Here is a 137069-nt window from a genome sequence, read left to right as displayed (position 1 = left end):
CCATCTCTCCAGCCCTACAGTATAAATTCTTATTCTAATAGTGAAATGTTTGATTGAGGCTTGCCCAGTAATTGAGTAAAACCAAAACTTATTATAAGCCACAGTCATCCTAGGGTCCCCCCTGCTATATAGCCTCCCTGGTTCTGTGGGTTGCAGTTGAATTGTTCTTTGCTTTATATCTAGAATCCACTTCTGAGTGAGTACATACCATGTTTGTCCTTCTGGGTTTGGATTACCTCACTCAGGATTATATTTTCTAGTTCTATCCATTTGCCTGCAAATTTCATGCTGTCATTGTTTTTCTCTGCTGAGTAGTACTCTATTGTGTATATGTACCACATTTTATTTATCCAGTCTTCAGTTGAGGGGCATCTAGGTTGTTTCCAGGTTCTGGCTATTACGGATAATGCTGCTATGAACATAGTTGAGCATGTATCTTTGTGGTATGATTGAGCATTCCTTGAGTATATGCTCAAGAATGGTATGGCTGGGTCTTGAGGTAGACTGATTCCCAATTTTCTGAGAAACTGCCACACTGATTTCCACAGTAGTTGTACAAGTTTGCTCTTTACTGTGAATGTGACAGACTAGTTGTTTGAAGTTAACTTGCCTTAATTTCCCCACAATGGTAGACTGTCACATGAAATTGTGAACTGAAATAAGCCCCTTCCTCCGTTGTACTGACCGGTTTTGTGTGTCAACTTGACACAAGCTAGAGTCATCAGAGAGGAAGAAGCCTCAGCTGAGGAAATGCATCCATGAGATCCAGCTGTAAGACATTTTCTCATTTAGTGATCTGTGGGAGAGGGCCCAGCCCACGGTGGGTGGTGCCATCCCTGGGCTGGTGGTCCTGGGTTCTATAAGAAAACAGACTGAAGCTGGGCAGTGGTGGCGTATGCCTTTAATCCCAGCACTCAGGAGGCAGATGCAGGTGGATTTCTGAGTTCCAGGACAGGTTCCAAAGCTATGCAGAGAAACCCTGTCTGGAAAAAAAAAAAAAAAAGGAAATTGGCTGAGCAAGCCATGAGAAGCAAGCCAGTTAGCAGCACCCCTCCACAGCCTCTGCATCAGCTCCTGCCTCCAGGATCCTGCCCTGTTTGAGTTCCTGCCCTGACTTTCTTCAGTGATGAACAGCAATGTGGAAGTGTAAGCCGAATAAACCCTTTCCTCCTCAGCTTGCCTTTTGGTCCTGATGTTTCATCGCAGCAATACAATCCTAAATTGCTTTTCTTGGTTTTTTGTTTGTTTTTGAGACAGAGTGTCTATGTAGTATTGACTGTCCTGGAACTTAATGTCGATCAGGCTGGCCTTGAACTCATTGTCTCTGCTTCTGGAGTGTTGGAATTAGCCTATCACAGCAGCAGAAATGAGACTAGGACAGATAAATAGAGGCTTCTCCCTAAACGGTTCCTAGAGGACACAGTTTTGAGTTACTGCACAAGCACCCAAAACTAGTTTATGAATGCCCAGCCTTAGCTTGGCTTAGTTTCTAGCCAGCTTCTCCTCCCCCCCACCCCCCACTTTCAATACTAAGGATTTTAATTTTTTTCTTATGTTTGTACTTTATTAATGAAGTTCAAGTAATCAGGATATGGGGAAGCCACATGTCCTGATCTACCTAGGGCAGACTCATAGATATATATTGTCTCCACTTCACTGTTCATTCCTTTAGAGAGACCTAGAATGGATGAAAAATTACATGATCACCTGTTTACTAATCATTTCCATCTTCGTTCTCCCAGGGTCTTTTTTTTTTTTTTACATTTTATATCTTTATAGAATTTCTTTTTTCTTTTTTTTTTTTTTTTTTTTTTTTTTGAATGCCGAATGCCGTTTATTGAAGGAGGGAGGATGTCTTAAATACAGGCTTACAGCACAATGGGAGAACCCCAGAGGGCAGAAGTTCGCTACAGATGTTTTACAATCTTGCATCTAAGCTCTTACACCCATTAAGCAGGATACACAGACAAGGAACTTCCCTTAAGCATTCAGGAGGGTGGAACCCAGCAGGGAATTAGCATAGGGAGGATATCAAGGTCAAGGTCAGCAAGCAAGGCAACAGTTATCCAAAATGGGGGCCAGGGCCCTACAGGTCCCCCTTTTACTAAAAAATGAGCTTCTGACTTAGGTTGTGTGGTTGTCAGCCAGTCACCTTACCCGTCATGGAGAAGCCTGCCCAGGCCACACAGGCACTCTGTCTTAGGTTGGTGAGCGCCCCCCAGGCATTATCCGTCTCTTAATACTCATTATCATACAGGCTCAATTGTGTGTGAGCTGCAGAGTTAACTGCTGCCAAAGATCTCAAAGTGGTGCTGGGCTTGCAATCTCTGTGTTCGACACAGAAAAGACCAACAGAGGTCCTAACCCACCCATAGCCAGTAGGCCAAAGGCAACTGAGCCATTCCCTTCCTTAACGAGCCTTACTGCAAACTGGAGTCCTTATAAGATGGTATCCCAAAAGCTAGCCAGCTTTTCTTAACTTTAAATTATCCCATCTACCTTTTGCCTCTCAGCTTTCATTTGTTTGTTTTGAGACAGGGTTTCTCTGTGTAGCTTTGCGCCTTTCCTGGAACTCACTCTGTAGCTCAGGCTGGCCTCGAACTCACAGAGATCCGCCTGCCTCTGCCTCCCGAGTGCTGGGATTAAAGGCGTGTGCTACCAATGCCCAGCTTCAGTCTGTTTTCTTCCAGCAGTCCTCCTCTGGCTGCTAGATCTCCTTCTCCCAGATTTCTCCTATTTATTCTCTCTGCCTGCCAACCCCACCTATCTATCCTTTCTCCTGCTCTGGTATTGGCCAGTTCTTTATTAGACCATCAGGTGTTTTATACAGGCACAGTAACACAGCTTCACAAAAGTTAAACAAATACAACTTAAACAAAAATAACACACCTTAAAATAATATTCTACTACAAGTTCAGGGTGATCAGCCTTTTTATTCCTCTTGCCTGGATACTTGGGGATATACCCAAATAGAAACTGCCTAAATTTCATCCAAGCCTTTAGTCCCAGCACTTGGGAAGCAGAGGAAGATCTCAAAATTTGAGGCCATCCTGATCTACAGAGCGAGTGCCAAGCCAGCCAGGGCTACACAGAGAAACCCTATCTCAGAAAGAAGGAAAAAAGGAAGGAAGGAACTGCCTAAATTTCATTGATAATAGGGCCAGGGAAACTTACTCACTCTATTTAGAGATATGGAGTACTAATGGCCTGATGGAGGTCAGGGTTCCAAGAGTTCTGAGGTTGCTAAGTGCATTGTTTCGAAGGGTGTGCACAAAATATGCACAGGTGAAGGAGCCAGACTGCCAAGTGCATTAGAAAAAAGCAGGCATGCAAAACAAAAAGCAAACTGAGTTCCAAGATAAACTATCTCACTTGCTTGCCTGCCTGCCTCCCCATTAACACACGTACAGACACAAAACAGTAATAAATAACAATTTTTAAAGTGTGTTAAATATGTTCATAATGTCATGCAACAGATCTCTAACCTGTTTAAAACCAGCTCCAAGGGATGAGGCTGGAGCTCAGTTGGTAGAGAGCTTGCTGCATGCATGGAGTCCTGGTTCCCGTTCACACACTTCACGAAACCAGGGCGGTGCCTGTAATTCCAGAACTCAGGAGATGGACAATGGAGCATCAGAAGTTCAAGGTAGATCTGAAATTCAAGGTCATCTACTCTGCTTTTGGCTTTGTATCAGGTTCAAGGCCAGTATGGACTGTCAAAAAAAAAAACCCACCACCTTTCACCCTCCAAGCAGAGAAGGAGATTCTTTGGAAACCAGTTCAATGGCTTTTGCTGCTTACTCTTTTGTTTCAAACTCCACAAAGGCAAATCCCTTAGGATCCCCAGTAGACTTGTAATGTGGACTATTTATGTAAACCACATTGCTACATTTTCCAAATATTCTCTTTTGGTTTTTGGTTTTTCGAGGCAGAGTTTCTCTGTGTAACTTTGGAGCCTGTCCTGGAACTCCCTCTATAGACCAGGCTGGCCTGGAACTCAGAGATCCTCCTGCCTCTGCCTCCCAAGTGCTGGGATTAAAGGCATGTGCCACCACCACCAGGTTTAGACATACACTCTTAACAACTGAGCTATCCCCAGCCACAGTATTTAAACATTTATATTTTTACAGCCTCATCCTATGACTGACCCAAGTTGGGGCCGAGGAGATGACTTAACAGTTAGGAGCTCTGGCTGCTCTTCCAGAGGACCCAGGTTCAATCCCCAGCATCCACATGGCAGCTCACACCTGTCTGTAATTCTGCTTCCAGGAGATCTGATACCTTCTTCTGGCTTCAGCAGGTATCAGTTACGAAAGTAGTGCACAAATACATGCAGGCAAGATATCCCAGATCTGATCCCTTGAAACTGGCCTTACAGATGGTTGGGAGCCACCATGTGGGTGCTGGGAATTGAAGTAAAAAGCCTGTGCTTTTTAACCATTGAGCAGTCTCTCCAGCCCCCACATATGGAACTTTAGGTAATACAGCACTAAAAAAGATAAGAACAACCTGACTCCACAATGTTCAAGGCATCAAGTTCTTAACTCAAGGATTTAAAACAGGGAAACAAAAGCAAGTTCAGAAAACTAAATGACCTGACACCTGAAGATCTTTGATTACTTGTCCTTACACGAGTAGATCGGAGATATTCGTGCTAGAGACCCCATTCCCAAAGATCCTAACAGCTACTCCTGGGTGAAGAGCTGGACCATAAAATAGCATCAGTGGAAAAAAACCATAGCAGGCCTCATATTGCATGCTGAAAATAGGTGAAAGGGCATGGAGCCAGAAGAACACATGTTAGGTATCAAAATAGCTCTGGAATTCAGCCTGCACCTCCATCTCAGCTTTGCCCCTTTGGTCTTAACCAATTACAACTTCTCTGTCTCTGGGCACTAGTCCTGCCTGACTGGTCTTCCACATTTGACCTTAGGCTACCTAAAATGCAGGCCAGAGTGAAGTCAATACCCCGCATAAAAGCCCTCGGTGGTTGTCTATCATCCAGTTTCATGTGCAAGGCCCTCCATATGTCAGCTCCTCCTACTAATCCAGCCGCATCTGCTGCCACATCTTGTACTCAAAGTACAATGCAGATTGTATTTCCCTAAAAAGATCTGGCTACTTCACATATCCAGCCATGCCTTTTCCCTGTCTTCCTCAAGCCAGAATGCCAATACCCTCCATCCTAGACAAATCCTTTTATTTCACTTATTTTTCTTTATGTTTTTGAGACATAGTTTCATACACCCCAAACTAGCTTCAAATTTCATTGCTTTGAACTTCTGATTCCTCTGCCTCTACCTCCCTAGGTCTTGGATTATAGGTGTGGGCCACCATATCTAGTCTTTTTGTTGTTTTCTTTCTATTAAGTTTTATTATCTTGTGTGTATGGGTGCATTGCCTGCATGTATATTTGTATACATGTGCATGCAATGCCCCTGGATGCCTGAAAAGGGACATTAGATCCCCTGGAACTGGAGTTACAGAGAGTTGTGAGCTGCCGTGTGGGTGCTGGGAAATGACCTCGGGTCCTCTGCAAGAGAAATAAGTGTTCTTTTGTTGTTGTCCATGTTTTTGTTTTGTTTTTCGAGACAGGGTTTCTCTGTGTAGTTTTTGGTGCCTGACCTGGATCTCGCTCTGTAGACCAGATTGGCCTCGAACTCACAGCGATCCACCTGCCTCTGCCTCCGGAGTGCTGGGATTAAAGGTGTGCACCACTGCTGCCACCACTGGGTACCACATCCTTGTCTTAACTGCTATCTGAACGCTAAGAACTTCAAATATCTTACTACCTGCTAGATATCTGCGGTAGTCCTCCAGACCCTGGAAAGAGTACATGCTTTAAATGGAACTACACACACACACACACACACACACACACACACACACACACACACACACTCACCCACATACACTCACCCACATACACTCACACACACACACACACACACACACACTCACACTCACACTCACCCACATACACTCACCCACATGCACTCACCCACATACACTCACCCACATACACACACACACACACACACACACACACACACACGCACGTGCACACACACACACACACACACACACACACACACACACACACACACACAACTATTCTGTGTGGAGCTTTTTCCATCCTCCTCATCCTCCCCTTCCTTTTCTCTTCTTTTCAGACAGAGAATTTCCAGTGTTTTCAAGGCTGACTCCTTGAAGCAACGGGAGCAGTTTCCTGCTGTCCTGTGTGTGGGTGAATGTGCGTCATTCATTCTGCCACTTCTGCAAAGCTTGGGGGCATTCTTCCTGGAAGCTGAGCCTCCCTCATGGTTTTCCACATCTCCCTGCATTCCGGGAGCCCACTCACACTTTTGAAAAATGTCTTTTCTGCTTAATCAGCCTTTATCTTTGTTGCTGTCAACAAATAGCTATGACAAATACAGATTTCATCACAAAACAGGAATCTGGACTCATTCTCGACTCTCCAGTGACACATGTAACCAGTCAGTCCTAGAACCCTGTTTTTTGTATCCTTCCTGTTTCTGCCAGTTGCTGCTTCCTGCCAGAGTTTTGTTTTGTTTTGTTTGTTTGTTTGTTTCTCAGTACTGGGGATGCAATGTAGGTCCTTGTACATGCTAAGAAAGCCCACTACCACTAAGATCTTTCCTTTTGTTATTTTTATTATGTTTATTTGTGCTATGTGTATGTGTGTGCTCGAATGTGCTTAGGTGTGAGGGTGCACATGCCATGATGCACATGTGTAAGTCAAAGGACAACTTGTAAGGGTTGGGTCTCTCCATCTTCCACGTGAGTCATCTCGGGGAATGAAACTCAAATCATCAAGTCTATTGATAACTTTTCTATAGCTTTGATAAAGCAGCATGACTGAGACCATTTAGAGAAGGAAGGGTTTATTTGGGGCTTACAGTTTCAGAAGGCTGGGGGCCCATTACCATCACGGCAGGGAGCACGCAGCAGGCAGGGAGCACACAGCAGGCAGGGATGGCACTGAAGCAGGCAGGGAGCACGCAGCAGGCAGGCTTGGCACTGAAGCAGCAGCTGGGAACTCGCATCCTGATTCAGAAGCAGGAATCAGAGAGCACACTGAAAATAGCTCATATCTTTTGAAATCTCAAATACCCCTCCCAGAACTGCAATTACAAATGATTGTGAGCTATCATGTGGGTGCTAGGAATCCAAACCAGTTCCTCTGGAAAAGCAACCAGTGTTCTTAACTCCTGAGCCATCTCTCCAGCCCCTAGGCTTACAGATTCCTTTGCTACTGTCTGTGTCTGGCTTTCACATGCATTCTTTGAATTCTAACTCAGGTCATCAAACCCACGTGCCATTCACTCACTGACTTATCTCTCCAGTCCAGTGATTTGTTTCTTACCGTTTTTGCCCCCAAGGAACCTCCATACTGCTTTTTCTACAGCGGCCACATCAGCGTACACTCTCCACAGTAAAGCGTGAGGGCTTCCATTGCTCCACACCCTCCCCCGTAGCTTTGGTTGCTGTGTAACCCAGGCCAGATTTGAACTCTTGCCTATTCTACTGCCTCAGCCTCCTGAATGTTTCTTTTTTAAATTACATTTTAAAATTTACTTCGTGGTGGGAAAGCGGTGGCACATGCCTTTAATTCGGACACTCGGGGAGGCAGAGGCAGGTGGATCTCTGAGTTAGAGGCCGGCCGAGTTCCAGGACAGCCAGGACAAAGAAACCCTGTCTCTAAAAACAAGTTTACTTTCTTCTCTCTCTCTCTCTCTCTCTCTCTCTCTCTCTCTCTCTCTCTCTCTCTCTCTCTCTCTCTCTCTGTGCATATGTAGGTCCGAGGACAACAATCTAGGATCTGTTCTCTCCTTCCTTCTGAGTCCTCTGCAAGAACAGCCAGTGCTCTTAACCCCTGAGCCATCTCTCCAGCCCCTCTGGATTTTTGTGGGTTTTTTTTTTTTGGTGTTTTGTTTTACTGCTTTGGGGCCTAAATCATGATCCATGTGCTTGCTAAACATCTGCTCTACTACTGAGCTACACCAGCAGCCCTTGTTTCTGATTTTTGTTGTTGTTTGTTTTGAGATTGGCGTCTCACCGTGGTGCTCAATTGGCCTCAAATTCCTAGGCTCAAGTGATCCTCCTGCCTTGTTCCCAGGTGTATTTTTTTCAGCCATTGTTTACTCCCATCAACCAAGCAGCAATACAGTGGTTCCAGGTGACAGAGCTGGCACACTGTTCCTGACACTGGGAAACCCTTCCTGGGACCTCCACAGAGCCTCCCCCTTGTCAGAGGCAATGACAGCTTAAGTGTCCCCTAAGTACTCATTCAAACTGAGAGCGGGGAAACTGAGCAGGTGATGCTTATCAGGAGAAGGAGCCGAGCTCCCAGGTTAGATGGAGCAAAGACTTTGAAAGCACACACACACACACACACACACACACACACACACACACACACACACACACATGATCCATCCCAAGAAATGGGTTCTTGGCTCACACAGCTAGGGGCTAGCAGGGCAAGTAGAAAGTGCACAGGGCAGAATGTGAGAAGGGCAGGCTAGAATTCCCAGGAGCAGGCTGAGGAGGCCATTACAGGGAGAATATCTCTTATAATGGGGACAGTGGCTCAAATTTGTAATACCAGTATTTGGGAGGCTAAGGCGGGAGGATTGCCAGGAGTTTGAGGCTAGCCTGAGCTACAATGTTGATACCCTTGTCTCAAAAAGGAAGGGAGGGAAGGAAAGAAGGAAGGAGGGAGGGAGGACTGACTCTACTTTCCAAGTCTTTCAACAGATTGAATCAAACCCACCCGTACTCCCAGGCAATCTTCTTATGATTAACTAGCTTAGACACTTCAATAACACCCGAAAAGCTACCTTCAGGTTTGGAGGTCTAGCTCAGTGACAGAGGACAGTACTGAATCGATAACAACAACAATTTCAGTGATAGATAGTGAGACCCTGTATTAAAAACCCCAAACAAGCAAAGGACCATCATAGCAACACCTATATTCACTTGATTGAGTAGCCACAACAAGCTGAAACCAAAAAGTATCACAAAGGGGAGGGGGCAGTAAAGAGAAAGTGTGTAGTTGGAATAGAAAAGGAAAAAAAAAAAAAAAGGCAAAGAGGAAGGTACCTGGTTGGTTGAGAATCAAGGTGAGGACAAGTACAAGAACAGCTGAACTTGAACATTACGCAATACGCACAAAGCATTCTCTGTTAAAGGATTCATACAGCCCCACTAGACAAATGACACTGCTGAGAAAGAGGGCATGTTCTGCAAGTGGAAACGCTCGCCTTCTGCTGCCGGGGAAGTGCAAGCTGCAAGCTGCAAGCGGATGGCTTGTGACAGTGTCTAAGAAATGACTGGAGGGGCTCAAGTGATGGCTCATCCTTTAAGAGCACTTGCTGCTCTTGTAGAGGAAACAGGCTAGGTTTCTAACACCCACGTATTGGCTCACATCTATCCAGAACTGCAGTTCCGGAAGATCCCATGCCTTCTTTTTACCTCTGCCAGCACCCAGCACAAACATGATATATAGATGATATATAAGCAGGCAAAACCACTCATTCATACAAAATTAAATTCAAAAAATTGAAAGGGGTGAGATTACTGGATACAGCTACCACGTGACCAATCAAAAGTGAATAGTGTCAGGGCTGGAGAAATGGCTCAGCAGTTATGATCTTTTTTTCTGCTCCTGCAGAGGACCCAAGTTTGGACCCCAGCACCCACAGTAGGCAATTTTCAACTAGCTGTAACTCCAGGTCCAGAGGATCTAATACCCTCTTCTGGATTCCATGGGCACCCATACTTACATGTGCACACACTACCCCCAAATAAAAGTAATGGTGTTATATTCTTGAATCTAGAAATTCTACATTAAGAAATGGATTTCCACTGGGCAAGCTTCAGTGAAACATTTCACTATTAGGATAAGAATTTGTACTGTATCAAGCTGATAATAGAAAAAATAAAATAAAATATAAAAAAAATTAGTTTTCTCCAAGAGAATCTCACTGGGAAACAAACTACTCTTTAAGGTTAGGCTGCATGCCCAGCAGTAGATGGTCAACAGAAAACAAAGTCAACAGCATCATTGGCAGTTCATATGAATATAAATATATATTTCTAAATGTATACTTACTTAAATGTGTTTCATTATATGTTATGCATATATGTGTGTGTATATTTGTGTGTGTGTGTGTGTGTGTATATATATATATATATATTTCTCTATTTTTACCCCCCCCAAAAAAGAAATGGATTTCAGCTAGGCAGTGGTGATGCAACCCCTTTAATCCCAGCACTAGGGAGGCAGAGGCAGGTGGATCTCTGTGTGTTTGAGGCCAGCGTGGTCTACAGAGTGAGTTCCAGGACAGCCAGGACTGTTATATAGAGAAACCCTGTCTCAGAAAACCAAAAAGAAAAAAAAAGGAAATGGATTTTATGGGACTGGAGAGATGGCTCAGTGATCAAAAGCATTTGGCTGCTCTTCCAAGAGGTCCTGGGTTCAATTCTCAGCACCCACATGGCAGTTCACAACTGTCTGTAACTCCAGTCCCAGGGGGCTCTGATGCCCTCTTTGGCCTCTGAGGGTCCTTCATGAACATGATGTACATGTAGGTAAAACATCCATACATATAAAATGAAATATTAAAAAATCATTAGTAATAAAGAAAACTCATAACCACAGGGAGGACTTTTGAAAGAGAGTAGTTTCTATGCCATATTTGAAAACAAAACACTACCACCCTGGCATGGTGGCTCACACCTGCACTCTTAGCACCAGAGAAATAGAGGCAGGAGGAGCTTCTGCAAGTTAGAGGCCAGCCCTGCTCTACATACTGAATTCCAGGTCAGTCAGAGCTACATAGTGAGACTTTGTCTCAAAAATCTCCTTCCCCCCCAAAACCAAATGTGTTTTACATCTATTCTATGTAGTCTATACATTATTCTCTATACAGTTTGTAAATAAGTGCTTGGAATGGCACATATACAGAAGCATTCAGTGAACTACTGTCTTTGAGAGCAAAACTCGACGTAATCTTAAAGTCCAGAGATGAAGAATTTGCATTCATAAAAGCGGTTCAGCTAGCAGGACAATACTATGCAGTCACAAAACAATGAGTGACTGTCCCCAGAGACTGATCTTCAGGTGTGATGGTTGGTTTTAATCTTGGCCTGACACCTGAGCAGGGAGCCCCACCACCTGTGGAAGTGTCCTTGACTGTCTAATGTAGGAAGACTCACCCTGATTGTGGGCAGCATCTTCCGGTAATGGCTCAGACTTTTAAAGAGGGGGAGGGGCTTGCAAGGAGAGAAGCCATTGTCCCTCTGCTCTCTTGACTTTCCTTCTCACCTTCAGAACGGATCCGAACATTTCTGCCTGAGACCAACCCTGGGCCCAGCTGCCGATCCTATAAAACCCAACAACTTGGAGGTGTTGGTGAGATTGCCCTGCTGAACAACCTGCTCAGCTGAGATCCATTCGGGAAAGGATTCAGAATCCTACAGTCTGCAGTCTGAGGAAACAAGATCAGCTGAGGAGTTGAGGAATGAGCAAAACGTGACCTGAGAACACAAAAGAAGGCGCCGCCCAGCCACCAGAACCAGATCACCAGAATCATAAGTATACACTACACTGACTGGGAACAGGTAAGCCCCCATCTCCGGACCGGCAGATCAGGTCTCTAGGCCCTAGGCCCTAGGCCCCAGCCATCGGAGTCCCAGAGAGCAGACAGCTACCTTTCCCTGCTCCCCCACCAAAAAAAACCCCACACAACCTTCAAGTTGATTTGCCCTGTTGCTGCTGCTGCTGATCTGTCACTTAAGTCATTGACTAAGGACAAGGGGACTATCCAGGAACCTTCCAGGTTTTGGGCTCCAGGTTGGAACTGTTGAGGCAGCTAGCCTGGTGGACTGAGAAACTGTCAGTGTCTGTCTCTAGATCAGTGGTTCTCAACCTTCCTAATGCTGTGACCCTTTAATACAGTTCCTCATGGTGTGGTGACCATAACCATAAAATTATTTTCCTTGCCATTTCGTAACTGTAATTTTGCTACTGTTAGGAATTATAATGTAAATATCTGTGTTTTCTGATGATCTAAGCCTACCCCATAAAAGGGTCATTTAACCAAAAAAAAAAAAAAAAAGGTCAGCCTCTCAGCTGTGATAAAAATGCTGACTCTACCAATTCTTTCAATATGTATTTTCATCTTATGAGTTCTGTTCCTCTGGCGAACCCTGACTCATTATCAGGATATATGTAGAGTGGAAAGAGCAAGGCACAATGCAGTGGACATTGTACCCTGCAGCTTACGTTCTGTGAAAGCATCTGTCAACATACAGAATCTTTCTAGAGGATATATTAGAAGGCCGCAACTGCAGTTGACTCTAGAGAGGAGAATGAGCTGAAGAATAGAGAAGGAAGGGGATTTTACTTATCCTTTGCAATGCACCTTCCTGCAGACTTTAATTTTTTGTGTGTGGTGTTAGGAATTAAATCTAGGCCTTGGATATACTGCACCACTGAGCTACATTCCTAGGCCCAGATTTTTTCCTTTTTAAGAAAATATTTACTATTTGGTGTTAGTAAAGTCCTGGTTATTGGGGGAGACCCTACAACCACTAATTTACTAAACCAGCATAATCCCTACCAACAACCTATAAACATTTGTCCATATACCCGAAGATAAGTGTAGTCCTCATCCTTCATCAAGGAAACGTCTCTTTGCAATAGATGGAGACCACTACAGAAACCCACAACCAATCAGACTGCAGAGTTGTGGAGCCCAGTCCCAGTGCACACATCTATCAAACAGTCCTGCACCTAAGGCCCAGGGAACATTGTGGAAGAGGGGGAGGAAAGATTGTAAGAGCCAGAGGACCCTGGAGTTTGCTGTGAGTCTATGTCTCACCAATGTAACTGCCCAAACACGCGCTGAACAAGGATGACACCAATAAACTTACCAAAGCAGATGGGGAAAAAGCCCAGGAGGCTTCAAGCTCCACAGAGAACTGCGGGCAGCCCAGGCCAGCTGAGAGAGAGAGGCAGTCTTCCCCAGGGAAGAGCACTCCACCTGATTGTCCAGTGCCAAACCATCAGCCCTGAAAACATACACACAAGTGACATTATATGGACTGAACAGGTTATATTTAGGAATACACATGTATTCAATAATAATTAGTGAAAAAGGAGGCCACAGATGTGAAGGAGAGAAGAGGGGGGATGTGGAAAAGTTTAGTGTAGTGGTTTTCAACTTTTTTTTTTCTCCCGGAGCTGAGGATCAAACCCAGGGCCTTGCGCTTGCTAGGCAAGTGCTCTACCACTGAGCTAAATCCCCAACCCCAGTTTTCAACTTTCAAATGCTGTGACCCTTCAATACAGTTCCTCATCTTGTGGTAACCCCCAACCATAAAATTATTTTCAAGCTGCTTCACAACTGGCATTTTGCTAGTTATGAAATCATAATGTATATATCTAGTATGAAGATGTTCTTAGGCAACCTATGTGAAAAGGTTGTTCGGCCGGGCGGTGGTGGCGCACGCCTTTAATCCCAGCACTCGGGAGGCAGAGCCAGGCGGATCTCTGTGAGTTCGAGGCTAGCCTGGGCTACCAAGTGAGTTCCAGGAAAAGGCGCAAAGCTACACAGAGAAACCCTGTCTCGAAAAACCAAAAAAAAAAGAAAAAAAAAGAAAAGGTTGTTCGACAACCCCCAAAGCAGTCACAACCCACCAGTTGAGAACCACTGTTTTTGAGGGAGAAGGGAAAAATATTGTGATTATAATCTCAAAAATAAAATGAAGCTGGGGGGGCAGGAGAAGGGGAGGGGGAACTGGGGTTGGTGTGTAAAATGAAAAAAAATTTAAATAAATTTCTCGCCGGGCGGTGGTGGCACACACCTTTAATCCCGGCACTCGGGAGGCAGAGGCAGGCGGATCTCTGTGAGTTCGAGGCCATCCTGGTCTACAAAGAAAGTTCCAGGACACAGAGAAACCCTGTCTCAAAACAAAACAAAACAAAAACCAAAACAACAACAATAACAAAAAAGTAAGATCTTGGGGTTGGGGATTTAGCTCAGTGATAGAGTGCTTGCTTAGCAAGCGCAAGGCCCTGGGTTTGATCCTCAGCTCCAAAAAAAAAAAAAAAAAAAAAAAAAGTAAGATCTTGATTTAAAAAAGTTTGTGACTTATCATCAGTAAACATTTGATCTATGTATGTATTTTATAGTTTTAAAAATTGTCTAGGGGTTGGGGATTTAGCTCAGTGGTAGAGCACTTGCCTAGCAAGCACAAGGCCCTGGGTTCGGTCCTCAGCTCCGGAAAAAAAACAAAAACAAACAAAAAACTGAATTAAAAATTGTCTGGCAGTGGTGGCACACACTCTTTTTAGCTTCTTTTTTTTTACATACCAATCACAGTCCCTCCTCCCACCTCTCCCCCTACCCCACTGCCCATCCACTCCTCAGAGAGGGTAAGGCCTCCCTTGGGGAGTCAACAAAACCTGGTACATTCAGTTGAGGCAGGACCAAGCTCTCCCCCTGCACCCCCCTCCGCCCCCATGTCAAAGGTGAGCAAGGTGTTCCACCATAGGGAATGGGCTCCAAAAACCCAGTTGATGCGCCAGGGATAGGTCCTGATTGTTAGGTAGTTAGCGGCGCTCTTACTCTGCGAGGAAATGTCATGAAACAGGACAGAATCCACTAGGGAGAGTTTTATTAAGATAGGAAGAAAGGACAGACAAGTGCTCAGGCCTGGGGAAGAGACACGTGTGTGGAGAAGAAGAAGAAGAAAAAGGAAGCTGGGAATATGGCGCCGGCTTATAAAGGCTGGGTGGCGCACGCGTACACAGGTCGATGTGGCTACTCCACGCATGCGCGTAGATCACATGGTTGCGTTGCATGCTCTTACGCAACCATGCAAAGCCACGGGGTCCTGGTCACGCGAGACGCCTTGACCCGGAAATGGCTATTTTGACCTGGAACTGGCTAGGCGGAAGTGTCTAGGTCTGCTGGGCGTGCACAAACATGCCCAGCTGTGGGGGCGTGTTGTGGGTCTATCACCCCTGACTCTTCTTTTTTAAAAAAGAAAAAAAATGTGGTTGAGTGGGTATGGGGCGACGTTTCTCTCAAAGACTGCTTCTGGCTGAATAGTGGACGTGTTAGTTTTTCGGCTGCGTTGTGTTCTTACCCTGCAAGGAAATGCCACGAAACACGACAGAATCCGCTAACAAGAGTTTTATTAAAGGGACAGAGAGTGAACAGGCCTGCGGGAAGCACGTGTGTGGAGAAGAAGGAGGAAGAAGAAGAAGAAGGAACCGGGAACATGGCGCCGGATTTTAAAGGCTGGGCGTGGACAGATCAGCGTCACTACTACACGCAAGCGCGTAGATCACATGGCCACGTTGCGCGCCTACGTAGCCAATGGAACGTCACGGATCTTGGTCACGCAAGATGCCCTGACCCGGAAATGGCTATCCTGACCTGGAACTGGCTAGGCGGAAGTGTCTGTTGGGCATATGCGAACACGCCCGACCGTGGGGGCGTGTTGTAAACCTTTCAGGGCGTCGGTTGGCTCTTGGGGGAAATGGGGAGGGTAGGTTGTGAAGTCCTGGGATGATGGTGGGGGGTCCTGGAATGAAGTTCTGCCATCCCCTTGTTCTGCAGCTGTCCATCCTTCATGCTGTGGCTGGGAACCTTCTGTTTGACAAGATACTGTTGACATAGAAAAAGCTTAGAGAAAAAAGAATCATTATTATTTTATTTTGGAGTTGGCATTTGTCTGAGATAGATCTGGCCTGCCCAGATGTAGACATGTGACATTTACCTGAGGTAGATCTGGCCTTAGTACTCTGCTTAATTTTTATCTGAGATAAGCCTTATTAGAGGTAGTTTATTTAAGGCATCTGTTTCCTTCATTAATTTAGCATTTAGGAAACACAGGTGATCAGTTACTGAGTATTGAACAATGATAGACTGTTGTATTACATTTTTCCTTACCGCCTGGATCTTTCTGGTGGTCCTTTTTGCCTCTGGCTCTGTGTGGCCCTAGTTGGGAAAGGAAGGGGTGATGCCTTATTCCTCTGGAATTGGTGACAAGGCAGTGGATCCTGGTGTCCTCTGGATCTTGAGAGTGAGAGGCCCTGTTTGTTTCACTGTATATGAAGAGAGATTTTTCTGGGATGGAGGTGAGATAAAAGGTTTTAGATGAGACAGGTGGACCCAGTGAGGAAAGCCCTCGAGTTTAGCAGCTGGGGGGGGTTACAAGAATGACCTTGAAGGGTCCCTGCCACTTAGGGGAAAGGGGTGAAGGGTGCTGGCCTGGAAGAAAGAGAAGAACCTGATCCCCAATGTGTATTGGAGGTGGATAGTTATTGTCACACGGCTGAGGTAATGAACAATCTGCGAAGTTCCATAGGATAGACCTTAGGTGACATAAAAGGGGAGTTAACAGGCTATCTGGAACAGTTGGAGGGTTGGACAAAAGACCTGGTGTTAGAACTGGCCTTCCATACATTAGTTCAAACGGAGAGATTGAAAGAGGCTTTTTAGGAAGAGCCCTGAGCCTGAGAAGAGCTAGAGGCAATAATCTTACCCAGTCGAGATGAAGTTCCTGTGACATCTTAGTAAGAATAGTTTTTAAAGACCGGTTGGTAAGTTCCACCTTTCCTGAGGATTGAGGACGGTATGGGATATGAAAATGCCAAGGAATGTTAAGCGCCTTAGCTAGTGTTTGAGAAATCTGAGAAGTGAACTCTGGGCCATTGTCAGACTGAAGAGAAGCAGGAACCCCAAACCGAGGAATAATTTCTTGGAGAAGGAGGTCTGCAACTGTCTGAGCCCACTTATTAGAAACCGGATATGCCTCCACCCAATTTGAAAATGAGAAAAAAAAAAAAGAAAATGAGTCTACCATCACAAGGAGATATTTAACTTTCCTGACAGTGGGCATATGGGTAAAATAGAGCTGCCAGTCAGTCCCTGGAAGGGAACCTCTAGCCTGGTCGGTGGGAAAAAAGGCTGACTCCTGTACTTGGTATTGGGATCTGTTTTTGGCAGTAATAGTTCTTTTTTTTTTTTTTTTTTGGTTTTTTTCGAGACAGGGTTTCTCTGTGTAGCTTTGCGCCTTTCCTGGAACTCGCTTTGGAGACCAGGCTGGCCTCGAACTCACAGAGATCCGCCTGGCTCTGCCTCCCGAGTGCTGGGATTAAAGGCGTGCGCCACCACCGCCCGGCGGCAGTAATAGTTCTAAATAGTAATAGTAAAAGTCCTTAGAGGTGAGCTGTAGGTGAGCTTTTATGAATTGAGACAGAGCGAGATTATTAGCATGAAAGAGCTGGTGTAGATAGGAAAGAATTTGTCTAGTGTCTGGAGTTCCCTGTGAGGGTGTAGGCTGTACTGTATGGATTCCCTGTGGTGGTTGAGGTGAGACTTGGCCCTGGAGGGCCACTGTCCTGGCTGCCTGGTCAGTCCGGTTGTTTCACCTAGAGATGATGGAGCTATCGGTCTGATGAGACCGGCAGTGGACAATTCCTATAGCCCTGGGGAGGTGGGAAGCCTCCAGCATGGCCATTATTTGGCCTGAGTTAGATATGGATCCCCCTTTCGCTGTGAGAAGGCCACGCTCCCTCCAAATAGCAGCGTGGGACAGGAGGATATGAACAGCATATTTGGAGTCTGTGTAAACATTTAGAGATTGTCCCTGTGCCAATTGGAAGGCACGGGTGAGAGCTATCAGCTCAGCCTGTTGGTTAGTGGTGTGTGTGGGTAATGCCTGTGCCTCTACTATCTCAGTATCTGACACTATGACATAACTCACTTTATGGGTCCCTTCATATAAAAAGGAGCTGCCATTTGTGTACCAGGTATAAGTAGCCTGAGGCAATGTGCCCTCCTGTATGTGTGAAGGGTGAGGTAACAGCTCTTCTAAGGTTTCAGTACAGGAATGAGAAGGAGAATAGTCAGCGTTAGGTTGAGGGAGGAGGCTTGAAATATTAAGAGGTGGACAAGTCCGGAAAGTAAGTGTGGCATCCTCTAGTAATGCCACCTGGAGAGAAAGAACTTGGGAAGGAGGTAAAGTTTGTAAGCCTTTATAAGTTAAAGGATGGGACAGATTATGATGAGAAAACACAATAATGGGTGACTCAAAGCTTAGCTTCTTTGATTCCCGAATAAGGAGCTCTGCAGCTGCTAAGGCACGGATGCAAGGTGCCCAGCCCTGACTGGTAAGGTCTAGCTTCTTTGACAGATAGGCTACAGGTGCAAAGGAGGGTCCCAGCTGATGCCCTAGAGTTCCCAGGGCAAATCCCTCCTTCTCTGCTACATAGAGGGAGAAGGGACGGGTTAAGTCTGGGAGATGGAGCGCTGGAGCCTGAAGAAGAGCCTGCTGGAGCTTTTGGAAAGGTTTAGTGACAGGATGAAGGAGGGGCTCGTGCGGTGAGCCCTGAGCTGCCTCGTATAAGGGGCGAGCAAGGAGAGAAAAAGATGGAACCCAGGACCGTACAAAGCCAGCTATTCCTAGGAAAGACAGAATCTCCTGTTTAGTAGAAGGGACTGTGAGGGACCGGATTAGATGCTTTCTGTCTACAGTAATAGCCTTGTGAGTTGGAGTAATGGATAGACCTAAATAGGTGACCTGGGGAGTGGACAGCTGAAATTTAGAAGGAGATACCCTGTAACCCCGACTGGATAAGAAATTTAGGAGAGCAGAGGTGTTAGTTTGGCTAACCTGTAAGGATGGGCTACAGAGTAAAATATCATCTACATACTGTATTAGTTTAGAGCCAGGGAGAGACAGAGAAAGCAGGTCAGAGGCCAGAGCCTGACCAAATAGGTGTGGACTGTCTCTGAATCCCTGTGGCAGAACAGTCCAGGTCAGCTGTGTGGACCGGTGGGTGTCAGGGTCAGTCCAGGTAAAAGCAAAGATATTTTGAGACTGAGGACTGAGAGGGATAGAAAAGAAGGCGTCTTTGAGATCTAGAACTGAGAAGTGAGAGGTTCCTGAAGGGACAGTGGACAGGAGAGTATAAGGGTTAGGCACTACAGGATGGAGAGGGACCACTGCAGAGTTAATGAGCCGGAGGTCTTGAACCAGGCAGTAGGTTCCATTGGACTTTTTAACTGCAAGTATGGGGGTGTTAAAAGGTGAAGAGGTTGGGCGGAGCAGCTTTTTCCTGAGAAGGTCAGAAATGATAGGCTTAAGTCCTCTTAGGCTCTGGAGTGAGAGAGGGTACTGAGCTTGGGTGATATACCTTGTAGGATCTTGTAGCTGGATAATAACAGGCTGATGGTGTCTAGCAATAGAAGGGTTCTGGGTATCCCAGACTTTTGGGTCTACCTGAGAGGCTGGCAAGGGAAAAGAATTATTAGAGTCAGAAGAGTGAGTGGCTAGGAGGAGAAGTAGAGGAGCTGCTGGCGCGTCTGGGATGAGGCGAATGTGTGGAGCGAAAGAAATGGACGCTCCTACCTTAGCTAGAAGTTCCCACCCCATTAAAGGTACAGGGCAGCTTGGCACCACTAAGAATGTGTGTGTGAGAGGGATGCCTCTGAAAATGCAATTAAGTGGTGGTGTCTGATGAGGTAGATAAGGCTGTCCCCCAACCCCGACAATAGGGAGACGAGCAGGAGAGGTGGGCCCCCAAAACTCTCTCAGGACAGGGTAGGTAGCTCCGGTGTCCAAAAGGAACGAGATGGGGTACCCATTCACTTTTATTATTACCCTTGGTTCCCTGTGTGAGATGGGAGTGGCCGGGGCGGAAACCGGGCAGCGTCAATCCTCACTGTAGGCCAAGCCTCGAAAGTCAGCTGGAGGGTGGTCTTCGTCTGGCGTTCCTATGTCCCTTGGGACATTAGGACAGTCAGCTGACCAGTGACCCTTTTGGCAACATTTTGGACAAGGCCTTGTTGGTGCCCTTCGTGGGGTGGTGGTGCAAGCCCGGGCCCAATGGCCTTCTTTCCCACACTTGAAACAGGGACCAAACAGCTTTCGGGGAGCTGGTCGGATGGTGTGTGCCAGCATCTGGCAGTTCCTTTTCTGGGCCTTTTCATCTCTCCCATGGTACACCTCAAATGCTATTGTCAGCACATCTGCCTGTGGAGTCAGAGGGCCATTCTCCAAACGCTTAAGTTTATCCCTAATGTCAGGGAAGCTCTGTGAGACAAAGTGGGTCATTAGCAGCTGCCTGCCCTCAGGGCTCTCCGGGTCTAAGCTAGTGAACTGAAGTAGAGCCTGGGTGAGCCGCTCTAAGAAGTGAGACAGATTTTCGTCCTTATCCTGAATTACCATTTTTAGTTTTTCATAGTTTACTGGTTTCAGGGCAGCCTTATGGAGACCTGTCAGGAGACAGGTAATAAACCTATCTCTGGCTAGACAGCCATCCTGGGTGTTATAGTCCCAGTGTGGTTCTTGGTCAGGAACCGCCTCAGCTCCTAGGGGGTGTGAAAGTTTAGTCTGGTGAATTTCGTCTGATGGGTCCTAGCCTGTTCCCATACACGCCTGCACTCCTTAATCAGTCCATCCACACCAGCCACCTCTTGCAAAGGGAGAACAGTGGAAGGGTTTGGATGGCTGGAATCAGGCACTTTAGCAGTTTGGGAACGGGTGATAGGGGGAGTGAAGGTTGGAGCCTTTGGAAACGGGCCGCTGCCAAGGAAGAAACGGTCGCTCCCAAGGAAGAAACGGTCGCTCCCAAGGAAGAAACGGTCGATCCCAAGGAAGAATCGGCTTTAGAGGAAGAAGAATCCAGAAGAGGAGCTGAAGGAACAGTTGCTCTAGGAGTAGGGGTGGGAGCCAGAGGTTGGATAGGTGGAGGTTTATTAGCAGGATCTAGAGTCAGAGATTCCGGAGTCAGAGAATCCTCCAGTTTAGGCATAGCTAGGAGCATATGAGCAGGAGAGAAGGAATCCAGAAGAGACGGTTTAGCATTGAGAAAGAAGAAAGCAACTCTTTCCATTTGCCTGTTCGCTGACAGAAAGTAGATAACTCCCGTAAAATGTCGGGATCTAAGGAGCCGCTCAGTGGCCATTTTTTGTTATTTTCTAAAGCATATTTGGGACATTTCTTAGTACAGAGATGGATCAGCTTAGGAATCTTTATGTAAGGCATTAAGCTGAGAAGTTTTAAAGCTTCAAGAAGACAGCCTAATGGAGAGGAAGGACTAATAGGGTTGGAAGCCTTGTTTCCCATGTCTGCAGCAGAGAGGCAGAAAAATAAAAAAATTAAAAAACCAAACATGATCCGGAGCCAAGGCCCCAGGCGTCCCCAAGGCCAAGGACAGATACTGGGCACAGGCTGCTAATCGGCTCGTCAGCCAAGAAGTGGGGCCCCGCCATGTGAGGCAAGGATTCCCCAGGAATCTGGACAGCGTCTACCGCTTCATCAAGCCGGAAGAACGTGTTGCCCTCACACAGCCCCCAGGACGCACCCAGTGGGGGTGGTCCTGTTGCAAGGAATATCTCAGGCTGCAGACGTGGGAGATAGCTAGAAATTTAGGCCTACGATAGGGGCCAACCGTAGCCAATAAAGACTGTGGCCGGGGGTTCCCCCGGTTTCAAGAACACTTGATGAGGCTCCGGATGCTCAACAGTCATTCTCACAGATTCAGGAAACTGTTTACGCTGGCCAAAAAGTGGGGGACTCACCAATCGGAGAAGCGGTGTTGGATGTAGTTTGTTGCGGCGAATGGAGAGCGGTCTGTTGTGTACGGAGCAGAGTCCCCGGTTTGTGCGCAGCAGTCCCCGGTTTACGGGTTTCCAGGCACAGGGCACCCGGAAGCACCCGCTTGGTCTCGGCACCAGATGTTAGTTATTTAGCGGCGCTCTTACTCTTTGAGGAAATGTCACGAAACATGACAGAATCCACTAACAAGAGTTTTATTAAGATAGGAAGAAAGGACAGACAAGTGCTCAGGCCTGGGGAAGAGACACGTGTGTGGAGAAGAAGAAGGAGGAGGAGGAGGAGGAGGAGGAGGAGGAGGAGGAGGAGGAGGAGGAGGAGGAAAAAGAGGAAGAAGGAGGAGGAAGAAGGAGGAAGGAGGAAGGAGGAAGGAGGAAGAAGAAGAAGAAGAAGAAGAAGAAGAAGAAGAAGAAGAAGAAGAAGAAGAAGAAGAAGAAGAAGAAGAAGAAGAAGAAGAAAAGAAGGAGGAGGAAGCTGGGAATATGGCGCCAGCTTATAAAGGCTGGGTGGCGCACGCGTACACAGGTCGATGTGGCTACTCCACGCATGCGCGTAGATCACATGGTTCCGTTGCATGCTCTTACGCAACCATGCAAAGCCACGGGGTCCTGGTCATGCGAGATGCCTTGACCCGGAAATGGCTATTTTGACCTGGAACTGGCTAGGCGGAAGTGTCTAGGTCTGCTGGGCGTGCACAAACATGCCCAGCTGTGGGGGCGTGTTGTGGGTCTATCACTGATCCTACTGCTAGAGGCCCCACAAACAGATCAAGCCACACCACTGTCACCCACATTCAGAGGGCCTAGTTTGTCCCATGCAGGCTCCCAGCTGTCAGGCCAGAGTCCTCGAGCTCCCACTAGCTCCTGTTGGTTGTCTCTGTACATTTTCCCAGCATGATCTTGATGCCCCTTGCTCATAGGATCCCTCTTCTCTCTCTTCGAATGGACTCCTAGAGCTCGACCTGGTGCTTGGCTGTGGATCTCTGCATCTGCTTCCATCAGTTACTGGATGAAGGCTCTATGATGACCGTTAGGGTAGTCACCAATCTGATTACTGGGGTAAGTCAGTTCAGGCACCCTCTCCACTATTGCTAGTAGTCTAAAGTGGGGTCATCCTTGTGGGTTCCTGGGATCTTCCCTAACATCCGGTTTCTCCATATCCCCATAATGTCTCCCTCTGACAAGATCTCTTTCATTGCTCTCCCTCTCCATCCCTCCCCCAACTCGACCATTTGGTTCCCTCATGTTCTCATCCACCCATCCCCTACCCTCTCCCCCTCCAGTTTACCCGGGAGATCTTATCTATTTCCCCTTCCTAGGGCAAACCTTGCATCCCTCTTAGGATCCTCCTTGTTAGCTAGCTTCTCTGGAGCTGTGGGTTGCAGTCTGGTTATCCTTTGCTTTATATCTAGTATTCACTTATGAGTGAGTACATACTGTGTTTGTGTTTCTGGGTCTGGGTTACACTCAGGTTGATATTTTCTAGTTCCATCCATTTGGGTGACACACTCCTTTAATCCCAGCACTGGGGAGGCAAAGGCAGGTATATCTCCAGGTTCCAGGCCAGCCTGGTCTACAGAGTGAAACCCTGCTTGAAAAAAAAAAAGGACTGCACAACAGTGGAACTTTTAGCTTCGAGGTGATGGCACACGCCTTTGATCCCAGCACTCAGGAGACACGGGCAGGTGGATCTCTGAGTTTGAGGCCAGCCTGGTCTACAGAGTGGGTTCCAGGACAGCTCAGACTATACTAAGAAAGCCTGTCTCAAAAACAACAAAAAAGTTGTTTATTTAAAATTTTCAATTTGCTTTATTTTTATGCTGTATGAGTGTTTTTCATGCACATATGTGTATGCACTACATGGATTCTTGGTGTCCACGGAGGTCAGAAGAGGGTACTGAAAAAAAAAAAAGAAGAGGGTACTGGATCCCCTGGAACTGAAGTTATAAATGTTTGTGAACCATCATGTGGGTACTGGGAATTGAACCTGGGTCATTTGCAAAAGCAACAGGTGTTCTTAACCACTGAGCAATCTCTCTAGCACCACCTCATTATTTCTTGTGTCTCAATAACAATTAGTCATTGAATGTGTGCAAAATCTATCTCCTAAAATCTCCTAAATCCATCCCATCCTCTCCAACCCCAGTGCCATCACTTCAGTGATGTCCATTTTCATCCGGACTAACCCAACAGGCCTAGGGACACATTTTCTTTCCTCAAGCCTGATTTCTTTTCTGTATCACCAATTCAACATATACTCTAAAGCCAGAGTTAATCTCTCTAAACCTGACTAAGCCTAATGGCAGCCTACATCTGTTTACAATTCTGCATAATCCAGCAAGATCAAGATAAATTCCAGACTCCTCACCATGGCCTCTGGGGCTTTGTGGCATGCTGTGCCTCTGCATTCCTTCCCAGCCCTCTTTGCCCTTCCTTATTCAAGTGTTCAACACTCTAGCTACACTGGGGCACTTGCACTGTGCACATGCTCCATGCTGGGTCCTGGCTCTGAGTTTTGCACGTGCATTATCTGTCTGGCTTTAGACATGTGTGCTGGGGTTAAACCCATTGCTTCTGACTTGCTAAATACAAGCTTAACCACTGAAAGTATGTGCTCAGGCCTGTACAGTCAACCTGACAGAAATAAAAACTACAGGACAAAGATAGCTACATTCTTGGAAGTCATTATTGTATTATCTAAAATTGAAAGCTCAGCATGATGGCTCATAACCCGTAATGCTAAGCCCTTTTAAAGAATGATGAGGCAGGATTCCCATGATTTTGAGGCTAGCTGGAGTTACATAGTGAGTTTCATATTTACGTGGTGAGTTTTGTATTTATTATCGTGTGTGCATAACGTGAACATGTGGCAGTTAGAGGACAAGGTTATGATGTTAGTTCCAAGGATTGGATTCAGGTCATCAGGCTTGCAAGGCAAGTGCCCTTACCCACTGAGCCATCCTGTCTCACCAGCCTTTATGCAACTGTGAAAAGTGACCATTTGGAGGCAGGAGAGATGGTTCAGCAGTTAAGAGAATGGCTTCTTGTGCACAGGATCAGGATTTTATTCCTACCACAAACATGGCGGCTCACAACCATCCGTAACTCCAGTTCTAGGGGATCAGAAGCCCTTTTCTGGCCTCCTTGAGAACTGCACTCGTGTGGTACATTCAGGAGCAACACTCATGTGTAACTTTTGAGCTGGGGCGGGTGAGGGTGACAGGGGTGTCACTGTGTAGCCTTGGTTAGCCTGGAGCTTGCAATATGGAACAGGCTGGACTTGAAGGCACAGAGATCCATCTGCCTCTGCTCCACAAGTAAATGCCTGGTGCCTGGTTGGAGGAGGTTGTTTGTTTGTTTGTTTGTTTGCTTGTTTTAAGAGCAGGTATGTAGTGCAGGCTGTCTGTGAACTCAAAGTAGTCCTCCTGCCTTAGCCTTAAGAGTGTTGGGACCAGGCAGTGGTGGCTCACGACTTTAATCCCAGCACTTGGGAGGCAGAGGCAGGCGGATATTGGTGAGTTTGAGGCCAGCCTGGTCTATAGAGTGAGATCCAGGACAGCTAGGGCTACATAGAGAAACCCTGTCTCGAAAAACAAATAAAAAAGAGTGTTGGGGTTACATATGTGCACCGTAACATCTGGGTCCCTTAGGAAGCTTTTAATACTAGTTTCTGGGCAGGTGAGATGTCTCACCAGGTAAAGGTGCTTGCTGCCAAAGCCTGATGACCTGAGTCCAATCCCCAGAACTGACTTTGTGGAAGGAGGGAACCAATTCCCAAAATCCTTCCTTTGACCTCCACGAGTGTGCCATTGAATGCATGTACGCACACCCACACGCAAGTCAGTAATTGTGAAAAGTTTCCAAGATCACACGCCAGATACACTAAACAACCATGGCGGTTTGTTTTCTTAAGATTTACTTTTATGTGTATTGGCGTTTTGCCTGCATGTATGTGTATTGCATGCATACAGTGCCAGCAGAGACCAGAAGAGGGCATTGGATCTCCTGGAGCTTGAGTCACAGATGGTTGTAAGCTGCCATGTGGGTGCTAGGAACCAAACCTGGGTCCTCTCAGCCACTGCTCTTAACTATTGTACCATTTCTCCAGCCCCACCATGTTTGGTTTAACATATGTCTAACACCTCTTCTCCTTTTAGGAGGCAGAAGTTAATTTTGCTTCTTAAATGTGACCTCGAGTTAGTCACATGCTTCTAAAGAGCTGAGGATTCTGGGCTGGGCATGTAGCTTAGTCAGTGGCAGAGCACTAAGCTAGCACATGCAAGCTCTTAGTTTAATCGTCAGCATTGCTTTCGTGTGCGCATGTGTGAAGCAATGGGCAACGGCCTTCAGTTCTGATAGTCTCTAAAAGGGATAACTCCAGTCTAAGAATGAGGACAATCTACAAAACCCTTGAAACAGACTCTTCCAAAATAAACTAGTTATGAAGGACACAATATCTAAATGTAACTGAATGTCATGTGGGATCCCAGATTGGATCGTGCAGCAGCAAAGACGACAGTAGTAGAAAAAAGCAGTCCAACCTGAACAAAGAGAAACCGCTCACGGGCCTGGAGCCCTGCTCACTTCCTAGTACATGGGTCACATGGATGCTTCTGTGACAGGAAGGCAAGAAAGGGGCTACACAGCAAGTCTCTACCGTGCACACCTATGACCCTGGCACTTGGGAGGTAGAGGCAGGAAGATCAGGATTTTAAACCTACCCTGAGCTAGATAGGAGTTTGAGGCCAGCCTTGACTACCTGAAATCCTGTATCAAATGAACAAGAAAAGAAAAATTTCCCTGTGAATCTGAAATTCTTTAAAAGTAAAATTACTTTTTTTTTCTTGTTTTGGATTTTTCTGAGACAGGGTTTCTCTTTGTAACAGCCCTGGCTGTCCTGGAACTTGCTTTGCAGACCAGGGTGGCCTTGAACTCACAAAGATCCACCTGCCTCTGCTTTTGGAGCTGGGATTAAAGGTATTTGACACTAGCTGGGGTGGTGGTGCACGCCTTTAATCCCAGCATTTAGGAGGCAGAGGCAGGTGGATCTCTGTGAAAGGAAAGGCGCAAAGCTACACAGAGAAACCCTGTCTCAAAACAAAACAAAAAAAAAGGTATGACACCACACCCAGTTTAAAATTACTTTCAATAAAACTATCGAAGAAAAAGACTTTCTAAAAAACTAGGTGGTAAGTATGCATCCAGTTGTGGTGGTACATGCCTTTAATTCCAGGGCAGCTAGGGCTATCACACAGAGAAACCCTGTCTTGAAAAACCAAAAAAAAAGGCCCTAGGCTCAATCTCCAGACAAAAGCCAGAACTACATGAAAGGTTTGTCCATGTTGGGGATAGGTCAGAGGTAGAGCACATACTTAGTGTGCAGGAGGTCCTGGGCTCTGTATCCAAGCATGCATATGTTCGAGCATGCATACACACAAATCTTTACTGTGAACCAAACATTATTCTAAGCACTGTACAATGCACTTTTTCTTACTTTCCTTTTTTTTTTTTTTTTTTTTTTTTTTTTGGTTTTTTCGAGACAGGGTTTCTCTATGTAGCTTTGCGCCTTTTCCTGGAACTCACTTGGTAGCCCAGGCTGGCCTCGAACTCACAGAGATCCACCTGGCTCTGCCTCCCGAGTGCTGGGATTAAAGGCGTGCGCCACCACCGCCCGGCCACTTTCCTTTTTTTGAGATCGGGTCTCCCTTGCTGCCTAGGCTGACCTCAAGGCCACTGCCTAGAGTCAATCATTCAGGACTCGGCCTTCCAAGAAGCTAGAACTACAGATACTCATCAAAGTGCCTTGGATGTTCATGTTTACAATGATCTTATCATCTTACGTTTACAAATGATAAACTAAAGCCCTGGGGATTTACCAGAAGGTCAGCGTGTGAGCAGAGGAGCTTCCTTCCAGGGACGTAGCCTCCAGCACAGCAAGGTCCAGGGCTTTTAAAAGGTGTTTTTTTAAAGACAGGCTCGCTCCTGCCTGTCCGGGGACTCGATTTTAGACAAGGCTGGCCGATCTCTATGATCTTTGCCTCCCCCAAAACTCCTATTAAAATAAGGAATGTGGCTAGGAATGCTAAGATTATCGACGTGCACCACTACACCAGGCTGTATTTTCTATGTTTAAGTGTTTTGCTTGCATGCATGTATATGCACTGTATTCCTATCTGATGCATGTGGAGGCAAGAGGGTGTCAGGTCCCCTGGAACTAGAATTAGAGACAGCTGGAAGCTGCCATGTGGGTGCTGGGAACCAAACCCAAGTCCTCTAACAGGAGCAGCAAGTGCTTCTAACTTCCTTAGCTCCTTCCTTCCTTCCTTCTTTCCTTCCTTCCTTTCTTCCTTTTTTTGTATTTTGTTTTTGAGACAAGGTCTCTACATAGCCCTGGCTGACCTGAAACTCACTGCGCAGACCAGGCTGGCCTTGAACTCAGAGTCCACCTGCCTCTGCTTCTGAGTGCTGGGCGTGCCACCACACTGGACTTAAAATAAATAAACCTTAAAGATTTCATGGCCACACAGTTGTGGCACAAATCCCAGCACTCAGGAGGCAGAGGCAGGTGGATCTCTGTGAGTTTGAGGCGAGTCTGGTTTACGGAGCGAGATCCAGGACAGCCAGGACCACACAGAGAAACCCTGTCTCGAAAAAAAGAAAGAAAGAAAAGATTTCATGTTGAGACTAGACTAACCCCAAGGCAGACATTGTGGTATACAGCTGTCATCACAGTACTTGGAAGGTGAAAGCAGGAGTTAGGAGGTCAAGGCCAGCTTCAGCTACATGAACTCCTCTCTCCAAGAAAACATGGAAAAACAAGAACAGAATAACTCCAACTGCTCTTAGTGTGTGAACTTCTGCTCACTCTGAAGAGATGGAACAGTTGACAATTACTAGGCGCTTACTACGGGTTAGTGTATTCATCAATTTGCTATCGCTCAATATGCACAAAGCTCAAGTTGTTCTCAAGGAGAACCAGTTTATGTAGCTGATAATTTTGGAAGAAAGCTCAAGCTTAGGTAACCATATCAACTCAGCCTCTGGTGAGGATCTCCTGGGCTGTGTCGCATTGTAGAGGATGGCATCATGGTGACAGCTCATGCGAGAGGTGGAAATCATACGGTAAGACAGGAAATCTGAGGGTGGGGAGGGGTTAGTCTTAGGCTTCTATAAAATTCACCTTCTCAAGAACTGCCTGGAGTTCCAGATACTATTTGAATCTCCTTTCAGGGCAGTGCCCTAATGAACTGGTAAGCCTCAGTCAAGATACCACCACTTCCAATCATGCCACCCTTGAGAAGCAAACTTTCAACATGTGACCCTATTGGGGACACGTTGAAGTCACATGCAATCACAGAAGCTGTATACACTTTACTGAGAAACTTACCTATGAAACTCTGTGTCAGATAGCTGAGGAAATGGAACCTGAGTAAACTGCTCAAGGTCACCAACAGTCTACTCAGTATGACAAAGATTGCAATCTCACAAAGCGCACATTACAATTCCAAGGCCCTTGGATCTGAAATGTGGATTCTTGCTAAAATGTTTTCTTCCTTCCGGCCCAGGAAGCACTTCAGCTGGAATCTGGAGTCCCAGCTGGCATTTCACTTAGAAGGTTGGAGGGGGTGGAGAGAATAGAAAGTTTACCTCAAGCAAGGAAAATGTGTTGGCCTAAATCGTCTATTATAAATTGGCAAACCCAATTTGCAAATCGTTTATGATTCTTTTTTTTTTTTTTTTCGAGACAGGGTTTCTCTGTGTAGTTTTGGTGCCTGTCCTGGATCTCACTCTGTAGACCAGGCTGGCCTCAAACTCACAGAGATCTGCCTGCCTCTGCCTCCCGAGTGCTGGGATTAAAGGCGTGTGCCATCAGTGCCCGGCCGTTTATGATTCTTAACCTTAAAATATAGGACTATTTAACTATAGATGTGTGTGTTTCTGTTACCATGGTCACCTAGTGCTTCTGTTTTCATAGTCGCCTAGAACATTTGTTCTTTTTGTTTTGTTTTCCAAGACAAGGTTTCTCTGTATAACAGCCCTGGCTGTCCTGGAACTCGCTCTATAGACCAGGCTGGCCTGAAACTCACAGAGATCCGCCTGACTCTGCCTCCCAAATGTCACCACTGCCTGGCCTTGTTTTGTTTTTTGAGATAGGGTTTCTCTGTATGGCCCTGGCTGTTCTGGAACTCGCTCTGTAAGCCAGGCTAACCTCAGACTCACAGAGATCCACTTACCTCTGCCTCCTGAATGCTGAGATTAAAAGCATGCAACACTACGTCCAGCAATTTCTCTACTTTTTTTTTTTTTTTGGTTTTTCCAAGACAGGATTTCTCTGTGTAGCTTTGCACCTTTCCTGGAACTCACTCTGTAGACCAGGCTGGCCTCGAACTCACAGAGATCTGCCTGCCTCTGCCTCCCGAGTGCTGGGATTAAAGGCGTGCGCCACCACCGCCCGGCTTAATTTCTCTACTTTTGACCATGTATTTGCTTCTACCTTCCCAACATAGCCATTTCCTTCTCTTAGGTAGTCCTTATTTCATAAGAAAACAATAAAGCAAGCCATTTTGCCATCATCTATGAGACATCTCTCTATCTACTAAAATGTAAATAAATTCCACTTTGCTATTTGACTGCTTCTGACATGTTACAGAATTACTGTAAGTAATTATATGTGAGTCAAGTTGGGCTATGTTTTTTTTTTTCTTTTTTGAGATAAGATCTAACTATAGCCTTGGCTGGCCACACACACACACACACACACACACACACACACACACACAGAGCATACATTCATACAGACACACAAATAAAAGTACTAAATCTATTTAAGAAATCTTGACTATTGCTGGGCAGTGGTGGCACACACCTTTACAGGAGGCAGAGGCAAGCAGATCTCTGTGAGTTCGAGGCCAGCCTGGCCTAGTTTCAGGGCTACACAAAGAAACCCTGTCTCAGCTCGGCGGTGGTGGTGCATGCCTTTAATCCCAGCACTCGGGAGGCAGAGGCAGGTGGATCTCTGTGAGTTCAAGTCCAGTCTGGTCTGCATAGTGAGTTCCAGGAAAGGCTCCAAAGCTACACAGAGAAACCCTGTCTCAGGGGGGACAAAAAAAGAAAAGAAACCCTGTATCAGAAACAAACAACAAATACTTTGACTACTATGAACAAGACACAAAGGCTCAATCTGCAATAAAATGCATCTTACAATTTCAAAGTATGATTCTTTGGTACTAGAGAGATGGCTCAGTCGTTAAATGTGCACCCTGCTCTTCTGAAGATCTCAATTCAATTTCTTACACCCTCATCAAGTAGCTTACAGCTTATACCTCTAACTCCAGTTCCAGGTACATCCAACACCCCTGTCCACACACACAGACACATACATGTAATAAAAATAAACTAAAGAACATCTGTCAGGATGTTACTACCATGCTCTAGGGGCTATCTGCGTCAGAGTAACAGGTATGCATATTACCAAGCCCAAGAACCGAATTTTACAAAGACCAAACTCGGTCCGTTGGGATACCTACTAGTGCAAGAGCAGCTTCTCTGGAATTTCTAGACGGTGCTCATTTGGGAACACTGCTAAGTCAATTCTCCAAAGCTCTCCAATCACAATCACCTGGAAGCACAGAGGTAGTATGCTTGCCTAGCACATGGATGCTTCTGGGCCTGGAACACAGTCACCATGGTTCTCCCACAGACATTCCGACTCAGGGGCTCCACTGGTGTCTAGCAGTCTCTGTGTGTGTTTCTTGAGACAGGGTCTTGTGTAGTCCAGGCCAGACTCAAACTCATTGTTCTGCCTCAGCCTCCCCAGTGCTGGGATTCCAGGCAGAATCGGTGCTTTTTAAAGCACAAAGAAGATGAGGAACTTAAAAAAAACAGCGTAAGCCGGGCGGTGGTGGCGCACGCCTTTAATCCCAGCACTCGGGAGGCAGAGCCAGGTGGATCTCTGTGAGTTCGAGGCCAGCCTGGACTACCAAGTGAGTTCCAGGAAAGGCGCAAAGCTACACAGAGAAACCCTGTCTCGAAAAACCAAAAAAAAAAAAAAAAAAAAAAAAAACAGCGTACAAGTCTTTCACTTGCTGGGTTAGAGTTACCCTAAGGTATTTTATATTATTTGAGGCTATTCTGAAGGATGTTGTTTCCCTGATTTCTTTCTCAGTCTGCTTGTCATTTGTATATAAGAGGGCTACTGATTTTGTGAGTTAATTTTGTATCTGACTACTTTGTGAAAGTGTTTATCAGTTGTAGAAGTTCCCTAGTGGAATTTTCAGGGTTACTTGTGCATCTATAGTATCTACAAATAACAATACTTTGACTTCTTCCTTTATTTTATTTATTTATTTTTGAGACAGGGTTTCTCTGTGTAGTTTTGGTGCCTGTCATGGATCTCACTCTGTAGACCAGGCTGGCCTCGAACTCAGAGATCTGTCTGGCTCTGCCTCCCGAGTGCTGGGATCAAAGGCCTGCACCACCGCCTTCCGGCCAAATTCTTCCCTTCCTATTTGTATCCCCTTGATCTCCTGCAGTTGTCTTATTGCTCTGGCTAAGACTTCAAGTGCTGTATTGAATAGGTATGGAGAGAGTGGACAGCCTTGTCTTGTTCCTGATGTTAGTGGTGTTGCAGCAGGTGGGAACAAATACAGAGATCCACAGCCAGACATTACACACAGAGAGACCCTGGGACACACAGCTCTAAATGGGATGTCTCCATCAAATCCCTCCCCTCAGAGCTCAGGGAACCCAGAGAAAAAGGAGGCAGAAGGAGAGGGGAAGACAGAGGGGATGGAGGACATCAAGAAAACAAGGCCCTCTAAAACAACATGAGCAAAGCCCACATGAACTCAGAGACTGAAGCAGCATGCGATGCACAGGGGCTACATGAGTCTGCACCAGGTCCTCTGTGTACATATACTATAGCTTTCAGCTTAGTACTTTTATGGGACTCCTAAACGTGTGAACAAGTATGTCTCTGATTTTGTTTTGTTTTGTTTTTTGAGACAGGGTTTCCCTGTGTAGTTTTGGTGCCTGTCCTGGATCTCACTCTGTAGACCAGGCTGGCCTCGAACTCACAGAGATCTGCCTGGCTCTGCCTCTCGAGTGCTGGGATTAAAGGTGTGCGCCACCACCACCTGGCCAGGTCTCTGATTCTTGTGCCTTCTCTTGGGGCTCTTTTACTTTTATATTGGCTTGGCTTGTCCAACTTTGATATAATGATTTTTGTTTTATCTTGTTATACTTAAAAAAAAATAAAGTTAAAAAAAATAAAAAATAGGGCTGGAGAGATGGCTTAGAGGTTAAGAGCCCTGGCTGTTCTTCCAGGGGTCCTGAGTTCAATTCCCAGCAAGCACATGGTGGCTCACAACCATCTGTAATGAGATCTGGTGCCCTCTTCTGGCCTGCAGGGGTATGTGCAGATAGAACACTGTATTCATAATAAATAAACAAATATTAAAAAAAAAAGAAGGTCCCACTCTTTAAAAAAAAATAAAAATAAAAAAAATAAAAAATAAAAAAAATAAAGTTTACTGAACACCTAGTCATGGGGGGAGAAAAGCTACTTTCATTAAAGCGTTCAGGATAAGCTGGGTGTGGTAGCACATGCTTTTAATTCCCTCACTCAGGAGGCAGAGGCAGGCAGAGCTCTGTGAGTTCGAGGCCAGCCTGGTCTACAGAACAGCTAGGGCTTGCTACATAGAGAAACCCTGTCTCAAAAAACAAACAGAAATTCAGGGTTAGATTAGGTCACGTAAAGAATACACCCAAACCAAGCTCCTAGAAATGATGCTGACTTCTCCAACCTACTTGCCATCTGGTTTCTGCACTCACCATTCCAAAGAAACTGCTTTTCTCAGGCTCCTCAATTTCCACATCCAAATCACAACTTTCAGGCCTTATGTGACTGGCCATTCATAAGTACTGGAAACTGCTGATCGTTCTATCCTTTGAAAGACTCTTCCTTTGGCTTCCCTCAAAACAGTGTATCTTGCTTTCCACATACTTCTCTGGACAATTTTTATATTGATTCTTGGGGAATTTTACATCATGCACCCCAGTTCCACCTGTTTCCCAGTCCCTCTGTATCCACCCTTCACCCTTGTCGTATCCCCCAAAAGGAAAACTTAAAAACAAATAAGAATAAAATACAAATAAGAAATAAAGAAAATACAAATAAGATTAATTTTAAGAGCTTTTGGTTTTGTTTTTGTTTTTTTCAAAACAGGGTTTTATGTAACTCGGATTGCCCTAGAACTCACTCTGTAGACCAGGCTGGCCCCAAACTCACAGAGGTCCGCCTGCCTCTGCCTCCCGAGTGCTGGGATTAAAGATGTGCTTCACCACTGCCTGGCTCTGGCCAATTTTAAAAGTTTTTTTTTTTTTGAGTCAGGGCTACACAGAGAAACCCTGTCTTAAAAAAACAAAACAAAACAGTTTCATGGCTAAATTTTTATAAAAAGTCTCAAGGTAGACAGCAAGGACATACACCCTTGGCTGTCCATAGACTGTCACACTCAGAAGAAGTTTTGAAAACAGGAACTAAGAACTAATGTTTTAGTTAGCATACAAAATAGTGGGTTTTGGGCGGCGGCAGAGGCAGGCAGGCAGGCAGGCAGGCAGAACAGCAGAAGCAGGCAGGCAGGCAGAACGGCAGAGGCAGGCGGAGCGGCGGCAGAGGCAGGCAGGCAGGCAGGCAGGCAGAGCGGCGGCAGAGGCAGGCAGGCAGGCAGGCAGAGCGGCAGAGGCAGGCAGGCAGGCAGGCAGGCAGGCAGAACAGCAGAGGCAGGCAGGCAGGCAGGCAGGCAGAGCGGCGGCGGCAGAGGCAGGCAGAGCGGCGGCAGAGGCAGGCGGAGCGGCGGCAGAGGCAGGCAGGCAGAGCGGCGGCCGCAGAGGCAGAGGCAGGCAGGCAGGCAGGCAGGCAGGCAGGCAGAGCGGCAGAGGCAGGCAGGCAGGCAGGCAGAACGGCAGAGGCAGGCGGAGCGGCGGCAGAGGCAGGCAGAGCGGCAGAGGCAGGCAGGCAGGCAGAACAGCAGAGGCAGGCAGGCAGGCAGAGCGGCAGAGGCAGGCAGGCAGGCAGAACAGCAGAGGCAGGCAGGCAGGCAGAGCGGCAGAGGCAGGCAGGCAGAACAGCAGAGGCAGGCAGGCAGGCAGAGCGGCAGAGGCAGGCAGGCAGAACAGCAGAGGCAGGCAGGCAGGCAGGCAGGCAGAACGGCAGAGGCAGGCAGAGCGGCGGCAGGCAGGCAGAACGGCAGAGGCAGGCGGAGCGGCGGCAGAGGCAGGCAGGCAGGCAGGCAGAGCGGCAGAGGCAGGCAGGCAGGCAGAACAGCAGAGGCAGGCAGGCAGGCAGGCAGAACGGCAGAGGCAGGCGGAGCGGCGGCAGAGGCAGGCGGAGCGGCGGCAGAGGCAGGCAGGCAGAGCGGCGGCGGCAGAGGCAGAGGCAGGCAGGCAGGCAGGCAGGCAGGCGGAGCGGCGGCAGAGGCAGGCAGGCAGAGCGGCGGCGGCAGAGGCAGGCAGGCAGAGCGGCGGCCGCAGAGGCAGAGGCAGGCAGGCAGAGCGGCGGCGGCAGAGGCACGCAGAGCGGCGGCAGAGGCAGGCGGAGCGGCGGCAGAGGCAGGCAGGCAGAGCGGCGGCGGCAGAGGCAGAGGCAGGCAGGCAGGCAGGCAGGCAGGCAGAGCGGCGGCCGCAGAGGCAGGCAGGCAGAGCGGCGGCGGCAGAGGCAGAGGCAGGCAGGCAGGCAGGCAGGCAGGCAGAGCGGCGGCCGCAGAGGCAGGCAGGCAGAGCGGCGGCCGCAGAGGCAGAGGCAGGCAGGCAGGCAGAGCGGCGGCCGCAGAGGCAGAGGCAGGCAGGCAGGCAGGCAGGCGGAGCGGCGGCCGCAGAGGCAGAGGCAGGCAGGCAGGCAGGCAGAGCAGGGGCAGGCGGAGCGGCGGCAGAGGCAGGCAGGCAGAGCAGGGGCAGGCGGAGCGGGGGCAGGTAGAGCGGCAGCCGAGAGGTGGTTGTAATAAAGACCAGAAACTAAGCTATTACCCCCTGAGGAGTTAGTGAAAAGGAGATTAAGAGTTTGGAACAGGGACGCCTTTAATCCCAGCACCCCGGGAGGGAGCCGTCTCCGTGGGACGCAACCAGAACAGACCCGAACACTCTGAGGCCAACCCAGGGCCCAGCTGCCGATCCTACGAAACCCAACAACTTGGAGGTGTTGGTGAGATTACCCTACTAAACAACCTGCTCAGCTGAGATCCATTCGGGAAAGGATTCAGAATCCTACAGTCTGCAGTCTGAGGAAACAAGATCAGCTGAGGAGTTGACGAATGAGCAAAATGTGACCTGAGAACACAAAAGAAGGCGCCGCCCAGCCACTGAACCAGATCACCAGAATGGTAAGTATACACTTCACCAGCTGAGAACAGGTAAGCTCTCATCCCCAGACCATCAGATCAGGTCTCTACTCCCTAGGCCCTACCTCTCAGAGTCCCAGCGACCAGACAGCTAACTTTCCCTGCTCCCCCACAAAAACAAACAACAACAAAAAAAACTAACCCCTACGAACCTAACAACCACTGAAACCATAAGCACACTCTGCACCAACTGGGAACAACTGCTCCCAGAGACAGAACCCACTAACACTGATTGGACTAAGCTGCTCCCAAAGAAACGGAGCCCAACAGCAACAATTTAACCAAGAACTCCTAGTGAACCAAGACTAAAAACTAGAACCTTCAGACACAGACACAGCCTGCACGGAGCAGAGGAAGAGATGAGTAGACGCCAGTGCAAAAATACAGGCAACAACATAAAGACCTATATGACAACATCAGAACCTACCGATTCTACACCTGCAAGACCTGAACATACCAAGGCAGATGAAGCAGAAGAAATCAATCCTAAAAATGACTTTAAGAAGATGATAGAGGCCCTTAAAGAAGAAATAAAAAATTCCCTTAAAGAGGAAATAAGTTTTTTTTTCCACTGCTTATCATAGTTTTCTCAGTGCTGGAGATAGGATGCAGGGCTTCACATGTACTAGGGCAAGTACTCTACGGATGACCACTGTGCTACCCCAGCCATACATCTTCTCATTGTAAAAAGTGCTTTAATCTTGCCCAAATTAATGCATACAGGCCAATAACAGCTGTACAGCAAAGCTTTCTCTGACCATTAAACTAGCACCTTCATTCCCCACTTTTTCACAAGCTACATAGCGAAACCCTGTCTCAAAAAACAAACAAACAAAAATTGTTAGAGCCCTGCCAGGGAACCAAATCAATGCATTTTTATTTTTTTGGTTTTTCAAGACCGGGTTTCTTTGTGTAACAATCCTGGCTGTCCTAGAACTCACTTTGTAGACCAGGCTGGTGTCGAACTCACTGAGATCCGCTTGCCTCTGCCTCCCGAGCGCTGGGATTAAATGCATGCACCACCACCGCCTGGTTCGGTGCCTTTTTCAGCCATCAGAGAAACTTCCTCCTACAGTGGATGGGAACAGAGACCCACAGCCAGACATCACACACACACACACACACACACACACACACACAGATCGGAACACACAGCTCTAAATGGGATGTCTCCATCAAATTTCTCCCCTCAGAGCTCAGGGAACCCCAAGAAAGAGGAGGTGGAAAGAGTGTAAGAGCCAGAGGGTATGGAGGACCCCAGGAGAACAAGGCCCTCTGAAACAACTGAGCGAAGTTCATATGAACTCCCAGAGACTGAAGCAGCATGCACAGGGCATATAACGGGTCAGCACCAGGTCCTCTGTGTATACTGTAGCTTTCACTTTAGTATTTTTGTGGGACTCCTGAGTGTGTGAATGAGTGAGTCTGATTCTTGTGCCTTCTCTTGGGGCTCTTTTCCTTCTGTTGGTTTGCCTTGCCCAACGATGATGTGATGGTTTTTGTTTTATATCTTATTTTTAGGTTTTGTTATTACCTCTTAGAAGTCTGTTCTTTTCTAATGAGAGACACAAAGGGAGTGGATCCAGATGGGAGGGGAGGTAGGAAGGAACTGGGAGGAGTGGAGGGAGGGGAAACTGTAATCAGGATAAATTGTTTGAGAAAACAATCTATTTTTAATAAAATGGGGAAATTTTTCTAAAAAATAAAAAAGAAATAAAGAAGCCATTTTTCTTTAAAAATTTATTTTTAGGGCTGGAGAGATGGCTCAGAGATTAAGAGCACTGCCTGCTCTTCCAGAGGACCTGTGTTCTGGCGCCCTCTTCTGGCTTGCAGGCACACATGCAGGCAGAACACTATACATAATAAATACATTTTAAAAATTTATTTTTAATTATGTGTAAGTCTGTGTATATGGGTGTGCACATGAGTGTAGGTGCTCAAGCTTCAGCTGGGTGCCAGGAATCAAACCTGCATCCTTTTCAAGAGCAGCGCACACTCTTCACTGATTCTATCTATGCTTCCTAGGCAATGTTGTCTATCATCTAGGTTGCACAAATCCTAAGCCTTGTATAAGCATATGTGAAATTCACATACTTCTAACTGAAACTTAAGAGCCACTTTTCAGTGACTAAAAACTCCCAAGTCAGAAACACAGGTTCCACTCTCTTTATTTCCCATTATCTAGTCATTAAGACAGAAGTCTCATTTCATCCCTGCTACCAGTGATTCAGTTATGGTTTATGTCTCAATCATCTACCATCTGGCACCCTTCCTTTCTATCCAAAATCATACTGCTACCAGAATGATTGTTCTAAAATTATCATCTGATCCTGAAGCTGGAAATCTTATCATCTACAGCTATGTTCTCTGTATCCCAACTCAAGTAGAACTACCTATAGTTGGAACGTGTTGTTTCATGTCTCCAAGCATTCCTTCTGCCACTCATGAGTGTTCTCCCACTCATGGCCCCTACAGCTAATGGCTAAACTCTGTTCATCAACTGTTGTTAGGGTCTTGTAGCCCAGGATGACCTAACTCCAAAGCATTCTTTGCCTCAGCCTCCCAAGTGCTGGGATTACAGGTATAACCACCATGCCTGCCTTCATGATCTAGCTTTTTAGTTTTCTCTGTGGAGTATTCCTATACTTTCTTGGCAGAGTTCAGTCTTCTCATTGTAAATATTCTTTTTTTGTTGTTATTATTTTTTTTTTTTTTGAGACAGGGTTTCTCAGTGTAACATTTCTGGCTGTCCTGGAACTCATTTTGTAGACCAGGCTGGCCTAGAACTCACAGAGAACCACCTGCCTCAAGGATCACTTTTTAATACACAGGTATTTACAAGTCTCTCATTCTAGATCTTAAGATCCTTGCAGGGCTGGAGAAATGGCTCAGAGGTTAAAAGCACTGGCTGTTCTTCCAGAGGTCCTGAGTTCAATTCCCAGCAACCACATGGTGGCTAATAACCACTTGTAATGAGATCTGGTGCCCTCTTCTGGTGTGCAGGCATACATGCAGGCAGAACACTGTTTACATAATAAATAAATCTTAAAAAAAATTTGAGAGAGAGGGTTGGGTGGGAGGAGGTGGAGAGAAATTATGTAACTATATTTTAATAAAAGTAAAAATAGCCGGGCGGTGGTGGCGCACGCCTTTAATCCCAGCACTCGGGAGGCAGAGGCAGGCGGATCTCTGTGAGTTCGAGGCCAGCCTGGGCTACCAAGTGAGTTCCAGGAAAGGCGCAAAGCTACACAGAGAAACCCTGTCTCGAAAAACCAAAAAAAAAAAAAAAAAAAGAAGAAGAAGTAAAAATAAATTTAAGCCCAGCAGTGGTGGTACACGCCTTTGATCCTAGCACTAGGGAGCCAGAGGCAGGCGGATCTGAGTTCGAGGACAGACTGGTCTACAGAGCGAGTTATAGGACACCTAGAGCTGTTACATAGAGAAATCCTGTCTTGAACCTCCTTCCAATAAATAAATTTAAAAATGGGCAATATAAAATGAATACCATGTACCCGTCTAATCTCCCAAGTCAAAATTCTAGAAACCCTTTCCAGTCTTCCTTTTCCATCCCAAGTGCCAATATGTCATGAAGTCCTGTTGATCACACCTCTTTCTGAAGAGGTCTCAATGTCACTCCTCTTTTCCCCATTCCAGTGCCACCACCACCCTACTTTAGGCTCCACCCCTCTTAGCCTGAACTACATTTTCTCTCCCCTCCAAACCACTCTCCACACTGCCAGTAAATTTAAAAAAATTTATTACAAAAATAATACACACTAAAAACTCAAATGATACAGAAATAAAAGCAGAATACTCATTCAGTATACATAAACCAAGTGAACCACCTCCTCTCCATTCCCATCCCCAGAGGTTCACTGTGAACAATTTAACAGTTTCACATGTTTCCCTTTGCACATACAAGTATATACAAACATATCATATACACCTGGTTTTTTACTCTTACACAAATGGGATCATACATGTCTATTATTTGACTCAAATTCTGTCTTCATTCAATATCCAGAAAATTCCTGAAACAAATCTAATGCACTTCTCTAGACTTCATTTCCTTAAATAAAAAATTCACTCACTGGTATCAAATGCAAATATCTCTCTCTCTCTCTCTCTCTCTTTCTTTTTTTGGTTTTTCAAGACAGGGTTTCTCTGTGTAGCCCTGGCTGTCCTGGAACTCACTTTGTAGACCAGGCTGGCTTTGAACTCACAGAGATCCACCTGCCTCTGCCTCCCAAGTGCTGGGATTAAAGGCGTGCGCCACCACCGCCCGGCTCAAATGCAAAGCTCTTGAAGATATGCTTCCTGTTGTCTTTCAGTGTCATGTCTAGTCATTCCAGCATCCTTTCTGAAACAAGGCAGGTACAAACACATTCTGTCATATCTAGACTTTCAACTTTTCCCTTCATGTTAACACCCTGCCTGGACTTTTTGAGCTGCTACACTCCTACCAATGACTTCTTCAACACTCAGTTTTCAGGTGGCCTCTGGAAGACTTCTCTGCTTTTTCACACATGATCTCTTCTCAATTTTTCTTTGTACTTTACAGCTAAGCTTCTTGATTGTATTTGTCTTACAGTTCTAATGATTTATAAACATGGTTTGAACTCTACTCTCCCTCCCCCAACTTGATGACAAGCTCTTATTTAACCTTTGCACTCCAAGGATCTGATAGAGTGCTTAGCATGGAACAGATACACAGTAACATATCTGTTGGGATTTAATGATTTTAAGAACATTTACTGAGTACCTACTTTGCATAGAACCATGTCCTAAGCATAAAAAACAACAAAAGATAGTCTTGGCCATAAGAAACTTACCATTTTTCCTATAACTTTTCCTAGGGTGAGGGAGAGCACATTTACATGGCCACCTATTATTTTGGATACACAGCCTGTTTCAAAGATTTATAGCTATGTTCCTGTAATCTATTTAGGAACAAGGCATTGTATGTCCTTGTAAGTAATACATGAACAAACAGTTTGTCCAATATGTTTGTATCTTAAGCGTGGCACAGAGCCAGCCCATCAGTACCTAATTCTCTATTCCAGCAGATGGGTTTTCATCTATTCCACCCTGCAAATTATAAGTGAAATGGTGCCATGTTTCTACACCAAGAACAATAAATGCCATTAAAGGCGTGTAATGGGGAAGAGTGAGTCTGCTCTCTCTTCTTGGTAGTGGTTAGGGGAAAGAACTTGCTACTCCAGGATCTGGAGAGATGATTACTATTTACTTATTACTAAACCTAGGGTGGTGATCTGGTGATATCACTATCAGCCACTATACACATATAAATAAGCTGGGGGAAAGGTAATCGACCAGGCTGATTGAAGAGGCTTAAAGAAAGCCTCATTCATCAGAGTCCAAGTCACTGTCTCCAGCAATGGAGTGGAAATCCTCACTGTCCTCCTCGTCCTCAGACAGGTGGACCTGGCTTAGTACGCTGGGCCCAGAGCGCTGCTCTTCCTCATCTTCTTCCTCCTCTGATACCTCATACCCACCGATGCTGCTGAAGCTTGTATCCTGGGTGTTCGACTTGGGGTCGGGTTCCTCATAGCTCCCATAACTGAGAAGAGAAACAACATCTCTCAAGCTTGGGAACCACCCACTAGCTGACCATTCCCATGCTTTGTACTGCCAAGGGATCAACTCATCTCAACCTCCCCTGGACACTAAATAATGGGTTCTTGACTGTTCCACCTCCCCTAAGAAAAAAATGATCCTGTTAAAAACATTACCTTGTTGACGTTATCCATGTGAGAACCTGAAATCAACTTCCGGACACTGACCAACCAGCACACACTACCAGCTAACACGACCACAAGTGCTGCCGAGCCCCACTGCTTCACCTGCTTCTTAGTTTCACTCATCTTTGTAGTATCCAAAATTGGGCAGCAGGCCTGAGTAATCGTTATAACACACCTTGTCTCTATTACCTCCTTTCTATTCCTGCTCTGTCTGCTGTCGCTTAGTCCTGTGTTAACTTCCCTGGCCTGCACTACTGAAATAAGTCTTCATGGCCCTAGTATTGAGCTCCTTCAACTAATTCTTCACTCTTCTGCCACAGTGTTCTATTTTCTGTTTGATTATTCTAATTTTAGTCTGAAAAAAATCACAAATCACATTTACTGTTTAAAAAAAATTAGAACAGGGCTGGAGAGATGGCTCAGAGGTTAAGAGCACTGATTGCTCTACCAGAGGTCCTGAGTTCAATTCCCAGCAACCACATGGTGGCTCACCACCATCTGTAGTGAAATTTGGTGCCCTCTTCTGGCCTGTAGGCAAACATGTAGGTATACATGCAGGCAGAACACTGCATACATAATAAATAAATAAACAAACAAACAAATAAATAAATCTTTAAAAATAAAATGCTTGCCAGGAGTAGTGGTGCATACTTTAATCCCAGCCCTTGGGAGGCAGAGGCAGGCAGATCTCTGAATTGAGACTAGTCTGGTCTACATAGTGAATTCCAGGACAGCCAGGGTTATAGAGAAACCTTGTCTTGGAATAAATAAATAGCTAACTGATTAAAAATAAGATGCTCATCCCTCGGAAATTTGTTTTTCAATGATAATAATGAACATTCTTCTGTGTCGATAAATACTGATCTACTGTTGTGGAATATTAGTTTAAGATGTGTTACATTCGTTTATGCTGTGGAATATTTGTTTAATGATGCAAAGATGTGTTGCATTCTTTTATGTTGCATTTGTTTAACTCTGTAAAGCGGTGTTACTGTGCCTGTTAAGACACTTGATGGGTCTAATAAAGAGCTGAATGGCCAACAGCTAGGCAGGAGAGAGAAATGGGTGGGGCTGACAGGCAGAAAGAATAAATAGAAGAGAGAAGAGCAAGGAGCGAAAAAAGGAGGAGAGGAGGCCACCAGAGGCCACCCAGCCATATAACCAACCATGGAGTAAGAAGGAAAGAAAAACAGAATAGAGAAAGGTAAAAAGCCCAGAGGCAAAATGTAGAAGAAGAGAGATGGGATAATTTAAGAAAAGCTGGTTAGAAATAAGCCAAGCTAAGGCCAGGCATTCATAAGGAAGAATAAGTCTCCATATATTTATTTGGGAGCTGGGTGGCAGGCCCCTAAAGAGTTAAAAAAAAAAAAACCCCAAAACCAACTACACTCTACAGCATAATTTTTTGGGTGGATTTTTGAGACTGAGTCTTACTATTCAGTTCTATCTAGCCTCAAATTTGTGATTCTCCTGTCTCAACCTTCTAAGCCTAGGGATTAGAGTGTGCCAGACTTAACAGCTGCATGGTATTCTGCTATATGGCTATAACATGATTTATTTAACAGTCTCTCAGTAGTAACATTTAGCTGTTTCCGATTTATTTCACCATTAGACGCAATGGGCTCTAATAAAATCTTTGCACATCTTTTTTGTTTGTTTGAGACAGGATCTCACAATGTAGCCCTAACTGTCCTGGAACTGGCTATGTAGACCAGGCTGCCCTAGAACCCATAGTGCTCTGCCTCCTAGAGTGTTGGGATAAAGGGTGTGTATCATCATGTCTGGCTATAAACACCTTAATGAAAGTGTTCTCATAGGACAATTTCCTAGAACTTTAGAATTTTAGAACCAAAGGGGGTATACATTTAAATATTTTTATTTAAAGTGATAAAATTGTCATAGTTCTCTCCCACTCACCCTATCTATTTACATATTATTGCCAGCCATTTGGAAATGTCTTTTTCTTCACACGCTTTCCAAAAAATCATCACCAATCTGACAGGTAAGAAGCTACATTACATTGTTTATCATACTTATTTGATTATTAGAGAAGCTATAAAATACAGTTATTGGTCATTTGAATTTGTGAATTTCTTAGCTCATGTCTTTTATCCTTTGTTCTTTAGGGCATAGAGCAAGCTTTCTAAAACACAAAGCAGATCATACACTGTTCTCACTCAATGCCTGCCCACATTTGGGTCCTTCACAATTTGGTTTTTACCTATCTCTTTTAAAAAATAATTTTTATTTATTCTTAACTACCTCTCTGAATCATTTCTATTACATGGATCAATTAAAAGCTCTGGCCTACTTGTATTCTTTCAAAATGCCTCATGACTCTGGCTTTTCACATTGCCATTCCAAGTCTCTGGGATATCTTATGCTTCTTACCCTATAAACTACTACTCATATTTGGCTCAGTTTCCTTCTCTAATCAGCTTCGCTCCCCATCCCTCTCCATGCCCCAGAAAAACCCTGTGGTTGCCTTTTATGTTACACTGCCATTGCCTGTTAACCTGTTTCATAATTCCTAATAGGCAGAACTCCTTAAAGGAGGGAATCCCAAAGCTTATTTTTGTTTTTACTTATAGTCAATAAAATGTTTTATCTACTTGCTGGCAAGATGGATAACATGTGCAGTAAATCCAACATGTTTGAAGCCAAAATCATTTTCCCATCCTCTCTGTTTTTCTTTCCTCAATGAAATTTTCATTATTTATCAGACTCAACTCCCAAATTCAACTGAATACTGCTATTTTCTATCCCATACTACCCTTAAAAGTTACTTAACATACAAATTTGATGTTATTTTATCTTCCACCTTTTTTGTTTTTTGAGACAATGTCTCATGTAATCCTGCGTAGCTTTGAACTCATCCTGTAGCTGAGGCTTACCTTTAACCCCTGACCTTCCCACCTTGAAAGTGTGCACAGGTCAGCATCACCACACGGAGCTGTTTTGTTTGTTTTTAGACAGAGCCTCAATACATAGCCCAGGTTTGTGGGGTTTCTGTTGTTTTTTTTTTTTTTGTTTTTGTTTTTGTGTTTTTGGACACAGGGTTTTACTGGCCTGGACCTCACTATACAGATCAGACTGGTCTTGAATTCAGAGATCCACCTGCCTCTTCTTAGGCATGCACCACCACACTTGGCTAGCCTTGAATTTAGGATCTTCCTATCTCATACCCTAAGTATTGAGATTACAGAAGTATGCCAGCATAGCTGACAACTTCCTTTTCCTGAAAGTATGTACTCCTAACAGAACAAAATCCAAATGCCTTAGGATTCTACTTATGATCCTCTACAATATAGGCTCTTGCTATTTCAAAAGTCTTAATTTCCCAACCACCTCCATTTACTCTTGAACACACTTCGTGTTGGATTTCTATGCCTCTGACATATTATTTCATCTGTAAAGATCTATCCCCCTTTGCTGCCATTGTATATGCTTAGCAGACTCCGATCCATCCTTTAAGACATAGTTCAAATGCTTCTATGTGAAATTTACCCTGATTACTTAAAAGCACAATACGACACTCCCTTTTTAGGGATACCTCAGCACTCTGCACTTATTTGTGCTTGAGTACTTAGAACATTATGTCAGATGATTCCACTAGACGAGCTCCGCAAGGACAGGCCATGTCTTATTCATTTATGTATTCCCAGGGTCTAGACAATGCTTGGCCCAAGCAGAGGTGCTCAGGGAATGTCTGACAGATGGAAGCCATCTGATGCTAGGCCCTTTGTCACCATAGGTGGGAAATGATGCCAGAGCCCAGTAGCATCTTACTGCCCATTACCTGATGTTGCTATCCTCCAAACCACGGGAAGCCTCCCCACCATCTCCCTCATAGGACATCATGCTTTCTTCATTTTCCATGCCCATCCTCGTATTCTCTTGAAGCACACGAGGATGTTTGGGTCTTATACTGCCAGATCCCACATCAGAGTCACTTCCACTTTCACTTAGCTGAATAGCTGTAAAAAGACAGATTGTGGTTCATTAACAGACAAGCTTGACTAGGGGTATGGCTCAGTGCTAGAGTGTTTGCCTCGCATGTATGAGATAGACTTTGTGCCTAAAGTCCTCACCTCTCAGGCCTCTCTTGAACTATCAAATGTCAATAGTAGCAAGATCTATAGTTTAGAAACTGAATCCAAGTAACTTATTTCTTCTATCTCAGTCTAATCTACCCGTTTTCTATCATCTCCAATACCTTTACCTTACCATTGCAATTATTTTTCTTAATTTTCCTTTCCTGTTCCCAAACACAACCCTTCAAAGCTGCTACTTGGGCACTGCCTTTTCCACTGTTCCCTTTATGTCTCCTGTGTCTGCTCATCTTCACTTCCCCTCAGGCTAATGGACATGATCATCCTCTGAGTATGTGTTCAGTACTCTCAGGTCTACTAATGGGACTTCAATAAAAAGACAGGTTTTTTTATACTAGCACATAGCAAGTAGCACAGTGGTTTCTATTCAGTCCTGAGGGCACAACAGTGAGCTACACAGAAACAGAAGCGAAAGAGTAAGACTCACCAGAAAAAGGGTTATCTCCTTCTTCATCACTCCCTGCGTCTTCCTCATCATCTTCTCCTTCAGACATAAGCAAGTCCTCATACAGGACACTGGCTTGAGTCTGTTGTACAGTTCCTTCCTCTTCATCGGCAAGATCACCATCTCCATCTTCACCTTCCTAAAAAAGTCCAGGTGGTGCCCCATCAGTGACGAAGAGACCAGAATACCTTCCTTCTCCTGCATCCCATTTGCTGCCTCACAAGAAGTTAAGTAACTGTAGTGGATGGATTTGTCTAACTCATTCTAAGGATTAAAGTCAGACTGAGGCTCGCTATGGAGAAAATCTATGATTCTCATCTTGGGATTTGGCCTGCCCTATACTACTGGGGTTCCTGTCATATAAGTGTATAATGTAACCATAAGCTTTCTGTAAGCATACTCACTGGGGCTGGAGTCTTAGGCTTCTCCTCCTCCTCCTCCTCCCCTTCAATATCTACAGAGTCTTCCTCGCCCAGCCTACCTTGGCCCTGGCAAATGTGAGTAAGGAACACAAATAGCACATCATTGAGGGATGTGCCTGTAGGAGTTAACCAAGGGTTCTTTACCTAGGCCGGATGCTCTTTCCTGATATCCCAGCCAACACCATGGCTAGTGGAGGCTGTTTACACTGCTCAAGGCATGTGCACTTCCTCCCAGTCATTCTTTGGAAATAATAGACAGGGCAAGAAAAACACAAAGAACAGGAAAGTTTTTGGTCTACTCCTAACTGTCATCAGAAGGGAATGTTTCCTTTCTAAGGCAAGCTTTTGAGATAGAAAATCCTTCTGGGTTTTGTACTCTTTCGTGGAACCTTGAGAATAGGTATAGCTTCAGATGAAAAGTATGTTTTTGCTGTGGGATGTTCTGTATGGCAAATGTGTTGCTAATTAGTCAATAAATAAATCACTGATTGGCCAGTGGCCAGGCAGGAAGTGTAGGCGGGACAAGGAGGAGAATAAAGCTGGGAAGTGGAAGGCTGAGTCAGAGAGACACTGCCAGCCACCACGATGACAAACAGCATGTGAAGATGCCGGTAAGCCACGAGCCATGTGGCAAGGTATAGATTAATGGAAATGGATTAATTTAAGCTGTAAGAACAGTTAGCAAGAAGCCTGCCACGGCCATACAGTTTGTAACCAATATAAGTCTCTGTGTTTACTTGGTTGGGTCTGACGGCTGTGGGACTGGCAGGTGATAGAGATTTGTCCTGACTGTGGGCCAGGCAGGAAAACTTAAGCTACATGTTTTGATACCTCTGGTAAAAGCCAGTTTAAAAAAATTATACATAATATTAATTTGGTTTATAACTTATAGGATGCACAAAATAGTATGCCAATTGTTGTGAACACTATCTCTGAATGCAGCTGGTCTTTCTAGCTAGTCACCTATTAGGCTGCTCTGATGCTTCAACTACTTTCTCTGAAGTTCTGTTGTGCTTAATTCTGCCAACCATGCCCCAGAAATCAAATTTCAAAGCCTTGTTTTCAGGGCCAAAGGATCTAGTCACCCTTCATGTATGCATGGTATCAGTCCACCCCTCCATGTTCACCCACCAGGCAGACCACCAACCTCACAAAGAGAAATAGTCTCCTACCTGTGTTAGCTGCTTTTCTGAAGTAGCACTGGGAATATCCAAGACAGACATATTGCTCTCATCTTGATATACAGAGGCATCTCGAGAAACACTGAGGGATGTGCTGTTATCATACAAATCAGGAGGCTGTGGCATAAAACATACAATTTAGCTTCTACCAAGGGAACAGCTAGAAGAAATACAAAGAATCCTCCTTTATAACATTCACTAAAGAAAAAGGACATGCAAGACAACCCAGTTAAAGAGGAAACACAGCCTGGTACAGCTTTGTAGACAAATTTTTAGAATCCTATGAATAACATCCACTCTAGCAGACTGGCATCTAATGTATGTATTCAGAAACTAAAGCAGAAATGCATAAAGCTTAGGGACAAGTTTATGTATTAACGGCCTCTCTGGTCAGTAACCTACTTTTTTCTTCTAAGCCTTGCCTTACTGTTTTTAAGCTCAGAGATTCATATTAGTTATAGTTTTATTGACTTAGAGGCATATAAGAAGAAATTGGATAAAGGAATTTAAGTTTCAACAAGAGTATGGGATGGTTTGACAGTTCATGAGCTTGCGGACGATGCTTCAAAGCAAAATGATATGTTAAAAACAAAACAAAATATGGGCTTTGGAGTAAACAGCCCTGGGATTGAGTCTTGGCTCTACCACTGTTAATCATCCTGTTTTCTTCAACTGTAAAGCATGGATGATAATATCTACCTCACAGGGTTGTCATGTGTACCAATTAAGAGCTATGTACCAATACTTGGTACTTAATAAATGATAGATCTCTTCCTCTTATTGTCCCTGAAAGGAACAGGGATTTAGCAAATAGATTCTAGTCAATGATAAGAGGGACTAGATAAAATATTCATGAAGTGCATAGAATAAGAAAATTAATATTAATTTTAAAGTATGTTTATAGACATAAACACATATACCACAGATATGAAGAAACTCAAAATATTCAGTGATTGGTGTTATGAAAGACGGAATTGATAAGTAACACCTCTTCTTCGTATCTTCCAATTTTCTTTTTAAAAAAGACTTCATTCACTTTTTAAAATTATGTATATACCTGTATGTTTGAGTGTGGGTTTGTGCATGTGAGTACAGTGTCTATGAAGGCCAGAAGAGGTGTCAAAACTTCTGGAGGTGGAGTTAAAACAGCAAGCCACATAACATGGGTGCTAGGAACCAAACTCAGGTCCTCTGAAAGAGCAGCAAGCACTCTTAACTGCCAAGCCATCTCTCCAGCCCCATCTTCTAATTTTCCCCAATCATCACGTTACTTTGAGCAATACAAAACCTGCTTATGAGCAAGGAATAAAGCCTATAGTTCCAGCACAAATTGGAGGCCAGTCTGGATTATACAGCCAGACCCTGTCTCAAAGAAACAAATGCACACCTACAAGTGTTGCTCTGTAAACAAGTAAGCAAACAACATTGACTGAGAAGATCTGAGTTTCCAAAATAGAGGCAAAACAGGTTTCAAAACATTAGTGCACAGATAAACTGGTATGCAACGGAAGGGAAAAATCAGGAAATTTCTGCAAAATTTGAAAGTGTAGTATGAAAATAAAGAAAATTATGGGAAACTATAAAATTAGTAATTCCAAGGTATTGAGCTCAATGCAAGCTCGGTATAAATAAATATCCAGATGCAAATACATTATTAACCGCCACCATTTGGAAGTTGAAAATAACATGATTACTGCCATGCTTCTATACAATCACAACTGTATTATGACAGTTACATAGACATAGACACTTTGTAATAATCTTTTGATTTTATATAGTAATGAGTAAGGGTGGTCACACATGAGGCTCTTCCTTGAGTTAATAGGCAATGACTGGGCTATCTTACAATGTATATACATAAATGAAGGGAATGATGAGAGCATGAACTGATAAGAATGAAGCAGTACTATCCATACCATACTCTCCATAGGAAACTCACTAAGAATAGGAAAACAACTATTGCTCAGGAAGGACAAGGCTTTGATTCACCAATGGTCTAGGCTTATGACTGTCCAAGACTTGAGAAAAGCACATGCCACTTGGTGGTTAGATTCTTCTGGAGAATGATGGCTAGTACTCAAGCTTTAACTTACCAGAAAGTACCTTGTGGAAACTGTGAGCCTATTAGCAAACAAGGCCTTCCTGGGCAACATCACTCACCCAAGCCCCCTTGACCCAATCTGCCCATACAACTCCAAGAGCCTTTCCTTGTTCTGGACCTTGAAGTATCTGAGGGTTCTTTATACCTGGCCCCTCAGTAACCTAGGTTTTGGGATGAAAGAGAGAGTAAAAGAAAGATAGAGAAAGTGTACGAATGAGACACAGAGACAGCAAAAATCCAATAGAGATCATGTATGCTGCATTTAAACTCAGAGTGAAACCTGGGTAGAATGAAAAATAATCCTATGGGAATAGGAAGAAATTCTGCATTTAAAGTATTTGGTTAAATTTGAAAGAGCCTCTGGGAACTTTACAAAAAAACAAAACAAAATAAAAACCCTTCACACAAAGAAGGAAAGAAATATTTACCAAATGCCTATCATGTGCCATACAAACTAATCACTTAACGTTAGAAAGCACATCTTAGAGAAATGGGAATAGAAATGTTAATTTCCCAGTATCACAAAACTAGACAGTAGCAGAGCTAAGACTCATACCCAGGCCTGTTTTACACCAAACCTCATGTCCTTTCCACTCTACCACTCTATCTCCAATAAAGAAACTATGGACCTGTTAATATTCCATTTAAAGTCTATTCTTCAAATACGCCAACTTTCTCAGAATGTAATATAGAGGAAATATTCAAAAGGTTCCTTCAGACCAGAAAAACTAAAAAATTTCTTATTTACCCTGCTTTCTAGTCTTCTAATATATAAACTTAAAATACAAATATAAACAGTCTTCATTTAGTAGGAAAGGGAATTAACCCTGGAAATTGAGTGATGTGAGTAACAATGACATACCTCTAAGGTAATGGTAATCAGACACCTAGAAGGTACAAGAACAATATGGCCCACATCTGTAACTGAGCAACCTACATTCTAAGGACATTCTAGAACCCCAGAATTTGCTGACAAGAGAACTGGACCTAGAGGATAGCTCTGGCTATAGTAGTCAGGAATCTGGTATTCTCACACACTGTCTATAAACAACCACCCCACTCATTCATCCCATAGTTGCCTCTTCTGGATTTAACAAGGCCACAAAGATACATGGCCCTCACTCACCTTAGCCTTTGAGAAGACAAGAAAGCACACGAAAGGCATATGAAGAGGAAGGACAGAGAAGAACGGTATCTCAGTAAACACATCCGTTAACATGCTCCCAATTTCCCAAACCATAAGAAAATTGTAAGAAATTCCTAATCCTTTGGCTCACCTGAGGTGTGTAAGGTCCTGGAGTCATTGGGTCCAAGCTTTCTAATTCTGCTTCCTCCAGAGCTGCTTCTTTAGCTGTACAAATATCTTTCTCAAGTTGAGTCAAATGTTCATCATACTGAGAAACAAAGAAAATTAATGAATTCATTCAACATTAAGGTACTGGGCAGGCAAAAATAAACAACACACACACACACACACACACACACACACACACACACACACACACACACACACACACTGTCTTCATAGTACTTCTATTCTAACAGCAGAACACAGCTGATAACCTAAACAAAGCAGAGAAAGAAATGACAGAATGAGGGTAGAAGATGGAATATTACTTTGAAAGAAAACAGGGTAGTCAGGAAAGCTTCAAACTCAAGGACACAACAGAAAGGCTTCCTGGAGCTAGATCTTAACCACCTACCTCAGTTAACGTCTGGTAACAAACATTCACAATCTCCTGAGCAGTCTTAGTATACTGACTCTCAGGCCCTAGGAAAGAAGTAAAATGCCATTACCTTTGTAACTTCAAGAATTTTATATTTCTTCAACACACTGATTTAATATATATTGCTATTTATTCATTTATTTAAATAACCACTAAAATTTGTTTTTTTATATCTTTCAAGACAGGATTTCTTTGTGTAACATTGGCTGTCCTGGAACTCGCTCTGTACACCGGGCTGGACTTGAATTCAGAGATCCGCCTGCCTCTGCCTCCTGAGTACTGGGATTAAAGGCATGCACTACTACCACCCAGCTAAAATGTATTTTTTATGTTATGTATGTGGGTGTTTTGCTCATGTGTATCTCTGCACACTATATGCATGCCTGGTACACAAAGAGGCCCAAAGAGGCTGTCGGACTGGAGTCACAGATGGTTTGGGGCTGCTATATATGTGCTGGGAATTGAACCCAGGTCCTCTGGAAGAGGAGTCAGTGCTCTTAATCACTGAACAATCTCTCTAACCTCATACATTGCAATTTAAAAACAAGAATTTTACACTTTGTTATCCAATAGTCTATCATTATTTAAGATTCAGAAAAACTTATATTTAATCCTTACCTTGGACCTCTCCTCTACTTTTATAAATGAAAATTTTTATTTGATTTTTGGATTTTTGTTTTGTTTTTTGAGGCAGGGTCTCACTATATAGTTCTGGCTCTCCTGGAACTCATTATGTAGATCAGGCTGGCCTCAAACTCACAGAGATTCGCCTGCCTCTGACTCCACATCTAGCTATTAGTGGGAAAACTTTAAGCATACAAAATCAGACTAATTAGTACCCTAATTAGCCAGCTTTAACAATGATCAACACAGCCAGGTGGTGGCGGCGGTACACGCCTTTAATCCCAGCACTCGGGAGGCAGAGCCAGGTAGATCTCTGTGAGTTCGAGGCCAGTCTGGTCTACAGAATGAGATCCAGGACAGGCATGAAAACAACACAGAGAAACCTTGTCTTGCAAAACCAAAACAAACAAACAAACAAAAACCCAATTATGAACACATGGGTAATCTTGTTTCATTTATATTTCATTTTCTAGACTCTTCTCAAAATATTTTGGATACAAGATCTCATTATGTGCTCTAGACTCGTCTCCTTGCCTCTATCTCTAAGCTACCCTGAGATACATACAGAGACCCAGTGTCAAATAAACAAATAAGAATCCTTATGTAATCTATGGATTTATGGAGTGTCAATGGAGGGTTATTTATTAATAGAACTCCTGTACCACTTTGGTGTAAGGATGTTGATAATGGGAGTGGAGAGTATACTGGACCTCTGTAACTTCTACCAATTTTGCTATGAACCTAGAACTACTCTAAAATATAAAGACTACTTGAAAAACAAGAACTACTTTCTAAGCCAAACTGTATCATATCTAAAACAATAATCCCTTGGCACATGTCTTTAATTCCAGCACTCCAGAGGCAGAAGCAGGTGGATCTCTGTAAGTTCAAGGCCAGTTTGACTTACATAGTTCCAGACCAGCCAGGGCTACATAGTGAGACTCTGTCACAATAAACAAATAATTCTTTTTTTTATTAATTAATTAATTTTACATCTTGATCGCAGCTTCCTCTCCCTCCTCTCCTCTGAACTGGCCATCCCCTGTGATCGGATTGGTGACTACCCCAGGTGTCATCAGATAGCCTTCATCCAGTGACTGATGGAGGCAGATTCAGAGACCCAGAGCCAAACATGGGGCCATGTTCGGGGAGTCCTGCTGAGGAGAGGGAAGAGGGATTGTAGGAAAAAAGGGGGTGGGGGTCAGGAACATCGCAGGAAAAACCACAGAAATCACTAGCCTGGCTCATGGGAACTCAAAGAGTCTGAACCAACAACCAGGGAGCCTGCATGGGACAGACCTAGGCCCTCTGAATATATGTAATTCTTTAAGATAAATGAATAGCTAATCAATGTTCAAATTATAGGCCTGCACCACCAGTTGATCAAACTCAGAGCTTTATGTATACTAGGCAAACACTCTACCAACTAAGATATATCTCCAGCTCCTATAACGTATTTTTCTATGGTAAATTAAACTTCAATGAAAACTTAAAAAAACTAATTAATACAAAATATTTACTACAAAATTTCAGATAAAAACGCAATGGTTGATATTTCTTAAAAATTAAAAGATAGGGCAATGGCCAGGCACTGTGACACGTGTTTTTAATCTAAGCACTCAGGAGGCAGAGGCAGGCGGATCTACAGTGAGTTCCAGGACAGCCAGGGCTACATGGTGAGACCCTTTCTAAAAAACCAAAAAATTAAAAGATAGGGCAACAGAGGACCAACATCTTCTAGGACACAAATGGCCTGGGACTGAGTAGCAGCTCCTCTATGTTTCATTTACTGTTTTGAGACAGGGTCTCCATATGCAGCCTAGGATGGCTTTGGAACTCATAGAGAGCTACCTACCTTTTCCTGAGTGCTGAGATTACCAGCATGTGCTACCATATCCAGTTTATGTGATGCTGGGGATTGATCCCAAGTTTTCTGGCATTCTAGAAAAACTCTTTGAAATATAGCCCCAACCCAATAAAGAAAGCTTTCACAGATGTGATCCTTGAAATATATCTACTGCTTACCATTATATAAAGAATAAAAAGTATACCACATGGGGGAGTAGAGATATAGCTTAACAGGATAGTTTACCTACCATGCACAAGACCCTGGGTTTGGCCCACAGCACCACGAAAAGTATACTATATATACATATACTATGATTATTACAAGCCATTATAGGAATAAGGAAGTCCTTTTCAGGGGCTGGAGGTTCAGAGCACTTGTTGTTTTAGTTTGTTTATTGGTTTTTCAGACAGGGTTTCTCTGTGTAATAGCTCTGGCTGTTCTGGAACTTACTTTGTAGACCAGACTGGCCTTGAACTCACAGATCCACCTGCCTCTGCCTCCTAAGCGATTAAAGGCGTGGGCCACCACCGCCTGGATAAGAGCACTTGTTCTTACAGAGAATCCCTGTGCATTTTCAACACTCACATGGTGGTTCGCAACCAACTGTTAACTCCAGTTCCAGAGGATCCAATATCCTCTTCTGAATTCCTTGGGTACCAGGCACGCATGCGGTGCTGAGAAATACATTCAAGCAAAATATTCATACACATAAAATAAACCTAAAAAAATATGTCCTTTTCAGGTAAAAACATCTCCCAAGTATACACTATCTACTCTTTTGTGAATTTGGAGTCAGGCACGATAGTGCATACATGCCTGTATCCCAGTGCTGGAGAGGTTAAGGCAGTAGATTATGAACTCAAGGCTAGCCTGGATTACAGTAAATTTAAGGTTGACACGAAAAACTTAAAGATCATGTATCATATATCCAAAATCTAGTGGCTGGAGATGGCTCAGCAGTTAAGAATGCTTTCTGCTCTTGAAGAGGACTCCAGTTCTGATCTAAGCACCCTCATCATGTAGCTCACAGTTACCTGTTCCAGGAGATTCAATGTAATTTTTGGCCCCCGAGGCACTCATATTCATTCTATTTCTCTGTCTCTGTGTCACACACATACACACATACACATAAAATGAACAAAAATATTTTTTATTTTTCCAGACAGGGTCTCTCTAAGCAGCCATGGATATCCTGGAACTTGCTATATAGATCAAGCTGGCCTCCAATTCATAGGAGATCCTCCTACCTCTGCCTCTCAAGTATTGGGATTAGAGGTATCACCACATACACAGCAAGATCTTTAGAAAAAAAATCAGATTGGGCTAGGGATATAGTTTGGTGGTAGAGTACTTTCCCAGCATTTGCAAGGCTCTGGGTCTAATCTTTAGCACACAAAAAAGATGCAAAATAAAATAAATTTGTATCCTTATGCCAGACACAAATAAATCAGAAAGAAAACTTAAGCCAATCATCAAGACATTAAGAACACAAATAATAAAGAACAGTGTAGTGGCATTGGCCTTTTTTGTCCGTTTTGTTTTTTCAGACAGGGTTTCTCTGTGTAACAGTTCTGGCTGTCCTGGAACTTTGTAGACCAGGCTGGCCTCGAAACTCACGAGATCTGCCTGCCTCTGCCTCCTGAGTGCTGAGATTAAAGGTGCTTGCCGCCGCCACCACCAGGCTAAGGATTTGTTTCTTTTCAGACAGGGTTTCTCTGTTTAGTCCTGGCTGTCCTCAAACTCACAGAGATCCACCTACCTTTGCCTCCCAAGTGCTAGGACTAAGGGTGTGCGCCACCACCTCCCGGCTGGCATTGGCCTTTTATCCAAGTACTACAAAGGCTGAGGCAGGAGGCCAGTGCAACCTGTAATAGCAAGATACTATCTCATCTATCCCTCCCTCCACACACACCAAGAAAAGAGCAGCTACTGCTTGTTTCTGCATTTTTTTATCTCTTAGTTCTAATCAATCAGTAGTTTGATACTCAAAATACTGATGGAAAAGAGACTACAAAAGTTCTCAGACAAGCCAGGCACTGGGAGGTTGAGGCAGGAGGATTGCTACAAGTTCCTAGCTAGCCTATAGAGTGAGATTTCCCCCTGCCCTCCAGACAGGGTTTCTCTGTATAGTCCTGGCTATCCTGGAACTTGCTCTATACACCAGCCTGGCCTCGAACTCACAGAGATCTGACTGCCCCTGCCTCCCAAGTGCTGGGATTAAAGACGTGCACCACCACCACCCGGTGACTCTGTCTTAATAAAAAGTTAGTGCAGGCCCAGAGTGATGGCTCAGTGGTTAAGAGCATTTAATCTGCAATCATGAAGACTAGTCAGATCCCAGCCCAGCAAATACAAAACAAACTGAGCATTCCCCCCAAATACCTGTAACCCCAGATCTGAGAAGAACAGAGACAGGAAGATTGCTGGGGCTTGCTCTCTTCCAGTCTAGTGAGACTAAGCTTCAGGTTCAGGAAGAGAACCTGCCTCAAAGGAATATGCAGAATGAGAGAAGAGGATATCCAATGCCTTCTAGTCTTGGTGTCTGCACATAGGTACATGAACACATACACACACACTTTTTAAAAGTCAGATTTTATATGTGAACTTAAAACAATCAAGCTTTCATGTGATGGTTATGTAATGATAGAGAAAAATCAAGGCTGCATATAGGCTACAAGCCTCCTTAAATTGAACTAATAATAATATTAATACCAGCTTCTATATACTGGCTCTTATGCCTATAAGGACATAGATTAGAAATTCAGCCTTTAATCAGTTTTGACATGTAAACACAGATCAACCTCTCAGCATGTCAATTATAATAATACAAGGACAATTAGTTTTATATGTTTCTCTCTGGAAATCATTTTGAAAAGATCTCTTCTCTTCCCACTTCCTTTGAAACAAATGCCTCTAAAGAAATACTCACTAATAAGTGCCTCTAGAATATACAAAATAATTTCCAAATGCTATCCCTTTTTATTACTAGTTCCTTATAGCTATTGCTGGTTTTAGAGAGCCCATGTTCAAGAGTTACATGGGTCCAGCTATTTAATTCCATTACGCTACTATAAGAAAAGCAGCAGTGAAGTCTTTATAACAAAGCATGCTAGAATTGGTAAATCACTGTTGAGATATATGGAGAAAAATACCCAGACATTTTCTTACTCTTAGCTACAGCAGCACTTCTTGAATGAAGAATTAATGAAGCAAAGACTCACAGATTCCCTGTACAAAGTTCTGTATGTAATATATCTTTTTCTGGGTAGAATAAAATTATCAAAAGGTCCATATCCACTCCGTAAAGCTAAAAATACTATTCTGTATCTTGAAAAACATCAGGAGCTTACTAAAAGTAGGATGATCAGCTGTAGGTTTTACAGCTTTGGGGGAAAATAAAAAGACATGCAAAGGTAATAGGGCCTCTATGGGAACAATGAAAGTGCTGGGGCTACTGGGAAGGAGAATTAAACAGAAATTGAAGTACAATTTCCCAGACCCTAAAAGGAAATACACACACACACACACACACACACACACACACACACACACACACACACACACAGAGTTGTTTCCAGAATGGTGCCATAATTACCATAAAAGATAAGATAAATTATCACTCTACCCAACAGATTAGGTTACCCACTAACAAAAAAATTGTTTGAGTATATTTTACCTTTTTATTAAATCATGGCCAAAGAAATTAAAAATGTCTTACTGAAAAAATATATTTACTTAGATTTTACCCTTTAATTAAATAAGGATTTGCAGAGAATCACATGCAGTTCATACCCACATGTTCTTAAATAGTGGTAATTTCAATGATTGCTTCAGAAAAGCAACATGTCACCAGGATAAAAAGACCATTATTTTCCCCATGCTCACAGTAATGCAAGGGGAAGCAAACAAAGCAAGGAGAGGGGAAGCAAGCCTTACTACTGCTAGAGAGCTGGCGAATTCCAAAGAAACCCCGGCCCAGCAGCTAAGCAGCTTTGTGATTACTTCTAGGCTCACAGTTCCCAATGTTCCATCTCAAGAGGCAGAAGCAGGCAGATCTCTGTGAGTTCAAGGTCAGCCAAGACTACAAAGTGAGACCCTGTTTCCAACAAACAAACTTGGCAATTTCTTAAAAAGAAGCTATTACTACTGAGGTTTTTTGTTTTTATATTTTGAGACAGGGTCTTGTTAGGTAGCTCTGGCTGGCCTGGAACTTACTATGTAGACCAAGATCTTCCTGCCTTTTTTTAATCTTTTAAATGAACCATATCAATCTTCTTCTCACCTCAAATCTCTAAAATTATAAAAATAGTAATATGGAGACCTCAAAATACATTTTGTGGTTTACTTTATTTGAGACAGGTCCTTACTATGTTGTCCAGGCTTATCCCCAACTCCAAAGTTCAAAGTACCTTAATAGTTAGGACTCTATGGGCATGCACTATCATGCCTTGCTTTAAATATTCTTTTCTTTTTTTTTGTTTTTTGGTTTTTGAAGACAGGGTTTCTCTGGGTAGTTTTGGTGCCTGGCCTGGAACTCGCTCTGTAGACCAGGCTGGCCTTGAACTCACAGAGATCCACCTGCCTCTGCCTCCCCAGTGCTGGGATTGAAGGTGTGTGCCACCATCACCCAGCTCTTAAATATTCCTTTTTAAGCACTTAGTTTAAGACAGATGTAGTGGTATACATAGGACATTCCAGGCTAGCCAGGGCTAGACAGACAGTCTCAAAAAAAAAAAAAAAGCAGCACAATCTTTAAGGTTTTTGTTTTGTTTTGTTTGAGACAGAATCTCACAATGTAACTCTAGCTGGCCTGGCCTAGACTCACCACCTAGCTGGCCTCAAACTCTCAAAGATCTGCCTGCCTCTGTTTATAGAGTGCTGAGATTAAAGACATGCTGCCACTATACTCAGCCCAAATTTCAAATTTCAATAAAGCATACAGTACTACAAAAGTATAGGAAAAGGAACCACCGATAAAGAGTGACAAGGAGTCGGGCGGTGGTGGCGCACGCCTTTAATCCCAGCACTCGGGAGGCAGAGCCAGGCGGATCTCTGTGAGTTCGAGGCCAGCCTGGTCTACCAAGTGAGTTCCAGGACAGCCAGGGCTACAGAGAAACCCTGTCTCAAAAACAAACAAACAAAAAAGAGTGACAAGAAACACTTCACTGAACTTTTGATTCAACTGGTGATGAAACACTAACTGCCAAACCCAACTCCCCAGACTTGGTCTTAGAAGCCCTCTTACACTTGGAATCGATACTTCCGTCACTCTACAACACCACCTCACTTTTCAGGCACTGTGCCTCCATCTTTGGCCCTTTGGTCTTTCTTTCTAATATTTATTTTATGATGCCAGAGAGGTGGCTCCGTGGTCAAGAGCACTGGCTGCTATTGCAGACAACCAGTACCCACATGGCAGCTCATAACTCTCTCTCCAGTCCCAAAGAATCTGATGTCCTCTTCTGGTCTTTGTAGAAACTACATGCATGGTGCATAGACACGTAGGCATTAATTTTTTATTTTAAAAAGAACATTTTTAGCAGGTGGTTGAGGACATAGATCTTTGTCTAGAACAGAGTCATCAAGAAAGAGATGGTAGTTAAAGTGTATGAGTAAGAATATTCAGAAAAAAGACTGAAAAGGTTTAAAAAGAAGGAGGACAGTTGTCATCACAATACAGTTTCAAGAAAGTGATTCTAACTCTTGGAGCAAGATCAAGATAGGTACTGTAAAGTACTTATCCCCTAGGGCAATTATGTGACCTTGTTCACTTAGTAGACATACTTAGCGTTGTAGAAGCCATATAGGAGGGGGCTGGAGAGATGGCTCAGCGGTTAAGAGCACTGGCTGCTCTTCCAGAGGACTAGAGTTTAATTCCCAGCAACCACATGGTGGCTTCACAAGCATCTATAGAGGGATCTGATGCCCTCTTCTGACACAAATGTGTACCTGCAGATAGAGCACTCATATACATAAGATAAATAAATAAATCTTTTTAAAAAGCCATACTGGAGTAAAAAGCTGGGTGCAGTAGCATACAACTGTACAATCGTAGCACTGGGGAAGATAAGGGAGGAAGATGGCCAAGTTTGAGGCCAGCTCAAGCAACATAGCAAAACCATCTCAGAACAAAACAAAACTGAAAGCTCTAAGTGAAACACGAATGGGAAAGAAAAAGATGGAGATTTCAAAGAAATCTGGCTATCATAAAAAAGAATGAAAAATCGAAATTCTATGGAAATAGTCTTGTTCATAATGTGGTATTATATACAGGAAAGCTCCACCTACTTGAAGGACTTAAATGAAAAATTAAAATAAGAGTATGGCTGTGTGTACCTGTGGACTCAGCTATTAGGAAACAGAAGCAGAAGGCCCACACAAGTCAGGAGTTGCAGGCTAGTCCAGGCAACTTGTAGAAGTTCCTTCCCTCATCTCAAAAACAAAAAAAAAAACCACACACACACACACACACAAAACAGTTTTAAAACATAAGCCCTAAAATAAAAATCACTGCAAACTTCATGTCAGATAGTTTATACCTCCCAGTCTAGCCAAACATATCCTAGCTTATAATCCATGATACTGTCTTTTTGTTGTTGCTTGCTTTTGAGAGAGAGAGTCTCACTATGTAATCCTGGCTGACCTGGAACTTTCTATGTAGAATTCAAAGAAACCCGTGATCTGACTGTCTCTGCTTCCTGAGTGCTAGAAATAAAGGTGTGAGTCAGCACAACTGGCTCACAAGGCTTTCCTTAATGAGGCAGTTCAACTCTAATGTCCCACTTCAACCAACCAACCAACCAACCAACCAAAACACACACTCTCACTCACACACACACACACACACACACACACACACACACACACACACACACACACACGGCTGGAGAGATGGCTCTGAGGTTAAGAGCGCTGACTGCTCTTCCAGAGGTCCTGGGTTCAATTCCCAGCAACCACATGGTGGCTCACAACCACCTGTAATGAGATCTGGCACCCTCTTCTGTATACATAATAAATAAATAAATATTAAAAAAAAAAGGGCGGTGGTGGCACATGCCTTTAATCCCAGCACTAGGGAGGCAGAGGCAGGTGGATCTCTGTGAGTTCAAGGCCAGCCTGGTCTACAGAGCGAGATCCAGGACAGGCACCAAAACTACAGAGAAACCCTGTCTCGAAAAACAAACACAAACACAAACACACACACACACACACACACACACACACACAGAACATTCTATCTGGTCCAAGTATTAAGGTATCAATTCTACTTTCTTAATACCTATATAATCTGCTTAACCTTTCCATTAGTATTGCTTCTTTTTGTGTTGTCTTTTTGTTTTTTGAGACAGGGTTTCTCCGTGTAGTTTTGGTGCCTGTCCTGGATCTCGCTCTGTAGACTAGGCTGGCCCTGAACTCAGAGATATGCCTGCCTCTGCCTCCTGAGTGCTGGGATTAAAGGCATGCTCCACCACTGCCCGGCTTGTTTTGCTTTTTTGAGACAGGGTCTCTCTTCAGAGCTCTGGCTATCCTGGAACTTACCATGTAGACCAGGCTATCCTTTAACTCGCAGAGATCTGGCTGCTACTGCCTCCTAGGTGCTAGGATTAAAGGCTTATGCAAGCATGCCAGGTCTCTTCTTCCTGCTTCTAAACTGTTCAAATTGTTAGGTTTTGTTTTTCAACATGGCTATTGTTAAGAGTTTCTTTACTGGTCTCCAAATCTCATTCATCTCCACTTCATTATTTGGATAACTTCTTAAATGGTATTTACTAAAACTATACCTCTCTCCTCTCTTACTGGTTTAGTGTGACTTACTGGGCCGCCTTTCACAATTTGGGCCTAAACCTCCCCCCCAATCCTTATTTTATAATCAAACCTAGCCACCACCCTATATTCAAGTCAAACTTATTTGTACTTCCCCATCCAAAGCACTTTCATGTATTTTTGCATTTGGTTCTCTATCTGGAACTTCATCATCCTTCTTTTCTTGATTATCCGTTCAGCATAGTAGGTGCTCGGTAATGATCCACAATAGTCAATATCCCTTAAGACTCAGTTCAAAAATAAGTTCCTGAGGCTGGAAAGATGACTCAAGTGGTTAAGAGCTTTTGCTGTTCTTGCAGAAGACCTGAGTTCAGTTCTCAGCACCCATGTTGGACAACTCACAACCATTTATAACTCCAGTTCCAGGGGATCTCACATTCCCTTCTGGCCTCTACATACACATCCACACATACATATAATTAAAAAAAAAATCTTAAAAAGGGTTTTTTAATTTTTTTTTGGTTGAGCATGGTGGCACATTCTTTAATCCTAGCAGAGACAGGTTAGTCTCTGTGAGCTCTACATAGTGAGTTCCAGGCCAGCCATGGATACATAGTGAGACTCTGTCTCAAAAAAAAAAAAATCACTGAGCCATACTTGGTGCTACACAAAATTGGGAGGTAGGAGCAGGAAGCTGAATCCAAGGTCATCCTCAGGTATACATCAGGTTCAAGGCCAGCCTGGGATATATGAAACCATGTTTCAAAAACAAAAATCCTTTAACTTTTACTAGTTTATGAAGCCTTTCCTAACACTCAGATTAAAGTATTTTTTTCTCTAACATACTTTGTATATCCTTCTATTATAGCTTTGTCAAGCTGTATTTTATTTGTTTATATCAACCCAAGTATGAAGTGCTGGCATAGAGACCATCCTTCCTATCATTAAGATTAAGATTAAGCAGCTAGCAGAGTCTAGTACATATTATTCCATCAATTCAGGTACTGAGCAAAATTCCACATACCAAAGTTTGCCATGGTCTACAGCTAGCTATACATTTCAGCCTCAGCTCCATGCAGAGTTGGAATGTAACTTTTCAAATCTTATAGAAACACAGCAATGACTCAAAGGACAAGGAACATCCATTTGATTTTTATTCACACCTCATTTTTCTATGCTTTACACAATTTCAAAAGTAAGGATCAACTGCTTTTCATGAAGTGTAACAGTGATTCTTACAAAACACACACTAAAATATGCACCTACTTAAATGAGCAAACCGGGCAGTGATGGCTCATGCCAGCACTTGGGAGACAGAGGCAGGTGGATCTCTGAGTTCAGGGCCATCCTGGTCTACAGAGTGAGTTCCATGACAGCTAGGGCTGTTACACAGAGAAACCCTGACTCTAAAAACAAAAACAAAATCAAACTAAGCAGCCTAAATGGTTCAGTGCCAAGTCTGGCAACTTAGGTTCTGCCCTGGAACCCATATGATGGAAGTAGAGAACCAACTCTCCAAGTTGTCTTCTAACCTCCAAAAGCATACCAGAATAGCACTCCCACTCTTACCACATACATATAGATATAAAAACAAAATTTTAAAAAGTAAACTGAGTTATTTGATTTAGCTATCACCGCTCAAAGCTGCTTAAGCCCTTAAAAAAATCTCAATAATGCAAATTAGTGCTGAACAGACCTGCTGAAAAAGGAAAAAAAGAAATACCCACCATTGTACTTAACACTGTTGGCCAGAATAAGGTTTACATCATCTAGAAAGCTCTCTCGACTCTGGTATTTGTGCTTGGAGATATTCTATGATAAAAACAATCAGACACTCAGCTATATATACAAAAACATTTGACTATAAAAAGACACTAATCATAAAAAATCACTCACCTTACGTATAGTCTCCAAATCCATTGGACTGACAATCACTTTGTAATAATCTGGAACAAACTTCTTATTAACTGGGTGATGAAATGGCCAAGACTAATAAAAAGAAAGCATGGACAGTTAAATGAAAATCACTATTTATAGCACAGAGTCCCGATTTTCATTGAGTTACAAATATTTCTGATAAAAACTATAGACTCTTTCCACAGAAATACACAAGCTCACACAAAATTCTCTGTAATTTAAGAGTCTTATTAAGGATTCTCACACCCTGATTTTAAAATAAGAATCCCTCCTCTATTCTATGAGCAAATGCATCAAGATCATGATGGGGAAACCTGCAGAGATGACCAAAGCAAACTAGTGGGAACTCATGAAAGTTGGGGCAATGACTGTGGAGCCTGCATGGGACTGGACTAGGCCCTCTGCATGGTGAGACAGCTGTGTAGCGTGATCTGCTTAAGGGGCCCCCTGGTGGTAGAATCAGAATCCATCCCTGGTGCATGAGCGGGCTTTATGGAGCCCACTACTTATGATGGGACACCTGGTGTAACCTTGCGGCAGGGGGAAGGGTTTGGACTTGCCTCTACTAGATGTGCCTCCCCACGGGAGGCCTTGCCTTCTTCTTGGGGGGAGAGTGGGGGATGGGTTGGGAAGGGTGGAGGAGGGAAGAAGGGGATCTTTGATTGGTGTTTAAAATGAATGAAAAATTTTCTTAAAAAAAAAATCAGAAAAAGAAATACCTAGGATCACTATAGAAAAAAAAGAATCCTTCCTCTAAATTTAGAACTAAAATCTTATTTCTGCATTAAAGACCAAGTTCTGTAAAAATAGAATAAAATTCCTTATTCCATAGTTCCATCTAGAAATTTTATAACACTCTACACATAGAACATTATGATGACATGCAACAGAAAATTTAATTCTGAATTTCGGGGCGGGGGAGGGGACCAATATAATAAAATGGTCTGCAGAACTAATATGATAGATAGCTTTGACATAAAAAGTTGACCAAAAAGGGAAAAAGAAAGAAAACAAAAAAGGAAAAAAAACATTGAGTAATTATTGAAGTGTTTTTTATGGACAGGCAAAATGGGTCAGTGGGTAGAGGTGCTTACCAATAAGCCCAATGACCTGAGTTTAATTCCTGGAACCCAGAGGATAGAAAGGAGTTCAAATTCTCTGAGGGGTTGGTTTGTTTGTTTTGGTTTTTTGAGATAGGGTTTCTCTGTTTAACAGCTCTGGCTACCCTGGAACTCGCTCTGTAGTCCAGGCTGGCCTCAAAGTCACAGAGATCCAACTGTCTCTGCCTCTCAAATGCTTTGCTTTATTTTTTAAAAGACAGGGTCCTACTGTGTAGCCCCGGCTGGCCTTGAATTCACAAAGATCCACTTGTTTTCTGCCTCCCAAGTGCTAGGATGAAAGGTTGTACTACCACACCCAGTCAAGTTGTTTTGACCACACATAAACCACAGTTTATACCTTCCTCCCCACATGCACAAATAAATAAATGTAGTAAAAAATGTTGTGTTATTTGTATAGGAGCATTTCTAAATCAAGAACCTACTATTAGTTGACAGGTCTTCTCTCCCAGGCTAGTCAAGAGCTTACAAATACTAAGTGCTGACAACAGGAAGAACCTCTTAATAGCCAAAGATACTAGGTATCATTGCTTTCAATGATAATGAATTCATACAACAAAAGGTTACTATTAAAGTTACATCCTAGTTCCTATGGACATACATCACTACATAGAATTTCTTAATACACACATGCTTCCCCTATATACTTCTCTCCATCCCCTAGTACTATCTTGACAACATTTGGCATGAAAATTACTTACGTCTGGAACTGCCATCATTTTCTGAGTGACAATGTTATCCAGAATAAAAGAAAACGCTACTTGGTCATCATCGTCAAGCAAGGGGTTGATAGCTTTCTCTAAACGTGCCAACTTATCCTCTTTCTGAAATAAAGCAAAGCAAAAAGAAGGCACTTTTCCTGAAGTGTAATCACCACAGAAAAGCTAAAGATATTTAAATTTCAGCTAGCTATGACTTTAATCCCCCCAAATTTACCTCTGAATTATCTACTGTTCAGTTTCAGGCCAATCTTGAAAAATGATATGTTAGCTAAAGGAACAACACAAAGAGACATGCCAGCAAATCCCTTAAGTATTCTTTTTTTTTTTTTTTAAAGACCGGGTTTTTCTGGGTAACAGCTCTGGCTGTCCTGGGACTCACTCTGTAGACCAGGCTGGCCTCAAACTCAGAGATCCAACTGCCTCTCTCTGCCTCCCAAGTGCTGGGGTTAAAGGCAAGTACCACCACACCTGGCTTAAGCATTCTACATCCCATTCTTGTATAGCACCAAGACCAGAAAGGTCAACACATCACGAGTTTAGCTACAACAACAAAAAACATCTTTGGCAAATTAGGCTTTAATAACATTGTCTTTTCTATAACATGAATGCTGAGGATACAGAACAACATCACCATTAGTTAATGACTCTTTTTATTTGTTTATCTAATAGGGTATGTATCCTATATATTCCAGGCTGGCTTTACATTCAGTATACAACCTCAGCTTGATTAGTGACTTGTACAAATAAAACTTAATCCAACAAATTCATTTTGGTCTGTGTACTATGAAAATCTCTGTGTTCTCACTGTCTGTATCCTCAATCCTTAGTCTCATTAGCCCTTTTTTGGGGGGGCAGGGCAGGGCCTCCTAAGTCACAGGCTAACCTTGAACTTGATATGTTGCCACAAATTACCTTGAATTTCTGATCCTCTTACCTCCACCTCCCCTGTGTACCATTATTGAATCTCCACATTGGATACAGGACTTTAGCCTTCTAACAGATACAAAGAGGAATCTAATTGGCGGGTGTTTTTGTTTTAATTTTGAGACAGGATCTCAACATATAGCCCAGGCTGGCCTGGAACTTGTGTTCATCTTAACTCTGACTCCCAAGTGCTGCCATTACAGGTATGTATTACTATGCTCAGCTAACTGTGACTTAAACATGCAATTTATGTCAATCAAGTTGAGAGAATCTTCCATGTTTATCAATCATGTTCTCTTATGAAATAGCTATGTCAGTATCAACTTTATTATCTGTGCTTTTATAAACTTATAAGGTACCACAATCTTCTTTGGTAAGAACAGGGGTTTATGGGGCTCGAGAGATGGCTCAGTAGTTAAGAGCACTGACTGCTCTCTCAGAGGACCCAGGTTCAATTCCCAGCAACCACAAGCAGCTCACAACTGTCTGTAACTCCAGTTCCAGTGGACCTAACAACCTTACACAGATGTACATGCAGACAAAACACCAACGAACATTAAAAAAAAAAAAAAACAATAGGGGTTTACAGAAGGCCCAAGGCTGTAATTTAGTGGTAGAGTGGCAAGACCCTGGGTTCAGTTTCCAGCACACAAAGGAAAGAAAAAAAAACAGCTCAAAAGATACAGATTACCCTTTAATATTTTTAAATTACTTTTTAAAACTTCAACTGTCTACAGGCCCAGTGGCTCACTCAGGAGGCTAAGGTGAAAGGAGCACTATGAATGTAAGGTCAACCTATTCGACACAGTGAGCTCCAAGGCAGCCTGAGTTAGATAAGGCACTATCTCAAAAAATGGTTTGTCAACATGCCTCCTGGTACAGCAATGAATTGTAATGTGGCCCACAGGAGCTCTCCTGGAAAGTCATTTTCTGCCATCCTTTCTAAAGTCATATAGGTTTGAGATCTTAATCCTAGCATGACTCCAGAGCAAGTAATTTTCTTCTTTGGACTTGGCTTTCCTGTCTACAGAAGATAGTGTCTATATAATTTCTAAGTTCCTATCCATCAAATGTACCAAAGATTTGCCATTCCCTCAGCTACTGGTCCTTCTGTTAAATACTCTAGTTCCTAAAGTCCACTATTTTCCACCTTCATATACCACAGCATTTCTCTTGGTTTGTTTTAATCTATTTTTATTTTTGAGTCAGATTCTCATGTTGCTCAAGCTGCTCTAGAACTCAGTATGTATCTGAGGATGACTTTCTTTAAGCTCCTGATCCTCCTGTCTTCAACTCTCAAGTGCTAGGATTATAGGTGTATGTCACTATGTCTACTACTTTCTCTTATCATTAATTCTTTTTTTTATCATTAATTCTTACCTCTTTGAGTTTTTCATCACAGAGATCCAGCATGGATTGAGAAATCTGAGTCAGTGAGTGTTTTGGCCCTACAAAGGAATAAGAAATGGCCATTATAAATGGGAGCCCAAAGTTGCTAGGCTTCCCACACTTAACAAATCTACTAAAGAACCTAAAAGGTCCCAGGCACCAGCCTAGTAACTGAGTTAGGTAGATACACCAGTATTTTTCCTTTTTATTGTTTTAAGACAGAGTCTCTTGTATCCCAGACTGGTCTAGAACTCACTATTGTAGCTGAGAATGACTTTCAACTTCAGATCCTCCTGTCTTCACCTCCTTGGGATTACAGGTATGTGTTACTACACCAGGCACACCAGTCTTTACTCCATTTTTCAGTGTCTAACATATAATGGGTAAACTATGAATGAATTTTAATTGTTTTGCATTTGTGTCCACACACACTTGTATTACAACTGCTTTTTGTTTTGTTTTTTGAGACAGGGTCTCATTATGTAGCTCTGGCTGGCTCGGAATTCTCTACGTAGACAAGGGTAGCGCCGAACTCAGAGATCCATTTGCCTCTGTCTCCCTAGTGCTGGGAGTAAAGGCATGAGCAACCTTTATTGGGGCTTTTTTTTTTTTTTTTTTTTTTTTTTTTGGTTTTTTCGAGACAGGGTTTCTCTGTGTAGCTTTGCGCCTTTCCTGGAACTCACTTGGTAGCCCAGGCTGGCCTCGAACTCACAGAGATCCGCCTGGCTCTGCCTCCCGAGTGCTAGGATTAAAGGCGTGCGCCACCACCGCCCGGCTTATTGGGGCTTTTAATACCTTAAAAATCATTCTGTAGACAGAGAATGTGTTTAAGAATGATAATGTTCATTGAAACATTTAAAATTTTTCTGCTTAGTAGACAGATTCTCCAGCACACAGTTTTATTTCAGATTTCCAGAAATCCTTAAAAAGAACTTCAGAAAATTCTTGAACTATCTGACCTCTCTTGTACATTCTCTGCTTAAAGCTGTTCCATTTAAGCTCATCTTCGGAATAATTAAAACATTTTAAAGCTAGGATTCATGGACACACACCTGTAACCACAGCACTTGAGATGCTTCAATCAGAGGACTAACAGATCTGGGGTAGCCTAGACTACATAATAAGACCATCTCAAACCCAAAAAGAACCCCCCCCCAAAAAAAAACCCAAAATATTTCCATATAACTAGCATTTCTTTTTTGTCTTTTTAAGACAGGGTTTCTCTGTGTAGCTCTGGCCATCCTGAAACTCACTCTGTCAACCAGGCTGGCCTCGAACTCAGCGATCCTCCTGCCTCTGCCTTCCAAGTGCTGGGATTAAAGGTGCGTGCACCACCACTAAGCCTAACTTGTATTTCTAACCACTTCTTTTGAGTATCATTTACTAGATTACCTTCCTCCATCGAACTGCTGTTAGTGTCCCCCTAGAGCCTTAACCTCAGCCCTACTATTTATTTCAGCATTTGATTATTCATTCAAACATTTTATGTCTTGTCTAGAAAATGGTCAATGATGGGAATATAAGGATAATTACGAGTTCCTATTACAGAGCATTCTTGGACTAGTCAAAGAAAATAACTTGAAAACAAATCATTGCAGAACAGTATAATCCTATCAAATATCTATGGATAAAATGATACACGGTCAGAAAATACATGATAAACAAGACTTGCCACAAACTGACAAATTGTTAAATTCAGTGACAAGTACACTAAAATTTATTCCTCTTAAATTTCCATAATAAGCTGGGTGGTGGTGGCACACCCCTTTAATCCCAGTACTCGGGAGGCAGAGTCAGGTGGATCTCTGTGAGTTTGAGGCCAGCCTGGGCTACAGAGTGAGTTCCAGGACAGCCTCCAAAGCTACACAGAAAAACCCTGTCTCAAAAAACCAAGAAAAAAATTTACATAACAAAGTGGAAAAAACTATCAGTATAGATGAAATACATTGGTTGCACATAAATTATATTCTACATCACTGGACATCAAATCTGCTAATTTGAAATCAAGAATGGTGAAGCAGGTTGGTAATTTTAGCTGCTCAGGGGGCTGAGGCATAGGTTGCAAGTTTAAAAGCAGGCTACGCTACAAGAAAAGTTCAGGGCTAGCCTGTGCAACTTCGCAAGACTTCATTCCAAAATAAAAAGTAAAAAGGGATCTGGGATATAGCTAAAAGGTAGAGTACTTGCTGGAGGCTCTGGATTCAATCTTTAGTAGAATAAAAAGAAAGGAAGAAAATCTGCATTGGGGGAGTAGGGAAGGCTTATTCTGACTCACATTTAGGTAGTCATTAAAGAACACAAGTCCAACAGGCAAATAATAGGAAAGGACATTCCAAAGAAAAGGAAAAGTACACAAAGACACAGCACTAATTAGTCAAATTCATAGAAACATGCTATAGTACATTTCATCAGGGTCACAAGTAGTTTTGATACCATTATAACAAAGGTGTGTGTGTGTGTGTGTGTGTGTGTGTGTGTGTGTGTGTGTGTGTGTGTGTAGGATGCATGTATGTCTGTATGTATTTGCATGTATATAGGAAAAACAGGTAATGAACTTAGAAAGTCAGAAAGAACCACATTAGAAAGATCTTAAAGGCACTAGAAAGCAACTTTAAACTGGTTAATGATGCTTCTTTTCTTTGTTCCCCTTTTTTATGGAGCTTGGACATCAAACATGTTAGCCAAGTGCTCCACCTCTGAGCTATAACTATCATCAGTCTAAGGCAGTCATTTCCTACATTTGAGTGCTAGTGGAGAACTGCCACCCGGTCAACGATAGGAAGAATTAAGGCAAAAATGTTTGGAAGCTGTTGCAGGAGGTTAAACAAGAGCTAACAAGGGCTTCAATTAAAGTAGCAATGGTAACAAAAAGGAAAGGGACAAGTTCCAAAAAATGTAGACAGTATACTTTGTAGGACTTAGTTTTAAGTGTGAGGAAGAGAACATGGGATCAATTATGACTAAAATTTCTATGTTGTACAACTAGGCAGCCAGCAAAACCATTCATCTACACAGGCAATCAGATAATGAACTGCCAGTAGGACATGAGAACTGGTCATGTCTAGCAGACAACTGGAAGCAAGGGTTTGAAGCCTTGAAAAGACGTAGAGACAGAAGAAAGGGGCATCAGTAGACATTTAGTAGCCGAAGTAGTAATGAAAAAGAGTAAGGAGCTAAAGAGATAGCTCAGTGATTAAAAGTGTGTACTGCTCTTGCAGTTCAGTTCCTAGCACCCACATCAACTCACTACTGCGTATAACCTCAGTTCTAGGGTGGTCGTAAGCCTCTGGTCTCGGTAGATACTTGCAATCTCATGCATATACCCAAACACATACACATAATTAAAAACAATAAAGTAATGCCATGCAGTGGTGGCACACACCCTAAGTCCTAGCACCCAGGAGGCAGAAGCAGGTAGATCTCTGAGTTCTAGGCCAGTCTGGTCTTTCCAGTGAGTTTCAGAATAGCCAGGGCTACACAAAGAAACACTGTCTCAGAAAAAAAGAAAACAACAATAAACCTTTTTTTTTAAAAAAAAAAAAAAAAAAAGACAGGGTTTCTCTGTTTAACAGCCCTGTCCTGGAACTTGTTTTTATAGACCAAGTTGACCTCACAGAGATCCACCTGCCCCAACCTCCAGAGTGCTGGGATTAAAGGCATTGCACTACCACCACCCAGTAAATCTTTTGTTAAAGTAAAAGTAGAAAGTGCTACACAAAATACTCCCGAAAAGGAAAGGAGAGTATTAAGAAGAAAAGGTGGGCAACATCCTAAGTACATGCAAAGATTCTCAGTGCCATTAAGGAGACATAAACACACACGATGTGCCACTTGACATGCACTAGGATGACCAGAATAAAAAAGACTAACAAGTGTTGGTGAGGATGAGGAGAAAATGGAATGTGTATAAAATATATGCTACATTTCTGGCAGAACTGCAAAATGAAATAGCTATTCTAGAAACTGAGAAAGTATCAGGTTTTCAGAATGCTAGTCAAAGCTACCCTATAAACTCAGAATTCTTGTCCTATGCATATACCAAGAGAAATGAAAGCAAATGTCTACACAAAAGTTTGAACATACATGTTCACAGATGCACTGTTTATATTAGTTTAAAAGTGGGTAAGTTAGGACTGGAGAGATGGCTCAGTGAACATGGAAGCCAGTCATTGGAGATGAAATTTGGTAAATTGGACTGGTCTGTGGAAGGCTTCAGAATGTAGAAATTGTTATTGTCCTGTTTATATATGAGAAACAGAAGAGATTATGAGATGTTAAATAACATATCCATCATAGCTCTATTGGTTTTATCTACTCTGGATGCCAATACAAGTTTGAGGCTGGAGAGATGGCTCAGTGGTTATAATCGCACATTATACTCTTCCAGAGGACCTAAGTTCAGTTCCCAGCTCCCATGTCTGGGGACTCACAACCTCCTATAACTTTGGTTCCAGGTGATCAAATGTCTCTGGGCTCCAAGGGAATTTGCATACGCATACACAGACACACACATATATGTACATATAATTTTAAAAAATGATTCTTGTTACTTCCAATACTCAGAAAGTTGAATTCACATACCCATCACAAAAAGAAAATTGAACTGAAACTAGAAAAAAATGAATTAATGCAAACTGATTTCTTCCTCCTTGCCTTTCCTGTTTTTTTTTTTTTTTAATAAGAAAAAGGGTATCTAGCCCCTGTAACAAAAATGCAAACCGATTTAAAACACATAAAGCAAATATGGCTGCAAGACTATCCTTTGTAGAGTTCACTCATACCCAATGACTCGCCAACCTACCTAGGTTTACTTTTTTATCTCACTACTTACCCCAACTGTTTCAACACATAAGACTTAAAATTCACCAGAGAACACATTAAAAATTAAATAGTACGAGGCTGGGTATGGTAAAACATGGCTTTAATCCCAGCACTCATTTGGGAGGCAGAGGCCAAAGGATTTCTGTGATTTTGAGGCCAGTCTGGTCTACATAGTTAGTTTCAGGCCAGTCAGGGATACATAATGAGACCATGTCTTAAAAAAAGGATTAAATAGAGGAACTAAAAAGAAGCAATACTTATAATATGACTTAAATGTGCACTACCTGATGTTCATACCCAAGAATGCACATTATAGTCTTTTCATTCATTCTAATCTATTGAATTTAGAATTAAGCAAGGGGATAGAAATCTGAAAAGTGACCGTTGCAGTCAAGGAACAAAAAACAAGGGACTGTTACCATTATAGGTTGCACTATTTTTCACAATTAGTTCCAAATGCTCTCTGAATTCCTCACGAGATGGATAGAGGCGTTTGCGCACATTTTCACGGAGTGTCTGTAGATCCATCGGCCGAGTGATGATTTTATAGTAGTCCTTTACAACCTTTGCATTAACTGGAGTATGGAAAGGGTAGGTCTGTGGAAATAAGAGCCAGCACCATCTATGAGCAAAGAACACTTGACAGAGATTTAGCTAGAGTTTTCTCTCCGGGTCGCCAAGCCCCGCCAAGCCCCACCAAGCCCCGCCAAGCCCCGGCAGTCCGACAGACCGCTTACAAAATAAACACACAGATGCTTATATTATTTAAACTGTTTGGCCTAATGGCTCAGGCTTCTTGTTAGCTGTTCTTATATCTTAAATTAACCCATTTCTATTAGTCGGTAAGTTGCCACGTGGCTCGTGGCTTACCGGTACCTTACATCTCGCTTGTCATGGCGGCGGCTGGCAGCGTTTCCCTGCCTCAGCCTTCCACTTCCCAGAATTCTTCTCCTCCTTGTCCCGCCTACCCTATCCTTCCTGCCTGGCTACTGGCCAATCAGTTTTATGTATCAACCAATCATCCACAACACATAGCGACATATAGATTAACAGAAATGGGTTAATTTAAGATAAAAGAACTAGATAACAAGAAGCCTGCCGCGGCCATACAGTTTGTTAAACAATATAAGTCTCTGTGTGTTTACGCGGTTGGGTCTGAGCTGCTGCGGGACTGGCGGGTGAGAGACATTTGTCCTGACCGTGGGCTAGGCAGGACTGGAAAAAACTCCAGCTACACAGAGACAATTACATTTTCCCAGTTTACCAACTCTCAAAGGGATTTTTCAGAATCTGTTTTTTGCATTAAGCTATTTTCTTTTTTAATTTTTATTTATTTATATTTTATGTATGAGTGCTCTGCATGTATACCTGCACACCAGAAGAGGGCATCAGATCCCACCATAGATGGTTGTGAGTCATCATGTAGTTGCGGGGAATTGAACTCAGGACCTCTGGAAGAGCAGTTAGTGCTCTTAACTGCTGAGTCATCTCTCCAGCCCCCTAAGCTATTTTCTTTCTTTTTGATTTCTCAAGACAGGGTATCTTTGTATACAGCCTTGGCTGTCCTGGAACTAACTCTGTAGACCAGGCTGGCCTCAAAATCAGAGATCCTCTGCCTCTGCCTCCTGAGTGTTGGGATTAAAGGCATGTGTCACCACGGTTGGCAAGGCATTGAATTCTTTGGAGCTACGGTTAGAGTTGTCTGTGAGCTACCCAACATGACTGCTGGGAACCAAACATAGTCCTCTGCAAGAGCAGTATGTATTCCTAACCACTGAGTTGTCTTTCTAGCTCCATATATGCTAGACATTTATGGAATGCAAAAATGGTTCTTATAAGACATACAAATTTGAGGCTGGAGAGATGGCTCAGTGGTTATAATCGCACATTATGCTCTTCCAGAGGACTTAAGTTTGGTTCCCAGCTCCCATGTCTGGGGACTCACAACCTCCTGTAACTTTGATTCCGGGTGATTCAGTGTCTCTGGCCTCCAAGGGAATTTGCATATGCATACACAGACACACATATATACATATAATTTTTAAAAATGATTCTTTCTACTTCCAATACTCAGAAAGTTGAATTCACATATCCCCCCACAAAAAGAGAAAATTGAATTGAAACTAGAAAAAATTAGCTTTATATCCTCTTATAACTCATGTGTCCTTTTGCCTATATTCTGTCCTTCATCACCTAATATTCTATTAAACAATTTAAAAATAGACAAAACCCCAAGGAATTAGGAGTTCCAGATACACAGGTATACACACTACTGCCATCTAGTGGAAGTAACAGAAAACAAAGGGTCTTGGTTTTCCTATTCTATACATCTAATGTAATGAACTCACATTTGGAAGATCTCTCATGTCATTGATGATAGACTCCAAAATAGATGACAGCGTCACCATAGGGTCTGTCCGGCGCCGATGGATGGATTTATGAGGTCTCTAAAACAAAACAAAAACAAGAAATCAGAATTCTTTAGCTTAAAAAAACAAAACAAAACAAAAAAACACCCTGGAAAATTTTCAAATATACTGATACATTTTAGAAATCGTCAATAAAGCCAGACTTTGAGGGCTTAAGCCTATAATCCCAGCAATTGGGAGGATTGCTGCAAGTTCAAGTTCATAGAACGCTCAGTGAATTCCAGGCCATCCTGGGCTAGAGGGAAACTCAATCTTAAAAGCAAAGTTTAGAGGGGGGACAAGCTGAAGAGATGGCTCAATGGTTAAGAACCCTTGCTGCTTTTGCAGAGCACCAGGGTTCAGATCCCAGCACCCACATAGTGACTTACAACTAAAACCATAGTGCACTCTCTTTTGGGCTCTGCTGGCACCAGGCATGCACATAGTGCACTTATATACATACAGGCAAAAAATGCTTGCACATCAAAAAGAAGGGGGGGGGCAGTGAGATGGCTCAGTGGGTAATGGCACTTGCCATATAAGAGAGTGACCATAGAGACAGAATGGCATGACGAGAGAGAAGAGAGGACGACAGAGGTTCCATAGAGGGACTCCATCCTTCCAGACTGCACATCCACAGGCTACACACCTGAGCAGAATGCTCTGGAACCGAGGCAGGCAGTGTTGGCACCATGGTATTTGTGAACCCAAACCCACGGACAGATCTGTTTGTTTACACCAGCAGAAACAGACCACAGGAGGGAACAGAAATGTGTTCAGTCCAAATTGGCCGTGAAGTGAATAAACATTATTTTCCCACTGAATTCAGCTCTAAAACAACGGGAAATCTTTCTATGAGAACTGGAAAGAAAAAACAAAAACAACAAAACCGCACAGCAGCGAAGAGCCCTACTGCCAGGAGAGTCCCAGAGCTGACCACACTGGGTACTGTGCAAATGACCTCCCTGCCTGCAGGCCGTCTGGGTTGCCTTCCCCAAATACCAGGCTGGAAGGATTGCTCCCATTTCCCCCAGCTTCACTCCATTTTGATACCTGAGGGCCTCTCAACACCAGGCCCAGCATGCCTTTGGTTCCTTGGTTTGAGTTCCTAATTAAGCAATTAGTAAATTCATAATTATGCACAAGGTTGTTTAGCATGTGAGCTTCGCAGCCACTCGGACCTCCCTTTAAGATTCAGCCCCTCAGCAGCTATTCAAAGCGGCTTCAGCCAGCTTGTCTACGGAAGGATGAGTAAGAGTACATACAGCTCAGGATTCGAGGAAGGAGAGTGCAAACACACACACACACACACACACACACACACACACACACACACACACACACCCCTTGGGTTGAATATTTATTGAGCAAATATTAAGAAGGGTTAGGGCCAAGACCAAAAAGGGGAAAAAGAAGGGGAGTGAGTACTCTGAGATAATGATGGTAGAGATAGCAATGCAGTATTAACAATATAAATGAGAATTCTCTGCCAGCAGATGACCTTCTCATTCATTAATCACAAAATGAAGACACACTAAGAAAAGAAAAACGTCCCAAACATTGTCCTGTTTCTGTTACCCAAAAACATGCGATCTTTTCAGTTGTTCCGAAGCCTGGCTCTTAAACTAGAGTGTTCCCTTTCCATTAAAAGGCCAAGCTGGTGAGATGGGTAGATGCTCACCACCAAGCCTGAAAACCTAAGTTGAGTCTGGGACTCTCATGGGGAGGGAGAGAACCCACTGTTGAAAGCTGTCCTCTGACTGCGTAGGAGAGCTATGGCACACATGCATCCCCCGCCCACAATAAATAAATCAATAAATGTTAATTTTTCTAAAAGGAAAAAAAAAAAGAGAGTGACCATAATTTGACCTCCACACTCCATGTAAACGTAGGAGAGAACTAAGTCCTCTGACTTCCATGTGTGCATCATGACACATGCACAGATGAAGGCACACACAAAATAAATACATTTTAAAGCCGGATAAAGGCACACACCTTTATCTCAGCACTTGAGAGGCAGAGGCAGGCAGATCTTTGAGTTCAAGACCAGCCTGATCTATAGAGTGAGTTCTAAGAAAGCCCCAGAGCTACAGAGAAACCCTGTCTCAAAAAAACAAAAATAGCCAGGCAGCGGTAGTATATGCCTTCAATCCCAGCACCTGGGAGGCAGAGGCAGGTGGATCTCTGTGTTCGAGGCCAGCCTGGTCTACAGAGCAAGTTCCAGGACAGGGTCCAAAACTACACAGAGAAACCCTGTCTCACGACCCCCCCCAAAAAAAACCCCAAATAATAAATGAATTGTAATAAATCATCTAATGAATAGTACACATAATTCTCAAGGAAGAGACATAAGAACATCTAACACCGACAGAGTCATGTCACAGAAGGCTGGAGGAATCAATCAGAACCCATTTGATATGAAGACAATGTGGATACTCACATTCAAATAGTCACAGTGAACAGTGGTTCCAACCCGCCGTTTTTTCTTGGGAGGAAGTTGTTGTTTAGGAAACTTCAGGACCAGAGATTTTCTGCGAACTTCATCCGCACTGCAATCAGTAACATTGCCAGTGTGTTATTTATAGTTCCAAGAAATAGGAGTGAAGGGATGGCTTAGTGGTTAAGAATACTTGCTACTCTTACAGAGAGGACCCTGGTTCAGCTCCTAGCACCTATGTGGTAGCTCACACCCAGACAGTAAATCCAGTTTCACAGGATCAGATACCCACTTCTGACCTCTGTGGGTACCAGGCATACACAGTGGTGCACTTACATACATGCAGGCAAAACACTCATACACACAAAATAAATCCTATAACTCCAAATAGACCTTTATAGTTCCCAGAATAAAATAACTACAATGAAAAGGTCCAAAGTACCTAAGTGGGAAAAGTCAAAGAAGCCAAAGGTCAAACAGTCATCTTCTAAGCCTCAGTCATCTTCTAACCTGAGGACCTCCAAATTAGTAAAGAACTAAGCAAATCAAATTTTTTCTCAGTTCCTATTTAGAAAGTGAGGGGACTGGCTAAAGGCATTTTAAGACTCCTCCCAGTTCTAACATTCTATCCTGGGGTTCAAAAGGTAGAACACTTGACTCATTCAGAATATAAATGAGTCTGGACATGACAGCACACCGGGGAAGCAGAGGTAGGGAGATCCCTATGAGTTCGAGGCCAGCCTGATCTACAAAGAAGCTCCAGGCCAGTCAGGACTACACAGTGAGATCTTGTTCAAAACAAAACAACATCAACAAAAACAAAATATAAATGAAGCAGCAGGTGTGATTACACATGCCTGTAATCCAAGGAAGGAAAAAAAAAAGGAATGAAAGAAAGGGAGAGGAGGAGAAAGGGAGGCAAAGAAGGAAACAGAAAGACTAAAAACAAAAAAAAATTTAAAAACCAGTACAGGGGAAAAGGGGAAGGGTTCCTGCAATTTTTAAAACTAGTCTACCTTCTCCCCTCCACTGTAAGGGCTCAAGATGTCACATTTTCCCTTTCTAAGGTACTTTTAAGATATGATGCTGGGCGTGGTAGCGCATGCTTTTAATCCCAGCACCCAGGAGGCAGAGGCAGAGGCAGGGAGATTTCTGTGAGTTCAAGGCCAGCCTGGTCTACAGAGTGAGTTCCAGGACAGCCAGAGCTACACAGAGAAACTCTGTCTCAAAACAAAACAAAACAAAACAAAACAAAACAAAACAAAACAAAACAAAACAAAACAAAAACACCAAAACAGGGCTGGAGAGATGGCTCAGTGGTTAAGAGCACTGACTCCTCTACCTGAGGTCCTGAGTTCAATTCCCAGCAACCACATGGTGGCTCACAAACCACTTGTAATGAGATCTAGTGCCCTCTTCTGGCCTGTAGGGACACATGCAAGCAGAATACTGTATACATAATAAATAAACCTTTAAAAAAAAAACAAAAAAGATGACTTACATATGTTGATAAATCAATAAGGATAGAAGAATGTAAATTGAATACAAAAAGAAATGGAGTGATTTTTCAAGACAGGATTTCTCTGTGTAACAGTCCTAGCTGTCCTGGAACTCGCTTTGTAGACCAGGCTGTCGTCAAACTCACGGAGATCCACCTGCCTCTGCCTCCCAAATACTGAGATTAAAGGCGTGCTCTACTACCACCTGGCCTATTTTTGTACTTTTTATGACATTGATTTTTTTTGCAGCATACAAATCAATTGTCTCACAAAATACCCCACTTTCTGGATTTTGTTTTGAGAAGAACAGAGATTTATTTTAAAAATGAAAATGCTCAAGAGTATGAGAGACTCCAATGGAGAAATACCTGCTTTGTTTTCTACTGATTGAACTCATATTAAATATTTTTGGCTAGACATTTAATAGACTACCTAGTTGATATTATTTATCACCACATTATCAAGCATACAGTGTCAGTTTTTCCCACTATTTTGATCATCTTTCTTTCTAGGACTGAGGATTGAACCTAGGTCCTTGAGGTTGCTAGGCAAGTACTCTACCATTGACCCGTGTCTCCAGAACTCTTGGATCATTTTCTTAAAGTAGCAATACCCAGATATGGTAGGAAAGATATAGTTTTCTTTTTCAATTAACATGAAGATGGATATCCTGTTTCAACCTTAACAGCTTTGAAAGAACCTGAGTTTAGTTCCTAGCACCTATATGGCAGCTCTCATAACACTATAATTCTAATTACAGGGGATCCAACTCTCTCTTCTGGTCTCCGTGGACATCAGGCATTTGTGTGGTGCACATACATACATGCAGGCAAAATATTCATGAAATGAAAATAAATATTTAAAATCACCACAGGATCTGGCTTAAACGAGTCAAATTGGGATATAATGCATTAAATTTATAAAGGAAGAATTTTGGAATCCACAGTAATATATTAAAATGGAAAGGATGAAGTTTTCCTTACCAAAAAAAATACCAGCTAGAATAGAGGAATTCTAGAATTAGAAAAAAAATCACCACTTTACAAGTGCCAATAAAATAACTTGGCAATGATCATCAATAGCATGTACAAAAGCAAGGAGTACTGGCAAATATAACTAATTATAATCCAAAGTTCCTGTAACCCTAGTTCCACTTCAGAGAACAATCACATCACATTTACCCCTGCCAACCATCATAATAAACCTTCACTAGCTCTCTGCTATAGCACTCTCTGCCTGCTCTCCCTTACCTCTCAATTAGCTGTTTTCCCAAAACGATCTTGGTCCCTTCAACCTTGATAAGTTCTTCATTATCATTATGAATGACTGTCTTTTCCAGCTCCTCCTCCTGTTCCTCTGTCATGGCAACAGGATTAGAAGGTGGAGCGTTTGTTTGATAATAAAGGGGACAGAATTTGTTTGTCCTCATGTGCCCGATGGCACCACAGGCTCCACATTTCAGCTGAAACAGAAAACAAAACAAAACAAAAAACCCCACAACATGTTAGAGGTAAACAGGCTGAACAGCATGTCAAAAATAGAAATGAATATGGAGCAGGGGAGAAACAAAGACAGACACCATTACATAGAAAACTGGTTTGGAAAGGTTAAGGTCACAGAGCTAAGTGGCAAAAACCAGAACCAGATATGCTGTATCCAAGTTCACAATTCTTTCCACTGAAGCAGTTACCTTATCTTATGTTGTACATGCAGTCTTTAACCTAAGTGAAGCAAAACAACCTGGATGCTATGTATTCTTGTCTTTTTCTGATTTCTTAAGACTTTTTTGTGTATCTGTATTGGTGTGTATAGGTATTTGTGCAAGTGTGTGCATGCACAGGTACCTACTGAGGCCAGAAGGGAGATGTTAGATCCCTTGAAGCTGGAGTTACAGGTATTTTTGAACCATCCAATATAAGTGCTAAGATCTAAACCCCAGTCCTTTGATACAGTAAGCACTCTTACTACTGAGCGATCTCTCTAGCCCCTTCTTTTAATAAGTTACCATTTTTAAAAAGGATTATGAGGTTAGGGAAGTAGCTCCATCAGTGGAGTGCTTGCCTAATACATATCAGGTCCTGGATCTGATGCTCAGTAACAAAGGTATACAAATATAAATAAATGTACCAAACCTACTCAATTCCTAGAGAAAAATGTATGTGTGTGTGTGTGTGTGTGTGTGTGTGTGTGTGTGTGTGTGTGTGTGTGTGTGTGTTCTTTCTGAGGGCCTCATGTAGCCCAGGGGAGCCTGAATTCACTATGTAGATTTGTTCCTGGTCCTCCTGTTTCAGCTTCCCTAGTACGGGGACTGCAGGTGTTGTTACAGGTATAATATAAATAATATAACCCAGCGTTCCATGATATTGCTTTCATTTCCAGTAACCAAAGAAGACAAAAGCTGAGGGAAAAGGCATGCTATCTTCCTTTGCTTTGTTAGCAGTGATAACATCATTAAACAATTTTTTTTCTTTTTCTTTCCAAGACAGGGTCTCTCTGTGTTTCAAGCTCACAATCCTGTCTTAGCCCATCAAGTGCTAGGACTGCACTGTGTCCCCCAACACCTGCCTACTGTTCTAGACTTACTTTTAGGTCAGGGCGTTCCTTCATTTTTTTGGGCTTTTTCTCAGGAGGACCCTTCAGCTTCTCTTTTTCCTGGTTTCGTTTAAGTCTTCTCAATTGCTCTTGAATCCTCCGCCGTTCTTTTCGCATCTCTTCTCGATGCTGCTCATCAAAAAGGGCAAATTTTCGACTGAAGAACAGGAGAAAAAAATATGACAGGATCATAAGCAACCTAAATCAAGATGACTACCCGGAAAGCTACCATCTCAGAACGTAAGTAATTCATCCAGGCTGAAGTGAAAAAACTGCCTGCCACCTCCCCCTTCCTTGACAGTCAGTCTTCCACATGCAGAGAAACATCTCTCAATCCAAGTCCTGAATAATCTAAGATTTTGCTTTTGATTTTTGAGACAATGTTTTACAGCCCAGACTGGTCTAGACCTATGTTCCTCCTGCTGAATCCTCCCAAGTGCTGGTATTACAGCAGTGATTTTTGCAAAGCCAAACCACCATAATCTAAACATAGCAAACAGTTATTTTCCCAGTGATTTGGCTCTGTTCAAATCCAAAGCTCTAAAGGCAAGACAATTCTAAATGATAGCAGATTTCCAGGGATAACAATATATATTCTAATCACTACAACTCATGCATATACTTTGTCTCCATCATCATTTCCCCCGCCACACTCAAGAGTAGCACATCAAACTCACATGAATTCCTCATCTTTCGTGGTACGTATGCGCACATAAGCGTCAATAACAGCTGGTTTTCGGACTGTCTCACAACGAACATACTCCTTCCCCTCTTCATCTCGAAATGTTCGGTAAATTTTGAGACAGCGGCCAGTGGCAGAAGAGTTAAGGCTAGTCACCGAAGCTGTGTCATCATCTCTGTGATTATTTCCTGCTGCTGCTGAGCCTGCTGCTGCAAGATAGAAAACAATTTTCAAACATTCCCTCCTAAAACCCAAATGGCCACTCTCTTGGGGTTGAACGGAGACATTCATCATACCACAAAACCCTAGTTCTACTAAAAACAGAGTTGTTACTAGCCACAAGAACACCCTGGTTTGCCCTTTCCTGACTTCTTTTTAACCATTGCCAATTTCCATTTTTATAAATATAAACATTCTAGAAATACCTCAAAGTATTGTTTGCTACTGGAGACAGAAAAGCAGTAATTATACTGTTATTCCTCTGAATAGCAGAGTGACAAAAAACTCTTAGCAGCAAATAGTTGAAAACATCCAAGCAAGGACTCAGGAGGAAGAAATAAGCCCAGTCTTAAGATCTAGCATGCCGGGCGGAGCACTCGGGAGGCAGAGCCAGGCGGATCTCTGTGAGTTCGAGGCCAGCCTGGTCTCCAAAGCGAGTTCCAGGAAAGGCGCAAAGCTACACAGAGAAACCCTGTCTCAAAAAACCATAAAAAAAGAAAAGAAAAAAAGAAAAGACCTAGTGCATGCTTCTCAAACTTTAATATGAATAGAAAACACCTGGGGAGGGGCTGGAGAGATGGCTCAGTGGTTAAGAGCACCGACTACTCTTCCAGAGGTCCTGAGTTCATTTCCCAGCATCCACATGGTGGCTCACAACCACTTGTAATAAGATCTGGCGCCCTCTTCTGGCCTGCAGGGACACATGCAGGCAGAATACTGTATACATAATAAATAAATAAATCTTTAAAAAAAAAAAAAAGAAAAGAAAACACCTGGGGATCTTGTAAAAATGTAGACTAAACTCAGTAAGTACGGAGAGACGATTCAAGGTGATCCTACCTTTCTAACAAATTTCCATCAATGTAGATACTGTGGTCCAGAACTACATTAGTAAAGAACTGGAGGACCACATGGTGTAAGAGCCATATATCTACTAAGCAGCCAGAAAAACAAACTTATACAAACTTTACAGAGATGGGCAAACAAAGGTAAGACAGTATGAATGAAAGTGCTCACTCTAATCTTCATCCTCAGACTTCATCCTCTCAGTATCTACATTCACTGCCTGCTTGAGAGCTATTATAATCAGAAGAATCACGGGGACCTTGTTATCTATCATCCTCATCATTAGCTTCTGCAATTATTGGATGAGTTTTAGCTCTTTTTTGGATCTAAGCTTCCTTTAAGAATCTTCTGAAAACTATGAATCTTCTCAGAAAATTGCCTATCTGCATAAAATTTGAAATATAAATTCAAAGACAACCTGGCAAATTCATCTAGAGATTCTCTATTTTATTTATGTTTTTGAAGACAGGGTCTCATTAGGTACCCCAGGTAGGCCTTCAAATCAAGAGCCTCCTGCCTCAGCTTCCCAAGTGCTGGGATTCCAGGTATGTGCCACCACATCTAGCCAGACACTTCTTGTACTTTTTAAAACTGTCTCTCTGGGGGATGAATTCCCAGAAAGCTGATTTGATTTTAAGCACACCACTGGTAGCCCTGGCTTGGCCGGGTTCCTGACACAGAAAGAGGATGCAGTAGGCTGGCAGCATCTCTTCAATTTTTTCCCCACAGCTGGAGTCCAGTCTGTAGAACTCTCCCTCATCTACAGGTTTCTCTATACTTATGCCTTATTTTGTCTCTGGCTTGGACTCAGTTACAGTCTGCACTTATCCAAGCTCCGTTTCTGATCCCTTTCTTTGCTTGTGTGAGAAGCCCCCTCACCCAGTAGCATCCGCTGGAGTTCCTTCCGCTCCTGCTCCTCCCGTTCCCGAGATAGCTGAGAGCTCGTTTTCTTGTTCTGCAGCATGTTCTCAATGTTCTTTCCCATTTCTTCAAAGTCACTGTCTTCGGCTGAGCTGCTGTCTGTGTCAGTTGATAAGACTTCAGTTGATGACAAAACCCTAGCAAGAGAGGAAAAGTTAAAGACCAGGGGAAATACAAGTGTAGCAAGAAGTAGGATTGGAGAAATAGAAAATGAGAAATCGCAGAGCAGTGGTGGCGCACACCTTTAATCCCAGCACTTGTGAGGCAGAGGCAGGTGGATCTCTGTGAGTTTGAGGCCAGCCTGGGCTACAGAGTGAGTCTCAGCAAAGGCGCAAAGCTACACAGAGAAACTCTGTCTCAACCCCACCCCCCTGCCCCCGCCAAAAAAAAAAAAGAAAATTGAGAAATCAACCTTAAAAAGATATACTCAGAATCCACAGTCATGAAACCCCCAACAGAAAAACTACATATTCCTAGACATTTCACAAATCTGTAGTAATTCTTTCAGAATCACTGGGGAAAAAAAGCTAAGAAAGCAGCACACAGGCCGTTTTTTTTTTAAATTTTCTTGAAAGAGATTCTCACAAATCCTCTCTCCACCCCGCCATCCCTCCACCCCACCCCCGCCTCAGGTATGCCTTGAATTCCTTATCCTTCTTGCCTTAGCCTCCCAAATGCTGCTCAGCTCACCAGTACAATTAGATTCACAGATCCTTTTTAATAGCAAACTACTATTCTTTCATAATTAAGCCATTAGAGGAAAAAAACACAACCACTTAAAAGTGCCAGACCCAGGCAAAGTAGGCCACACAAACTGTCACCAAAGCAAAAGAGATCAAGCTTAGCATTTCATGACATTCAAAGCTTTTGCTAGGTTACTTTGAAAACAGTAGGTTCAGCAGGCACGGTGGCACATGCTTCTAATTCCAGTACTCAGGAGGCAAAAGCTAGAGGACTGCCAAAGGCTTGCAACCACTATGGGCTACATGGTAAGACCCTGTCTCAAAAAAAGAGAAAGCTTTAGAAAAGTTGTGCATGGTGATACATGCCTTTAATCCCAGCACTCAGGAGGCAAAAAGGTAGGTGATGGGTTCAGGGCCGACTGGGTCTCCATAGTAAGTTCCAGGTCAGCCAGAGTTACATAGTGAAATCTTGTCTTTAAAAACAGGAATAGGTACTCTGGCAGTATTATTACAGATGGTGCCTGGTATTTCAGATACCCAACCACCTAGTTACATTTTTTTTCAGGTGACATCCTCTTCATTATACAACAATATCTGGTAGAGCATGGTGGAGGATACCTGTGGCCCAAAATTTAGGAGACAGGTACAGGAGGATCATCAAAAGTTCAAGGCCAGCCTATCCTACATAGCAAGTTCCAGATCAACAGGGTTATATAATAACTCATCCCAAAATAGAAAAATAGTATGTAGGAGCTGAAGGCACAGTTTATTGATAAAGTACGTGTCTTGCATGTACAAGGCCATTAGTTCAAAACAAAACATGTCTAGGACACTTCCCCTTTCCAGCTTAAACTTTCCACAGTACTGAATTAACATACTTGTTCTGTAGGTCAAAAATACGCTGACATTCCTCTTTGTAACGCTCTTGATGCTCAGCCACAGAAAACCTTGATCCACGAGCAAATTTACTCATGGGCCCCTCTCCAGAACGAGCCTGTTCTGTTGACATTGTGCGTACCACATCAATAACTTCCCATCGGGACAACTTTTTAATCTATAAGAGAAACACAGAACTACATATATACCTCATTTAGGGATGTAAAAGGACAAACAAGGGCCATTATTAGAAATATAGACAAGAAAACAAACTTCTAAAAGAAGTTTAGAAAGTTTGGGTAAAGTATTTAGGACCTATTATGATCTACATCACATTAAAAACCCAGATAGTTCTTTATACCTTCCTACCTTTCCATCTGATTCAAAGCCTCTTACTCAGAGTTTTCCTCTTCTACACCTACCTCTTCCTCAGGCACACCAAATTTACGAAGAAGTTGTTTGGCATTTTTCAGAGACAGGCGACGAAGGTCTGCATCTGTTCCCGTGACTGTCTTCTTCACTGGCTGAGGCTCCTTATCATCCTATCTCAAACAAAACCAAGTGAGAATCTGAAGCTGAACTCCGAACAGTAAGCATCTACGCCGTTCTGGCAAATGCACCATTTCCAGGTCTTCTATTCTATTTCTACTGCTCAAACCTCATTCCTTCCTCTTTTCATTTCTAGAAATCTAAAGACTCTCACCTTCTGCTGTGTAGGTTTGTTTGGAATCTTCACATAGGAGAATCCTTCACCACAGCCTGTGGGATCTGCTACTCCAGTCACCTCCAGGAGACATTTGCCCTTCATGGCAGCAATGAAAGCTCTTGTAGTATTCCAAGGAGCAGTACGAACCTAAGATAAAGAAAAGGAGTCAGGGTTGTGGGAAACATTGTTCCACGTCTAACCACTACCTAAAAGGGTAGAATAATTACTCTGAATGTTTCCACGGTTTCTTAAATTATCTAAATATCAAGTTAAATAGAGTAGCTATCCAATGCTCAGCTCTCTTCTATGAGACTTACATCACGGTGTTTAGAGAGAGTGCAGTCAGGGTAAAAATAGGTTCATCAATGGTGTTCTTCAGTGCATCATCCCTATCCCTAGGATTTCAGTAGGTAGTGTTGTTCCCACATTCATGACGATCATAGAAGGGCAACTGCATTTTATTGTCCAATGTTTCAAGTGGCTTTCTTCTTCTCATTTTTTTTATAGTAGGGTCTCTAGTCTAGGTTGGTCTGGAACTCTCTATGTATTAGAGCATAATGATCTTGAACAACTGATCTTCCAAAGTGATAGGATTACAGATGTGTGCCATCTCACCAGCCAAAAACCTTCTTTTTAAAAGAGATAATGAGCAGGGCAGTGGGTGGCGCATGCCTTTAATCCCAGCACTCGAGAGGCAGAGACAGGCAGATCTCTGTGAGTTCGAGGCCAGCCTGGACTACCAAGTGAGTTCCAGGAAAGGCGCAAAGCTACACAGAGAAACCTTGTCTCGAAAAAAAAAAACCAAAAATAAATAAATAAATAAATAAATAAATAAACTACACAGAGAAACCCTGCCTTGAAAAACAATAAATAAACAGACAGACAGACAGACAGATAGATAAAAGAGATGATAAGGGCTGGAGAGATGGCTTGGTGGTTGAGAGCACTGACTGTTCTTCCAGAGGACCCAGGTTCAATTCCCGGCACCCACATGGCAGCTCACAACTGTCCGTAATTCCAGTTTCAGGGGACCCGACACCCATGGCAAAACACCAATGCATATAAAACAAAAATAAATTAATTTTAAAAGAGATAATGAGAAGCACTGATTTAAAAAAAAATGAGTGTTGTGGGCCAGAAAAATGGCTCAGTGATTAAAAGCATTGCTATACAATCTTAGGGACTGGAATTTGGATCCAAGCACTCAGATAACAAGCCCCAGCCACAAATGCCTATAACTTCAGCTCTGAGGGATATAATCCCCTCTTCTGGACTCTGTGCACAGGCACACACACATACATGAATAAATAAATCTTTAAATTAAGAAAAACTACAGAGCCCAGTGGAGTGGCACATGCCTTTAATCTCAGCACTCAGGAGGCAGAGGCAGGCAGTTCAGCCTGGTCTACATAGTGAGTTCCAGGACAGCCAGGACAACATAGAAAGACCCTGTCTCAAAAAAAAAAAGAAAGAAAGAAAGAAAGGAAGGAAGGAAGGAAGGAAGGAAGGAAGGAAGAAAGAGAGAGAGAGAGAGAAAGAGAGAAAGAAAGAGAAAGAAAGAAAGAAAGAAAGAAAGAAAGAAAGAAAGAAAGAAAGAAAGAAAGAAAGAAAGAAAGAAAGGGCTTGCTGGGTTCAGTTCCCAACAGCCATGTCAGGTAACTTATAAATACACACCTGTAACTCCACCTACAGAGAGATCCAATGTCTCTGGTCCTCCAGGCACCTCCACTCACTTACTTATGTGCACATATCCACACAGAGACACACATACACATAATTAAAGATAAAAATATACAAATGTTGCTGGACATGTTGGTATGTGTCTGTACTCTCAAGAGTTGGGAGACAGGGAGGAAGATTTAAAGTTTCCAGGCCAGACTGGGTTACAGAGCAAGATTCTGTCTCAAAAAAAATAGTTTGTAAAACCTTACTTCATCATCAATCTTCATCTGGAAATCTTCTTCATTTTCTTCCTCAGGGGCAAAAAAGGACTTCTCTCCATAGCCAGCATCCTGAAAGAGGACAACACTATGTATAAATAATGTCAATGGAAAAAAGGTTTCTTTTTCCTGAAAACAGTTTTACTGAATACCAAAATACCAATCGTATCAGCATAGAAAATGAATTCTGTAGTTTTCAATGTATGTATTACTATTGTGCATTCTTGAGCTACTAGAAGATATGACAAACTCCAATCTGCTCTAGGGATGTAGTTCAGTGGCAGAATGCTTGCCTAGCATGTGCAAAGGTCCTGTGTTCACATAAAAAGTTTTTTTTCTAGAATCATTTTTAAAATAATTGATTTTATTTTATGTGAATTGGTATTTTGCCTGCATGTATATCTGTGTGAGAGTGTCAGATCTCCTGGAACTGGAGTTACAAACAGTTGTGAGCTGCCATGTGGGTGCTGGGGATCGAACCCAGGTCCTCTGGAAGTGCTCATAATTGTTCAGCCATTTCTCTAGCTTCCACACAAAAACTTTTCAAGGAATGTATGTGCACGTGTGAATAGCTAGGGCCCATTTAAAAGGCAAACTAGGGACTGGAGAGATGGCTCAGAGGTTAAGAGCACTGCTTGTTCTTCCAGAGGTCCTGAGTTCAATTCCCAGCAACCACATGGTGGCTCACAACCATCTGTAATGAGATCTGGTGCCCTCTTCTGGTCTGCGGGTGTTCATACACACAGAACACTGTATACATAATAAAATAAATAAATCTTTAAAAAAAATTTAAAAAAAATAAAAGGCAAACTAAACTAAAGAGAGATTCTAACTACAGAATTTCTCAGTTGGACTTTTTCTGTTCTAGCCTTTGTAGTGTTTTGAATGAAAATGGGCCATAAAGGCTCACAGGGAGTGCACTATTGCGAGGTGTGGCCTTGTTGGAGGAAGTGTGTCACTGGAGGTGGGCTTTGAGGTTTCAAATGCTCAAGCCAGGCCCAGTGTCACTCTCTCTTCCTGCAGCCTATACATAGAACTTCTGGCTACCTCTCCAGCACCATGTCTGCCTGCATGCTGCCATGCTTTCTGCCATGATGATAATGGACTAAACCTCTGAACTGTAAGCCAGCCCCAATTTGAAATGTTTTCCTTTGTAAGAGTAGCTACTGTCATGGTGTCTCTTCAGAGCAATAGAAACCCTAACTAATGGGGCTGGAGAGATGGCTCAATGGTAAAGTGTAGCTAGAAGGTTTCTCCAGCCCTGCCCGGTTCCACCTGGTTCCACTTGGCTGGCGGTCCTGCAGCTGCTTATAAAATAATCATTCAGAGGCTTACTATTACTTACAAACTGTATGGCCTATGGCAGGCCTCTTGCTAGCTAGCTCTTATAGTTTAACTCAACTCATAACTATTAATCTATGTATCACCATGTGTTCCACGGCTTTACCTGCATCCCATTCCAGCTATCATCTTTGCCTACCCGGGAATCTGAAAAGTCCTTTTCCTGCTTGTTTTACAAAAGAGTCACCACCCAAATGAATGATCTATCGTTTTTAAAGCAAGGCAATAGGACTTAAGTCCCTCACAGAGCCTCACATTGACATTTAGCTACACTGTAACTTCCCCTAGAATCCATATACACAGAAAGTACCTCACGCAGTTTAAATTGTTGAATAACTGGTAATAATCTAGTAACTATCATCTCCCGAGTATTCTCTTCTATGTCTCTGAAAAGAAAAATAGACATAAGCAGTGCTTAACAAGAAGAGGCTCGCTCACCTTTAGTCTCTGCTCTGCAGCTATCATGCTATAATAAGCACAGCACTGTTCTGGCGATACCATAGCTCGGATCTCCTCTTCAGTTGGTAATCGAAAATCAGACTTCAGCACCCACCAGTTTGAATCCATCCCTGGAAAAGATACAGAGAAACTGCTCTGACTTCTAAAGACCCCAAAATAATAGTATAGCAAACTGACATTGAACCAAGTAATGTCTAGATAGGACTAGTCAACAAAACCTCACTGCCAGGCTTCCTACATCTTAAGTAAGACATGCAAATACTCACATGGACTCTCCTAGTAACCAATTATCATCAAATTATCAAAAAAGCAATCAAAGCCTCTAGTTACAAGATTTGGTACCTTCTCCTTTTGACAGACATCAATTTCTATTCTATTAGCTATGATTTCTTTTAACTGAAAGTCATAATTGTTTGGGATTATGAGAGTATCACAGAAAAGACAAGTAGTCACACTGATGACCTGTACGTTTGAAGTCAGCACAGAGCTTTAGCCTCTTCCGGATGCTGCTTTCTGAATGTGAAGGAAAGGCTTTCTTTATATCTTCCATCCGGATCCGCCGTGGCCTATCTTTACTCTTCCAAAAGAGGCGGTAAATAAAAACCTGTCCAGTACGTCAAATACACTTTATTAGATAAAGGATAAAAGTCCTCACCAGGGTCCCTTCCCCAACTAAGCTCAGTTTTGTTTTCATCTTTTGATTAGCATGTGCATCTTAGCCCAACTCCCATCTTACCTGCAGAAAGTCTCGGATGTGTGTATTGGCCCTTTTGGAGTTAGGACCAGGAACTTCAAACAAGGGACACTGCTGGCCCACCACAAAAATGTCCACTAATTCTCGAATATAGTAACCCTGCCTTGTTCGAATCATCAAGAAGTCAGTCTCTGGCATCTTATGAAGATAAATTGGAGCACGAAAAAGATTGTTCTCAAATGCCTAATGAAAGTAAACCACGAAAGTTATTTACAAAGAAACCCTAGAAAATTTAGCCAACAACTGAAATAGGAAAATAAAACTTACCACTATCTATATTCATTAGATCTAAAATCTATACAATAAAATAAGCAAATGATATGGATTTATTTAACAAGATTTTTTTTTTTTTTTTGGTTTTTCGAGACAGGGTTTCTCTGTGTAGCTTTGCGCCTTTCCTGGATCTCGCTCTCTAGACCAGGCTGGCCTCGAACTCACAAAGATCCGCCTGCCTCTGCCTCCCGAGTGCTGGGATTAAAGGCGTGTGCCACCACTGCCCGGCTAGATTATTTATTTTTAATTTAACAAGATTATTATTATTATTTTGGTTTTTTGAGACAGGGTTTCTCTTTGTAGCCTTAGCTGTCCTAGAACTCGCTCTGTAGACGAGGCTGGCCTCCAACTAAAAAAATCTGCCTGCCATTTACGCCTGAGTGCTGGGATTAAAGGCATGTACCACCACTGCCTGGCTAATATTATCTTTTAGAATTTAACAGACAAAAAGAAATAAAAACTTTAAAAATAGAGCCAGGAATGGCAGAGAATGCTTATAATCTCAGCATTCAGGAGACTGAAACAGGAAGATCAAAAGCCTGAGCTATGGCATGAGATTGACACTCAAATAAAAAACTGAGTGGGGGGGGGGGCTGGAGAGATGGCTCAGCAGTTAAGAGCACTGGCTGTTCTTCCAGCAACCACATGGTGGCTCACAACCATCTGTAATGAGATCTGGAGCCCTCTTCTGGCCTGCAAGTATGCATGTAGGCAGAACACTATACATAACAGATAGATAGATAGATAGATAGATAGATAGATAGATAGATAGATAGATAGATAGATAGACAGACAGACAGATAAATAAATCTATCTTTAAAAAAATGAGTCAGAGCAAGACATAGTGGCACATTCCCTTAATCCCAGCCTTTGTTAGGAAAGCAGGAAGATTAGGAATTAAAGGTCAGCCTTGACTACATAGTGAATTTGAGGCCAATCTGGCCGCATGAGGACCCCATCCCTCAAAAAAGAATAGAATGAGGCTGGGAGATGGTTCAGCAGGTAAAGTGCTTGTTGTATAAGCATGAGAACCTGAGTCTGGATCCCCGGCACTCACATAAAAAGCTGAACACAGAGGCATCTGTCTATAATCCCAGTGGTGACAGGGAGAGGAACAGTGAAGACAAGATCCTAGAAAACCACTAGCCAACCAGTCCGGGCAAAACTGTAACCTCCAGGATCTGAGAGATGCTATCTCAAAACAATAAGGTAGTGAGTAACAGAGAAAGACAAGCAATATTGACCGCTGGCTCTGAGTTCCACACAGGCATATAATCACCACCTATACACACAAATAAAGAAATTAAATAACAGTATTTATTGGAAGAAAAGGTGTTATAACCCATACCTATAATCTCTCAGCACTTGGAAAGTAGAGGCAAGAGGATCAGGGGTTCAAGGCCATCCTTGGCCACATAGCAAGTTTGAAGGCAACACAGGCTATATGAGAGACACTTGACTCAAAAAAAAATAAAAGAAAGTATACAGTTTAGATTCAGAAGAAAGAGCCTATGGTAGTCACTGTATGAAGTAGTCACTCAAGTCAAAGTTTCTGAGCTTAAGTTTCCTCAGTTACAAAATAAAGGATACTTAAAACACCTCTACTTCACAGGACTACTATGAAGAGCTTTATACATTAATCCAGTAATATACTCCTACCCTCCAGTCTCATACACAAGAGGTGAAGACAAAAAAACAATTTAGAGGGATGGGGTCTCACAGAAGCCCACGGAGGTCTCAAAAACAAGGCAGTTCTCCTGTATCACTAGACTGTTGAGTACTAGGGTCCCAGGCATTGTGCCTGGCTTCACAACAGTTTTGAATATATTAGTTAATTAAAAATTAAAAATTAAACAAAATAATGAAGGAAAGTCTGCTAAGAGGACAGAATGAACAAAAGCAGAAGAGCAGTTGGACAAAAATATCGGAGATAGAAGTAGAAGCCAGGGAGGCTGGAGAGATGTTCAGAGGTTAAGAGCATTGGCTTGCTCTCCCAGAGGACGAGGGTTCAGTTCCCAGCACCCACATGGCAGCTCACAACTGTCTGTACCTCCAATTCCAGGAGATCTGATACCCTCACACATGCATGAAGGCAAAACACCAATGCACATAAAATATAAATAAATTTTTTTAAAAAAGCAATTAAAAAAAGTACAAACAAGATAGGGATCAACTATTATAAACTCTGAATCTAAAGAAAAGTATCCCCCAACACCAAAAAAATCCAAGAGAGCTGGGGAGATGGCTAAGCAGTTAAAGGCACTTGCTACTCGACTATGAGGCCTGGAGTTCTAATTTTAGTATCCACATCTGACAGCTAAGAAATACCTAAAACTTTAGATACAAGTAATCAGACACACCCTCTTCTGGCTCAACATGTGTGCACAAACAAATAATAAAAATAATTGTTTAAAAGTCCTAATAGGGGTTGGGGATTTAGCTCAGTGGTAGAGCGCAAGGCCCTGGGTTCGGTCCTCTGAAAAAAAAAAAGACAAAAAAAAAGTCCTAATAATGGGGGCTGGAGAGATGGCTTAGTGGTTAAGAGCACTGGCTGCTCTTCCAGAGGACCTGAATTCAATTCCCAGCACCCACATGGTAGCTCACAACTGTCTGTAACTCCAGTTCCAGGGGATCTGACACCCTCACAAAGACACAATGCATAGAAAAAATAAAAATAAATAAATCATTTTTTAAAATTCCTGATAATGCCAGGCAGTAGTGGCACATGCTTTTAATCTCAGCACTCAGGAGGCAAAGGCAGGCAGATCTCTGAGTTCCAGGCTAGCCAGGGCTATGCAGTGAAACCCTCTCTTGAAAAACAAAAACAAAAAAAATCCTACTAATGAGCATTAAAAAGGAAGACTTTCATCATACTGGTGGAGAAATTAAATTCTTTTTTTCGGGGGGCGGGGGCATTAGAGACAGGGTCCTAGAACCTGGCTGTCCTAGAACTCGCTCTGTAGACCAAGCTAGTCTTGAACTCAGAGATCCGCCTGCCTCTGCCTCCTGAGTGCTGGGATTAAAGGTGTGTGCCACCAAAACCCAGCTGAGAAAATAAATTCTTAATGTTCACTATAGATAGACTTACAGAAGATGGTAAATAATCTTTTAAGTTTTAGTTACATTTCTCATTTATTTTGTGTGTGTGTGTGTGTGTACAAATGTGGGCACATGTGTATCATGAAGTACATGTAGAAGACAAGAAGACAACTTGCATGAGTCAATTCTTTCTTTCCCCCATGTAAATCCTGGTGTGTCATGGTGCTTTATCACAGCAATAGAAATCCTCAGACAGAAAAATTGGTACCAGGATCATGGATATTGCTGTGACACACATGACTGTGTTTTTTTCGGGGAGGATTTTTAAAGGAGTTTGGAATGTTGGGCTGGAAAAGCCACTGAGTGTTCAGAGTTTAATCATCTGTTCTATGGAAACTTCTAAGATAATGCTGAGAACAGTACAGATGATGGAAACATGGCTTATGAAGTTTTAGACAGAAGTTTGAGAGTCCCTCAAAGACTATCAGGGCCATTCAAGTGATATTTTGAAGAACCACAAAAGTGAAATATCCTGCTCTGACCTCTGCATGTACATGTACCCACACACTCATGTGATCACACACACATGGCATGCACGCACAAACATGCCCTACAAATAATTGGGCATGGTGGTGGTACACACCTATAATCCTAGCACTTGGGAAGCTTGTGTTACCTAAGACTCCCATCTCGAAGGAAAAAAAAAAAACACAAAAACAAACCCAGAGTCATCTAGATGTCTTGGCAGGTAAGAATGTTAGCCACCAAACTTAAACCTGAGTTCAATCCCCAAGACTCACATGTAGAGCAAGAATTGACTCCTGCAATTGTCCTTCAACCTCCCTAACACACACACACACACACACACACACACACACACACACACACACACACACACAGTGTTAAAAAAAACTATAAAAGTAGTCACAAGAGAGTAAGATGGATTATTTAAAAACCACCAACAAGAAACCTCAAAGAACAGGAAAGCAAACAATAATCAGAATCCGGTGAGAGGGGCTAAGGGTTAGGGTTAGGGTTAAACTCAGTTTACCAGACTAATCTCAGACTTGCATACACAAGGCCCCAGGTTTAATTCTCCAGTACTACCTGCCCTGACAAACCTAGAAGGAATGATTAAAGAACTTGCAGGTGCAGAAAAGCGAGCAATAGTGACAGTGGAATAAATAAATAAGATACAAGAATAAAGGAATGTTTAAGATTGCTATGGACACTGTGTCACACACCTGGAATCCTAGTACTTGGGAGGCAGAGCCAGGAGGGTTGCTACAAGTTCAAGGCCAAACTTGTCTATATACCAAGTTCCAGGCCATTTCTAGACTACAGAGTAAGTTCCTGTCTAAAAAAGAAAGAGAAAAAAAGGAAAAGATTAGCTTGAGAAATGAAATGGGAGAAAAAAGGAGGTAGGCAGTTCTGGAGATTGTTCCGTATCATTTGTGGACCTCCATAGTACTTTTTAAAAGCTACTGCCAGAGGACCTCACTATAACCTTCAGAAGAAAGCACAAAGAGCAGCACTTCACTCTGGCGAGACGATATATGATTCAAGTATGATTCGGTATTCACAATGGCCACAACTAATTACCATCAAAATGTACCACTTTTTTTTGCAGTGCTAGACACAAAGCCAGAGTCTTCAACATGCTAGGTAAGCATTCTACCACTGAGCTGACATTTCTAGTTCCTCAAACATACTAATTTCACACAAAAAATTGAAAACACTCATAACCTACATTAATTCTACGTAGACTTCCCAGTGTTTTGTTTTTGCTTTTTTATTTTGGAGACAAGGTCTCACTCGACAGTCCAGGCTAGCCTCAAATTTGCGCCTTCTAGTACTGGGACTGCAAGCAGGCACCACCCATACCGAGCTACCGGAGTGTATTTTTATATATTTTTTTCCTTCTTTCCCTTTTTTTTTTTTTTTGAAACCGGGTATCACTATGTAGCTCTGGCTGTCCTGGAACTCACTATGTAGACCAGGCTGGCCACAAACTCATAGAGATCCACCTGCCTTTGCCTCCCTAGTGTTGGGATTAATGTGTGCATCACCACCACCAGCAGCCAGTGTATATTTTCAAAAAGCTGTTTTATTTTTTATTTGCAATCCCAGTACTCATAAGGCTAAGGACTGACCCAAAGTTTGAGGCCAATCTAGGCTACATAGTAAGTTTCAGGTCAGTCTGTGCTATAGAGTAAGATCCTAGCTCAAAAAATACACACACACACACACATACACACACACACACACACACACACACAAAAAAAAAAAACCCCACAAATCAAACAATAAAAAAATACCCCACTATTCTATATTTAGCGTAAAGAAAAAAATCTGAAAAATAACTGAGAATTATTTTTAAGAAAAAAAAGTTTGACGCCTGGCAGTGGTGGCACATGCCTTTAATCCCAGCACCCAGGAGGCAGAGGCAGGTGGACCTCTGTGAGTTCAAGGCCAGCCTGGGCTACAGAGTGAGTTCCAGGAAAGCTACACAGAGAAACTCTGTCTTGAAAAACCAAAAAAAAAAAAAAAGAAAAAGAAAAAAAGTTTATCTTAAATTTTAAATTATACTGATCTTTTGCTGGTTTACCAGACTGGCCTCAAACTTGCAACATAGCCAAGGATAACCTTGAACTCCTGATCCTCCTGCCCTCCATGTCCAGTAGATTATACTAATTTTTCACTTTTAATTCTTTAATTTTTATTTCTTAAAAATGTGTATGAGTGTTTTGCCTTCATCTATGTCTCTGTACCACACAGATGAAGTGACCAAGGAAACTAGAAGAGGGTTCAGATCCCCTGGAAGTAGAGCTACAGATATTTCTGAGCTGCCATCTAGGTGCTGGGGAATCAAACTCAGTCCTCTGGAAGAGTAGCCAGTGTTCTTAGATGCTGAGCCATCTCTCCAGACCCCTCCTTTTTTGAGATAGGGTCTTACTACATAGCCCTGGCTGACCTAGAACTCAGTATGTAGACCAAGCTGGTCTCAAATTCTGCCTCCCAAGTGCTGAGATTAATGGTGTGCACCACCACACCCACCATCACTTATACTACATTATACCTATACATGAACAGTACCTCAACCAATCAGAATTGTTTCTTTCTGGGCAAACTTGCTCCTTATCTGTCAATTTCCTTAGGAGAGAATAAAGACAGGAAAGAATTCTTCACCTGCAGTAACTGGCCAGGATGGAGAGAGCCCAGGAAAGGAGATGTATGGCAATAAACAGTTTCTCCGTATTTGCAATCTGGGGCTCCAGGATCTTTTCCAGGTTTCTAAGAAAAACATAGTAAACTCAGTTAGACTCACAGAATAAAACCAATAAACACACATGTAATCTTACATAAGCATAGCATTTGCTATTAACAAGAGACACCACTCCTTTCTCCCAAGAAATGTATATGACAAAAATACATGTTCACAGATTATCACTACATACCTAATTACAGTTATATTGATAACAAACATTTCAGGGACTGGAGAGATGGCTTCATGGTTAAGAGCACTTGTTGCTCTTACAGAGGACCCAGGATTGGTTCTCAGCACTCGTATGGTGGATTACAACCATCCAAACTTCCAGTTCCAGAGGATCCGACACACTTTTCTGGCCCCCTCAGGCACCCGACATACATGTAGTACACATACATACATACATGCAGCAAAACACTCATACACATAAAATAAATGTAAATGAGTAATTTTTTAAACACACTCACACACACAGCACAGCATAGCACAGACTCACCCGTTTATAGTAGTTTTTTATTTTGGTTGCCATGCCAACTTGCATCATTAATGGTCCATTTTCCTCACTGTATTCTGCAAGAATAAGGTCTCCATCTTTGCCTGTAAGGTCCTGAGGCGTGCGCATAAAAAACATCTCTCCACCACCTGAGGCTTGCCTCTCCTGTTCTCTCATCTGTCCAGAATAAAGACAATACAGCCTATTTCCAACAGGAAGATAAACTACACACATTGACATCATCCAATTTAAGAGAATACCAATGTCTTTACCATGTGATGTTGTTTGAATCTTAGTTGTCTTTTAATAAAAAAAAACCAGAGCCACATATCAAGGTGAAAGCTGAAAGATCAGAGAAGTAGAACAGTCAGCCACTAGTTCTTAAATGTGGTGATATATTGTGTACCCTAATAAACTTGCCTGAGGATCAGGACAGAGCCAGCCATTAGATTAGACATACAGGTCAGGCAGTGGTGGCACACACCTGTAATCCCAGCACTTGAGATCTCATGCCTCTGCTTGGGAAGCACACATGCCTTTAATCCCAGGAAGTAATATGGCAGGGCAGAGAAAGGTATAGAAGGCGTGAGGAAATAGGAACTCACTCTCTTTAGGCTGAGGATTTCGTAGAGGTAAGAACTAGTGGCTGGCTGTTCTGCTTCTCTGATTTTTCACTCTGGGTTTTTTTTTATTAAAAGACCATCTAAGATTCGAACAACAATGTTATTCTTTTTTCATTTCATTGTGAAAACTTTCAAACATACCACTAAAATTGGAAGAACATCCTTTATTTCACTCCTTAAACATTTTCACTATTTATCTGTAAATTTTCTACAGATTTTAGTAAACCAGTTTTGAAAGCTGCAATATTTTAGCCTTAATTATATTCATATATATCTTCTAAGAATAAGGATATCTTTCTAGATAACCAAAATAAAATTGTATCACAGCTGAGAAAATAAACAATTCTCTAATATAACCTAATAACCAGTACAGTATCCCAATTTGTACCCCAATTATCTTACAAAACATTTTTTCTAACGAGGATGCAATTATACCTTTGCCTTCTTTTTGATGTGCTTCAGCAAAGGCTGGACTGAGTGTGGACCTGGCTGAGATAGTGTCCCAAAGGAGTACTTTTTTAGAGGTGGTCGATGGAACTGCCGGAGTTTGATGGGTCCCATGTGGGTAGGAAAGAAGGGTTGCCGTAATTCTACTGCTGGAATTGAATGCTAAACAGAAAACAGAAGAGTTATTAAGTAAACACTAACTCCTTCCTAGGCAAGATTTACCCATATCCTCCATCAAAACAAAGGAGCTATTTGTACCTGGATAATATTCCCTCCGAAAGTACCACGAAGACCCTGTTGCTTGGGATAGTAATACTCATCATTGGAGAGATTCCATGGATCTTTCACTTCTGGCTGAGACATGTTCTAATGATAGATCAAATAAGCCTTGGTCAGACAACCCTTTCCTAATACCTTTCTTTGTTCTTCTAAATACCAAGTTCTTTTCTTTTCACAAACCTGCTGTGGTTCTTCCTTGATGACTCCTGTTTTTCCTAAGAGAATTCGACTCTTCTTCAGAGATGATTCTTTCTTATTCTCCTTGGAAGGAGAATTAGAAGTAGCTTCTTCCTTCTCATCGGGGATCTCTGAGGATGGAACCAGAAAACTTCCAAATTGCTATCCCTAAATGCTCATTTTCTTTCTTTCCTCCTCCTCTTCTTCCCTTCCTCTTTCCTTTTCACCTCTCTCCCACCCTTTCCCACACACCCCTCTATGCAGTACTAAGGACTAAAACTAAGGTCTTACACAAGCTAGGCAAGGACTCTACCACTGAGCGACATCTCCAGTCCTTTTGACCTCCTTTTGCATTATTTTTAGATAGAATCTCAATAAGTGGACAAAGCTGCCCTGGAACATACTCTGTTGCCTAGACAATCCTTGAACTTACAGTTTTCCTGCCTTGGCCTCCCAAGTACCTGGGACACATGCCACCAGGTCCAACTAAAATTCACATTTCCCATTGATATTTTGAGTTTCAAAGTAGATCTCTCACTCCACTTTCAGACTACTTTTAGTTGGTAATTCACTCAACTACAAGCCTGATTTTTTTTGTTTTTTGAGACAGGGTTTCTCTGTATACCAGCCCTGGCTGTCCTGGAATGCTCTTTGTAGACCAGGCTGGCCTTGAAGTCACAGAGATCTGCTTGCCTCTGCCTCCCAAGTGCTGGGATTAATGGCATGTGCCACCATGCCTGGCTTACATGTCTGATCTTAAAGGTAAAATTTTCAACATTCCTACATGAGTTTTTTCTAAACACTAGAAACTGGCAGCTACATCTCTTTTTAAAAATCATTTCCTAAACGTTTTTAGTTTTGGGGGGAGGGAATGGGAGGAAAGAAAGGAGGGGAAACTGCAGTCAGTATGTAAAATACATGAATAAATTTAATTAATAAAACAGTTTCTAGTTTTGCCCTTTGGAATTCCTTTTGCCCTTTGACATTAATAGTAAGATGTCAAAGATAAAGAACACTGGCTTCTGCCATCACCATACCCAAAATCAAGTTCTCATCATTGGGATCAAGTGTCAATACAGGAGGCTCCAAAATCCGGGGCATTGCCTGAGCATCCCAAATGATATTGTCCTCCCAACGTCCATATACCAGATCTTCATTATCAATGGGGAAAATGGAATACCAAGGTTTATCATCATCCAGTGTGGCTGCAAAACCTGGCCAAAACAAGAGGAGAAAACAGTAACAAAAAAAAAAAAATTAGTGCTCCTTTCAGTCATGATTCTAGCAAACATAAAAACAATGAATATTAGTGTAGGTAGTCATAGCTATTCAAAAGGAACCTACTTGATATCATGTATATCTCACTTTGACAGAAACCACTGATGACAAAATGTTCACTGCAATATTGTTTATAACAGTTAAAACTTAAACAGCCTACTTACTAAGGGACTAACTAAATAATTATGGTGAAGGGCGGGAGAGATGGCTCAAAGAGCACTGGCTGTTCTTCCAGAGGACCTAGGTTCAATTATCAGCCCCCACATGGTAGCTTACCACTGTAACTCCAGTTCCAGGGGATCTAACATCCCCACACAGACATAACTACAGGCAAAACACCAATACACATAAAATAAAAATAAACAAATTAAATAAAAAATTATGGTGAGCCAGGAGGTCATGGCACACGTCTTTAATACCAGCATTCTGGAGGCAGAGACAGGTGGATTTCTTTGAGTTCACTGCCAGTCTAGTCTACAAAGTGAATTCCAGGACAGCCACAGCTACACAGTGAAACCCCATCTCGATAAACAATATATATAACAATATCAAACAATATACATATATACATGGTGATAAACATTGGTATTTAACTATATTAACAAATAAAGCAATTACTGGTAAGTAAGAAAAACAAACTTCTAAGAACATTATGCATAAAATAAGAATACTATACACTTGGGAAGCTAAGAGAAAGATTGTAAACTTGAGGCCTGACTGGCTACCCACCAAGATCTTGTATCAAAAATACTATGTAACTGAGTTGGGTATGGTGGTACTTTCCTTTAATCCTAGCACTTGGAAGGCAGAGACAAGTGGAGGCCAGCCAGGGCTACACAGTAAGACTTTGTCCCCCCGAAAACCCAAAAATTCAAAAGAAAAACTATTCAACTAATAAAGTACTTAACTAGAACTGAAGAGAAAAACCTTTTTACAAGATTTTAAAAATTAAGGTATTTTTAGTCAGATGGTGGTGCATGCCTTTAATCTCAGCATTTACAGGGCAGAGGCAAGAGAATCTCTGAGTTTAAGTCCAGCCTGGTCTAGAGCTAGTTCTAAGATAGCCAAGGCTACACAAAGAAACCCTGTTTTGAAAAAGCAAAAAAAAAAAAAAAAATTAAGACATTTTTGAGTTGGGTGTGGTGGTACATATGTATAACCCCAGCACTCAAGAGGTAGGGGCTGAAAATAATGAGTTCTAGGACAGCCTGAGCTATATATTGTAAGACTGTCTCAAAAAAAAAAAATCAATGGTGGGGCAGTGGTGGTGGTGTATGGCTTAAATTGTACAATGAATCCAGGGTAACTGAGAAAATTTGGGTAACACAGAATGGCATAAAGAGAAAAAAAGAAACTAATTACTGCCAATACTTTAGTAGATTTTCTCTTACTCATATTTTTTGTTTATACAGTTGTATTTTTCATTTTTACAAATGAAATATACCAAATATGCTGTTTCATATCTTGTTTTCTTTCCATTTTAAATGTTTCCTGGCATTTACCTCCAATCACAGTACTCAAGAGGCTAAGGCAGAAGGATTACTTCAAGTTCAAGGCAAGCCTAGACTACATACATGTCAAGTAGCAGACCAGCCAGAGCTATGGCATGAAATCCTGTCTCAAAAATCCAATAAATCAACGTGACTTTTTTTTTTTTTTTTTTTTTTTTTTTTTTTTGGTTTTTCGAGACAGGGTTTCTCTGTGTAGCTTTGCGCCTTTCCTGGAACTCACTTTGGAGACCAGGCTGGCCTCAAACTCACAGAGATCCTCCTGGCTCTGCCTCCCGAGTGCTGGGATTAAAGGCGTGTGCCACCACCGCCCGGCCAACGTGACTTTTTAATATGACCCTCTGTCCTCAGTGTTGGTTAAAGGGTTATCAAGATCATCAAGAATAATTTAGAGATCGTCAAGGACTTGTTTAAAGTGCTTTCAAGTCTAACTGATAGCTCTGACACAAACAGATAAGATGGAGGTATTTAAAACCATTTTTCATTTAAAAATTCAATAAATAATTAATAGTTTCCACGTCTTTAAACATTTTTACGACCAACTTTAAAAACTTACATATAAAAATTATGTTAAGAAAAAAATCAACAAGGTGTGGTGGCACACACCTTTAATCCCAGCACTTGGGAGGCAATGACAGGCAGATCTCTGTAAATATAGGCCAGTCTGTTCTACAGATATAAAGTTCCAGGCCAGCCAGGACTACACAGTGAGAACCTGTCTCAAACAACAAAAAAGCAAAAGAAAAACCACAGTATAGCATGGGTGAAGAGGCTTACACATCTAATCCCAGCTCTTGTGAGACTGAGGCAGGAAGACTGCAGCAAATCTGAGGCCAGCCTGGGATACAAGATAGGCAGGACCTTGTCTCCAAAAAGAACACCACTACCACAGTACTCAGAAGACAGAGGCAGGTAGATCTCTGTGAGTTCAAGGCCAGCTTGATCTACATCGCAACACTAACTTAAAAAAAAACAAAAACAAAAACAGTATGTATGACACTGAACTCAAATCATATATGGCAAGAAATACTTATAATAATAGTACTTGGGAAGCTTGAATTAGGAAGATGGTGAGTTTAAGGATATCCTGGGCTATAGAGTGAGTTCCAGATTAGCCTTAGGTACAGAGCAAGACCTTGTCTCAACATTAAAAATTAACTAAGCTCAACCATATACATGCAGAAAACACATTAAAAAGTTAATAACTGATGATCTCTAGAATATCAGAATTTTTCTTTTTGACACTGTTTTCATGGTTGAGAAAAAAATTATAAAATGATCAAGTGCCTTTATAAATAAAAAATGAAAATAAATCAGGGATTAGATTTACAGCATTTTACTCTGCCTGAACAGCCTAAAAGACCGTAACTCGGATTCCTTATGATGACTGAGATGAAGAACTGTGTGCACAACACTGTTAGAAGAGAAGCACACCTTGCTGGACATTGTAGGCCATGGCATTCCTAGTCATACTGGACGGAAGCCAGCCTGCCAAACTTGCACGCTGAGGTTTTGTTCCTTTGTGTTTGACATCCTCCCCATCCCAGATGATGTCATCTTCCCAATGCAGTTGTGTCACCATTAGGAAGTTTTCATCTGCCAGAAGATCAATGCCATTGCCCTCCTCAAGATTCCTTAGTTTCTGTACAAGTAGAAAGAATAATAAGTCAGTCACTGGTCAAAGTTCCCAATCCAGACAGTAAAGGATTCATGTGGTATCACAAGTGGTGCTGTGTCAGACTTAGTGTCCAATACCTGCAATCCTAGCACCTGGGAGGCAGAAAGGAGAATTCCAAGTTTGAGGTCAGTCCGGGATACAAAGTGAGACCCTGCCTCAAAGAGCCAAGGGTTGAAAATATAGCCCAGTGGCAGAGTGCTTGCCCCACATGTGCAAGACCCTGGGATCAATCTCTAGCACAGAAAAAAGTGATGTTCTACTTATGCAAAGTGCCTGATAAGAAAAAAAAATCTGGGGCTGGAAAGATGGCTCAGAGGTTAAGAGCACTGACTGCTCTTCCAGAGGTCCTGAGTTCAATTCCCAGCAACCACATGGTGGCTCACAGCCATCTGTAATGAGATCTGGTGCCCTCTTCTGGCCTGCAGGGATACATGCTGTATACAAAATAAATAAATAAATCTTTAAAAAGAAAAAAAGAAAAAAATCTGCCTCTTCTCCAACTCTTACTTTGGAACAGCACCCATTTCAAAAACAGAATCCTTAGAATAAAGTTTAGTTACATGATGATATACCCCACTATACAAATCTCCTACTAAAGATTCTACCCAAGAACTTCCCAGCTGAGAAGTTAGTAAAAATGACAGAACCCTAAGTACACTGATTCCTCTCTTATATACCAGAATTGCTTACCGTCATCATATTGCATTGTACTGTGGGCTCATGTTCAGTCTTCCTCATTTTGAAGCCATAGTCAAACCCACTACCATCTTCAGGGACACCGAGCATATCGTACCACAGCCGGGCAGGTCCATAACGCCATTCTGCCACTCTTGGTTTGGTATCCATCACTTTATCTGTGTCTCCAGTGGACTGGGAAAACTTGGACTCCACAGGAGCCATCATTGTGATCTGTAACAGAGTCAAGTATGCAGAGGTGGGGCTTCGCTATTCCAGATGACCTAAGGCTACAAGAAAATTAACTATCATAAGGTGACTTAGAGGAACCACAAGTATGATTCCTGAATAGGAATTTTTACCTGGAGTTAGAATATAAAAAAAGAGAGTTATATCATCGCATGCTCTGTCCACAAGTCACAGCCTTATATTTAGCAATGTATCACCATCTACCCTGCCCTGCCCCACCAAATATTTTTCTGTTACAACAGGAAAGGTGAGACACTGCATTTAACTCATAATTATTATTAGTAAGTAGCAAAGAACTCTTTTTTTTGTTTGTTTGTTTTTCGAGACAAGATTTCTCTATGTTGTCCTGGAACTTGCTTTGATGACCAGGCTGGCCCTGAACTCACAGAGATCCACCTGCCTCTGCCTGCCAAGTGCTGGGATTAAAGGCATGCACTACCAAGCCCAGCTAGCAAAGAACTCTTAATGCTGAAGTGTTAGTTCCCACTTTGACACAAGCTAGAGAGCTTTCTGCATGCCCCCATGTCTCCTTTGCCTACTTCATCATCAGAGAGACACTGCTCTGGAGGTGGAGGTGGAGCATAGTCATAGTTCCACAGAGATTTCTGGTTGACTTCTAGTTCTACTGAGCACTCTTCCTCCAGCGTTGGCTCTTCCTGTATAAGCTCACGGTGCTTCTTTTTCCTCTTTCTCCGAGCACTCCTCCAAACCGATGGAACATTCTTTCCTGGTCCAAAAAGACGTAGAAAGCGTAACACCTAGAACACATAACATACTATTATGTCAGAGATTTGGTGTCTGAAAAACTCTCAAGCTATCTATTCAATTGCAAGGGAGAAAATGAAGGAATGCTAAGTTCAGACCATGAAAGTACTATCCCTTAGAAAGACAATTTCTTTTTTTTTTCTCCCTTTTTCTTTTTCATGTGGTACTGGACTTTGAACTTAGGGACTTACATGCTATCAATGAGCTACATTCCCAGTCCTTAGCTTTGTTTTATTTTGTTTTCTGAGACAGAGTCTCACTATGTATCCTTGGCCTAGAATTCTCTATGTAGAACAGGCTGGCCTCAAACTCAAGAGATCCACTTGCCTCTGCCTGGCTAACCCTCAGCTTTTACGACAGGGTCTCATTAAGATGCTCAGGCTGTTCTTGAACTCACTCTTTGAAGCCCAGGAAGTCTTGAACTTATGGTCCTCCTTCCTTAGTCTCCCTAGTAGCTGGGGTCATAGGTCTATACTATGTCTGATATGGTAGTTTGAAAGAGAATGGCCCCCATAGACTCATATATTTCAATGCTGTGTTCCCAGTTAATAGAACCATTTGGGAAGAATTAAGGTGTGTGGCCTTATTGGAGGTGTGTCACTGGGGGTGGGCTTTGAGGTTTCAAAAGCCCAGGCCAGGCCCAGTCTCACCTGCTCTCTGCCTGCAGATCTGGATTTAAGCTCTCTGTTAATGCTTAGGTGCCATACCCGTCACCGTGCTCCCTGTCATGATGTGCATGGATTAACCCTCTTAAACTTTAAGCAAGCCCCCAATTAAATGCCTTCCTTTAAGTTGTACTGGTCATGGTGTCTCTTCATAGCAATAGAACAGTAACTAACCCTTGGTTTGCTTTTTATTCTAACAGAAAGCCTGTCTCAAAAAACCAAAAAACAAAGAAAGTTATTTTATTTAGTCATGTATTTATGTGTGTGTATATTTGTGCATGTGCAGGTGTACATGCCATAATACATGTGTGGAGGTCAAAGGACAAGTCTCAGGAGTTGGTTTTCTCCAACCAATTTGTGGGATCTGGGGAGCAAACTCAGATCCTGAGGCATGCATGCAAGTGCCTCTATCCAATGAGCCATCTCACCAGCCACTAACAGGACAATTTTGTTGATGTTTTTGAGACAGGGTTCTCTGCATAGCCTTGGCTGTCCTGGAACTCACTATGTAGACCAAGCTGGCCTTGAACTCACAACAATCCATGCCTGGCAGCTGGACAATTTTTACTGCAAACATTCTAAGCCACATTTCCTATGAATACATACAACTTCAAAATATGATCTAATACAGTATGGAAAGTTCCTATACAAACAATTATCTGTCACTGAATAAGAACATCATTAAATCTCATGCACTGTATATTCAGCATTATAACAACAGAATTTGGAATCTGGAAAAAGTCAGTTTTCATTATGGACATTCTCTAAACAAAGTACCTTTCCAGGCCTAAATTCTGGAAAAAGTTCTGTGACGCTTGGCAACAGTTTGGTGGCATCGTGCTGCATAATCCCAGCCAATGGTAGAGTCAGCTTTCCATCCTTAGATTCTGCCTGTGTTGCTTCCTGAGGTCCCATCTCAGATTCTGAGTCAGAGGAACTACTGAAGTCCACTTTCTCTGAGGCCAAAGAGGAAGGGGCAATGATGGAGGGCAAGATGATGCCTTCTCCATCTTCAGACACTGCAACAAGGAAGAGAAACCCCTTTGGCATGTAACTGTGAACACATTTCCTCAAATTCAGCCAACATCCCCTTCTAAGCTAATATGCATGGCTCTGTGGCAGGGGATATAGTCCCAAGCACCCAGATTACTAGTATGCAGCCCAAAAAACTCATCCAACTTATTATTTCCCACCATCCCCAACTCACCTTGGACCTGGTACCCTAGGGTTGTGATGAGAGAAAACAAACACTATTACTACATTTACTACTTTCCATAAATGACCAATACTGTGCCCAATATTGTGATTAGTAGCAAAATTATATTAATACTTCACATTAATCAGGCCCTGTTATGTTCAGTTCAGGTATCTATAAGATGGAGAATTGTTAAGCCCACAGAATAACAAAAAATAAAATTCCACACACCAAGTTAAATAACATTTACCTTGCAAACTAAAGGAAATGGTCAGAGCACCAACTGGAGGAATTTAGGTTAATGTAAGCCTCAAAATATAGAAGACCAAGGCATGGTGGCATACACCTTTGATCCCAGCACTCAGGAAGCAGAGGCCAGAAAATCTCTGTGAATTCAAGGCCAACCTGATTTACATGGAGTTCCAGGCCAGCCAGGGATACACAGTGAGGCCCTGTTTCAAAAATAAAGGTACTGTTCTTCCCTTGTTGTCTGACCTCTGACAGTATTATTACTGTTACAGGGATAAGAATAGTGAGAACAACTCAAGACCTTATCAATCTTTGAAATCTCTGAAGGTAAGTGATGCTACATTCTAGAAGGTTGCTTGATTCTTGAGACAGGGTTCTGTTACATAGCCTCAAACTAGAAGTCATCCTCCTGCCTTCAGAGTATTGGGAATACAGGCATATACTACCATGCCCAAATTAAAAGTTTTTTTTTTTTTTTTTTGGTTTTTCAAGACAGGGTTTCTCTGTGTAGTTTTGCGCCTTTCCTGGAACTCACTCTGTAGCCCAGGCTGGCCTCGAACAGAGATCCCCCTGGCTCTGCCTCCCGAGTGCTGGGATTAAAGGTGTGCGCCACTACTGCCCGGCAAAAGTTTTTTTAAAAAAACAGATAATTTCCAAATGAGTATATAAATTAGTTGCATCAGAAAGTCTTGGGGAAGCTGGGTGGTGGTAGTACATGCCTTTAATCTCAGGAGGCAGAGGCAGGCAGATCCCTGTGAGTTTAAGGCCAGCCTGATCTACAAAGTGAGTTCCAGGATAGCCAGGGCTACACAGAGAAACCCTGTCTCGAGTGGGGCGGGGAGAAGGTCCTGGGGGAACAAAAATGTGGTAGCTCATGCATGTAATCCCAGCACTAAGAAAGCAGAAACAGAAGGATTGCTACAGGTTTGAAGGTCGCCTAGCATATTATACAGAGTTCCAGGGAGGGGCTTCATAGTAAGACCCTGTCTCAAAAAAAATTCTTGGGAAACTCTTAACAAAAATTACTGGGCTCTATTCCAGATCTTCTGAATCAAACACTCCAAAATAACCAGGTATCTGTATTTTTTTTTTTACAAGACTCTAGGTAAATGTGATGGGCAGCTTAATTTGAGAAGCACTTTGTTAAATTATTATTTCTTGACTGTGTGGTATTAAACATTTTAAAAGGAAAATTTCTATTCAATAGCAGTATTTGACACTATATGATTTTTTTCTAAAAGTGCCATCCTTTTCTAAGAGATTTTTTTTAAAGTCCCTTAAGTATACCAAAAGCCTGGTTTGATGAATAGAAACTCATTTCTAAAAGGAAAGTAGACAGTTTTTACTTACCACCAGTAATACCATCTTGGTCTTTCTCTTTCTTCACTGGTCCTGGTGGTGGTGGAGGGGGAGGCATCAACTTGCAATCAATATCTTCACAATCAGCATCATAGTCATCTTCATCATAATCTCCTAAAACCAAGGTAATCTCCTCAATAGGAAGAATTCCATATAATATCTTTGAGCATCCTTCAAATCTCAAGATTTAAAGCACCACAGAAGTACTATGCATCCTTTAAGAACATACAGAAGAGTCTTGTGTGTGTGTGTGTGTGTGTGTGTGTGTGTGTGTAAAACACTCCTTTAACCTCAACACTCAGAAGGCAGAAGTAGGTAGCTCTCTGAGTTTGAGGTCAGCCACGGCTGCATAGTTAAGAAACTATCTCAAAAAACAAACAAAACATAAAAAAATACATAGAATATGTAGCTTCTGCCTTCAGAAAGATACGGTATAGTCAAATGTTCAGCTCTCACATGGAGTATGAGAGCTTCCAGGAACTGTGTGAAACCTTTTGATTAACTGCTCCTTTTCCTGATCATACTGGGCTTTGTTTTCCACCTTGTTCAATTTCCTAATTGAATAGTCTTCCCCAGTTTCTAAAATTAAAAAAACAAAAGCGCACAGTTCCCAAGTCTTTGATACACTTTTCCTGCTATATTTTGGCAGTAGATCATTCTTCTCAGTGCTTTTTAACTATTGGCAGTACTCACTAGTTGGTCCTGACAACATATTTTGTTTTGGTTTTGTTTTTTCCAGACACAATTTTTCTGTATAGCCCTGGGTGACCTGGAACTCACTTCGTAAACCAGGCTGGCTCAAACTCAGAAATCCACCTGCCTCTGCCTCACAAGTGCTGGGACTAAAGGTGTGTGCCACCACACTTGACTAAAGATTTGTTTTTTTTTTTATGTATATGGGTGCTTTGTCTGCATGTACACCTGCACACCAGAAGAAAGCATTGGATCCCACTATAGATGGTTGTAAGCTGCCATGTGGTTGCTGGGAACTGCAGGACCTCTGGAAGAGCTAGTCCTCTTAATCACTGAGTTCTCTCTCCAGCCCCATATTTTGTTTTCAATGTTTTGACACAAGGTCTCATGCAACCTAAGTATTGCGATTACAGGCATATATACTAGCTTGCTGGCTCAAATAGTCTTTTGTTCTACATATTTCCCTTTTCAACAATCATCCTTACCAGTCAGCATGGTGGAACATCCCTGTAATCCCAACATTTAGGAAGGAGAGGCTGTATGATTAGATGTTCAAGGCCGGTCTGTATTACATGACATCCTGCCTCAAGATAGTAACTAAAAAGCCCCCAAGGGAGCTAGCAGGATGGCTCAGTGAGTAAAGGCACCTACCACAAATCATAACAACATGAGTTTGATCCCCAGGGCCCACATAGTAGGGCAGAACTGATTCCTTCAAGCTCCCCTCTGACTTATGTGTTGGAACATAGGCTTCCACATGCAAAATAAATAAATGTAATTTTAAAAATAAACAAAAAATAGAGGCTGAACCAATGGCTCAGCAGAAAAAAAAAGCAATTATTGTTCTTGTTCTTGCAGAAGACCCAAGGCAGCTCACAATCTTCCCTAACTCTAGTTCCAAGGGATAGGACAGGTTCTTATGACCTCCAAGGGAACCAGGCACACACGTGGTGAACACACACACAAACAGGCAAAACACCCACATCCACAAAAATAAAAAACATCTTTTAAAAATAAAGACATGACTCTTTTAAAGAGGGGAATTCCTTTAGAGCTCGCTCGCACGCGCGTGGGGAGGGGGACAGGGGAGGACACGACACGGAACTGGAGAGATGGCTCAGTGGTTAAGAGCACTGGCTACTCTTCCAGACAGCCTGAATGTGATTCCCAGCACCCACATAGTGGCTCACAACCATCTGTAACTTCAGTTTCAGCATATCCAATTGGCATCTGTGGGCAATGCATACACATACGTGCAGGCAAAAACACCACTACACATAAAATTAAATAAACCTAAATAAAAAAGCCCCCAAGAGTCAATGAGACAGCCCATTGGACAAAGGAATTTGCTGCACGTCTGGCCACCTGAGTTCAATCCCTAGGACCCACATAGAGATGGAAGGAAATAGCCAACTCCACAAAGCTGTCCTCTGACCTCTACACATGTGCTATGGTGCACATACAAAATAATAATTACCTTTATTAATCCTGTGGGGGTTTTTTGAGACCACGTTTATGTACCCCTGACTGTTCTGGAAATTTGTTTTTTGTTGTTTTTTTGTTTGTTTGTTTTTGGTTTTTCGAGGCAGGGTTTCTCTGTGTAGCTTTGGCTGTCCTGGAACTCGCTCTGTAGACCAGGCTGGCCTCGAACTCACAAAGATCCGCCTGCCTCTGCCTCCCGTAGTGCTGGGATTAAAGGCGTGCGCCACCACTGCCCGGCGGAAATTTGTATATAGACAAAGCTGGCCTCAAATTCAGAAATCCACCTACCTCCTCTGCCTCCCACCCTAATTTAAATCCAGATTTTCGTGTTTTGCCCTGATTTACCGTAATTCTACAATTCTACCACATCTTGGCTGCCTAAAGGAAACTTTCCAGTTAGATTATCAACTCTTTTTTGTGTGTTTAGTAGATGATCTCCCATCATGTGACCACAAACTTAAATTCCCAAAGAGCATTAATCATTTTCTTGACTAAAGAAGAAAACTGGGAGATTACTACAAATGACAAATTCAAGTGTCCGATAATAAATGGAATATGGAATTGAGATTTCAACCTTTAGTATTCTGACCCAGAAGTCTATTCTTTCCATTCTATCACACTATTTAACAATCATGTTGGCCAGAAACTCTTTATGGCATCAAATCTCAAATATATACATAAAGAAACTACAAAATTTGTCTTATCTTTGGTTTTTGCTATTTAGCAGTATTTTTCCCATGGCTTAAAAAAATGGCTGAGACCTAATATCACATGCCTTTAATCCTAGCACATAGGAGGCAGAAGCAAGTAGATCTCTATGAGTTCCAGGCCAGGCAGTTACACAGTGAGACCCTGTCTCAAAACAAATACCAGTGGCTAATTCATTTCCCCATTCCTTTTTTACTTTTTTCTTTGTTTTTGTTTTGAGCCAAGGCTTCACTATGTAGCTCTGAATATCCTGGAACTCACTATGTACATCAGGCTGGTGTTGAACTTAAAAGATCTGCCTGGCTCTGCCTCTCGGGTGCTAGTCAGAGCCAGTACACCTGGATTCCCCATTACTTTCTTATTTCTCAAACCTCTAGACAAGTCTTTGACCCCAGCACTCAGGAAGGGAGAGGCAGGTGGATCTCTATGAGTTAGAGGTGAGAGTTCCAGGACAGCCAGGGCTATACAGTGAGACCCTGTCTCAATGTATGTGTGTGTGTGTGTGTGTGTGTGTGTGTGTGTGTGTGTGTGTGTGCATAGAAATGTATATATATATACTTTTTGCTAGACATGGTGATGTATGCCTTTAATCTTAACACTTTTGCAGGATACAGGACAATCAGGAGTTCAAGGTCATCCTTGGATCTAGAATTTAACCCACCTAGGACACATGACATCCTATTTTTAAAAAGAAACACAACACTGGGCATGGCAGCACACACATTTTTCTTCATCTATAAACTCTTTAAGGGCAAAGACTGGATTTGTTTTAATCTCTAACTTCGAAGAGCATCTAAGAATAGTATCTCAAACCTACAGGCACTTAAAAAAGATCAAATGACAAGAAATCATTATCACCCTTGTCATTAGCCAACAATTTGAGACTGAACATTATGAGAATAAAAGCCTGAGCTTGGTAAAAGAGGATACCTACCGCTTTGGAACTGAATTGACAATAGGACTAGCAGACAGAGGAAATTCACAGACAGTAAAGAACAACGTCAGAGATCAAAATAGAAGTCAGAGCCCCAAACACATTTATCCAGGAAGAAAATGTACTACACTACCAATTTTATAACATTAAAGAATGCCAGGCATAGTGGCGCACATCTCTAATGCCAGCACTTAGGAAGCAGAAGCAGGTGGGTCTCTATGAGTTCTAGATCATCCTGGTGTACACAGTGAGTTCCAAGACAGGCAGGGCTACACAGAGAGACCCGGTCACTAAAAAAACAAAAATCACCTGAGTGACAAAGGGGTTGCAAGCTCCCCATCGTCTGCTGATATCTTCGGCTTTCATCTTCTGCCACCTCATTGATGTCTGAATAGTCCACAGCATCTTCTCTACTCCTAATCCAACCTATGGACAAAAAGGAGATATCTCAAAAAAAAAGCAAGTAATTCTCACTTCCATAGATAACTCCCACTTAAAAGTACGTAGACGAGAGCCGGGCGGTGGTGGCGCACGCCTTTAATCCCAGCACTCGGGAGGCAGAGGCAGGCGGATCTCTGTGAGTTCGAGGCCAGCCTGGACTACGGAGTGAGATCCAGGAACGGCGCAAAGCTACACAGAGAAACCCTGTCTCGAAAAACAAACAAACAAACAAACAAACAAAAAGTACGTAGACGATAGCTAGCCTCCTCCCCTGACCCACACTGTACTCCCCATGGCCCACACTTTACCTTCGTCATTTAACAAGGCACCATCAGTCTCTGCCAATTCTTCATTTGCCGTGAGTTCAGTGATCAGGCTGCCCAGACCCAAAGCCCCCAAGCCTGCAAGATGCTTCTTACATTCCTGAAAAAGGGACAGCATGAGAGTCGAAAGTAACAACCAAACCTGAAAGTCCTGCACAAGGTTGATTTGCCTTGCTCATGACAAAGTCACAAATCCATTTGAAAAAAAATGATTCCACAATGTGCTCAAAGGAACTTCACATGCAAGAACTGTACAGGAAATCTCAACTCCATATAGATCAGATGCAAACAACACAGGTTCCATCCATACTCCTGGCTTTGAAGCCATTCCAGATGAACGAAAACCTGACAAGCAGGGTTCCAACAATCTTCAAGAAGGATCTCACACAGTAACGGTTCTGATAACTTTGCTAGGTTTAACTACTATTTTTTCCCAGCAAACAAGTAGACTGTTACCTTCAAACCAAACACCTCTGCGTCAGTGACTGGCACTTAACCGTTTTCCTCTTTTCTCCCCATCCTTCCTCAGAGTTGAGCGCGCGCGCGCTCGCTCGCTCTCCACTCTTCCTCAAACCCAAGAGAAGGGGCTCCTCTGAGCCCCCCAAATGGACTATAACACCCTCTGTCACCGATTCCTAAACAGTCTCCACTCCACCCGTCCTCCCTAGCCACACCACCCTCCGCCTCAGGCCCACGCCCATGCCTCACATCATCCAAGACGCTTTCGCCCTCCAGCTGCCCTGCTCCATTGATGTTTCCGAACAGGAACCCGGTTAAAGAAAACGGGCCTCCTCCGGCGGAATCTTCATCGCTGTCTGTGTCTGACATGATGGCGGCACGTCTGCCCGCGCCGGTTGCGGACAGCAGCACAGCCCAGCCCGGCCCCTTCGGCTGGAAACAAATAAGTCAGTCGCACGGTAATGACTCGTGCTCCCGGACCCTACCAGTTTCTACCGGAAGTTGAAAAGAAAAACCGGAAAGACCGGGCTGTCGCTCAAGAACCGACACTCCGGAATACCACTTCACTAACTGTTTTTGATTGGTCCACCCAGGATCAGGAGGCTGGGTAAATGGAAAGTGGTTGGTCAAAGGAAAAGGTCAGTTCCGCCCAGCGACTGCGCGGGAATCTTCTGGTTGCTAGGGTAGGAGAGGCAGATTTTTCCTCCAATAAGAAAGAAACCTCGGGTCACAGGCTACAGTGCACGGAAGTAAAGATTTGAACCGGTTTTTCCGGTTTGTGCCGTTCCCCAAAGGAACGTTGCTATGAACTGTGCCAGAGGTAGGAATGCTACTTACTTATTTTGAATCGGCATTTCCCCATAGCAAAATGTGGAGCTTAGTCCAGCACTCGGGAGGCAGAAGAAAACGGATCTCTGTGAGTTCGAGACCGGCCCGTTCTGCATAGTTCCAGGACAGCCAGGGCTACACGGAGAAATCCTGTCTTGAAAAAACAAAACAACAACAATAAAAAAATGAAGCTTAGTAAAACAAGCAACCGAAACTTCAAGATTCACAACCGCTAACATTTTCATAGTTTTTTAAAAAGCTATTTATGCCGGGCGGTGGTGGCGCACACCTTTAATCCCAGCACTCGGGAGGCAGAGCCAGGCGGATCTCTGTGAGTTCGAGGCCAGCCTTGTCTACAGAGCTAGTCCAGGACAGACTCCAAAGCTACAGAGAAAACCTGTCTCGAAAAACCACAAAATAAATAAATAAAAAATAAATAAAAAAGCTATTTATTCTGATTTTATGTGCATTGGTGTTTTGCCTGCATGTATGTCTGTGTAAACATGTGAGATCTTGGAGCTACAGACAGTTGTGAGCTGCCATGTTGGTGCTGGAAATTGAACCTAGGTTCGATCTGGAAGAGCAGCCAGTGCTCTTAACCACTGAGCCATCTCTCCAGCCCCATGGTTTGTTTAGTAGAGCGCTTGTGGGCAAAACGCTAGGTTTGAGCTCCAGCACCAAAATAAATAAATATTTAAAAGCTGGGAGAGAGGGAAGAGAAACAAAGAGGGAGAGAAAGAGAGAAAGTAAATATACAGGACTGGTGATACAGCTCACTGGCCATGTACTTGCCAGCATTCATGAGTTCGAAGACCTAGGTTCAATTTCCAGTACTTAAAAAAATGACTTTATTTTTCCGGGTGTAGGTAGCTGAGGTGGGCGTGTCTCTGAAGTCAAGACCAGCCTATTATACATAAGTTCCAGGCTACACAGCGAGACTCTGTCGGAAAAAAAAATATTAAAATATTTAAGTACTTTACATATTTATTCTTTATTTCCAAAAATAGACATCTTAAACCAGTGAGATGCCTCAGTGGGTAAAAGACACCTGCCACCACCCTAACCTGAGTTCCATCCCCAGGACCCACTGTTACTGTGGCACATTCGAGACACACAAAAGTAGACATATTTTTTTTCAGCCCACCATGGTGGTTCATACCTCAGCCTCCAAAAATAACCCTGCTGTGTGTGTGTGTGTGTGTGTGTGTGTGTGTGTGTGTGTGTGTGTGTGTTAATTATCGTACCACTCTTGTGACTTTAAAAAGTTAATGTCTCGGCCGGGCGGTGGTGGCTCACGCCTTTAATCCCAGCACTCGGGAGGCAGAGCCAGGTGGATCTCTGTGAGTTCGAGGCCAGCCTGGTCTACCAAGCGAGTCCCAGGAAAGGCGCAAAGCTACACAGAGAAACCCTGTCTCGAAAAACGGAAAAAAAAAACAAAAAACAAAAAGTTAATGTCTCATGCCTTTAATCCCAGCACTCGGGAGGCAGAGCTAGGAGGATCTCTGTGAGTTCGAGGCCAGCCTGGGCTACAGAGCGAGATCCAGGACAGGCACCAAAACTACACAGAAAAACCCTGTCTTGAAAAACAAAAAACAACAACAACAAAATTAAATCAATGTATTTGACATACAGTTAAAATTTAAGTGTCTAGAGTTGTTGGAATTGAAGCATCTATGTTTCCAAATCTAGGATTTATTCAAGGTTCCTACTTTGCATTTTTTGTGCATCTTTCCTTGTTGTTTGTTTTGTTTGTATTTCTGTTTGTTTTGAGACAGTCTCACTTCAGTTTCCTAGACCTGGCCTTGAACTTTCCATTCTCTTGCCCCAGCTTCCCAAGTAACTGAGTTTACCAGTCTTTGCCACCAAGTTCAGCCCTGCAATTACATTTTATCACCTCCCTTTAGTCTAGACACAGGGAAGTTTTCTTTATTTTTTAAAAGGTTTTATCTATCTATCTATCTATTTATTTATTTATTTATTTTGGTTTTGGTTTTTTGAGATAAGGTTTCTCTGTGTAACAGTCCTGGCTATCCTGGAATTTGCTTTGTAGACCAGGCTGGCCTCGTACTCATAGAGATCTGCCTGCTTCTGCCTCCCAGATGCTGGCATTAAAGGTGTGTGTCACCACCACTGCCCCACGAGATTTTTTTCTTTTATATTATGTGTATGTGTCTGTGTATGGGTACATGCACTGGAGTGCAGTTGTTCATGGAAGACAGAGCTGTTGACTGCCTGTTGGAGTTACAGATAGTTGTGAGCTGCCTGATGTGAGTACTGAGACCTGAATTCAGATCCTCTGGAAGAACAGCAACCACTCATTTGTAACCATGAACTATCTAGCCAGCCCTGGTAAAGTTTTACTGAAAAATGTTTGCTATTCTGAATAAGCCTGATTGTTTCTTCAAATTGATCTGGGTTTCATATTTTACTGGCCATTAAGAAGGCAGAGTATTGCCGGGCGGTGGTGGCGCACACCTTTAATCCCAGCACTCGGGGGGCAGAGCCAGGCGGATCTCTGTGAGTTCGAGGCCAGCCTGGTCTCCAAAGCGAGTTCCAGGAAAGGCGCAAAGCTACACAGAGAAACCCTGTCTCGAAAAACCAAAAAAAAAAAAAAAGAAGGCAGAGTATCAGATTGTCCCAATATTGATAATGCTAATTTGATCGATTATGTAGCGTGACAGCCAGATGCCCTGTTGAAGTAATACATCTCCTTTATAATCTAATAAATCACTTATGGGTAATCCTTTGACATTATGTAAATATTCCATATATCGTCACACTTTCATTGTTGTGGTGTGATATTTTGTTTGTACTCTAACAAGTAAAACTTGCCTGATGATCAGAGGACAGAGCCAGCCACTAGATTAAACATAGAGGTCAGGCAGTGGTGGCACACACCTTTAATCCCAGCACTTGGGAGTCACATGCTTTTAATCCCAGCACTAGGAAGGTTGAGACAGGAAGTGATATGGCTGGGCAGAGAAAGGAATATAAGGCAGGAAGAGACATTCTTGATCCCCTCAATTTTGCTGGGAATGTAACCTGGGTCCTCTAGAAGAGTAGCCAGTGCTTTTAACCACTGAGCCATTTCTCCAGCCCCTTATTTATTTTTTGCAGTGCTATGGATAGAGCACAGAGCCTATACATACTAGGGAAGTTCTCTCCCACTGAGCTACAACCCTTTTTTAAAATTTATGTTGAGACAGGATCTCTCTAAGTTGCCCACACTGACTGGAACTCAGGGTCTTATCTCAGCTTCCCAGGTAGCTGGGATTACAGATAGACAGTGACACACCTGGCTCCCTATTTGATTTGGTTTTGATTTTGCTTTGGTTTTTGGGTCTCCTATAACTCAGGCTAGTCACAAACTCTAATATAGCTGAGGATGTTTGAACTTCTGATTCTCCCACTCCATTTCCTGAGTGCTAGGATGTTGAGCATGCACCACACGTCAGGTGTATGCAGGACTGCAGATCAAACCCTGAGCTCTATGCAGGCTAGGAAAGCACTCTACCAACTAAGCTACATTCTTGATGCCCTCGATTTTGTTTTTAGCTGGTGATGGTGGCACAGACCTTTAATCCTAGCACTCCTAAGGCAGAAGCAGGCAGATCTCTGAGTTTGAAGCCAGCCATTATACCATTATACAAAGTGAGTTCCAAGACAGCTAGGGCTATGCAGAGAAACTCTGTCTTGAAAAAAAAAAAGGTTTGCTTATTTTTATTTTATATGTGTTTAAGTGTTTTGTCTAAATATATACATGAGCACTGTGTGAATGCTTGGTGCCTACAGAGGCAACCATCTCTTTAGCATCCTTCATTTGTTTTCTACGGAGACATTAAATTTTTTTCTTTTTGTTTTTTCCAGACAGGGTTTCTTTGTGTAGTCCTGGCTGTCCTAGAACTTGCTTGGTAGACCAGTCCAGCCTCAAACTCAAAAAGATCCACCTGCCTCTGCCTCCCAAGTTCTGGAATTAAAGGTGTATGCCACCACTGCCCAGCTTTTAAATTAAATATTTTAACAGTAGTTAAAAATTTTAGGCCGCAAGCCAGGTGGTGGCACATGCCTTTAATCCCAGCACTTGGGAGGCAGAAGCAGGTGGATCTCTGACTCAGGTCCTCTACAGAGCTAGTTCCAGGACAGCTAGGGCTGTCATGTTACACAGAGAAACCATGTGTCAAGAAACAAACAAACAAACACAAATTTTAGGCCAGACAACTTTGGCAGGGCAAAGGTTCCCAGTCTTGTCTCAGTTGGAGCCATCTTTGGCTTAACCCGAAACGGACCACCCCCACCCTTCTACTCACACTGTGAAAAGTCCCATGGGAAAGCACCCAACCTTGTTCTAGAAACTCAAGGTCAAAATGCCCTAGCTAAGTGCATGATTTTGGCTTCTGTTAAACTGCACGCTTACTTTACTTTCTCCTGCAACTGCAAACCAGGATGTAGTTTTGCTGTGTTCTTTGCCTTTAAAAGTTCTGTGTGAGGGGCTGGAGAGATGGCTCAGCAGGTTAAGAGCACTGGCTGCTCTTCCAGAGTACCAAGGTTCAAGTCCCAGCACCCACATGGCAGCTCACAACTGTCTGCAACTCCAGTTTCAGGGGACCCAAAACTTCCCATGGCAAAACACATAGAATTAAAAAAAAAAAAAAAAAAACATTAGCCGGGCGGTGGTGGCGCACGCCTTTAATCCCAGCACTCGGGAGGCAGAGCCAGGCGGATCTCTGTGAGTTCGAGGCCAGCCTGGGCTACCAAGTGAGTTCCAGGAAAGGCGCAAAGCTACACAGAGAAACCCTGTCTCGAAAAACCAAAAAAAAAAAAAAACATTAAAAAAAGTGTAGTGTGTAGCCATTCCAGCTTTGATCTGGAAGTTCCAACCCCCATTGAGGCTTCGGTAACTGTCACGCCTACAAGGCGGGGCCAAGAGAGGACCCTGAAGACCCGAAATCTGGATGCGCTGCCTCTCTTGGTTCCTGGACCCTGGATGCTAGAGGAAGACCAAGCAGAGTTCTCCACAGAACACCGCCGGACTGCTCTACGTCTTCCCCAGACCCTGCAACCTACCTATCCCTTCATTTGTAAGTTACGTCACTAATAAACCTCCCTTTTAACTACGTGGAGTGGCCTTAATAATTTCACCAATAAAAAGTTCTGTGTGAAATGCATTTGAGGCTGCTCTATGAAAAGTGTTTCTCTCCAGGCAGAGAAACACTGAATATAGATTCAATTTGGACTTTGGTTGAGCTGAGTGGTCTTTGGGTCTCTACCCTACAAGGCAAGTCTGCCTAAGCCTTCGTAGGTAACTGAAATGCTGCATTTTAGTGTTGAAAAGTCAGTGGGATAGTATTGCTATACTAATATTTAAACAAAAAAATACTAGGGTGTGGTGGTGGACACTCTTAGTCTCAGAATTTAGGAGGTAGAGGAAGGAGGATCAGGAGTTCAAAACTGACTTTGGCTGCATAAGACTATCTAAAAAAAAATCTAATTATAAAAAATAGCCGGGCGGTGGTGGCACACGCCTTTAATCCCAGCACTCGGGAGGCAGAGGCAGGTGGATCTCTGTGAGTTCGAGGCCAGCCTGGTCTACAGAGCGAGATCCAGGGAGGGCGCAAAGCTACACAGAGAAACTCTGTCTCGAAAACCAAAAAATAAATATATAAATAAATAAATAAATAAATAAATAAATAAATAAATAAATAAAGGGGCAGTGGTAGTGCACACCTTTAATCTCAGAACTCGGGAGGCAGAGCCAGGTGGATCTCTGTGAGTTTGAGGCCAGCCTGGGCTACAGAGTGAGATCCAGGACAGGCACCAAACTACACAGAGAAACCCTGCCTCAAAAAAAAACCAAATAAATAAATAAATAAAAACAAAGCACCAAGATATAGTCTCTCTCTGTGTTTTTATTTAATAAGACTAATTAGGATCACACATCAGGCATGTGTGTGGTTTATTTATAGTATTGGGGATTGAACCCAGGGCCTTGCATATGCTAGACAAGTGCTCTACATCTCCATCACTTTTTAAACATTTACTTGTGTGTGTGTGTGTGTGTGTGTGTGTGTGTGTGTGTGTGTGTGTGTGTGTATGATGTGTGGATGTGAGTGCAGGCACTCAACATGCCACAGTGCATGTGGAGGTCAGAGGAAAGTTTTCAAGACTCAGTTCTCACCTTCTGCCATGGTTCTGGGAATGCAACTGTGGTCATCAGGCTTGGACAGCAAGTGCTTTTATACATTGTGCCATCTCACTGGCTGGCCTTCCATCTCATTTTAAAATTTGGGGGGTGAGGGTATTGCTTCTTTTTCATCATTATCTTTTTTTTTTTTTCAAGACAGGCTTTCTCTGTGTAGCCCTGGATATCCTGGAACTCACTCTGTAGACCAGGCCTGCCTCTGTTGTGGGATATCTGTACACTGTGATTGCTGTAATAAAAAGCTGAAAGGTCAATAGCTAGGCAGGAGGTTTAGGTGGGATTTCCTGGGAGAGAGAGGAAGAGGTGGAGGAATCTAGGCTCTCGAGGGATGCCAGGAGAGGAAACAGGAGGTGCAAAATGGAAGAGAGGTGACAGAACGTAGATTAATAGAAATGAGTTAGTGTAAGTTATAAGAGCTAGTTGAGACGAGCCTAAGCTAAAGGCCAAGCTTTCATAGTAAGTTTCTGTATTGTTATTTGTGAGCTGGCAGCCAAGGAAAAGGTACTACTTCACTTAGACTCCAAGATCCACCTGCCTCTGCCTCTGGGACTAAAGGTGTGTGCCACCACTACCTGGCTTACATTTTTAATTTTTTAAAATATTTATCACATATACAGTGTTCTGCATGCAGATATGCTTGCAGGCCAGAAGAGGGCACCAGATCTCATTATATATGGTTGTGAGCCACCATGTAGTGGCTGGGAATTGAACTCAGGACCTCTGGAAAAGCAGGCAGCATTCTTAACCTCTGAGCCATCTCTCCATCCCACATTTTTAATTTTTAAGATAGGATTTTCCTAGGTTTCCTAGGCTAGTTTCGAACTCAATGTGTATGTAGCTGAGGCTGGCTCCCCTGGAGCTGGAGTCACAGATGGTTGTGAGCCACCTAGTGTGGGTGCAAATAACCAAATTCAGGTCCTCTGAAGAGCATCAAGTACTCTTAACTACTGAGTTACCTCTCCAGCCCCCAGGATGATCTTTTCAACATATCTTCTAGTAGTTATTCAATATAGTTATACCATACTGCCTCTTGGGTGGTTGTACTGGAGGAAAAGCAGATCCATTGAGAGGTAGATAGAGGCTTAGTATGGAAAGGGATAGCAAGTGGGGGGAAATGAGTGCACCGAACTGGCAGGAGGTGTGAGTGAAGAAGCGTTGGGTTAGCTGTCATTGTGGAGACCTCAAGCATGGAGCTCTCAGGCGTCTGTTCCTTGATGGGGCTGAGAAGGCAGGTTGCAGCAGTGGTGTTCCAGGAGCTTGGGGGAACGGCACGCCAAATCAGGAGGACAGGAGCCATCGCCTCGGCTGTTTCTCTGGAGGTGGAAATGCCTCCATTCATCCTGTAGAAAGTGTCAACGAATTAGGAGATAACAGAGTTTATGAGTGGGCATGTGGGTGAAGTTAACCTGGCAGTATTCACCCAGTTGGTGTCCTCGGTTGGTGGTTGGTATCCTCAGAGCTGGTGCAGGGGCTGGTGGTATATCTGAAGAGCCTCTGAGGGTTGGTCTTGGCACAAGTCTGGCAGGAGGGGTTGTGGTGGCCCACAGAGGCTTCCTAGTGAGACCTTACTCAGGATCAGAGAATCTGAGTTTGCTTTACCCAGCAGGGCTGCATAGTGGGATGATTTGGCCGGGGGGGGGGGGGTGGGGGGGGGGGTGGGGGGGGGGTGTTTACCAGGTGTTTGGAAAGGTCTGCACTTGGCTTATGGTGTGCTTTGATCTTGCAAGGGGGGGGGGGTCTTTTGCCTCTCCCCTTGGCATAAAAAGCCCTTTTGAGCCAGGAGGTGGTAGCGCACGCCTTTAATCCCAGCCCTCAGGAGGCAGAGCCAGGCGGATCTCTGTGAGTTCGAGGCCAGCCTGGTCTACAGAGCGAGATCCAGGAAAGGTGCAAAGCTACACAGAGAAACCCTGTCTCGAAAAATCGAAAAAAAAATAAAAAAGCCCTTTTGAATAAAGCTCTGGGCAACTGGGTATTGACCCAGGGCCCTCCCAAAGCTATCCTGTGTCTCTGTCTTTCTTATTGTCTCTTTCTATCTTTCTACCTAATATTTCCTCATTCTTCTCTCCTCCACCTAAGAACCCTTCCACAGGTCAGAGCTGGACTCCAGTGGACTCTGGTCCCCAACCAAAAGGTATCTATAAAAACTAGCAGGTATTTTTATCCTCCCCCACAGGCTGGATCTTGGTGAAGTCAGTTTTCCCAGAGTTTGTTGGCCTGTTGGTCTCTCATTTGGACCCCTGCCTGGGCAAGGGCTCTCTGTTTTATATTTACTTGAGCACAAACCTGATATTTAGGTGAGGCATCCCATGCTAGGCTCTCGAATCTAGATATAACATACCTTGGTCTGAGCAACTGAGAAAGTTTTGTGGACCCCAGATGAGTAGGCTGGTGAAGGCCAGTTACCAGAGTCCTGCCAGTTGTTTCTGGAAGAATCATCTTTCCCTCTGGTGTCCTCCATCAACCTGTGGGTTTGAGCTGTCCATTCTTTCTGTTTGCATACCCTGTTTCTTCTCGGTTGTATCATGAAGTCTCAGGCAGCACTGGGTCATGGTATGTCACGAAAATATCAATAGGCCCCACTGGCCTTAGGGCTGTTTGTCTTGAGCCAGGTCAGCAGCCTGGCAGTGGAGGACAGCAATTCATAGGGGAAGCCAAAAATAGCCTCTAGAAGGGCCAAGACTTTTTTCTTGAGAAGCCCTCTTTCTCTATAGATCATACCATGGACATGGCCGGTAGTAAAAGGACACTGACTAATGGTCGGTGTATGTTGGTAGACATCTTTTCCCAATCTGAGAGCCTGGGTCAGATCAGTTCTCTCCAAGCTGAGGTACCTACCTGGCTTGGGCCCAGATCATTTCAGTTAAAGTAACTGCAGCTCTTACGAACCTGTCTTTAATCCATCTACACAGTACCTAGTGAAATTGTTGAAAGTCTTCTTGGTCAGTGTTGCACAGAAGGGAAAATTCATTCCGTTCAGGATGTGTTATCTGGCAGTGATCCCCTTGCCCAGCCCAGCCCAGGGGCAGTTTTTCTACTTTTTTCAGAGAATGGTGGCTTTTACGGATCATTGGTTGAATAGTGACATAAATCATGAAAAAGGAAGGAGTGGAGCTTTCTCTTTTCCTTCAGGCTCAGCCCTGGGGAACTTATCCCCTTCCCTGGGGCTGCTTAGAGCAGGCAGGAGCAGAGGGAATGTTCACCTGGGGGACTATTTCCCCCTCCCTGTGCGCATTCCACTTAGGCGGTCGGGGGCCCAGGATGAGAGGCCTGGCCCCTCCCCACCTCCACACAGCGACCAACCCTGACTGAGCAGGAGTCAAGCAACAAAACACAGGCGCTCCTGCTCCCAGAGTGGGACAGGTGGGTGAGGTGTTTGTTTGTTTGTTTTATTTTGTTTCTCTGGGTGACCTGGCAGAGCCAAAAGGATTTGAGTCCCCAGCAGGAGGGGACACAGATCCGAAGCTGAGTAGGGGGAGGGTCTCACACCAGAGAAAGCCACTGGTCAATACAAGGAAACAAAACTGTCAGATACAGAGAGAGAGAGAGAGAGAGAGAGAGAGAGAGAGAGAGAGAGAGAGAGAGAGAGAGAGAGAGAGAAGAACAGCCGGGGCAGCCACCACACAATCATGCACCTGACCAGACAGAGATCCAGCGATCCTCCCATGGATCCAGACACTGGATCAGCAGCTATGTCCCACCTCTCCTACGGGTCCAAACAGAAGTCCCCTGAACCAGACTCCCCTCTGGAGGTGACAGACCAGGTGACTTTCTTTTTTTTTTTAATTTTATTTTATAACTAATTTAATTTTACATATCAGCCACGGATTCCCCCATCCTCCCTCCTCCCACCCCCCAGCCTCCCCCCCATCCACCCCCCATTCCCACCTCCTCAAGGCAAGATCTCCCCTGGGGATTCAGTTCAGCCTGGTAGATTCCGTTGAGGCAGGTCCAGTCCCCTCCTCCCTGCACCAAGGCTGAGCAAAGTGTCCCTGCATAGGCCCTAGGTTCCAAAAAGCCAGCTCATGCACCAAGGACAGGTCCTGGGTCCCACTGCCTGGGTGCCTCCCAAACAGATCAAGCCAATCAACTGTCTCACTTATCCAGAGGACCTGGTCCAGCTGGGGGCTCCTCAGCTATTGGTTCATAGTTCATGTGTTTCCACTAGTTTGGCTATTTGTCCTGTGCTTTTTCTAATCATGGTCTCAACATCTCTCGCTCATACAATCCCTCCCCTCTCACCGATTCGACTCCCGGAGCTCCACCTGGGGCTTGGCCGTGGATCTCTGCATCTGCTTCCATCAGTCACTGGATGAGAGTTCTATCATGACAGTTAGGGTGTTCAGCCATCCGATAACCAGAGTAGGTCAGTTCAGGCACTCTCTCGACCATTGCCAGTAGTCTACAGTGGAGGTATCTTTGTGGATTTCTGGGGACCTCTCTAGCACTCTGCTTCTTCCTATTCCCATGGGGTCTTCATTCATCATGGTCTCTCTTTCCTTGTTCTCCCACTCTGTTCCTGATCCAGCTGGGACCTCCATCTCCCCTAAGCTCTCTTTCCCCCGTCCCTTGCCCTCCATTTCCCCCCCTCACCCCCAGTTTGCTCATGTAGATCTCATTCATTTCTCTGTCGTTGGGCGATCCCTGTGTCTTTCTTAGGGTCCTCTTTACTAGGTAGCCTCCCTGAAGTTGTGAGTTGCAGTCTGGTTATCCTTTGTTTTACATCTAGTATCCACCTTATGAGTGAGGACATACCATGTTTGTCTTTCTGAGTCTGGGTTACCTCACTCAGGATGATATTTTCTAGTTCCATCTATTTGCCTGCAAACCTCACGATGTCATTGTTTTTCTCTTCTGAGTAGTACTCCATTGTGTATATGTACCACATTTTATTTATCCATTCTTCAGTTGAAGGGCATCTAGGTTGTTTCCAGGTTCTGGCTATTACAAATAATGCTGCTATGAACATAGTTGAGCATGTGTCCTTGTGGTATGTTTGAGCATTCCTTGGGTATATGCCCAAGAGTGGTATAGCTGGGTCTTGAGGGAGATTGATTCCCAATTTTCTAAGAAAGTGCCATATTGATTTCCAAAGTGGTTGTACAAGTTTGCATTCCCACCAACAATGTAGGAGTATTCCTCTTGCTCCACATCCTCTCCAGCATAAGCTGTCTTCAGTGTAGACCTCAACATAAATCCAGCTACTCTGAACCTGCTAGAAGAGAAAGTAGGAAGTAGTCTTGAACGCATTGGCACCAGAGATCACTTCCTAAATAGAACACCAGTAACACAGACACTGAGAGAAACAATCAATCAATGGGACCTCTTGAAACTGAGAAGCTTTTGTAGGGCAAAGGACACGGTCAATAAGACAAAGCGACAGCATACAGAATGGGAAAAGATCTTCACCAACCCCACATCTGACAGAGGACTGATATCCAGAATATATAAAGAACTCAAGAAATTAGACATCAAAATGCCCAACAGTCCAATTAAGAAATGGGCTATAGAACTAAACAGAGAATTCTCAACAGAGGAAGCTCAAATGGCTGAAAGACATTTAAGGAATTGTTCAACATCCCTAATCATCAGGGAAATGCAAATCAAAACAACTCTGAGATACCACCTTACCCCCCGTCAGAATGGCTAAGACCAGGTGACTTTCTAATCTGTTTCCTTTTGGGGTGGAGGTGTCAGCTCCCTCTGAAACGTTAGGTAGCAGTTGATCAAAGGGAACCCTGGGGACCTGGAACATCTCATGTCGCACACCCCCCTAAGAGTCCTCTGACCCTCACACTCTTCCTCACTCAAGGGCCTCTGAGAGCCCCCGTGTCTCGAGGTCTGTTCTCTGGGGTCTGGGTGGGACCTCCAGAAATGTTGTGGGGGGTCCACCAGAGAAGGACTACTTGGACGTGGTTTAAGCCTATAGGAAGTCTTTATTAGCTGGCCGGCAATTACACTCGGTGTTTGGGATCCCAGTGTAGCCCTGAGCCTTTCTCAGGGTGAGCTTTTAAGCACAAAAACCATGTCCCGGGTTGACATACTTCAGTTAACAAGAAAAAGTTTAGCCAGAAGCAGAACTACAGATGCCAGAAAGCCAGGTTAGACATTAAGAGACTTTCCCAGAACTATGGACTCTGATGGAGTAGGTCTTTGTTTTAGTTTTGGAAGGTGATGCTGTCTGCGTGGTGAGTTGTTCTTCCCCCCCTGCCGCCCCCCCCCCCCCCCCCCCCCCCCCCCCCCCCCCCGAGCTGAGGACCGAACCCAGGGCCTTGTGTTTGCTAGGCAAGCGCTCTACCACTGAGCTAAATCCCCAAGCCCTTCGTGGTGAGTTTTATAGTGTGACATGGTACTTCCATCGTGAGGTCAGTTGGGCTAAGATCTGGGGTTTAGGGGCCTGTTACATGGGAGAATCTATAAAAGTCAACCAGATCACCGTGATCATTTCTACAGTATCCTTGCTAAATTTGTGCCTGTCTGTCCTATCCTTTTTTGAAAAGGAGCATTGAAATCTATAGATCGCACTCAGGAAACTGAGGCAGAAGTATTGCCATGAGTTCCAGGTCAGCCTGTGCTGCAGAGGAAGACCCTGTCTCCAAGAAATCCATGGCTCAATTGTGGATCCATCTGTTTTGTTTTTCATTTGTGCTCTGGATGTCTGTGATGGAATTCTGTAGTGGGTAGCCATTCCAGCTTTGATCTGGAAGTTCCAACCCCCATGGAGACTTCGGCAACTGTCACGCCTACAAGGCGGGGCCAAGGGAGGCGCCTGGAGACCCGAGATCTGGATGAGCAAGCGCTCTCACTCTGTTCCGGGACCCTGGACGGTGGAGGTGGGCCAAGCAGAGCTCCAGAGAACACCGCTGGACTGCGATACACCTTCCCCAGACCCCGCGACCTACCGATCCCTTCATTTATAAGTTACGCCATTAAATAAATCTCCATTTAACTACGTGGAGTGGCCTTAATAATTTCACCAATAGAATTCTGGGCTAGAACCCAGAGATCTGCTTGCCCCTGCTTCCTGAGTGTTGGGGTTAAAGGTATGCACCGCCACACCTGGCTGGCCCTGGAACTCTTTGTTTATCTGGGTTACTGGAAATGGAACCCAGGTTCTCACACACATGTCGGGTGCGCCCTCTGCCACTGAGTTCCTCTCCTTACACAAGTTCCGAGTCTTTGTTATTTTACCGACTGCTTAAACGTTCTTAGGGTACACAGCCAGTTCCAAGAACTACTGTACTATTGGTGCACAACTTTAGTAGCAGCCCTTGGGAGGTAAAGGCAGAAGCAGGTAGATCAAGGCCTGCCCGGTTCACCTAGTGAGATCCAGGCCAGTCAAGGCTACATAGTGAGACCCTGTTTCAACTACCTCCCGGTCCCCCCCAAACAAATAAAAGTAAATAAACTTGGTAGGTAAGGGGTGTGTGTGTGTGTGTGTGTGAAACAACACTAAAGAAGAGAGCATGAATTTGCAGGGGGAGTTGGAGGGGGAAGAGGAAGGTGCCCAAGTGATTTAGATGCATGGCTCATGTAGGAAATTTGTAAAAAAAAGATAAAATTATTTTAAAAAATAAAGTTTGAGTGTGGTAGAGCATGCCTTTAACCCCAGTACTAGAGAGGCAGAAGCAGGTGGATCTGTGCAAGTTTGAAGCCAGTCTGGTGTCTATAACAAGCTCTAGGCCAGCCAGGGCTACATAGAGACTTTGTCTCAAAAATAATAAAGTTTATGGGGCCGCAGAGATGTCTCAGCAATGAAGAGCATTCGTTGGTCTTGCAGAAGACCTGGGCTCCATTCCCAGCACCCTCATGGTGGCTTGCAACTGTCCATAATTCCAGTTCCAGAGGATACAACGCCCTCTTCTGACCTCCCTGGGCAACAGGCACCAAGTGACGCACACAGCCTAAACACCCACACATAAAATAAGAATAAAAATAAAATTTTAGCTGGGCGGCGGTGGTGCATGCCTTTAACCCCAGCACTTGGGAGGCAGAGGCAGGAGGATCTTTGTGAGTTCGAGGCCAGCCTGGTCTACAGAGCGAGATCCAGGAAAGGCGCAAAGCTACACAGAGAAACCCTGTCTCAAAACCCCCCACCCCTCAAAAAAAATATAGTAAAATTTAAAAATCTGATCTTAGAATGCTTTCATCACTGTCTAAAATTGACTGTTTTTAGTTGCTCCTTGTTCCTTCCTCCAGGCGCCAGCAACTATTTATGGTTCCTATCAATGTGGCTTTCCAGTGCTCAGTGACCTTTCCCCATCTAGTGGATTCTGTTGTGGCCTGTGGCCTTGGTCTTGCTGAGATTCTTCAAAGCCTTATTAAGAATGTCTGCGTCCCCATGAAACCCTACTATACCCAGGTTTACCAGGAAATTTGGGTAGGAATGGGGTTAATGACCTTCATCATTTATAAAATCAGGAGTGCTGATAAAAGAAGTAAAGCTTTGAAAGGCTCCAGTCCTGACCCTGCCCATGGCCATCATTAACCGCTCCCTGAGTCCACTCGCGATGAATGCTGTCAGCTAGACTTAAGCACGCTGTGTTAGATGGGAACATGGAACATCGCTGTGCACTTTCCTAAGTACCATTTACAACGAGGCATTTATAAATGTATGTGAGCAGCAAAAAAAAAAAAAAAAAAGTGACTTTCCTGAACACTTCAATTGGATCATACATGTAGTGAGACTAATCCTCTGGTCCTAGCTAGAGTAACTCCATTGTGGCCTTTTGGTTTGGTTTTTCAAGGCAGAGTTTCCCTGTGTAGTCCTGGCTGTTCTGGAATTTGCTCTGTAAACCAGGCTGGCCTCGAACTCAGAGATCCACCTGCTTCTGCCTTCTGAATGCTGGGATTAAAGGTGTGCACCACCGCTGCCTAGCAAGTAACTCCATCTTGTAACAAGCCACCAGGTAGCCATTCTATGTGCCAGACTTAGGTAAAACTGCTAAATCCAGAGAAGTCCCCCATAAGGACAAAAATGCGCTGCTCACAAAGATAATGTTCCCAGAGTCTGGTTCAAGCCTGTAGTCACCTCTGCTAATGTAACACTAGGTGGCGCTCTAAACTCAGGTTTGTTAATGCTGCTGCAGCCTTAGAGCTGTAAACCACAGGAGCTTTGGAGCTAGGGGGTTGGCGGCTTTGGGAGAATGAAACTGTCCACATTTGTCCTTCCCTCTGTAAGCAGCTTTCTAATAAACTTTTCCTGGGCCTTGCAATGCTGGGTAAGCACTCTATCAGTAAGTTACATTTCCAGGCTCATAGATTCTGTTATTGAAGATGTACTTACATACACCATCCTGTAAGCTGGTAGTGCCATCCCAATGCAGAGTCAGATGTAGGCTCTTCGGGCCTTTTGGCTAAAATAATGTGCAGAGTCAGATGTTAATTTACATCTCCTAGGGATAGTTTCACAAGAATATGTCATCTTTTGAGGCTAGTTAAAGTGATCCACATTACAATGTACTTTCCTTTTATTCTGATATGTTCCTCTGTGATGTGCTCCTTTCTATGCTTTTGGTCATTTACTTTTGTTTGTTTTTTTTTTTTTTGAGATGGCCTCACCACATAGCTCAGGCTACCCTCAAACTCACATTAACCTTCCTGCCTCAACATCCTGAGTGCTTGGATTGGATCGCAGACTTGAGCAATTACACCTGGCAACCTGGCATCGTCCTGGTTTTTGTTGTTGTTGATCTCATGCTGCCTTTAGCTAGCCTAGAACTGGAAGTGTAGACCAGGCTGGCCTTGAACTTGTGGTAATCCTCTTCTTTCTGCCTCCGAAATGCTGAAATTATAGGTGCATACCATCACTCTCAGCTCCCTTTTAAAATGTTTATTTTGTTTTATTTTTTGGTTTTGTTTAAACATATCTAATTTTATTATTTTATTAGTAAAGCAATAAATCCACGATAGGCTGTTTAAGAAGTATTAGGGAAATTTATTAAGGTAAATTGAGGAAATACACTCACAAATGCAGGACGGAGTGGACAGCTGAAGTCCTTTGATAGGACCAGGAGTCATTCCACCTAGCAGGCAGGGTACGGAGAAAGGGCATGTGACCCTTCTCCCTCTCCTTTTAAGAAGCACCACCTCCTTTGGGCCCAAGGTCATGGGTGGAGCAAATAACACTACATATGAGTATGGATGTATTACCTGCAAGTATGTCTACGCAGCACATTCATTCAGTGGCTTGGAGGCCATAAGAGGATATCAGAGTCCCTGGACCTGGAGTTACAGCCTTTTTAAAGTCACCACGTGGGTGCTAGGAGTTGAATCTGGATCCTCTGGGACAGCAGCCAGTGTTCTTAACCACTGAGCTATCTCTCCAGCTCCCCACTTCCCAGTGTGTGTGTGTGTGTGTGTGTGTGTGTGTGTGTGTGTGTGTGTGTGTGTGTATTTCTTTTTATTTATCTTTTCCTAGACAGGGTCTCACTATGTAGGCCTTGAACTCACAGAGATCCATCTTCTTCTGCCTCCCAAGTGCTGACATTCAAGTTGTTTGCCCCCACTACCTGGCTTCCAGCTCCCTTTTAAAAGCTATCTGTTTTGAGATGGGATCTGGCTCTGTTGCGTAAGCAGCAAGTGTTGTGCCGCCGGTCAAGTGGAGAGAAGTACAGCATGTGATGCTCTAGCCACTTCCCTTCGCCCTTCTGTTGGGCTGCCTTCTGAGTTTGTCATAAAATTTTTTGCATGTTCTCCATCCAAAGCCTTTGTTACAGACATATGTTTAGGTATTTTCTGTCAGTCTACACTTGCATTTCTTTTTCTTAAATAAAACTAGCAGACGTTTTTAACCTTGAAGTCTAATATTTTTCCTGCATTTTAATCCACTCTTGTGTAATCACTCTTTGCCTATATTCTTTTTTTTCTTCCTTTTCCTCCTCCTCTTTTTTTAAAAGCTTTTATTATGTACACAGGCCAGAAGAGGGCGCCAGATCTCATTATACCTGGGAATTGAACTCGGGACCTCTAGAACAACAGCCAGTGCTCTTAACCACTGAGCCATCTATCCAGCCCCCGCCTATACTTCTTAAAATTATTTCTTTTAGCCGGGCGGTGGTGGCGCACGCCTTTAATCCCAGCACTCGGGAGGCAGAGCCAGGCGGATCTCTGTGAGTTCGAGGCCAGCCTGGGCTACCAAGTGAGTTCCAGGAAAGGCGCAAAGCTACACAGAGAAACCCTGTCTCGAAAAACCAAAAAAAAAAAAAAAAAAAAAAAAAAAAAAAAAAAAAAAAAAAAAAAAATTATTTCTTTTATTTTTTGTTTGTTTGTTTTTCGAGACAGGGTTTCTCTGTGTAGCTTTGGAGCCTGTCCTGGAACGCACTCTGTAGCCCAGGCTGGCCTCGAACTCACAGAGATCCGCCTGCCTCTGCCTCCCAAGTGCTGGGATTAAGACGTGCGCCACCACCGCCCGGCTTCTTTTATTTTTTTGAGATTACAATATGATGAAATAATTTCCCCCTTCCCCTCTCTCCCTCCAAACCCTCCCATATACTCCTCCTTGCTCTCTTCCACCTCTTCTTTCATTAGTTGTTACATTCATATTGTACACACATATATATTCCTAAATACAACCTGCTCAGACTCTATAATGTTGCTCGTATGTATGTTCTCCGGGCTGACCATTGGTACTGGAGAATCAGTTGGTGTGCTCTTCCCTGGGGAAGATGATGTCTCACTCTCTCAGCGTTCCTTAGTTACCTGCAGGTGTGCAGGGCTGAGGCCTCCTGGGCTTTCCCCGGCCATGTTACCATGTCTACTGTTTTTGTCCTTGTTTCCTCGCCTATATCACTTTATATTTTTGTTACTATTATCAATAGAACTTGTTTTCTATACATGCTCTTAACAGCTGACCATCTCTCTAGCCCTCATGATTCAGGTATAATTTTTAAGTGGTCATTTTGCATATAAAAGCTTCCTTTGTTTAATGAGTGGGGAGTTGGTTGTTTGGATTTCCACCTTGTTGTGAGGTATTCACCAGAGAAGACTGCTTGGACGTGGATTTAAGCCAACAGAAAGTCTTTATTAGCCAGCTGGAGACTACACTGGGTGTTCAGGATCGCAGTGTAGCCGTGAGCCTATCTCAGGGTGAGCTTTTAAGTACAAAATACATGTCCTGGGTTGATGTACTTCAGTTAACATGAACAGTTAGCCAGAAGCAGAACCACAGAAGCCAAAAAGGCGAGGTTACTACATTTAGAGACTCCCAGAACTATGGACTTGATAGATTAGGCCTTTGTTTTAGTTTTTGCTGGCTGTGCTGTCTATGTGCTGAGTTATACAGCTTGAATGGCACTTCTATCATGGAGTCAGTTGTGCCAATGTCTGGGGGCCTACTAAGGTCTGGTGCCCTTTTACAACCTCAACTAGGAATGCTGAATTTCATATTACCTTTCATTTTTCAACTGGAAGTGCTGAATTTCATATTACCTTTCATTTTGATTTCTCATTTCACTGCATGGGTTAAGATTACCTGGGGGTGTAGCTGAGGGCAGAACTCTTGCCTAGCATGCACAAGGTCCTGGCTCAAATTCCCAATATCATGGGAAAAAGGAAGCTATCATAAGCTTAAATGGTAGCTAAATTGTAATTGGGTTTCAGGGAATAAGAGGAAGACTGCTGGTCAGGCATGGTGGCACATGGCTTTAATGATGGCACTTGGGAAGCAGAGGCAGGCAGATCTCTGTGAGTTCGAGGCCAGCCTGGGCTACAGAGTGAGTTCCAGGACATTGAGGGCTACATAGAGAGACCCTGTCTCAAGAACAAAACGAAACAAAATATATAGATAGATCACGACATCCTGTGTACCCTCCCCACCAAAAGAAGAATACAGGCAGTGGTGGCGCACGCCTTTAATCCTAGCACTCTGGAGGCAGAGGCAGGTGGGTCTCTGAGTTTGAGGCCAGCCTGGGCTACACAGCAAGTTCCAGGGTATTCCAGGGCTACACAGACAAACCCTGTCTCAAAAAAACCAATAAATAAATAAATAAATAAAAATTTTAAAAAAAGATCATGAACACGTGCTCACGTGCTTGTATATCTGTATGTTGATACAATCTTCAGGAAGCTGGTAACATAACTTGTTTCCTGGAAAGAAAACTGTGTGATTAGAGGGAGATTTTTTCTCTTCTCTCTCCAAAGTCTTGGTTTAGGAAGGACTTGTTTATTTTGCTCTTCAGAGGACCCAGATTCATTCCCCAGCACCACATTTTGGCTCACAAGCAGCTCTAACTCCAGTTCCAGGAGAGTTATTGCCTTCTGACCCCTGCAGGCACCAGGAACACACGTGGTGCACAGACATACACGAAGGCAAAACACTCATAAATATAAAATAAATATTTTTTTGATCTTTCAAGACAGAGTCTCTCTATGTAGCCCTGGAACTTGCTGTGTAGACCAGGCTGGCCTCAAACTTACAGAGATCCACCTGCCTTAGCCTCCTGAGTGCTGGGATTAAAGGCATCTGCTACCACCACTTGGAAAAATAATTATATATATTTTTTAATGTAAAAAGATTTCATTTGGAGCTGGGCAGTGGTGGCGCACGCCTTAAATCCCAGCACTCGGGAGGCAGAGCCAGGCGGATCTCTGTGAGTTCGAGGCTAGCCTAGTCTACAAAGTGAGTTTCAGGACAGCCAGGACTGCTACACAGAGAAACCCTGTCTCAAAAAATTAAAAAAAAAAAAAGATCTCATCTGGGTCGTGATGGCACACACTTTTAATCCTGGGACGCAGGAGACAGAGGCAGACAGATCTCTGCGAGTTCGAGACCAGCTTGTACAGAGTGAGACTCTATCTCAAAAAAAACCCCTAAAAAATAAATACATAGAAATAAAAAATGTCAAATATCAGGATGTTTATAAAAATAACCTACAGTAACAATTTTGAAAATAACTAAAAACTATTAAGACAGTCTGAGTGATTCCAGGACTCAGAAGGTAGGGAGGAGGAGGAGCAGGCAGGTGTTCAATTGAGAACAAGTGCAAACCACAAGCCAGCCTGGGATACATGAGACAACTCCCGGCCCTTTGCTTTCAAGAGAAAAAAGACCATGAGACCAATTCTTTTTTTTTTTTAAAGATTTATTTATTATGTATACAGTGTTCTGCCTGCATGTATGCCTGCCCACCAGAAGAGGGCACCAGATCTCATTACAGACGGTTGTGAGCAGCCATGCAGCTGCTGGAAATTGAACTCAGGACCTCTGGAAGAGCAGCCAGTGCTCTTAACATCTGAGCCATCTCTCCAGCTCACCAATTTTTTTAAGATTTATTTATTTGTTTATTATTATGCATACAGTATCCTGCCCGCGTGTATGCCTGCAGGCCAGAAGAGGGCGTCATGTCTTATTACAGATGGTTGTGAGCAGCCATGCAGCTGCTGAGAATTGAACTCAGGAACTCTGGAAGAGCCAGTGCTCTAAACCTCTGAGCCATCCCTCCAGCTCACCAATTCTTTTTCTAAAGATACATCTAATGTGCCAATTTTCATTCACAAAAATACACTGCTGTATTTCTGTTGAACAGCCCCACACCTCACTCAAATGTGGGATGTACCACACGTAAGTGTACCTGGAAGTTTCCATCAGGGACTCAGCTCAGTGAGATTGCCCTGGTTGCGACTTGAGCATATATATTTTTTTTTTTTTTTGGTTTTTTCAAGACAGGGTTTCTCTGTGTAGCTTTGCGCCTTTCCTGGATCTCGCTCTGTAGACCAGGCTGGCCTCGAACTCACAGAGATCCGCCTGCCTCTGCCTCCCGTGTGCTGGGATTAAAGGCGTGCGCCACCACCGCCCGGCAAGCATATTTTTTTACATTTATTTATTTGTCTGTTTATTTATTTGTGTCTGCTCTCTCTCTCTCTCTCTCTCTCTCTCTCTCTCTCTCTCTCTCTCTCTGTCGTAGGAGCATTTACCTCATGAATGTGACACAGGACAGTTTAGGGGAGTGAGTTCTCTCCTTCTACCACGTGAGTTCCAGGGATGTAAGACAAGTCTGAGGGCTTGTTGGCCAGTACACTGACCTTAGCTGAGCAATTTTTTCCTGGCCCTTTTGTATAACTGTTAATAAAAGATTAAACCATGTTTAGGAGAACACACCTGTGATCATGAGACTCTGGCAATGGAAGCAGGAGGATCACTGTCATGAGCAAGAAGGTCGATACACGTAGTTAGTATAACAAAAGTTATATTTTATTATGCTGAGGGTCTTCACACTAGGTTCACACTCCTAAGCCTATCTCCCCAATACTGCTCACCTGTGCAACATATCTTAGCTGAAGGTCAGGTCCGGTCTCAAACACACGCCTCTCATTCAAGGGTCAGGATCCTGGTGGAGACTGTCCAGCCGCAGGATAGATCAAGGTGGCGTCTCTCCAGATGTGCAGAGCAGAGCATTGCTCTTGGTCTCTGCTTAAATACTGTCCAGTGGGCATCATGGGGTCTAGGACTGTGTCTGGTTATCTTGAGTGAGTGATGTCACTGAG

At 43.2% G+C, this 137069-nt stretch overlaps 1 protein-coding gene across 4 annotated transcripts; it reads right to left on the bottom strand.

Moving 5' to 3' along the window:
- Positions 1 to 39801: 39801 nt before the first annotated feature.
- On the bottom strand, positions 39802 to 115053 carry Taf1 (TATA-box binding protein associated factor 1). 4 transcript variants are annotated; one of them, XM_052733908.1, is made up of 38 exons: positions 114812 to 115052; positions 114089 to 114203; positions 113649 to 113765; positions 109514 to 109636; positions 107497 to 107738; positions 105829 to 106047; positions 105056 to 105274; positions 104122 to 104329; positions 100939 to 101115; positions 99905 to 100032; positions 99704 to 99811; positions 99434 to 99607; positions 98379 to 98552; positions 97804 to 97908; positions 91285 to 91485; positions 91011 to 91152; positions 90528 to 90658; positions 88740 to 88820; positions 86806 to 86955; positions 86525 to 86644; positions 86105 to 86280; positions 84502 to 84680; positions 82553 to 82763; positions 81867 to 82032; positions 80534 to 80745; positions 77788 to 77896; positions 75288 to 75386; positions 73359 to 73536; positions 68110 to 68177; positions 65785 to 65907; positions 63945 to 64037; positions 63776 to 63860; positions 51788 to 51855; positions 51362 to 51478; positions 47975 to 48100; positions 46363 to 46519; positions 45623 to 45800; positions 39802 to 41642 (listed from the first exon to the last, which is right to left on the bottom strand). In XM_052733908.1, exons 1-38 carry the CDS (start codon positions 114929 to 114931, stop codon positions 41426 to 41428), a joined length of 5616 nt encoding a protein of 1871 aa, XP_052589868.1. In that variant the 5' UTR covers positions 114932 to 115052; the 3' UTR covers positions 39802 to 41425. The 4 variants fall into 4 exon arrangements, with proteins under 4 accessions (XP_052589868.1, XP_052589860.1, XP_052589878.1 ...); XM_052733900.1 differs by having other exon boundaries at positions 82553 to 82766; positions 114812 to 115051; XM_052733918.1 differs by having other exon boundaries at positions 82553 to 82766; positions 107497 to 107675; positions 114812 to 115051.
- Between the last annotated feature and the right edge of the window lie 22016 nt (positions 115054 to 137069).

The sequence above is a fragment of the Peromyscus californicus genome, unplaced genomic scaffold (genome assembly GCF_007827085.1).
Source record: "Peromyscus californicus insignis strain IS unplaced genomic scaffold, ASM782708v3 Scaffold_10__1_contigs__length_136768540, whole genome shotgun sequence".
NCBI lineage: Eukaryota > Metazoa > Chordata > Mammalia > Rodentia > Cricetidae > Peromyscus > Peromyscus californicus.
Note: the sequence above shows the minus strand (reverse complement) of the source record. Positions and strands in the feature narration are given on the sequence as shown.

Bases quoted from the DNA above. Each gene is read 5' to 3' on its own strand.
- Taf1 (XM_052733900.1), bottom strand. From the start codon at position 114,931: ATGTCAGACACAGACAGCGATGAAGATTCCGCCGGAGGAGGCCCGTTT. The intron at 86,645-86,805 runs GTGAGAGTCTTT...TGTTTGAGATAG, and splicing joins ACAAACCTACACAGCAGAAG to GATGATAAGGAGCCTCAGCC. The intron at 77,897-80,533 runs GTAAGGGAGAGC...TACTGATTGCAG, and splicing joins GGAAAACAGCTAATTGAGAG to TGCGGATGAAGTTCGCAGAA.